This window comes from Cavia porcellus, unplaced genomic scaffold (genome assembly GCF_034190915.1).
Source record: "Cavia porcellus strain 051 isolate PalLab524CR breed Dunkin Hartley unplaced genomic scaffold, mCavPor4.1 scaffold_2, whole genome shotgun sequence".
Classification (NCBI taxonomy): domain Eukaryota; kingdom Metazoa; phylum Chordata; class Mammalia; order Rodentia; family Caviidae; genus Cavia; species Cavia porcellus.
In genome coordinates, this window is record NW_026947485.1 from 19,395,460 (window position 1) to 19,539,638 (window position 144,179).

At 35.2% G+C, this 144,179-nt stretch overlaps 1 protein-coding gene, 1 long non-coding RNA gene and 1 other non-coding gene across 3 annotated transcripts; 2 read left to right on the forward strand and 1 right to left on the reverse strand.

The window, feature by feature from the left end:
* Window positions 1-22,475: 22,475 nt before the first annotated feature.
* On the reverse strand, window positions 22,476-84,512 carry Meox2 (mesenchyme homeobox 2). The gene is made up of 3 exons (XM_003469843.5): window positions 83,566-84,512; window positions 36,772-36,944; window positions 22,476-23,728 (listed from the first exon to the last, which is right to left on the reverse strand). Exons 1-3 carry the CDS (start codon window positions 84,077-84,079, stop codon window positions 23,504-23,506), a joined length of 912 nt encoding a protein of 303 aa, XP_003469891.1. The 5' UTR covers window positions 84,080-84,512; the 3' UTR covers window positions 22,476-23,503.
* On the forward strand, window positions 46,193-46,325 carry LOC111756891 (small nucleolar RNA SNORA2/SNORA34 family). The gene has a single exon (XR_002791277.1). It is a non-coding gene; the product is annotated as a small nucleolar RNA SNORA2/SNORA34 family (small nucleolar RNA).
* Window positions 84,513-85,846: 1,334 nt separating the features above from the next.
* LOC134473717 (uncharacterized) lies at window positions 85,847-98,253 on the forward strand. Its single transcript, XR_010044114.1, has 3 exons — window positions 85,847-86,046; window positions 92,476-94,554; window positions 96,140-98,253. It is a non-coding gene; the product is annotated as an uncharacterized LOC134473717 (long non-coding RNA).
* The last annotated feature ends 45,926 nt before the right edge of the window (window positions 98,254-144,179 follow it).

Here is a 144,179-nt window from a genome sequence, read left to right on the forward strand (position 1 = left end):
TATTTTCATGTTGTTAGTATCTATTTCTTTTATTTATTTTGAGACAGGCTCTTGGTACATAGTTCAGCCTGGCCTTGAATTCGCTGCGTAACTCAAGTTGGCCTCAAACTCACAGCGATCCTCCTGCCACAGCCTCCTGAATGCTGAGATTACAGGTGTACACCACCATGCCCGGCTCCCCTGTGATACTTAAATTTTGATTTTTCACTTTGGAGAGCTCACCACAGACCACCTTGTGATATAAACTAAGACGTAACTCACCCACACCTTCCTTCCCCTCTGCATATTCTTTAAAAGCTGCTGATGGTATTAATCCTTACCTTCTCACTGCAATTTTACTTTCGCACTGCATCTGTGTCCTTGCTTTATCATGTTGCAGTGGTATTTCTGTCTCCCACTTTTTACCCTCCTTGCTTTTACTGCCACCTTCCTGACATTTACAGTGCAGTGTGCTGGGAAACATGCTGTGCAAGGTCAGCATTAACTATGACTCTCTTCTTCAGCAATTACAACCAAATCTCTCTCTCTCTCTCTCTCTCTCTCTCTCTCTCTCTCTCTCTTTGGCACGGGGATTGAACTCATGATCTCACGCTTGCCAAGCTGGTGCTTTCAACCAAGTCTTACACAATATATTGATTCAAAAGTTTTAAAAAAGGTCTGGAGATTTAGCTCAGTGGTTTAAGCACCTACCTGGTAAGCATGAGGTCATGAGTTCAATCCCAAGTACCAAAAAAATCTAGAAAAACACACATAATCTGAATTGTGTGACTACATAAACATTGCTCACAATTGGCCAAAACAATATAAGGATTACATTTCTTTGCCTATGCTCTACCATCAGGGACCCAAGACCATGTCAAGAAAATGTTGTGTGACATTGTAACATAAGATCCTCTCTCAACTGTCTAAAATTAGGTCATATTGTAGTTTACCCATGTTTGGACCATAATTTATTTCTTCATCTTACTTAGCTTCTGCAGAGGTATGTCAGTTTTCTTTGCATATGGTACTGCTTGTCTTAATCATAACTTCGTTTTTTTCTTCCATTTGTGTCAACATTTCAAATGGTTCTTAAAGTATGATGTGTAAAACCTTGTGATTTTATTCAAGAAGCTAAAAGATCAAAATCTATTTTGGTAGTAATAAAACAATATTTGCTTTATTCCCACTGCATTGGAGATCATCGGTAGGCAAAACTGTGAGCAACAACGTGTTCTGAGAATCAGCACACTGCTTAGGACTATAATGTGCAGAGGAAAAATAAGCAATAGAATATCTTTGTTGGAGCAGCTAAAAATATTAATGTAATTATATCTCAGTCCTTGAGTTTATATCATCTTTAATGTTCTGCATGACCAAATGGGGAAATCCTTTAAAGCACTACTGTTGCTGTCTGAAGTTTAATTAAAGTCTCAAAAGAAGCAAACATAGGTTTGAAAATCTGTTGGAAATAGCTATCATCTATAGAAAGGCTGGGCCAGATGGCAAATGTGTGTTTCACTTTCTTATAAATTATCAAACTGCTTTCCAAAATAATCAAACTATTTTATAATCTTACCAACAGCATATGAGAGTTTCTGTTCTTCTATATCTTTTGCAATATTTGGTATAGTTTAACTTTTACTTATGCTTCCCAAATAGGTATATAAACATCACCTACTCCATTCTGTCACATTTTCTTCATGAATATTGCTACATAGTACACTTTCACAGCCTTATTTTCTCTATATTTAACTTCTTGGTTGAAATGAACTGTTTAAATAAGTCTCCCATCATTTTATTGGATTTTTAAGTCATTTTAAAATTTAAGTTTTTGATATGTTTCTGATACAAAGGCTTTGTTAATGCAATTGTATTCCTGTTATTGAAACAAATCACTTGACAGTCGTAATTTAAGGAGAAATTTATTTGACTCATGATTCATGGGATTCAGTCAATGGTCTGCTGCCTTCGAAACAGAAATATCATGGCATGAGAGATGGTAGAACAAAGCTGTACACTGAAGACCACTAGAGAGCTTACCTTCCAAAGGTGCATTCCCTCATCCCACCTTCATTTGGTTCTCACCTTTATCGAGGACCCACACCCTAACAGCACATTCAGCTGTAAACATTAGCAGACTCATACACTGAGGAGTGTAGTGCCCCATGGTTCAATCAAATCTAGAGGACTTTCATGATTCAATCAAGGTGACATATGTAACCTCACATGTAGATATGCGATAAAATTTTGTTTTATTATTGTTAATATTAATATAGTTATTCAAGTCTCTTTTGGTTGCTGTACCATTCCTCACTTACATATCTGATCTTCGAGGTACTTCCTCTTACATGTGGTACAGAGCACATTTACATTTAGTATGATATGGTTTCGCTTAAGCCTACCATCTTGCTAATATGTTTTCCATTTGTTATGTCTGTTCTTTGTTATTTTCTTTTCCTGTTTCTCTTCTTAGCTCTCTACTCCCAGAGACTTCTTCCATAAACAGAATATCAAAAAGGAATAAAAACTTTTGCATAATTTCCTTCCTACTGATTTTTAGCAGATGCTGATATTAACATCTATACAAAGACATTTAATTATCCCATTTATTTATTAAAAGTGCCAACAAATTCATTATAATTTTTTCAGTTTTTATTAAATTACCAAAGTGCAGATACTGATGAGAAAAAGTCAAATTGATTATCTTTCTAATCCCCAATACAAAACTAAAAGTCATATGTTTTATAACTGCTGCTATAAATAAGTTATGACATTAGGTTTCTTATTGAGTCTAATATATAAAAGACCCAAGGAACTTTGGATGAACTGAGATACAGTGGAATATGACTTTTACAGAACTCATTAATTTTAGGCATCATCACTAACTGAGAATCTATTTCAAAGCACATTAGAGGAAGCTGAGAGGATATTTTGACATTTTGAACTCTGAAAACGGTGATGTTGGGGGATATTTCTTTCTCATGGCTTATGAATTCTTAAAATAGGAAGGCCTGTTCTCTAGATTTCACTGAAGCGAAACTGGCATAGAATCTAGCCTGCCTGGAAAAAACTCAGTAGTGTTGATGTATAAAGCAGAATTAAAGACTTTTCTCCTTGGCATAGCATGGTCACAGAGAGAAGAATGCATATGGACCTAGTTTAAAGAGCTTTTTTTCCCTCAATGAATGTTCATGCTGCTTTGAGGAATGAAAGTTTTATTTTCTTCCTAATGCTGCACTTATGTACATACCTATGGGTGATTTAACAAAGTTGTTTGTTTGTTAATTAGTTTTTAAGACATAAATCCTAAAAAGCTAAGTCACAAGACAACATTCCTAGCACAGCAATTGCCAAAACTCTGCACTTCTTCCTTTACCCCGAGTATCCTGGGACCTGGCTCAGGTTCCCTACGAGGAGGGAGCTATTTATCAGTATTCTGGAATAAATTACAATCAGACCATGCCAGTGTCTCCATGTAATTTTTTTCCCTTACTTTAAGGCCTCATCATTGTGGAAACACTGAACCTTGCCATATAAATTACACCTTTATCTACACTTAGAAAAAGAATTCTGATACAAACAAGAGTTTGTATCAACATTGTGGAAAGAAGATATAAAGAGAAAAATCAAGTAAAATGTAATAATGGAATCAATAATCAATAATAGTTACAGAACTGGAGAAGAGTAAGCATTTGGGGAGAGATTTAGAAAGAAAGTGTAACATGATAGGATACTGAGATTTGGGTGAGAATGAAAATAGCTATAACACTTAATTGGGAATGCATGTTTTAAATACGGGAGGCAAGATCTATGAACAAATCAATAGTTTTGTTTTGCTACAGCCATGCTGGTGCTGATACTGGGCCTGAGAAAGAAATCTAAAAGTTGCTAATGGTAAAATTATGAAAGCAGTATAAGGGCCAATCCAGCCTATTAAACTCTGTGTTATGGAGCAAAAGTGAGTATGAGAAAATGTCTGAGAAAAATTGATCTAGCAGAACTTAATAGAACAGAAAGGAAAAGGAAAAGCAGGATGACAATTAGTAGGCTTCAGCAATAGCTCAAGTATGAAGAATCCTTGATATGGAAATAGGATAAAAGGAACATATAAAGAGCTATTAAAATGGAAGATTGGAAGAGGACAAGGAGGAAATTTAAATATTGTGAGATAACACTTCTGAGATAACACTTCTTCAGAATTGAGAGATGTGTTTTGAAAAATGATGATACAATTTTGGAAATACTGAGTTATGAGGTTAAAGGCCAACTGGGAAGAATTTCATAGCGGGTTGTGGAAAAAATGTGAGTCAGAAATATAAATATAACACAATGATGAAAATAAAAGTTAAATTGCATAGAGTGAACAGTCACAAAAGTAAGTGTAAAGGAGAAAATGCAATGAGAGGTGTGTGAATGACCACATTTAATTGGACGGGAACAATTGGGCAGGAGCATGTAATTGCGAGACCACAGAGAGAGGTTGACAAATTAGGATATTTTAGAATACGTAAAATCAAATAATGATAGGTAATTTGCTCAGATATATTTACAATTACAACATTCCAAAGGGAAATGAGATCTGGAGAAAGCTATAAAATTGGTGATAAGCAGAGCTTTGATAAAAAAACAAAAGAAAAATGTGTAGGCCACATGAGCTTACATCTACAGTCTAATGAAAGACAACAAATAATGCAGGACCATAGAAAACAAAATATACATGAATAGGAATTATTGCTAATGTAAATATTGTCTAAGTTTATTCTTATATCAATGAACTGATATCTATAGTTTAAAATGCATATCATTTTGTGTTGAGTAGTTTAGGAGTTTTTAAACGTGTGTTGCATACACTCACCATTATAATAATGTAAACCGTTTCACAGCCCGAACACAATCGTTGTTCTTTTACCTATTTATTCTCCTCTCCTTTCCCTCTATTGGCCAGCACTGATTATTGTAACAGTTTCTATTTGTCATGGTTGCTTTTCTCTCACTGCTGAGACAAAATACTTGACACTAAAAATGAGAAAAGAAACTTTTAATTAGTTCATAGTTCATGAAGATTTCAGCCCATACTCAGCTGGCTGCAACGTGGCGTGGAATGGCTAAGGGAAAGGTGTTCAAGGCAGCCACAAGAGCAAAAAGGGGACAGCGTGCCTGATTCCCTCCCTTATGCTGTATGTCAGGTCCCCAGCCCTAGGCAAGGAAGGCACTCACACTGTCAATCCCAGCACTGGACCATGAACCAGTCACAAAGGCTAGACACTGAAATGTCTGCCCCTTCTGCATGAGGCTTTGGGGGGACATTTAAATGCAAACCATAACACTATTCATATACCTTTTCCAAAATGTCATATAGTTGTTATTATAAAATATATAGATGTTCAGACTAGTTTTTACAATTTATCAATATGAAATTAATTCTCCTTTGTAGCTTTCCGTGGCTTAATAGCTTATTTCTTTTTAGTGCTAAGTAGTACTCCATTATATTATATCAGAGATTGTTAATCCACTTATCTATGGGAGGACATCTTGATTATCTTCATCATTTACTCATTAAGAATAAGTTATTAATACCTATATGCATCCAGGAATATATCTCAGTGGCACAACACCTGCCTGACAAGACCAAGATCATGAATTCATTTCCTGAAACCAAAAAAAGATCTATACACAACTGGGCATGATGGCATACACCTATAATTCCAGCAAGTCTGAGAAACTAAGAGTGAGGATTGCAAATTCCAACACAATCTTGGATGATTTAGCCTTGGTAAGAGAGTGTCTCAAGATAAAAAGTAAGAAAAGAAGCATAAGTGGAACTCATGGAAACCGTGGAGTTAACACACACACACACACACACACACACACACACACACAATGCAGTTTTTTGTGCATAGAAGATTTCAAACTAATTTGGCAAATACTAGGATAATGATTACTCCATCTAGTGGTAAAGCTCACTGTGTTTATAACAAACTGTCAAACCATCTTTCAAGATTGTTAATCCCATTTTTGGATTCCAACCAACAATGATAGTTCTTGTAGTTCTATACTTTGGTATCAGTTCTTTGAATTTTAGTAGTTCTAGTGCAATGCATATGTAGTTATTTCTCATTGTTTTATCATTAATTCCTGCACTGTATGATGCTGAACCTTTTTGTATTTGCAGATTGCCATTTTTGCATCTCTTTGATAAAATGTCTTATGCAGATTTTTTACTTCTCTTGCTTTTTATTGTGGAAGCTTATGATTTCTTTGTGTATTTGGATATAACTCCATCAGCATATATATGTTTTGTGAATATTTTCTCTGGTTTTTCAGACTCTTAATAATTTCTTTCGTGGATCAGAAGTTTTAATTTTAATAATAATTAATTTTCTAATTTTTTTCTTTTATGAACACAGTTGATGTGCCATCTAAGAAGGCATTGCTAAATCCAACATCAGATAGATAGTCTATGTAATGTTCTAGAAATTTTATAAAATTGCATTTTATCTTTAATTTATGATTCATTTTGTGTTAAATTTTTTAAAGATACATGATCTGTATATCTATAAATTTTTGCACATTGATGTCTAATTATTTTGATATCATTCATTAAAAAGTCTGTCTTTTCTCTTCCATCAGAATACTTTTGCACTCACATCAGAGGGAAGTTAACTATGTCATTTTGTTGTATTTTGAGATTTTCTTTTTCGACACATCATATTTGTAGATATGTATGTATTACAGAGTGATAATGTAATACACTGGCTTACGATGTGGTAAATTGTTCAATGTGTAATGGTTAAATCAGAGTAACTAGCACTTCCATTTCATTAAACACTTAGAATTTCTTTCCATTGGAAAAGAACACAACTTCTTTCTTCTTGACCTGTATAAGATATATAAAAATTGCAAATTCTAGTCATCCTACTCCATTGCAGAATGGGATACAGTTACACACTGTTGATGGGAAAGAAAACTAAGACAATGGAAAATGCTATGTAGACGGCTAAAAAAAACAAAGGATGAAAAAATAATACAAAATTCTACTTCTGTAAGTATATAAATATGTATATATACATATATCTTCTTTATATATATAATCTTTTCATATTAATTGATTGACTTTGTAATATTTTCTTATTCATGGCATACAGATTACTACATCATAATGTAGTTGAGCCATGAAGGCAGGTAATCCTCTGATTCTTTACTCAGTACCATCTTGACTACTCTAGCTTATCTGTCATTCTATATAAACTTAGCAGTCAAAATAATTGATTGGGATTTTGCTTGAGGATAGGTTGAGTAACCACAACAGGAAGAACTGACAGTATTATTCAGCCTTAAAAAAAGTTTTCCTTAAGTCTTCTCTTACTTTTTATCTGAATTTTATGTTCCATTATCTAGGAATAGGAATGCCAGACTGTTGCATAGGAAAAATTAAAAATAGATATCTTGTTTATTACCAACTTTAGGTCTAATTTCTCAACATTAAGCATGAGGCTTGCCCTTTAATTGAGAAATTTTTTATCATGTTGAGAAATTTATTTTACATCCATACTTAGGATTTTTTTAATATTCCAAAAATATCCCTCTACATTTAGGACTAGCATCTCTTACTATATGCAGCTAATTTTCTTCTTCTACGAGGATGTTATTTCCTTCTTTTTCACAATTTTGTAAAAAAAGAAAAAGTTGGGTGTATGTTTTCCAATTTTAGAAGTTGTACAATATATTGTCATTAGCTCTAGTCATTACCATAAAAATATGCAAACTAATGAACATGTTAATTAAATAGATTTAATCATTTCACAAAGTATATGTTCTTCAAAACACTAAAGGCATGTGATAAATATATACAGTATTATATGGTAGTTTAAAAACATCACTTCTAAACTAAAGCAATGAGCACAGTTTGGCTAGAAAGGGAGAACAAATACAAAGAATTGAAATTCCAAAATGTAAACTCATACCTCTCAATGTGCAAATGACTTTTGAGAAAGCCAACCCACTTAAAAGGGAAAAAATAGTCTTCTCAAAGTTGATTTTGGGAAAATTGAATATTCACAGATAAGAGAACGAAGCTAAACCCTTTTAAATCACACAAAAATTAATTGTAAAAGGATTGTTAACTAAGTAAGAGTTAAAACCATAAAACTCTTAGAAGAAAAATAAGGATGACAATAAATTATTAAGTGTGACACTAAATCTATGATTCATAGCAACAAAAGTTGCATTTCTTCAAGATTGTAAGGTTATGTGCATCATAGTGCATAAAAAGATGTTTACTAAGTATGAGAAACCCTTGAGCATCACAAATCTGGAAAGAACAGTGCATTCAGTGTACACAAAGAACTCCTAAACTTAACAATGGAGAAAATAAAACTGTACAACTTAAAAATTGGCCTAGACTCTCAATAACATTTATCCGAAGAGTTATAAAATAACTAAAAAGCACATGGAAATGGCTCAACATTTTTCATTAGGGAAACATGAATTAAAACCCAAATAAAATATCACTACCAGAATTGTTATTACTAAGACAAATGTGATAAAAGAAATATTGGGAGTGACAATGAGAAATTGGAACCTTCTTACACTGTTCGTATGCATCCATCCTCTGTGGCAAATAATTTGAAAGTTTTTCAAGAAGCTGTATGTAAATTACTACATGACCCAGAAGTTGCATGCCTAGGCTTCCATGCAAAAGAACTGAAGCTCAGCATGGTAGCTCACAAATGGGAGGCTCAGGAAGGAGGATTACAAGTGTGGTCCCAACCTGCACAACTTTTCAGCTTAGGAAAATGTGGTCCTGAAGAAAAAACGTGGAGGGAGGGTGGGAAATAGCTGAGTGATAACATTTATTCTGAGTTATATCCCAGGGACAAGAAAGGAAGAAACAAGAGGAAAGGAGAGGTAAGCGAGAACAGATGGGGGAGAGAGAGGAAGAGGAAAAGGAAAGAAGGAAGGGAAGAAAAGGAGGGAGGATGAGAGAGAAAGAAAGGGAGAAAGAAAGAAGGAAGGAAGGAAGGAAGGAAGGAAGGAAGGAAGGAAGGAAGGAAGGAACTGAATCAGCTACATAAGCAGTTGTGTACTTTATTCCTCGGAGAGCTCCAGAGGCACGGAAATAATGGCACACGCACCCATTAATAAAAGGAGATTTGTTAGATGAGCTTGAATAATCGTGGAAGTTAAGATGTTCACTGTGACCACATGCCAGCTGCAGAGCAAAGATTCTGCTCATGACCAGAAGCTGGGAGGAACTTACTAGACTCAGCAAAGAGTCCACAGCCCCAGCCAAAGACCTAACAGTCTCACTGATTGAAGAGATGCGGATGCTGTTTCTGGAGCCCAAAGCCCCTGAGTGTGAGGTGCACTGTCAATGTAGGCTGGAAAGAGACAGAGAGCCAGCATTTCCCACCCTTTCCTCTTCCTGCTCCTGCCTCCTGTCCCACTCGGGCCCACAGCCTGTGTGGCAGCTCTGCCCGCTTAGTGCGCTGACACTCTGATCTTTTCTGGAAAGATCCTCACAAGCTAAGTGTTATCTCACCAAATTTCTAAGCATTTGTTAACCCTGACAGGTTGACATGCACATCAATCATCACTGAAACCTATGTATATAGTAGCAGAGTTCACAACAACTAAAAGATGGAAATCACACAAATATTCAGCAATAGACTAAATACGTACACAAAATACGTTTCATACAGAATAGAATATTATTTATCCCTTAAAAGTGAAGTTCTCCTGTATGGTGCAACATAAGGGAACTTTAAAAACATAATTGAAGGAATCTAGACTAAAAGGGTCAGTTGTTGTATGATTCCACTCATATGAAATATCCAAAATAATTGACTGCAGAAAAGCAGAAACTATTTCCCATGGTTGGAGGTTAAGGACAGTGGTAATAAGGGCAAATGATTGCTTATTGAGCAGGGAACTTTCTCTCGGGATGATAAAACATTTTGCAATTACATAGAGTTGTGGACAATTCAGGAAACATCACTGAGTTTTTCACTTTTAAAGGAGTTAATTTGCCAGGCATGGTAACTCAGGCCTCTAACTTCCCACTCTGTGAATCTAAGCCAAGAGGACTGTGAGTGGAAATCTAGCCCAGACAATATAGTAACTTAGCAAGAACCTACTCAAAAATAAGAAAAAAGAAGGTTTAAAAAAAAAAAAAAAAAAAACTATGGGTGTAGGCTCAGTGCAAATTTCTTTCCCCAGTTCTTACCATTAAAAAGTCATCAATTTAAATAAATAAATATTTTAAAAGATTATATGAAGTTTGGCTCCAAAAAGTTTTTAAAGCACCTACATTGGTGGACAATAAGTGTCAATGAATATGACTATGACTTGTGAAGCCAGGATCCTTAAGAGAAGAAGAGTGAATGAACATAAAGAATCTTAACATTTAGCAATTCATCTTGCTCAAGTGATCTGCTACTCAAAGCATTAACTCAGAAGCAAAAGGACTGAACTGAAAGACAGTGATTGACAAGACATGAAGCTTGCAGAACGTCCAATAATGCTGCAAAGTTAGTTATTTTTCTAGTGATGAAATGAGGCTCAAAATTAAACCTGAAATGAAAAAGAATTAGTAGGTCAGCCCTTAAATAGAAACTTAACTGAGCTAAGCTTGTACACCTAAAAAAATGCCAACAGGAAGTTAAGTGTTACCTGTAAGAAGACAGAATCATTCAGATCTCCGATATTACCCAGTGTCTTTGTCAAGTTAATAAGACCAAAAGCAAGATTGGAAGGGCAGACCTGAACTGGGGTTATTCAGACGGGCTGGGATCAGTCTGAGGGTGAGGGCAGGGAAAGAGGCAAAAGCAAGAGACAATGTGGGAGCAGATTTCAAACTTTGGTTCCAAGAGGGAAGACCGTGATATAAACTGAGTAAGACATAACACAAAAGGAGCTGGCAGAGGAAATCAAAGAGCTAATAAGCTGAGGTCAAACTCTCTTAAACTTTGAAGTATCTGTGGATTTCTCCCAGGTGGACACGTGTCCTATTACAGGAAAAGTGTCTAGGAAAACAATATTTTTTATATGTCTGGACCTGACTCTGTGTTTCTGCCATCACCGCAGCCTGCATCTTCCTGATGTGAATGTTTTGCCACCTGTTACAGCTCTTCTGAAGCAGCTATGTGGTGACAATCTAAAACACGAAAGTTGTCAGATCGGTAAATGAACTCTGCTAAGTGCATAAGAGGAAGCTAATGAATAAAAGTGAACTGGAAGTATTACTTTACATATTTCAAGTAGAATTCTTAAAACTCAACCAACTTTGTATCTCAGCATAGTTTTTCCATTCGATGAGAAACTTGGTGCTACTGAAACATCAATATGTGTTGGTGAGATATTTGTCTACTGTAATTACAGGAGATATTTCTTTCTGAATTTCAGTTTATGCAGAAAGCTTTAATAATATTTTCAAATTAGTCAACAAGATTTACATTTTCAATTACATGTAAGTCTTAATTATAGTTAACTGAATATGCTAAATTAAATGTTATTTTTTCCTCTTTTCGCTCAATATATCCCCATGAAAATCTCTAATAAAATTTAGTTACTGAAATGCAGAAAGAGTTTATACATTAATCTCGCATCACTTAAAAGACAATGAAAAATTATTAAACCACCTAGAAATCAAACACGTAAAGAAAAACACATATTATGACATCTGATATCACCATACATCTTCCAAATACAACACTTTCAGGTATAGTAAAGAAAATGGTAGAATTAGAAAACAGCATCTATAGTGACTTCCTTAATGAATAAAATTGTAGAGAGGTTGCATAGCACTTTATTACAGAAATATTTGCTACCTTGGCTTTGACAGAAAAGTTAAATGATTAATTTGGGGAATCATTTTCTTTATTGAATTATAGATATTCTTCAAAATGTGGCAAAAGATGGCTTAAGCCAGTGCTAGTGATTCTTCCAGAACCTCAGTTCTGCCCTTTGGAGCTCTTTCCCTACTGGTGTCCTCCCACTGGAGCGCTCCACTGCAGAGCAGAACCACCCCACCGCCAGCAGAGGCAGAATGTCCTGGGAAACACTGGCAACCCCACCCCCAAAACATGACGACTTTTGCCTCAGTTAGCTAAAGGAAATGAGAAGACCTTAAAAGCAAACACAAAATGCAGTTTTATCTTGCTTTTCATCTGCCCAGTGCAAGTGAAGGCACTTTTTGCAAAGCATCCCTGAAGTCTAGACCCCAAAGAAAAAAATATATGTCTTTTTTCCTTTCCCCAAGTCTTGCCAAAGGAGGGCACACTGAAGTCTGTGAACACTTCAGTGAGAAGAGAAACTGGAGAAACTTTTGTCTCAGAGCTCCTCTGTTTTGTGAGAATCACTGTCTGTCCAGTGGACCCAGTAGACTTTGTCCCAAGTCATCCCAGGCTCTCCACAGCCATTGAGTCCCTTTCCCAAGTCACTATTTGTCTGTTAGCTCCACACTGTCCCCTCCCCATCAATAAGGAATTATGATTTTCTGAATCACCTTGGGCTATTGGTTAATCACAGCCCTTTGTGTTTCCCCTGTTTCAAATGAATAAATTTGTATTATTTGGTTTCATTCTTCTATTATATATCCTAAAGTAGTAAAGTTATGTGTCAAGCGTAAAAGTTACTAATAAAAAGTATATATTTGATTATACTATGAATTGTCTAAATTATTTGTATCTTTAAAACTGGGACAATAATATTTATTTATGAATATTTTGTCAAATTTTGCTTTGATACTGAAAGAGATGCTATCGTATTGGTCAATTTTTTCAAAAGCATGTACTATGTAAGCTGAAAATATCTAGCATTATAGAATTCACAGGTATTTTTTTTTTAAAAAGAGTTATTTAGAGCACAAGATAACACACTGGCTAACTAGCCAATAGCAAGTGAGATGTAAACATCAATCAGAAGTAGGTATGAACAGTAAATACCATTTTTGCAAACAGGGGCAAATCTAGCATCAAGGCATTCCATTAATTTCTAGCAGAAATATGGAGTTCAGTGGCTGAAAAAATAAGAAACCATGCTGGAAATTAAATATGTGAGCCAAAATTGTGCCAGGCAAAATATCAGCTCTATAAATACTAGCATTTATTGGTCTGTTCAGCCAATAAGGTAAATTCTAAAGTACAAAAATTTCATCTTTAGAATTTTCCTTTTCCCTCTGCTCAATCCCCTGCTTTCTCTTGACTGTGACCCAGCATTATGCAAATTACAATAGTTTGTTTTTATTTCCTTGAAAATTAGAGATGCTAATAAGAGATATCTCCCTATATACCTGCTCTAGAAAGAGGTCATTCTTGGAGTAATCATATCAGAGACTTTGAGAGTCAACAGCCCAGTAAATCCAGCTCTGCCACTTGCTGTTATGTAGGATGCATCACCTTAAATAAGTTTCAATGCTGTAAGGATTAAATGATCTAAACTATCAATTGTATTGCAAATAACAAACAGAAAAGTCTTATAATCATATGAAACATTTTACTGTAAAAACAATATCTGTTCACATTCTGAAATCTGTCTATAGTAGATTTTCCTAATTTGCTTTGTGCATTGCAACTGTACCAACAACCATCAACATGTATGCAGTAAAACAGAAAGCTGGTAATGCTTCCACTACTTAACACATGTGGTTGGGTTATGTTTGCCCTGCCTTGAGTTAAATCGCTCCATAGAGGCCTATTTAATGCAGTTGTATAATCGATTCTAATTAATAGAAATGGAAGGCTGATTTCAACTAACTTTGCAAAAATTAATTTATATATTTTGGAATAGATCATTGCACTTTCCAGCTCACTTTTCTGTTTCAACAGCTTTTCAAAAACTACTTATGTAATTAGGAAGATATTTAGCAAGGAAATGTGTAACTTTGATCCAGGCTGTAATCTTTGATTCAAAGCAAAACTTTCCTTCATTGCTGATGGGGAAGTAGTTGGAAACTTTTATAGCTTTTCTATGCCATATGAATTTGCATCACCCCCAAATGGAAAGCTGCAACACTACCCTTAAATTCTATTTTACACGATGGTGGACCTTTCTTTCTCAGCATAGTATGGTCATTTTAGGCCATTGTAAGCTTGACACCTGGCTTCACTTTAAGAGCACCTGCCCAGAGCATCATTAGCAGTCCATTTTTTAAAAAAGACTTCCATACTGCACTGATGGCATACTTCATACCAGACAAGACCAATGTATCCTGGAAAGCAGCCAGACTGTCTGCAAACATAGTGAGAATTTCAAGACAGGCATCTGAGTGGAAGGCAAATTTCCTTTTCCCTCTATACCATATATGAACATCTGTTAAAATTCATTCCTAACTTCTTCGTACCTTTTCTCTTCTGATTTGTTATATCATTAATACAATTTCAAAATCTATAAACAGACTTCTGCTTGGCTTGTGGTATTTGTATGTTGTACATTTAAAAATACATTTTAGAGATTCATTTTCAACTATATTAATTTAGTGACACCTAGTTCTTTCAATGGGCTGCATATCATTTCATTCATACCAGTATATCTGTTAAGCATCAATACTGCAAACTAACAAAGTTAGAGTCGGTGCTTATGCTTATGCAAATTATACATCCCCCACCTTTGCTATACAATCATCATAGCATCCTGGATTTATTATCACAGTATCCAATGATGGCAGTCCAATATTTTCAGGTAACAGGAATTCAGAATGTGGGTTGATGTGGAGCCAAACAGGATCTGTTCAAAGTGTTAGAGCCATACTAATTAACATACTAAATTCTTTGCTTTTATGAAGCCTACATTCAATAAGAAGAAATCAGTAGATAATCAACTTACAGCAAAGAAGTAAAAGCACTATTGCTTAAAAGAATCAAAAGTGAGTTGGTGCTTTTCATTTAAGAAGATCAAGGATAGCCTCCATGAGGAAATGGCAACCTAAAGGAAGTGAGAAAATAAGTGATCATGTACTTGGTGTAGGCGACTTCCACGCAGTGGGACTAGGAATAAAAGCCCTGAGTGGGAGACGACTGGGTGAGGGCAGCAGGAATCCACAAGTGAGCAGAGATGAAGACATTCAGGAAGGGCTGGCAGAACAGAGGTCACTAGAGTGTGGTCAAACTTTACAGTGACTTGAGGTTCAAAGGTTGGGGGTTTATTGGGAGCCATTTCAGTGTTTTGTAGGAAGGAGGAACATGATCTAATTTAAACCTGTGGGCCATGTTTAATCATGGATTCCAGCTGTCCATTGCAATTTTAAATTTGCAAAAATCACTATGAACTATTTATGAATTAATCTGATTTGTATTCGAAAGTAACCGCTGTGGCTGTAGGATGTGTGGAGAATTGATTACACGCAGCAGCAGAAGAAAGGGAAGACAGGGACCATGTCTATTTTCATGCATGAAAGTCCCTTAAATACTTTAAGAAATGTTATACAGGATCACTGCATTCTTCCGTCCTCCTGCCCGCCAACCCAGAACTACCACTGCCATTTGGAAAAGTCGCTGTTTTGCACAGTTTTATTAATGAACTGATTTTTTAAAATGCAAGTGGCATTTAGTTTTGAACATGTTCATTACAATTTTTTGAACACAATCACCATATTTTAGTAATTTATAAAATTGGATAATTAGATACAAGTACATTGAAAGCTATAATACTCAGATTCCTAAGATCATTATTTACAAGCAGCAAGCTTTTTGTATCATCTACTAACATTTTATGTAACATTCTAATGAACTTTTAAATATATAAAATTTTAAAGAATATAAGAACAGTAAAATAATAAGTAATGGTCAAAATTAATTTTAAAATGTGGTGGAATATATATGATAAGAACTTGTAATGGGGCTTTTCATCATAGATTGAAATTTTGCTATCAGAAAATTAATGGAAGGGGGCATGCAAAGAATCTGAATCAGCCAGCCCTTGCCTGCCCTTTCCTCTCTGCATAGGACCAGTGCCGCATCTTTGACTACTTCTATACGATACCAAGGAGAAGTAAAGTGTTTTATGCATTGTCTAAATAGGCTAGACTGAACATAACAAAATGTTCAGTGGACACTACTTTAAAAATTTCCCCAAAACTAAGAGATACACTAATAGAAATCAAATAACTCAGTAAAAAAAAATAATTGTGCAGAACACTGCATGTAATTTGTAGAATGGAATTGACTTTCAACCAATGTCATCCAAGAAAATAAAAATTCAGTTAAAAAATCAATCAAATTTCAGATAAAATTATTTTGAATGGGCTTCTTCATTTCTTAATATTGTAAAAGCAGAATAGTTTTAGACCTCTCTTAAAGGTAATTTGTAAAAATTTAAATTTTTTCCATAGGCTTATTTTTAATTTTTATTTTTACATTTAGAAAGGGGGGATGGGGATTAAGCTCAGCGGCATAAGCCCCTGTCTTTCAAGTGAGCAGTCATGAGTTCGATCTCCTGTATCAAAAAACCAAAATTAAAAAAAAAAAACAAACAACACTTTGGAGATCAGTCTAGAGGTTCCTCTAAAAGCTGGGATGGGAAGCTCCATTTGACCCAGCTAATCTACTTCTGGGCATATTCCCAGAAGAACTGAAAACATCATATCACAGTGATATAGGTGCACCCATATTTATAGCAGCACAATTTGTAATAGCCAGATTTTGGAAACAACCTAAATGTCCATCAAATGAGGAATAGCTAAAAAAGATGTGGCATTTTTATACAATGGAGTACTACTCAGCTATAAAGAATGGTCACACTGAAATATTTATAAGTAAGTGGATGCAACTTGAGAACATACTCATAAGTGAAATAAACTCACATGTCCAAATGCTGTAGTCTCCCTAGTGTAAGGAACGATAAGACTACATAAGATACAAAATCCTCAATAAATACAGTGAAGGAGTAAGAATCTGCTTAAAGGAGAAAAAATGTCTCAGGGAAAAGACGTAAAAAGAAAAATGAGAAGAGAAAAAATATCTAAATTTGTATAAACACACTTAAAATAGCTAAATGATTCTGCTACAAATTCCATACGTTTGTAGAACAAAACAATTAACATTGGTAAGATTGGAACAGTTTTGCGTATTTATGTCTGGTGATCTAAGGACCCTTGAAGATCACTATGTAAAATACCAACCTTAGTTATGCGCCTGCCACCTTCTTTTGGCGGCTAAGTCTTCATTGTTTTGGGCTCTTCGCAATTGTTATTTATTTGTCTTTTTTGTTCCTTGTTTTTATAGTAATCTGGTTTGTTTTGTTTTGTTTTTCCTTCTAATACAGAAAGGATAGGTATACATGTAGAGGCTTATATATGCACAGAACTTCTCCTAAATAGGTTATGGGAATCAATTATATTATGCTTCACAAAATGAACAGTATTTTGAAGAAAAAGACATTATGGTATCCATTGCTGATTCCATATGGTCATACTTCTATTCTTCATTCAAGGTGGTTTTTGTCTGTTTTTAGTTGTTTAATTTCAACATACATGAAGGTATGGACAGCTATTTTGAGGAAAACAAGAGACATTATGGCAGCCATTGTTGATTTTCCTAATGTCTGGTTTTGAAAGCCTGTAATACCTTCATTACTCTGTTCTGCTCAGTTTTATACTATTTTGTTTTGTATGAATTCATTCTGTGTGAAGATACAGACAACTATGTAGAAGAAAACAAGAGACATTATGGTAGCCATTGTAGATTTCCTGTTTTTCTTTGAAATTTATGTCACTGACATTGTTTTCTTCTGATCTGTTTTGTTCTGTTTTGTTATGTTTAGTTTAATCCTCTTTAAAATGAAAACAAATTAAAAACCTGTTCAATAGGAACAAAAATGATTGTTTGTTTGTTTGTTAACAGGGTTTCACTATGCAGTTCAAACCGGCCCTGCACTTACTTTGTAACCTAGACTAGCCTCAAACACACAGGGACCCTCTTGTCTCAGTCCCTCAAGTGCTGAGAATACAGGCGTGAAGCACTATACTTGGCTGTTTGCTTTCCATTTGGCTTTGTTTATAAAAATATATGCAGTGCTTCATCAAGCACTTGAAAACAATTATAAACAATGCAATATGATATCACAGGAGTCGTATATAAACATTTGCTTTTATCTAGGACCTTTAATAGTTTTTAGAGTCCATTTTGATTGTTCGCTTAAAAACTGAAAAACCAAGAAAACATTTTCTTCCATGTATCTATGTCTTCCTCTTTCTAAAAAAGGACGCTGTTTTTAAAAGTTCCCTTTTAGGCTTCTTGATTGGGAGACATGATTGATAAATTCTAGAAGATGTCTAGATTGTAAAATTAAAGCGAATAGAATATATATGTCATTGTGGGTAGATGGCTTTCTTGTTGTTGGTTTTATCTTTGAAGAATGTGTTTACAGACAGGGGTTTATCTCAGCAGCGTAAGTGCCTGCTTGGCAAATGCAAGGTCATGAGTTCAATACCAAGTACAAACAAAAAACAAAAAACAAAAAGCAAAAAACCCACCAAGAATGTGTCATTTTCATGAATATACTACAATTCATAAAGGGATGAAGTATGTTTTAAAGTTGGAACAAAAATTCTTTTCTCCAAACCAGAAAACCTAAAATGCAATACTTGTTATAACATTAAAATATCACCTATATGGCCTGCTATTGTCAAGGAATTTACTGATTTAGCACTGTAGAATCAATATCCTAATTGATATGAAGAATATGATTGGGACTAAAATAAAAGCTCTATTCCTATTGTCTATGTATATTGTCTACATAAACAAGAAAGGAGTCACAAAATAGAAGTTTTTGATTCATTCAATTTCTAGTTATTATATACACATGTGTTTAATTAGGTATTTAGGCAATTATGATTTTTAAAAATTTCCTCATCTGCAAAGTAACTCAACTGTGAAATAAAGTTGTACTATCTGTGCATCAAAACTGAACTGATACGAAGTTTCTTAGACTTCTGAAACAGCAAAATTCATAATTTTTAAATTTGTTATAATTGTATATTTCATGACAGATAGTTAATATTAAATCTGTATGAGGTTATTAGATAAGTGCATGATCTTAATTTTCTCTTAACCATATATGAAAATTTATAATTTTGATGTAAAAAAACTATAAGGACTTCTATTTTGAAATATTGTTATGATCAATGATTCAAAATATAATTATCAGTAAACACATCAGGATGCTCAAGTTTATTAGAAATTGAACACATACAAATTAAAATATCCTTTTACACTTGGTTCCAAATAATTAAAAAAGGGCCAGGGATTTAGCTTAGCAACATAAGCGTCTGCCTGGCAAGCTCAAGATCTTGAGTTCGATCCCGATACCAAACAAACACACAAAAAATCCCAAATAATTTTTTAAAATTCTAATGTTTAAAATTATTATATATATGTGAAAAAAAGTCATTGGATAAAGTGTAAAAAATGAAAAATTGACAATATATATCAAAATTTCTATAAATAAATCTATCTCTATATTTCAAACAATCTAGATTCAACAAAACCCCACTGTGGAAAAAATAAATTTTACAAAAAGCTATATAAAAAAAGGCTCAATAAAATTTTGGGAAAACATAGCAAAAAGAAATAAAAACCTAATGGTAAAAGATTTGTTAAGAAGTATAAAATTAATGCAAAAGAATATCGTTTAACTGTTAATATGTTTCTATTGTTAAAATTTCAGATTACCAAGTAGTACTATTGTGTATTTCAGCTATTATTGAAATTATATTTGTACAAAAATGTATTTTATAAAACTCGTTTTACACATGTGTAAAGTTTCTCTTTCTCATCTATACTCATAAAACAAAAATATTCAAGCAGAAGACATACATGAATATGTCTTAATATACTACTAATAAGGATGGCTTAGTTTATAACAGGTCCTCAGGTAAGGATGTGTTCACAAAGAACCATCTTTGCATCTACCAAGTTTGGCGTATGGTCTGTCCTTAAATTGAATGTTCTAACAATAATTCAAAAGTCTCATTTGATTTTACCTAATAAATTGTATCAGAGATATTTAATATAAAAATGATAAAAGTGTGGTCCATCATCATTTCTTGAACATTTTGATGTTTTTTTCAAAGAAATGACAGAGACAAGATTGAAAACCATAAGTTCTAAGAGAAATTAAGTTGATGATACTTTTATAGGACGTACAGTGCTGAGACAACTTCTCCCTACTAAACAATGCAAGAGGTATTTTTAAATATCATTTTAAATAACACGTTTGTCTTCTTTTTATAATATTTTAACTTGAATATATTTTGCTACACCATACAGAGATGTGATCATAATAGTTATTATAGTCTAATGTTGCAAATTAAAAATTATAACTTGTTCTAAAGCAAATAAATGTCAAACCAACAATTTGACTGGATTTAAGAGCTCAGCATTACATAATAGTTTACATATAAAGTGTCATGAAAGGTGAAACCTCACATTTTCAAAATTAACATGTAAAGAAATTTTAAAAGTCTTAATAGTTAATGTTTTAAATATTAGTGTGTGTTTCTCACAGCTAAGTATTAAAATAATGACTAAGGTTTGCTGTTACATGTAGAAAATGCACTTATATCTCAAGTGGTTCAAAGGATTAGGCCAGTTAAGGTTTTTTATTTGATACTTTAAATATTATCTTGTACTCTAAAAACCACTCTCCGAAGGCTGAGAGAAATTTTGCAGTAACGTTTATTAGAAAATAAGTCATGAGACAAATAGCTCACTCTTTAAAAATACCAGCTGAAGGGTATTTTAAATTACAGTGAAAAAAAATTTCTGAAAATATTTCTAGTCACTAATGGGGTACTCTACTGTCTTGTAATTGACTTGGCTATTGTTCTATAGTTTCACCTTCTCTAAAAAGAAAATTGAAATTTGCCATCATAAATATGCCAGTAATTTTTTTATGCTACTAGTTTCCAGGGACATTGTTTTGTTTTAAATTTTTGGCACTTTCAGAGCAAATTAAACCTAGAGAGTACACTGAGAATACCTCAGTTTTTCTGACAGAGTTTTAATTTTAGCAAGATAGTGACACATTACCTAGCTAACCTATGTGTACCACTTGGAAGATCAAAGAGTATCAGAACACTTTAAAATGTGATCAAGTTCTTCTAACTAATATTGCTCTTTATTTATCCATGTGCAGGCAGTGTGGTAATGCGTACAGCATCTAGGATGATGGGTCATTTCATCTGTCATAAATAAAACATGCCTTTTGGTCAGTCTTGTGGTTTTTCCCATCTTATCCTGTTATCTGGAGTCAAATCTTAATTTTAGCACAATTCAAAATTCTCTAATAATCCAAACCTCACGTTTCGTAAAAGTCGTTTCCACGCAGAATCCCTGCCCCCCAGTTTGCTCTCACACTAAATTCTTGGTCTTTTCTTTTCACTCTTATTAGCCCTCTCTTTAGCTATCCCTAAGCAGCCCTTTCCTGTTATTACTGGAAATTATTTTCCTGCCCAAATGAATTATATTCTACTTTGTCCCTATTGAACCCAATTTGATTTATATCTTCCCACTTCTCCAATTTGTCAAGCTGTTTTGAATTTAAATTGTATCCTACATAAAGAATTCAGTCCACCCAAGTGGATGTCATCAGTAAAATGTACTTTGTATTCATTCAGTGATTGATAGAACAATGTGTTTTTATGTCTGGAAAGCTTTCAGGTGCCTAGTGTCTCTCTAGTGTTACTTCAGAAACATTATTAACTACAGTGACAAACTTTATTACACAAAAAAGGAACTTGTAATGCAAGCAATACAACTGCTTTTTATTTCTTGAGTACTCTATCATGTTAGACTAAATGAAAGTCTTGGATTTTTTTCTGTTGGTTTAATCATTTGAAAGCAAATGAACTCAGGTCAGTGAGGAGGTTTCAGGAACGTGTTTTGATTCTTCTCTATTTGTCTTTCAGGTAAACTGGGGAGAAGGAGGCTGCTGGAAATATTTCCAAGCATTACAGTGTATAGCATGGAAGTGGTCTAATACAGTAAAACAGACACCTTGCGCCTATGCAAGCATGCAGGGCCCAAGATGCAGAAATATAATCGCTGCCTCTTCTTACCAGTGTTATCCACTTCAGCAGAGAATTCTCACGGCTTACTTAGTCTTTCACATCAAAACTCAGAGCATTCTGACCTTAAAACAACTATTAGATTCATGTATTTTATACACAGCTTTGAAAATCTATACTTTCTTTACTTCCCTGTGGTGAATAATACTACAATTTCTCCTACTTATATCTTTGGTTCATAAAGAGTATGATAAATCTACATGGCATTTTCTTTGTTGTAAATTAGGCAGAAGTTTTATCCTCCTGAGATGATCTTTGATTACCTAAGAATTCATTTGTCTACCATAATAAAATTCAGCAATGAAAAGAATGTAAATGATTCATAAGTGATACCCATCTAGATGTACATCAGAATGGATAACTTGGAACTTCCTTAGATCCACAAAAGAAAATCAATTAAAATCAAAGAAATCACAGGAAGAGACCAAAATTATTTACAAAGGATCATTTATTAAACATAGTTGTTTTTACAAAATACAAAGACTGTTGTTCTGCATGAATACATACATATGAAAAAATAATGTCACCTTGACTGAATTTAATTTGAAGGCATTCAGCATTTTGGCACTGGTCTGTTCAAGGAACTGAGTTTGTTTTGTCCCTTGTCTGACATCATTGCCAATCAGGAAGAAAGCTTTTCCTTATTAGTCAAATCATATTCATAACAGCTAACACTTTATAGAAACAAAGTCAGACGATGTCTGCCATACAAAGCTCTTTCTGCAAGTAATTGATTTGCCTATGATCCTAACTTTTTTCCAAGCTATAAGATAGGAAGAACTGAGGAGCTAGGTTAGTTTTATAATAACGTATTAGCAGCAGTTGATAGTAAATGCAACATAAGATTTGTTTTGTCTGTGGTACAAGCATATGTCCTATCAGACTCTACTGTATTTTTCTCTACTTGAACACAGGTAAACACATACTGATTGTCTCTGAATGACAAAATATATAAAAAATACAAAAAGCTGGTTTTAGTTGTCAGTGTGAGAGCCTATTTTCTGCAACTAGTATGAATGCAATGCTAAAATTAGTGAAGACAGAAAAAATGGCTTAAAGGTAATATATACAGAGATAAAATACATATTTTTTTTTATCCACTTGGTGATTTCAGGCACTGTGGCTGTTCAGGGAAAAAAAAATATTTCTTGGTTTATTCTTGATAGCAATTTAATTTTCAGTGCAAGCAAAAGCAAACACACACCTGCTCACTGCCATACATACAACCAAACAGTTTGGAAATATTCAGAACAAGTCCTCCTCCTCCATCATCACTGTTGGGGCATCTTGGAGAAGTGGCCCTCAGCTGTAAACCCTCTATAGACCATGCAGAACAGACGCCTGCACTTCAGGATACTACACGTCACCGCCACAGTCCTCCCTGTGTAAACCGCGCTGGGGAAGGCTTGCCATCACCATGTCTCTTTCCTGAGAACGGAGCTGACCTCTCCGTGCGTATCATAAGTGCGCGTGCTCCGAGCTGTGGTCACTGTCGTGGCTGTCTTCGTTGGCTAGAGAGTCCCCAGTCTGCTGCAGGGCAGCGGCCCCGATCCCCGAGAGCTCGGATGGGAGCAGGGTTCCCTTTTTCACATTCACCAGTTCCTTCTCTCGAGCTGCAGCGCCCTGCTGGCCTCCCTTCACCCTCTTCCACTTCATCCTCCTGTTCTGGAACCACACCTTCACCTGCAGCAGGGGACACAGCACACCAGAGTGAGTGCAAGGACACCGTGTCTCCCTCTGTCCTCAGAGCAGAACAGTTCAAGGAGGGATGAGAGCAGCAGCTCACAATGGGGAATTAAATCAAGTCACTGTTCCTGACATTTAGCAATCTTCAGAAGGGGCTTGGAAACTACTATGTTTTATAGTCTCTACAGGTTCTATAAAATAGAAACAAAGGGAAAGAACTCTCCCCCTAACTCAGAAGACTTCCTATGAAGCTGAGCATGGATAGTACTGGGCAAGCTCAGAAGCCCCCTTGCCATCCCGAGGTCTTTGATTTGACATCTGAGTGTCAATCCCTGAGCCCATGGAAAGCCCTCATTGTGCTGTTACTGAGAAGCAGTGGGACCTGAAAAGTCACCTGTGTCATTACAGGGGTCCTCTGGCTTATGGTGGCATTACTTCTAGATAAAGGGGCCAGATGCTCCCCAGTTTAAGTGGGATTGCATCAAATTAAACTGTGATGAAATGGAAAATAGGTCAAACTGTCCTCAAGCTTTCAAGGACCACCTGCCCCACCTCCGCAGCTCTGTGGCACTTCCCGAGCTTTGCTTCAGCTTGTCACCCCACAGCGACCCTCTGTTATGCAGAACTACACTGTTATCTTCCTGCCTGTGGGACATCAACTTAACTCTGCAAATATGGGGTTGGATAAGTTCCCAAAAATATAGTCATGAAAAAAACTTCTATATTCATTAAATGCTAATACACAGGTTCTACACTGTAGAAGTTATATCAGCTCTTTCAAAATTTTCTTTCAGAAAGTTTAATTGAATTTGCCTAATAGGTTTAATATATATGTGTGTATTTTAGGGTCAAAACACAAAGTATTTAATGACCATCAATTTGACAGCCAAAATAATATTAGTGATAGTGCATCTTATTCAAGGGGAAAGCTGACCCTTTAAAAATGCATTTCTCATTATGAGCTGTATGTTCCTTTTACCTTATTTTTTTGCACACCTCATCCAAAGTTATTAGAAGCTCAAACTGAAGATACAAAAGCTTTTTAAAATAATAATATGCCCATGAATATACAGAGTTTAATATTTCTCTTTTACAGTTACCAAAATGGATTGTTCTTAACAAAAGATGTGTTCCATTTTACTGCTATATATTATTCCAGAGTTTCATTATCCCAAGTTTCTTCTTTAGACTGTCCAGACATTTAATTTCCTTCCTGTTTTCCCTCTTTTATAAATGCTTCTTCTGAAGACATTCTTACATTTACATTCTGCTACGCATGTACCAGAATGTCTCCTGATATATATGAAAGAAATTCATCAGTGATTAAATGGTATAGGAACAGTAATTTTATCACAGTAATTTAGAAAACTTGTTTTCCACAGATGTGTTAGCTTAACTCCCCTGCCTATTGTAGTGCCTGAAATCTCTCAACAACCTACATCTTTGTCAATGTTTGAAACTATTTTTTCTCATATCAAAACTGTGAGCTCTCTGTATTGCATTTCCTGATTGCTACTGAAGTAAAATGTCTCTAATATGCTTTGGCCCTTTGTGACATTGTTTCTTTGTGAAATAGCTCTACATTAAGTGATTTTTAGAATTTGATCTTATTCCTCATACCCTTCAAAACTATGTTCAGAACACTAAATAATTTTCAGTGACTCTACTCTGTCAATTATGCTGTTTATTCTACCTTAGAGTAATTTTAGATGACTACAAATTTCAATATATTCAAATTTGTCAATTATTATTCTATGGATAATTCTTTTATATCTTTTTAAAGAAATCTTAACCAGCTTGATAAAGCTTGTCATTTGAGAACTCTGGAAAGCTAAGCCAGGGGGATTCCAAGTTTTAAGCTCAGCCTAGGCAATTTAGCAAAACCCTGACTCAAACATTTTTTTTTTTTTTTTAAAAGTGGCTGAGAATGTAGTTCAGGGAGAAGACCTTGGGTTCAATCGCAGTGTAAGAGGAAGGAGAGAGAAAAGGCACAGGGGAAGGAGAAGGGAAGGGAAGAGGAGGGAAGGAAAGAAGGAAGAAGGGGGGAGGAAGGAAGAAAGGAAGAAAAAAGAAAGAAAAAGAGAGAGAAAGGGTAATGAGATGAAAAGTGGCTGGGGAAAAAAGAATTAAAGGAAAACTCAAAGAGAGATTCTTATACAAGAGGAATCATGGGATCAAGAATTAGAAGAAGCAGGGAAGAAAGGAGGAATAGAAATTGCAAAGGAAAAGAATTAAGATGTACTATGTACATGTCACAAATGTTTTTTAAGGCACTCAGGATAAAATAAAATCATATATATATATAAATATATATATATATGTACATATATATAATGTGAATTCCATCCACATGATTGCTATCATTCAGGTAATTTTCCTACTCAATATAATTAGCTTTGTAAATACGACACTATTTTCCTGTGCTATAATTTGGGTAATTTTACTACTCAGTTTAATTATCTTTGCAAGCTTGACATAGCGCATTGCATGAGATCTGTTCCACATGATGAACTGGGTTCTACTCTTGGCTTTGCTTCTGAGTATTTGTGTGAATTTGAGAAAATTATAGTCCTCTTTGCTCCAATTTTCATATTTGTAATATTGGAATAATAAGCCCTTCAAGAATTTCTGTAGGGTTATTTTCTCTGACAATTCCAGATGGAAGAAAACATAAGCCATCATCATCATCATCATCGTCGTCGTCACCAAATGCTGAAAGTCAGACAAAATAATCTTCCTGGGAAAATGAGAGGAAGAGATCTCTTAAAATGCGCACTTATTTCTTTTACTAGGAGAAAGGATATAGTAATTTTGTAATTCCGGTTCAAAATGTACATTTCAAAATGAGAAAAATGTAAGGACATGGTACTGGCTTTAGTAATGCTATAACCTATTTTGGTTTTTTTTATGCTGAGCATGTGGAATTTTATCATCTTTAAATACAAACTGACAAAAGACAGTGGAATTGTTAATAGTAGCTATGCATCTATGCATATAGACGTACCCATAACTATGTACAGGTCAATACACATATGTCAAAATGAAAGCACTTGGTTATTATATAATAGTTCTCAAGCCTTATACAATTTTTTAAATGTTAGATTACATATTTGATACTGGAAGTTGATGAAACCTAAAAAGCAAGTAACATGTATTAGGCTCATCGAAGAAACGGAAGAAAAAGTGAAAACATCCAGAAATCATGTCACCCTGATTGATTTTAAAATATGCTATGCAATATTGCACTGCATTGGAATAATGGGTGGAAGGTTTTTTGGGAAAAGGTATTTGTTAGCAACACAGTGTTGTCAAATAAATAAAAATCTACAAAGTTAATCTAGATTATAAATCAATATTGCCTGTAGGAAAATAACATCACAATGGATTCATGAATAATGAAATTTTATACTTTCACTTAATATCACTTCAATTCAGCTTCACTAGATAGAATTAAAAACATAGGTTGTGTTAGGTATTTTTTTTTAACATGGTTAAGGGCACCAGCCATGATGGTACATGTCTGCAGTCCCAGTATTTGAGAGGCTGAAGCAGGAGGATCTCTGTGAGTTCAAAGCCAGCCTCAACTACGCAGAAACACTTTGTCTCAAAATACAAAAATTAGATGACTAAAATTAAAAATTTAAATTAAAAAATTAGATGACTAAAAGCATAATTATACAAATACCTGATATATTTCCCTTTTAAGAAATGCATCCTAATAATCTTTTTGAAATTATGGAAATATACTCCATTAAAAAACTTATATTTATAAATCATATAGATTGAAAACAATGTCACATTTCCTTGGTGATTTGAGCCCTATTAATTGATACATTTAAAATGTACCAGAATGTCCAGTACTTGGTGTTGTGTTAGATCATAGACGAGAGGGTCAAAGCGAGAAGTGTACAATAAAAACAAGCTTTCTATCCTAAGACTTATGAAACTAAGACAAGGGAGCCCTGTAAATAGCAATTTGGCTGGTTGTTTCTGATGCTTTTTAAAATATATAATAAGCTGTGAAAGACACAGCTTCATAAAATTTTCACATTTTACAGAATATCTTTAATAACTGCTGCTGAGTGATTCTCCCACAGAAGAGGAGATGGCAAACAACACAACCCCGTTCTCAGCATCCCCAGGCCCTGTGGCCACGAAGCTACTATAGCCCCACATTGCCTTTCCTAGGACCCTTGGTGCCTTCTGAGCTTTTTAAAATCTAAATAACACAGGACAAAACACTAGGCTCTAAGAAAGGGAGTCATTACATCTTATCACACAACTGAAATGTCCAGTTGTATGCTCAGGCCATGATGTGTGAGTTTTCTGAAACTTTATTATCTTATTTGTGCTTCAGATCAATGTTGTCTTCTGCAACCTTTTAGAAAGTGCTGGAAATAATGACTTTTAATAGCATTTTCCTTTTCAAACTTAGATCTAAGGTAAAACTCTATACAAAAGTAAATTGTCACACTGTGATTAAAAATTCACGTGTAATTAAAACCTTCATACTAAGCATCTGTGCTATTTTCATTAAATCAAATAACATGAACCAAAATACAACCTCTTAATGTCATCGCATTAAAAAGATAAAAGTTTTCAATAAAATCATCCTAACAAGAATAACTGAAATATACAATAGCTTGTTGGTAATAGCTAGCATTTAAATTGCCCAGTTATGGACTTTGATTTTTAAAATATCTTTTAATGATGAAATCTCACCTTCTCTTTGTTAGTCAACAGGATGTAGCTGGGTGAACCAGTTTTTCTTTAAATAAGAAAATAATAATGATAATAATAATAACCCCATCTTTAAGTCTTTTTAAAGAAGGAAGCATCAGTAAAATTTTATCATGATTAACTTGCTTGAATATTTTACATCAGAATCTGAAAGGCATATCTTTGTCCTTTCTGTTGAAGTACTGGGGACAGCCTTCCCAACGAACAATATCCCTGGTTTTTAATTATTTAATTTATTTTTTTTTAATTTGAGGCAGAGTCTCACTAAATCACTAAATTGCCCAGCTGGGATTGAAATTTATAATCAGTCTACCTCGGCCAGCAGGTACACACACACCACTGCACCTGGCATATTTTTGTTTTTGTTTATAAAAATATTTTAAAGGAGAATAATTGACATCATGGGCTAAATACTGATTTTTAGATCCTCATTTAACTTAGTCATTTATATTACAGATTTGTGTGTATAAGTTCACAATACATTTCCTTTCAGGATTCAAAATATATCACAAGTAACAAAAAGAAAATATGGATCTGCATTATATGTAAGGTATACAGCGACAAAAAGTTATATGAACATTTCAATCTGTATAATGCCATAACCCATATTTATATAATACGACAAATGTCTGTCATTTGAGGAAACAAGCAGACATAACACCAAACATCTGGATGAAAACTGAAAATTTTGGTGACATACGCAGATGTCTCCAAGCATCTGGAATTTGTAAACTTAATATTCCAACTGTTTCCATTTTTATCTGGGCATTTGAAATACTGTAGACACTGTCTGGCAAATATTTATCCACATTGTTCAGATGTGAGAACATGCAAAGAATAATCATACAAATACAATTTTCAGATTTGATCATTACCTCCTCTGTGATTATATCTGGTATGGCAGTTGATGGAATAAACCCCTAAAGCTAGAAAGACTCACCAAAGTAATTCAATGGCAAAGTCAGTAGTCAAGCTGAAGAATTAGAACCATGATTGCTTTAAGGTAAGGATGAAAAACACGAGGCAGAAAGTGTCCGCATCGTCTTGTCTGAATGTGTAGATTTATATTTGATTAAAAGAAGGAATCCTTCAGCTAATTTTGAGACGCGTGCTGGACGCGTCCATTAGTGGACTCTGTTGTTTCCACAGCAGTGTATCGGGGTTGGAAGGTGTTTGTATTTTGTAGGGTGTGAGGGGTTAGGAAATGTTTCATTGCTAACGACTGATGTCCTGTTTGTAGGGCTGCTTCTCACCTTTAGTTAGGCCAGCGCCAACAACCTGAAAATCCTTTTCCCGTCTTCATAATTTTCAGTTCAGAAACTTCGGGGTTTTTAATCTATAAGCCTAATCAATCAGAGTTGTTAATGCTCAAAAATTCATTATTTATCATGTTCATGAAGAAACAATACACATAGGGTATTGCCATCCTTAAACAAATAATATAAAGAATAGGAAATAATTCTTTTTATGGGCAGCAAATGAAACTCTCTACAGGTAAATGTAATCTTATGCACACTTGTACATGCTAATAATATATATATATATATATATATATATATATATATATATATATCCTGTTACTCTTTTGAAAATGAGGACAAAGTAACCATTCAAAAATGAACAAAGTTGTTAGTGGATTTTTTTTCAAATTCTACTAAGAGTACTTTTGTTACACAGTACTATATGTAGCGATTATATGAGAAAGATTTCCAGAATGGAGTTCAGTTCCAAATCTCCATCTCACCCATGCAAACTCTACCCACACGCACATTTTGGGGTTCAACCCCACAGACATGAGATGGAAAGTTACTGCTTTCTGAAGAGTGCTCCAATTAAATAGACTCTTCCAAACCAAGCATGAAGTTCAGTAACTTCTTAATTCTTAATATCCTGTGTACATACTAGTAAAGCCTAAAGATATGTTATAGATTACCCCATCTCCATTAAATGTTAATATTAAAACCAAATTCCCATTTCCCAAAAAGTAATAGGAAGTGCACCAATGTTTACAGACTCCATTAAATGAAGTCTTGCAGCTGCCTCTCAGCCCGAGTCCCTGCGGAGCTCTATAGCTCGAGAAACATTTTGCTACGTGTACAGATTTTATTTATGTACACTTTAATGGGGTGGTTAGAGGACTGATTCATTTTAACTTGGCCTTTTAGAAATGCCATAGTAGTGGTAAATGCTAATAATTATCTTCTTTGCTGTCATCTCAGAAAAAATTCAAGTCAATTGGCCTATTTCCTTAACATTAATTTACAATGAAATTCATTATTTGTAATCTTATTTTTTTTACAAAGACTTTAAAAATAGATGTGTCTTACAGTTATTTAACTGACAAGCTCTTCACTTAACTATATGGAAAATAAATAACATTAGAAAGCTGTTAAAATATCAAAATTAAATTCATCACTTTATTCCTCTATAAAATACCTAAAGACATAAACTCTATGTACTCTGATCAACAACTTGTCATCTCTTATGCAAATTATTTCAAGCCAATAGAATGATGGCCTTTCTATTTTCGCATTTCCACTAAACAATGCCGTGATGTTTAACAATAATTAGCAACATATTATCATCAATTTATAATGTTTTGAGGAGCAGCTTCTTCTAACCATCATCTAAGTAAAACATAAACACAGGGGCTCTTAGAAATAAACCAACCTAGGGGTTGGGGATTTAGCTCAGTGGCGTAAGCGCCTGCCTTGCAAGTGGGTGGCCATGAGTTCGATCCCTGGTACTGATTAAAAAAAAAAAAAAATGAGAAAAACAAAGCAACCCATCACTTGTACATGTAAGAACCACTGATTACTGGAGGGTTATGTTTCAATCTACTTTTTTTAATATTTTGATTGTGTAAGTTCTTCAGCAAAATATTTATGAGATTTCACTATCATAATCACTTCATTTATTACATTTAGACCCCATTCATACATATATATATATATATATATATATATATATATATATGGCAAAAAATAGAATTGATATAGTGACTCAAAGTTCAAAATATATTCTGTATTGAATGCATCACTGAGTTTTCATGTGAAGATTTGGAAATACAAGGACAAAAAGAGATAGACTGATGTTTATGTACCTGTATGTCTATCAATATAAGGAAAAATAATACAGTATTTAAAAAGAAAATAGACTCATTCTCAAAGGTAGTTTGAAAGGGGTAAAACCTCATTTTTCTTTTTATATGTTATTTACAAGTTGAAAATTTACATTTCTAAATGGTTGGGTATAATTTGTTTATTTCTCTTTTACTTTAACACACAGCTTATATTTCTATAAATTAATTTAGGAAGAACTTGAAACTTTAACTCCAGGCAGATCTTGGTTTATTACTGTATATCTTAAGTTATTTTTCATATACCCTAAGGAACTTGAGATAGTTTTGAGTCTAGCTTTTAGAATCCATCATATGTTATCAACATATATTGCTTATTTCTAAACAGAATTATCAAAAATATATCTGTTAATTGCACACTTAGATTTATTCTCTTGTAACACCTTCTCTTATCTCCTCTTTCTCAGTTGAAGTTAAATCATAATTAATCTTTAAAAATGGAACCTGAAGAATTAAAGAAAACTCCTTGCTGTTACTCAGTATTGTTACTGTTATAATGACTGGTTATCAATAGGGAAAGAAAAGAACGTTCTAGAATCACTGGCTACGTAGGTAGTCTTGGATCAGGGAAGAAGAAAAATTGTATGCAAATGTGAAGTAAAAGACAAATCACAATATATTGGCACAAAAATAATTGTCCTTCACAGTGATGCAAAAAAATATGAATGGCTATTTTGAGAATACTTGACATTGAGCCATTTGATGATTTATGAGTAACAAACAAAGAATAATGAGCCTCATTTCCCCTACTGGAGTTTGATCAAACTAGGTGGGATTTTCCATTTATCTTGGCAGAGATATCATGAACTCAGTCTGTTTATTCCGGTAATTTTAGAGAACTGACAGATCTGCCACATAGCACTCTTGATTAGCTTTATAGAAAAGGTTTTATATAATGGAAATATCACTTATTCTTTCTGCATTTGGCCATTTTAACTCTAAAAGCACCCATTTTACCATTTCTTTTATTTAGACGCACAGCTGCTGTCTCCTTTCTATGAAATACTACTAAACATCTGGCAACACCTTTCTCCCAATTTTTCTCCATGGGAAAGAGAAGCCAGAAGCAGTTTGTACAACTGACTGAATACCTTGTGATGGTAGGATTCTGCAAAATGTGCTAACTGTCCTGGCAACTACCAATTACTAGCTATTCATCTCGAAGAGTATATGAAATTAGGTTGTAAAGTGAATATTGCACATTTACAGCTGGAACATTACTGTAGTGATAACTTCACTAAACAGCTTTATATAAAAGTTTCTGCATTATTCTAGATTCTTCATTATTATTTAACATAAAACAATTTTGTGTAATTCCTATTTCTCAACATGGAATTATTTTATTGTATCCTTTTTGGTCTTTTTCCTTTTCTTCTGTTTCTTAAGTCCAAAGAGAATTGTTGACAACAAAAGGGGTTACAAAAGACTCCCGAAACATTGTATTTTGGAAGCCTGAAATGTAGATCTGATGGTGTGTGGGGGTGTGGGTGGGGTTTGTGTGTGACAGAGAGACACAAAGAGACCGAGACAGAGACAGAAGAGAGAGAGAGAGACTTTACAACTGTTCTTCAAGTAGGAATTGGAAGATAATCTGAGTGATTCTTGAGGGTTCAATATATCTCAAGTATTTCTAAAATGACAGCTAATCATGATCAAAATCAAAGAACTGGTATGGCTATTAGTATACCTATTGTAGCATCAGATTCCAAATTTGAAATCTGAACCCTAAGGTGATGGCACTAGAGTGGAGTGTTTGGAAGAAATTAGTTCATGAATGTATATTCCCCGTTAGTGGGCTCAATGCCCTCCTAAAAAGGTTGGGTGAGAGCTTACCAGCGCCTGCAACTTTTGGAAGTTATGGTAAAAAGATCACTGTGAAACCAGCATCAGACTCGGTATCCACCAATGCCTGACCTGGGACTTCACAGACTAGAACTGTGAAAATTCAATTTCCTTTCTTTATTAGCCAGCAGTCAATAATATTTTCAATATCAACCAAAACTGGTAAGAGAAGTTATATTTCAATTTAAAGAAAATTAATTTAAATGAATTCATTTTACAACACTATGTCTAAAATGTTGAATGCCCAGCCTCTAAGAAAAAAAATAAATATTTGCCTGGGATAAACACCCTGGCATTCTGAGGGAATGAAAGCATCAGGACCAGGAAAATTGATGACTGAAGCAGACCATGTCCCCACCCAATAAATTCACCATAGAAAATTTGGCCTAGAAAATAAAAGTAAAACCTCAAAATTCTTACTTTAAGACACTGTCTAGGCAGAGTAGAGGAATAAAACTAGCCTTTGACAACCAAGAACATTTTCTCTAGAGGTCTCTCTTGTGACACTGGACACTCATTGCGACTATTAATACTTGTTCGATTTTTGCTCTTTCTGTGAGTTCCAGAATCCACTTTAGCTTATTTTGAGAAGATTTTATTACTAGCACCTAGCTCAACAAATATTTGTTTTACAAACGAAGTAATTCAACGTGCCTGGCACTGAATTCTGTTTCCCCTCTAGGTGATGGTTATGTTTTATAGCTTATACTAAAAATCCTTTCATATGGATTATGCTTATAAATCTCAGTAGAAGAAAAAACAGGTACTTTTATTTTCTATTTTGTGCCTCAAGGAGTTTATCATTTCTCTAAGAATGTATAATTGCAAAAGTCAAATCCTGGCTATTCATTCAGATTTTTTACATAGTACATCGGTATTTTCTGACTACACATAATGGTCCTCTTAAGATTTACTCTTGATTAGGAGTTTAGATTCCAATGTACCCATCTCCTTTTCATGTTACTTTGCAAGACAGAAACAGCGACTTATTAAATAAAAGAAAACCTTTAGTAAAATATTGCATTTCCTATTGTTTGAAAACTTGACTATCTCTAACATTATTTTGGTGCACTTTTTTAAAATTTCCTTATGATGCTCTTGTTAGATAATTTCAAGAATGCCTTCGAATGACTTCTGTATCAATATCAAGTTTGATTTGATGACTTACTTTGGAAAAAGGAGCTTTAACAAATATGATGTAAAAAGAAGCTTAAAACACCCTTGCTTGTTGGAGTCTTGCACCCTCTGACGCCTCCCAGGCTAGTCTACTTAGAGACAAAACCCCAGGTAGAAGAGACCAGCTGTCCTAGCGAAGGCATGGTCAGCTCTGCTTTAATACACTAACTGATGCAGGGAAGGCTGGAAAGCCCAGTCCAAACAATATGGGGTTGTTTCAGCACTACAAAACACTGAAACAAAATAAAAATATTAAAAAATTAGGTGCACCCATGGATATATGTACATAAATTTCATATGTGTATAAATTTTCTAGTAAAATTCTTTGCAAAGGATGACAAGTACATGAGGAAGAAAGAAGAAATAGCCAGAATATCTTCAAAATTCTCAAACCAGATTTCATGAACATCTTCCAAAAGGAATCTATTCTTACACCCACTCAGATCTTTGACCAAAGAATGAGAGCTAACCTTGGACCACTCTGAGATTAGCAAACATGAAGTTTTGACTTTGTAGAATGGCATTGGCTGAGAGCACAAGGCTGTTCTGTCTTTTCTTTTTGCAGGTCGGAATTAGTCTTAGCCTCTTACATCTTTCATGTGTTAATTAAGATTTGGCCGTGTTTCCTTCGGTTTGCTGTCTCTATACAATCAGACTGAGATGTAAATTCTCCTCCTCCTTATTTTTCTCTTCTCATTTAAAAATAAATAAATGACAAACAGATTTCTGATGATGCAGACTGTGCACGTTGCCTCCACTGCACCAAATGCTGTGCTTATACAGAGGCAACTTTGTATGTGAAGTTCACGGGAAGAACATGTTATGCTCTGTAATGTAGGTGCTAGTCATAATATTTAATAAAATATAAACTGCCAATAAAGAAAACCACATAAAAGTATTGCTCTGTATATTTCCATTTCTCAGAGATATCCTACCCAAGTTGAATTCTAAAAAGGAAAAGAGAGAAGCTGATTTAAGAAATTGAATAAAATAGCTTTCCCTCAAAAACTATGTTACATTTGTCCACATGCCATTGATACTTCCCTGGTTCCAGTGGACCCCTGGAGGAAGTAAGTATGGTCAAACGGGAAATGAAACTTCTAGCCCTGAGAGTGCCAATCATAGGCACTGTCCATAAGGATGTTTGCATTTGCCTCTCAGGAATGTTTTTCTAAAGATTAACAACAGTTGGCTGTCAGGACGCTTCATTCTCCTAGCGCAGTTCAGAGACTAAAAAAAGACCTTGTGAGTACTTGTGGAGCAAATCATTTGTCATCAAAAAGGGACTAAAATATAATTACTTTTAAAAATATTGCTTGCATCTTCTCATTTGAACTGTACAGATCACTAATACTTCCACAGTGGTCTCCATGTGAGTACTAGAATTTTGAATTACTGAGACCAATACAATTTCAAAAGTACTTTGGGGAGGGTGACAGAAATATTTCCAGTGATCTATGTGCTATTGCCTCCCATCATTTCCCACCTCTTTGCCCTGAAGTCACAGCAGTTGACCATTTCCGAGCATTAGCGTATAAATGGAAGTGACATGGGTCATTTCCAGGTGAAAACATTTGCAGGTCAGTGCACAAACTTCCAATTCTTTCCTGCCTCCTGTGGCTGCCAGGGACACCACATGTGGAGATAGATGCCAGGGAGGTACAGTGGGCCTGTGAGTGATTATTTAAAACGCTGAACTTACAGAGTTTTTATGAAGAGCAAGCAAATCACGCAGTTTTTTGTTGTTGTGCTATTCCGTTGAGGTTTAAGGGTTAATGTATTGCTGCACGCTAACATAACTATCCTGAGCAGTACGGGAAACTAACCTGGGATTGCTGACCTTCCATTTTGTCAAGAAAGAAGATTTTCAAATATAAGCACATGAAATTCCTAAGTAGCATCATTAAATAAAGCAATTCTTTCAAAAAAATCTGTAGAGGGTCCTTACCACAGAATAAAGATTCCCTCTTAAACCCAATAATTCTAGTCATCCTTCAAAACTCATTATATTATCTTTAATTGTGTCATTTTGCCGTATAAAACCTCTATCATAAAGTAATTCTCATCGTCCCATTCATGTTTAAGAATCACAAATTGAGATGTTTCAAAGTGGTGAAAGAATGTTGTTGACTCAAAGCAATACCTGTCTTTCAGTGAGGTCTAGATTCACTGCTATCTCATATCGCCTCAGTCTGGTCAAATAATTATGGTGGGCAAATTCTGCTTCAAGTTCTCTGATTTGTTCTTTGGTAAAAGCTGTCCTTTCCTTCCTGGGTTTGCTGTTGACTTCCGATTTATAATTTCCTTCCTGGGAGTCTGCAAAAAATAAAAGATAAAAAAAAAAAAAAACATGATTAGTGTTAATAATGTTTCTTCAAAACACAGACAATAATATCATTCATAGACGGTGAGTAACTACTTTTCCAGGTTTTGGGCTAGACAGAGGACAAATGGAGGGCAAAGACATAAAGATTAATTTCACTTCAATAGGATGAGACATATTTATTATTCTCCGTATCTGTCTTTCGATAACTGACATCCTGACTGGGGAAGTGTTCAATTTTCTTCTTATAAGATATGATCAAAAGGAGGGATCCTAACATGGTATTATAGCAAGATAGACCAAAGCCTCAAGAAATAACATATTTAGACATAAACTTTTGCCCAACATGCATACTTGTGGTCTAAGTATTACTGAATATAGAATTCTTTTTTTTTGAAAAGGTAGCAATTTGATACATGTATCTTTTTAATCAAATGTTTAGCAATTAAGCTATAAAAGTGTAAATTCAAACTGAGCATATGTAGAAGTATGCATTACTTAATGGCTATTTTATTTTTAATTATGTATTACTTCTTTGATGACATGAACTATGCTTTTATTGTATATCATACTTCATATAATGTGGAATCTATAAATAAAAATATATTCATAGGACTTAAAATATAAACAGTTTAAAAGTATGATTTTTGTTAAATACATATGTGATAAACATAAATTGTATAATACTTGGTATTAGTGATTCACAAAATCAAATTTTATAATGCAATGTAAAAATAAAAATAATAACTTGGAGTGTATCATTCCACTTTTGTTTCTCAGGGACCAAAACAAAATTAGTATACAGTATTTAGTCTTACAATATTCCTGAGATGTAGGTTAAAAGACATTCTTAATACGCCAAAGAACAGCATATTTATCTATAAAGGAAAAGAATCTGCATATAGCAAGTGGAAAATAATCACCATCAGCTCTTGTAAATCATTTTCTATTTATCCTTTATGAAATTTCAACATAATCAAGATAGAATTCAAGCTAGTACTCTTGTGAGACCTATTTCTAACCTCTAATTATTTCTAAGCATGTATATATGAACCCTGATATCTTTATCAGGTAAGAATATGATAACTCTCCTATGAGCTCAAATAGGAATAATGATGCAAAAAAATTATGGATAGTCAAAAGTCACAATGTAACATTTTAATTGACAAAGTTAATCACACGGTATGACTTATAAATGATGCTTTAAACTACCTTTATTTTTTGCAGTCAGTAATAGTCCATTATGTACAAAGTTACAAAAAACTATTTTTATTTGTTTTATCAGTGTTCTTTTCCTTTCTGTCTGCCTGAAAGAAGTCAAACCATAGAAGGTTCTGCATAATGGAAATCCATTAGACAAGGCACTTTAATGTAAACACTTTTGTTTTGACTCTTACCAGAATCTGTGCTGAACAGATGTCGAGTTTTCTAGTCTACTAGCAGCAGCAATAGGTTTGCATCAATATCTTGGCAAATTGGCTTTCCTTTCCCTTGATGGATCACCGACTGGTGTCCTGGCAATGTTTAAAATTCCTCTTTATGCACTCACATTTCTGGGCTCGTCACTTACCTCCATGCTGACAGACTCCCCACCTTAGAAGGGCAGGTGGGACTTCATCCAATTCAAAAAGTGTTTGCTGCTATGTCACACATCAGTTGATTACAGATTATCGGAAGCCAATGGAACCAGGTGCGCTATGTAATTAATTAAGTTTGCATTCTCCAATAAGTTCTATTCACACATTGCCCACCTACCTGGCTCTTAGTAGAAGCTGCAGTTTCCTGCACAATTTGGAAGCTACAGATTTGCTAAAGTTCACATTACAGGACATTTCAACTACTCTCATTTGACTTGAAAAAAATTCCAAATGATTTCTTTATTAAAAAAAAAATCTGGGCCAGGGACATAGTTCAGTGGCACAATGTCTATCTGGCAAGTCACAAGGTTGTGAGTTCAATCCCGCGGTACAAAAAAAAAAAAAAAATTCCATGGACTATTGTGACACACTGCAAATTTAGTCACATCACAAAGTAACCTGATACATGTCCTCCTCCCAAGCATCAATGTTTTCATGTGAATCAAAGGAGTTGTGGCCAATTTGGAGCCACTCTCTGCCTGAAATCTGTAGCTGGTTATTCTGTATATGGAGACTGTGCTCCTTCCCCTTCGCATATTTTTTCTCATGAGCAATTCAGTTTGAATGATTCATGGTTAGCACATTCCCTTATGTAAGCATGAATGAACGAATTCACATTGAAGAAAGCCTATTAGCTTGTATTTATTTTTGTTCCTTTGAAACGGATCTGCAACTTTTGCAATATTCAAAAATCCTTCATACATACCACACAGACACACAAACAAGCACACAAAACACAGACGCTCACATGTGATGGCTCTCTATACACACCCATTATAACGAGAAATGCACAACGGGAGGTTTATATATTTAGTGACTGGATTTAAACAAAAATCTGGCTATAACTCAACGCTTAAATCCAAAAACAATTTACTGAATGCCTGAATTCCAAACCAAAACTGCTCTTGAAGTAAAATCCACTGACTAAAACGAAGTGAACTATGCGCAGTTACATTTACAATAATCACAGAAGGAATCATTAAATTGCAATTAATAAAGCTTGAGTCAGTGTGTGTTTCTTGACATCATAATCTAAGAGGAATGTCAATACAGCTGAAGCAATAGCAGTGTCAATTAATGCAGTGGAAACATTTATCATGATGTATATGAACCTGCTGTGGTCTACACCCACACCCCTACTCTACCCTATTAAAAACATGCCCCCTTGAAATTACATTTTTAATTTCCATTTTGAATAATCTTGGGTCTGTAACATTTTTTTTTTTTTTCTTATAGCATCCAAAGTTCACCACTTGCTGACCCAAAGGCCTCTACTGTTATCACTTCACTAGCTATTTTTTTTTTTTGGTGGAAAATGGTTAGGAGGCTTAAATGAGGCTTTTGGCAAATTTCACATCAACTTCCATCTGTTTCCCAGCTGTTTTAACGGAGGCAAAGCTCCCTCCGTTTCTCCAGCCTCCCATAGCCTATGCCAAATGGTAGGTGTTGAGGGGGAAGCTGGAAACTGCCTTCCTTTCTTCCTTACAACCACAAACAAAATGTCACCATCTGTACAGCGTTTTCCAACGTAAAATATTACCATTGTTGTTTCTCGTCTCAGATGCTTTAATGCAGCTGTGGGTGCACCCTAGCATTCTCTCGCCGCATGGAGGAAAGCTTGACTTATGAGTTCAGGTATCCTTGGCAGTCCCATTTCTCTAACCTTTTGCTCCCTGCAACTGCACTAATGGAAGGAGTCTGCAGTACTTCCGTGGAGGATAAAAACTGCCCTCTAAGGATCGTTTCTGTCTAGCGTTTAGAACTTCTCCACATGTGACTTTTTATTTCCCCCAGTGCGAGAGGATGCCAAAAGACAATAATGTTTTATTGAAGACAAGCGATGTGAGGGCTCGCTCTGTTCATTTGTGGCCCAGAAAACTTTTGAACAAGAAAGAGAAAAATATGGCTACTCTGGTTAAACTTATTAACTTTTTAAAATGAAGAACATAATTTACCTATATCTGTAAAATAACAGAATGTAATGGAACCTCTCTATGTTTATAGCTTAATATAAAATTAATTTTTAGTTAATATTCTGAAGGAAAAGCAAATACAGAGGCTCAGTGTATCTTAGTCCTTTGAAACTTTGTATTTTAGCAAGCTATTCAAATGAGATTTTCTGTCATCTATTAAAAAACCTGAACAATGTTTAGTTTTGGGAAGATAATGGGCAGAGGTATTGTGCATGGAGGGAGGACAATTTGTAAGATAATATTATTGCTGCTAACAGTTTTCAAGTTTGAACAGGAAATTGCCTTCTTCACAACCATTCATGCAACTTGCTATCCCATAATAGTGGGCATTTCAGCCTATCTTTTTTCTAAGTAATCAACCTTCTCTGGGGTTTTTTGAATCACCTTGCCAATCTATTTGCCCAAATCATATTTACTGCACAAATCATATTTAGAAACTTCCACTAATGAATATGCTATGCACTGTGTTGTGTAAGGTGGAAAAATAGTATTGAAAACCAATGTGCTAGGTCTAGAATAGAACGGCACTGAAAAACTACACTGTTTCTTATACCTTGGAATGTTTTTTAAAAAGCTGTGATTATCATTTATATGACAAAGTACATCACATCTGCATATTAAAAAGAGAACATCCACAGATTTTTAAGATAATCTATTATGTAAGCAGTTGTCTTCAAAAATGCAAAAATCATTCTACCCCTGGACTTGTGACTGTCCCCAGGAGATGCACTTTTTCACCAGGTCACCTCACTGCTTGCCACTTCTTTGGTTATTCGTGGTGCTATCTAATATGCTCTCAGAGAAAAATATATGATAAATCCCAGTTTGGTGAAATTAAACATTGATTTTATTTTATTAGCATAGGTCATTGAATGCTTCAAACAGATAATTTATAGAAAACAGTATTCTTTTCAATTAAAGCAATCAAGATTCTTACTTAGTGAGCTGAATTGAAAGATTAATTTTACGTAGCTGAAAATTTTATGAAATATTCCTGCATTTTTCTATTTCAGACTTAAGTTATCCTCCAGACATTTCAGTTTGTTCTAATCTGATTAATTAAAAATGAGATTATCAAGATTGAATAGCATGACTGTATCATTACTACTTACATAGGAAAAACACTATGTTTGTTGACCTTTAATACAAAACATCCAATATAAAATAGAGATTTAAGGGAGAAAGGATGGAGATTTGAGATGCTTACTCAAAATGATATATTTTAGGATTACATTTGAGAATTAAAAACAGTTGTGATTCCCAGAAATATATCCAAATCAATTCTTTAGGTGCTGCAAAAAGAAAATAATATATTTGATCAAGTTCAAAGATGTTACTTTGTGAGGAAAGAGAAAGACACAGCAGACACAAAAAATAGCACAGAAGTGTTGCTAAATTATTAAAAGCTAAATAGAAAATTTGTGGAGGTATAGACTGCAAACTGTAAATTAAAATAAAATGTCAGAGCCCTAAAATATTCTCACCTTAGACGTAGCTGTTTCTTGATGTAAATAATGTACTTGCCATGCACTGCATTTCATTCCTGAATAAAGTGGTGAGTCTTACAACAAAGTCTGCCTTTTTGCTTCTTCATATCTCCATGATAATTTTCAGATGATGGCAGTTGTAGGAATTTTAGCTAATTTAAAGTTGCTACCTCATTGGTAATTACTTTTACTCACTTATGCTATTTGCCGACTGATACATGAATTTGGTTTTACCTCACAGCCTATTCTTAGAGGAAGTCCTTTATTTTTAAAGGACACTTTAGCATTTTGATTTATTATCCTGCCTCTTCTATGATTTATTTATTTTGTAACTGTGATGGTAAGGAAATGCCAACACAATAATTTTTCATGATGTTATCCTAAATTGAAAGCCATGGAGAACAAAACATACTGATATCATGATTAATGTTATACAATTCCAAATACATTAAATAAAATAAGTATTTTTCTTAGATAAATTTAAGAGGCCAAGGACGTATAAAGGGCATGCAACATACTTGAGTCCAATTTGGCATAGATTGATTTCTTCTGACTATAAACTTCAGTGCCTTAATAAAACAACTAAAACCAGCATATATATATATATATATATATATATATATATATATATATGCATATATATATTTTGTAAATCTTGTTTGTAAATCATTTCTAGGCTTAAAAACTGGTTTCAGGTACCCAGAATTGATTTTATACCTTTTACTGTGTTCCAGCAAGAAAACATAAAACTGCAAAATATCAGGGTAATCCATCAGATAGTAGCTAACTGCAAAGCACCTACAGTGGGATGAGAAGCCCTAAGGGACAGTTTTTGATGCATAGCATCTCACTACCTTTTCTTTGATGTTATCAGTTTTAAAAAGTTACTCCTCTTGTGGATGCCACTCAAACTCTTTGTGCATCTTTCTTAAATGATTGTGTATTCTGGTATTATAGAAGTGATTTTCCCCTTTATTAAAATGCACTTTTTAAAAAAGTATTTCCCATATTTTGTTGTTGTCAGTTACCGCTCTGGTTTACCCAAACTCTGGTGGTAAATGAAGATAATGCTACAGTCTACGCTTATACCTTAATACGTGCAGAAGCATTACGCAAGGTCATGATGAGGGTGCAAATTTTTCACACACAGCAGATTCACTTCACAGCATTTAGTCAGCAAACAGCTTGGAGTTACTTTGTGTTACTGCATCTTTGGGGAGATAGAGAGGGAAAGAAACTATTTTCACAAATTAGAGCTAATGGGTAACTGGGCAGAGGCCAGAAGGATTGTGACACTTTTAATTTACAGCTGTCCATAGAGGGAAAAGAACTGAGAATTCTTTTATAAATGAGATAAGACACAGATCTGCAGTGCAGAACTAGAAAGTTCAGTTCAATTTTGCGAGTGGCTTGGTAGGTGCCATGGCTCTGTAACTAGCAGAATCCACAGAGTGCTCTGAAAATGTTCTAGAAGTCCACTTCTCAGAATAGGAGGCCTTGCATGGTCACCGTGCTTCTGAGTTCCCTTTAGGCAAGTCGTCACCATGAATTCCATGTTTCTCTTGCAGTGACTTAGAAATCTCCAAGCTTTTCATTTACCTTCATATTTCGTTGCTCTGCAGTCTAGACTAGGAAATTTAAGGTCATGGATTTTTCTGTATTCACCTTTGCATTACCAAACCTAAATCTAAAACTGTGCTGAAATTTTTACTTTCATACTTTGATGGTGTATTATTATTTCAAAAATGACACCATGGTGGTTTATTCTTTTATTGGAATTTAAGTGAAATTCAGCTGAAAAACAGAGAAAGCAACCCCCAATTATGCTTTATGTAAACTTTTAAAGCACTTATGAGCCTTTAACACATAATTTATAGCAAATAAGAACAACTAATTTCCCCCCATTTTCATACCTAGAGTGGTATTTTTTAGAAAGGTTCAGGTAGAAAAATTGCAGGATCAATGTCACTTATAAAACATTTAAAATCCAAGTGACTGAATGTTACATGAAGTGAAGGAATGGTGTGAATACATGTAAGGGTTCCGGACTTCAGTGCCATTGATGTTTTGGACTGGATAATTCTTATTAAATTTTAATTATTTTTATTCACTTCAAACCAGTGAAATATTATAAACACATTCAAGATGAAGTGCCAGAGGGAACTCGTTCTAAATGGTGCAGGATGTTTTGAAACTTCTAGCTTCTCCCTGACAACTGTAGCAACATCAAATCCCTCTTAGAGTTGCCAGACAACACGCAGAGCTTTCAGCTCAATATAAAATAAACAACAAATAATATTTTAGTATATCACAAATGTGTAAAATTTTCACAAATGTGTAAAATGTTATTTTAAAACTAAAACTATCGATTTCTGATCAGAATATTGCTCAGAGCCAGGGTTAATGGTGCATTCTTGAAATCCTAACACTCAGGAGGCTGAGTCAAGAGGATTGCCACAAGTTTGAGCCAGCCTGGGCTACATAGTTAATTGGAAACCAATCTCAACTACAAAAAATGAGACCCTGGCTCAAAAAATATGGATTGATTAAAACTATTGGTAACTGCTTTGAAATGCAAATATAACTGGAGATTTATGTTTTTCAATTGGCTGTATCTAACAACTGTGCTCTAGCACAACGTTAAAAAAGGTCTCCAGACATTACCAATGTACCTTAAGGGGAAAAGTTACTCCTAGTTGAGAATAATTACCTATGAAAAATATTTGGAATAAGATTTCAATGATTTTGAATTCCAAAATTATTTCTAGGAATGACCAACCTTATTTTTAAATTAATGTGTAAATTATTTGTGGTGGATTAAAAACTGGTGGTCAACTTAAACATCAGCTGCACTGAATCAGCATGGTGCTGAGTGTAGTGGCCATTCTGAGGAAAATTGCCAGCATAGAAAGGAGACCTGGAGAGGAAGGGTAGCATTGTGGATTCTCCTAAGTGTTGTTTGGAGCTGTTGGTTCTCCTGGAGGAGCTTGTCACGCTGGCTTCCTTGATATGAACTCAGTTGCTATCATCATAGGAGCTTGGGATTTGTCACCGAGAATGGCTGCAGTTTCCTTTGGGACAGCTCTGGTCCTCTGAGCATCGTTTCGCTTCCTGGCTCCTGAGCGGAAGATGTGTGCTGCTCAGTCTCCATGCTGACTTCCTGATAGGAATTCAGCTGTTCTCATCATTGGAGGAGCTTGGGACCTCGTTGTCACTGAAGATGGCTGTGATAACTTTGTGGGGGAACCCTGATCCTTACTTTGAGTGTCGTTTTTTGAATCTACTGCAGAACCCTCAATCTGCAGACACAGATCTTTCATCCCACTGCCATAGACTTTCTGGCTTCCACCGCTGACCTTTGGGTCTTCCTAGTGCAGATCCATGAAACAGACTTGCATGAGTCATTGTTGTGGGCTCTAAGCTTCCAGTTGGGCTTGTAGGGTCATCGTCTTGGGCTCTAAGTTTTTAACTAAACTCATGCAGGTTATTGCCACAGTGTCTAGGCCCTCACCTGGATTTTCTAGGTCCTTAGTATGTGAACAAATTTCCTGCACTTTCTTTGTGTGACTCCTTGGGTGACCATTATCACTAATACTATAAATTATATGTCCTGTATATAATTGTTTTCCTTGCAATTCCCTAACTGTAATATCATTTATGTGGAAATAACATCAACTTTATTCATGACCTAGTTTGAGTAATAATTGTTTAAAAGGAGGGTAGGGAAATGGGAGGGAAGAATGGAGATATATCATATATAGGTACAAATTTCCTATGAAGAATGTGATCACTGAATTACTATTAATTACACATAAAAGTTAAAAATTGAAGACATTGCGATGTATCATCTATTTTTACTTGCTATGTTTATACACAAGAAAAACAGGGCTTAGAATAGTTAAAATGCTCATCACAGGTCACCTATAGTCACCTCGTATTTTTAGATCTTAATCTTTATTTAGATATAAAAATCAATGGGAATGCATTTTCTGAATTGATCAAATGTCTTCACCTGCTGCATGACCTTTTCACAATGCCACATACTGAAAAAATATCACTGTTTATACCAAATATAGGTATGAAAGCTAAATATTCAAACAACCTTGACTGACCATGATGCCAAAGTCACAGATGAGATGTAAGTTAAGAATATAATCAAGGCCCATAGTTTGCTGTGGCTGCTGTTTTAAAGGGGGACATAAAGAGAATTCTTTCTAGGGTCTGTTGGCCATTTGAGAACTTTGGAAATATGGTCAAAGCATTAGAAAGGAATAGTATAGGAAGAAGCCACATTCCCCATGGCAGCAGCAATCGTACCAGGCTGGGGAAGAACAAAGAGGGCCATGCCATGCCACCCCCACGTCCCCACCCCACCTCCCATGTGACAGCAGCAACCCCTCCAGCTGGGGAAGAATGAAGAAAGTCCTGCTACCCCCATTGGCACCTGGCTGATTTGGAGGAACACAGACTGAGATGATGGCAACTGAAGTACAGAAACAATTTGGTGCTTGCATTGTTTGATTGACTTTGCAGGCCTAAAGCTGATAGTGTTAGCAACTATTTAGAGGACAACAATATGCACTATAATTTATAACTGTTGTGGATTTCCTAGTGTCTTGTTTTTGAAATCCAATAGAATTCTCATTGTTTTATTTTATGACATTTTATTGTTTTGTTCCCTTTAAAATAAAAAATTCTAGACATTTGACAAAATAAAAAATATATGACAACCACCAAAGCGAGAAAAATCAGAACATGGCTTCTGGTACTTACTGTTATGTAAACACTACTGCTTTTGTTTTCAGCTTTAATGTAGAATTGAAATGGAGAGAAACAAATTGATGCAAATCTTTTATAAGGGTGCCTATGATGAACACTCAGTAATCAGTTGTATGCTTTAGTCATTATAAAGTGAGGATCCTAGTTGAGGGCTTCAGTAATTGAAAATTATAAATTTGATAGAATCAGTAGTCAGATATTTGGAACTCAATCTAAAATCTAGGAAGTACACAAATTAAACAGCGATGAACAGTGCTCCACTTTAGAATGAAAAATGGACGGGCTTCTAAAGAATCTGTCCTTTTTTTTTTTTTTTTGGCTAAAATAAAAGTGAAACTGAAGCATTATGATTTTTCAGGGAAACTAGTGAGGTGGCATTCAGCAAGGCCCAACGACATTGATGTATGAATTTTGTTTCCTCTGAAAATTTTTTTGGAAAGTTGAATGAAACGTACCCACACCTGGTGCATGTAATACACAGGAGACCCTGTGTGTGTGTGCATGTGTGTACATGTGTGTGCTGTGTAGGTATAGTAAAGAGTCCTGGCAAACAGATACATGCATTTAGGGAGGTAAGAATTATTTTTTGCAGAGATAATAAAGTACACAAAAATGTTTAATGTGTTTTCATATGCATTTTAAAATAAAATAAGAGGTATTTACTTAAAAACATGGTTTATACTCTATAAATATTATCTGCTTATAAGGAATAACTTGTTATAAATAAGATTTGAGAAAATATTACTTAGACAATTTTAGCCACCCAAATAGTTGTTCAAAGTACTGATAGTTAATGACTTATAATCAGATTTTGCTTTAATTTTCAATAATACAAAAGGAAAATTATAAAATTAGTAAGTAGTGCATAAAAGAATTAAAATTAAAAAAAATTAACTCCCAAACAACCTGCCGGTGTGACCCTGATGCAAACAATCATTCCCGTAGCTGGACAGTTGGTAAACTTCAGTGCCTTGAGACATATTTCTCTATTGCAGCTGTACTGGCAAGAAGGAACACAGCAGTATAGTCAGGTGGTTATTATTTTAACAAGAGAATTTTCCAATTATGAGGTCTAAAAATTTAGACTTTATATTTGTAAAATGGAATCCTCCACAAATAGAAATCTGTTGTGATCGATTAATACATAGTTTCTTAAAAACTCAAATAAAATTAATTCTATATGATTAAGCCTACTTGCTGTAGTTTTAAATTTTCAACAACACTAATGTAAATATGCTTGGGAAAATAATAGGAAAATAGTGGAGAAATGCTGATCCTTCCCAAAATATACAAGCTGTATCTTCCTCTTCCTGATCACTTGTCACTATTTCTTACCACTTATATATAGTGAGTTAGGAAAAATATCAGTGGCATTTATTTGGGAAAAAAATGTCTCAAATCCAAGCTGAAGAATGAAATGATAACTGAAATGGATTTGGGTCTCTACCATATTAAAATTGCTAGCTGATCTCGTAAAGAATATGCAGCAATCAGTGAAACTAGAATTATTGGAAGGATCTAAAAAAGAGTAAGAGAGGGAAGCATACAGCTTTAGTTTAGTATATAAATGTTATTCTGGAAGGTAAAGAAAGAAGCTGAGGTCAGAGAGGCTGATTCTATTGTTTTACTTCTTGGACAAATGAGGGATGAACAATGTAAATTTGGGGAATTATTTTGTTTGGTGAAAAAAGGTATTGAGAACTGATAAACTCATTGAACTGTGAGTCTCAGAAATGAAGTCTCATTTCCATAAACTATTGATATTCTAATCCATCACAGAACCCTGCAGACTTACTCTGGGATGAAAGTGTGGGGTTGGCATATACAGCTGAACAGGTCTGTGTAATATTCTATGAAATAGGTACAGGATGACATTTCATCTATTCTAAAGTAAATTACAACCACATTGGGGATATAGCTGCTTAAGATTAATCCACTAATAATTGCAAGTTTTATTTATTTATTTATTGTCATTTTGAGATAGGATTTCATTATGCAGTTCAGACTGGACTTGAGCTCACTTAGCATCCTAGGTGAGCCTCAAACTCATGGTAATCCTACTGCCTCAGCCTCCCAAGTGCTAAGATTACAGTCACGTTCCACCATGGCTGGCATAAATTTTATTCCTGAGGATATTATCAGAGCTGTTGTTAAATACTGATATGTTTTCATTTTGCAAAATTTGTCTCTATAGAGAACTTTATGTAAGACACCTATTGTTCCATTTCATGAGGGAGGTAGTTATAGAATGATATATTTGCACATGGAGCAGATTCTATCTACCCATGAAGCATCCACAAACAATAGAAAAGATTCTCAAATGTTTTAAAATCTACTAATTACATTCATAGTATCTAAACCATTTGATTGAAATTCTCAAAAAGAAATTTATCCAGAACACAAACAATTTAAATATAATTTTTGTCTGTGTTTTCATACTTCAGAGATGAACTTGAATATTATGTTCATTTACCAGGAAAATAAATTTCAGGGAAATCCAAACTAGTAAGGAAAAATCTCATCACCAATTTTATACTAAGCATGAGAAATCTTCTATAAACGTTTTTAATTTCTATGCAGATAGAGGTAATTGTTATTGGTAATGACTTGTTAATTTTGACGTTTTTCAAAAGCTTATTAGGGTTAGGTATTAGGAATCGGTATTCCATTGGGCTGTGAAGGGAAAGGGGCTTGAAGTATAAACATTTTTGTTCTACATGACATTTGTAGTGTTTTCCACAGAGGAGTGTGTGACAGACAATCTTAAAATATAATATTCTAACCCACACACACATGCACACAGGGAAACTTCATTTGCTTTTTCTACAATAATTTGCAGTTAGTAAAACAATCTTAATAGTAATAAACATTTTAAAGTGTTACACTGGCTAAATAGAATTGTGCATATAATTAAAGCTGTATAAGCTGCCTAAGTTTGTTTGCAACATTTCCATGCTTAAGAAAAAAAAAAGTGACTTGGGGTAAACATCTGAACCCAGTGGATGTGAGTGGGAAAGCTGCTCGTGCTTCCTGCTGTGCGGTCTGCTAAGCCTGTTAGACTTCTGAAATTCCAACTCCCCACCAATGGCACCCACACAGCGTTACTGTGAAAAGTTAGGAAATGTAATGTACACACATTTGACCTCTCAAATGCATTCAGTAATAAACATACATTATCAATAAGAAACATATATTTATGTAAGATTTAGTCCACTGAAATGATAGCTATCATATTTATAGGTCTTCTAATTTCATTGAATCAGTGGTCATTTCACATCCAGGATCTAGATAAAATACATCTTTGTTTTATTTATTTATTTATTTATTTATTTATTTATTTATTTATTTATTTATTTTTGGTACCAGGAATCGAACTCAAGACCTTACAACTTGTGAGACAGGCACTTATGCCAGTGAGCTATATCCCAGCCACATCTTTGTTTTTTTTAAAATTAACTTGATTTTAGAAAATTGGCTTTTTTTAAACCAATATGTATTTTAAGAGACCTGGATAGTTTCATAACTTCTTTGACGATCCAGATGGATTAGATATGTTTGTTTGTGAAAAATAAATAGGTTTTACAAGTCTTTATGATTTTCTGTCTTTCATATTTTCTTTTTATAGTTAGGTACTAAAAATTACAATCAAAACCAATTGCTTTTCTGAGTCTAATTGAGGGAGGATAGAGGACATAAAGACAGGCTAAAAGGAAACAAGGAAATACAATTTTTTTGTTTCTTTATTACCTAAGAACTCTAGGTCAAATTCCTTTTCTACTTTGCACAGAAATTTCTTTTTTGTTTATCAAAAGTTGGCAAAACAAGTTTCATAGCCCTAAATCTCCAAATTATTGTATATTATTGTACTAAATAACCAAATCAAGTTTCTGTGTGTGTGTGTGTGTGTGTGTGTGTGTGTGTCTGTGTGTCTGTGCGTTAGAAAATTATATTCTGAGATTCTCCTAACCCTCTTCAAGACTGCGAACATTAAGTTACGAAAGTAATTTTCAGGGTTGCAAAGATGCTCGATTTCCAGCCTTCACAAACTCCAGGTCCAGACGTCATGGCAGTGATACCTAGAAGTATCCAGTCCTACAAAAACCTCAGTTTCCCCTTGCCAAATCACCCTGTTATGAGATCAACTCCCCCAAAGCAGTAGCAGTTATAGGCAACCCCCTTTCTTAGCAAGAAACCAAGTTGCCCCTCAAACCATAAGGATTCCTCTAGAACCATGAAAACCAAAACTGAGGATATGAGCTATCTAGTGGCTCATTGCAGCTAATCTTGAAAAGCTGGCTTCTTGCTTCTGTGAGTGGACCAGTCTGAACCTCTGCATCACAATGAACCCCTTCTAGTACACTAGCTAGAGTTATCCTATTCTCCTTCATTTTCTTATTCTAAATAATAAATCTGCAGTATGCCTCTCACTGGTGAGTCCTGAAATTCTTTTTTCTGTGCCCAGAGTAAACCCTACTCAGTAGACTGCTAAGTTCCCATCTCCTATTTGGGACACTTTCTCAGATCCACTTGGCAACGTCCTTAGACCCCACCCAGCGACATAACCAACTGGAGTTGTCTTTTAATTATTGTAAAGCAATAATAAAATATGTATATTTATGCCTGTGTGTTTATTGTTTAAGCATTGATCACATAAGCATTTAGTTAGACCTTATAAAGTTTTGGTATCTCTTTCAAATAAAGCATGTGTAGATTTTTAGAGAGAGAAGATAGTGTTGAAATATATCCTCAGAATTTGTTTTTAATTCTTTTAAAACAAGGTATAACTAAGTTACAAAGTTATCAGATCTGCCTCACCCTGCTGAGGGAGTGCTGGGATTACAGACCTGCACCTTCGGGCCTGTTTTAATTACCATTCAGATGTGCAATACTTGAATCTTTTAAAACACAAGGGCAAATTTTGTTTATAAAATGGGAGAAGTGCTCTGATTTGCATAGTTTGCTTTATGTGATGGCAAACACATTCACCTGAAAGAATTCCAAGTCAGTAAGCTAAAGTGAAATCAACTAGCTCTCAGATACCCTGAATATTTATTAACTGTTCCCATAGTCTCATAGTAAGAGATACAAGCGTATGCAGTACTACAATCCCAATTCTGGTATTCAAAAAAGTATTAAATAATCTTAGTGTTCAATGAACATTAAATACTCAGTACTGACAGGCTCTAAGTTTTGTGATGGAAATGAAAAAAGCAACAGACTTGGCTTAAATTCTCTGGTCTCTGTTCATTTACCTAGTAATTGTAACCCTCTACGTTCAGCTCTACAGACAAATGAGATAATGTATGCAAAAGTACTTTATAAATTGCCCTTAAAATAAATACAAAGCTTCATGGAAAGTGTTTATATCAGTTGGAAAATGTTTATAGAACTTTTTTCACCCTAGATTTACAAAGTGATGCTTGGTTAAAAGAATACTTCATGGACTATGAGAAGTTTCCTATAACGAAAACAGAAAGTTATGCAATTCATAATTGCATTTGATCACAAATTTGAGAGGGAATACAGTATTACTCACTTTAAAAAACACACTAAACCTGGCCAGGCAGTGCACACTTGTAATCCCATAACTCTGGGATTACAAGCCCAAATTGAGTAATTTACAACTTAACATGACGATGTCTCAAAAAATATATAATTAATAAATAAATAAACAAACTGGTAGGCTGGTGATATGGTTCAATGTGAAGTCCTTAGATTCAATCGCCAAATTACACTTACATAAAACTAATGCCTAGAGTACAAATGAATGCTGAATTAACTTGCAACAGTTATCCTTCCTCTTTAAGATAATATGTGACTGTAATTTGTTTTATCTTTAGTGATATCCTGTTATTCTCTAGCTATTATATTGTTGTGTTAGTATATATGTCAAAGCATACATATCATACTATATATAATATACTATTATATATACTATCATATATAATATATAATATTACATTATATATAAAATGTTATATGTAATATATATTATCATGTATAATATGTTCACATTATATATAATACACTATTATCTCCAAATGTTTACTTAGATGAACATACACATTGGGAAGCAAACAACACAAATATATTTATTATTTTGAACTATTGTAAAGTTTCAAGTTTATTGTTCACAAAGCAGACTCAAATATTAGAAAACTTTTAGATATTTCAATAGTTCTAGTTTTACAGAACTACAGTTCATTAGCTTAATTCAGGTGTTTATTGATAGATAGTCTCTAAAAATATTGAGGTGACATTTGGCATTATAAACTTCCAAAAAATTTATGCTACTCAAACGTATGTAAAATAGATGTCAGAAAAACATTGTGATTTTTACCAATAAACACATTTGCCTGAGAGGCTGCCTTCACAATATTTCAGGGAAGTCCCTATACTGTCCCATTAAATAGTAAGATGCTTCCAGAAACACAGTTCAAGAATAGCTGCTCTTCCAAGAAGGATAAACCTGAAACATTTCTGGGGAAATGGATGCACCTTGAGACTGTACTCTTAAGTGAAACAAATCAGACACACATGTGTAAATACATTATCTCTCTAGTGTGTGAAACTGAAAGTGTAAATAAGAAGTCAAATATATAAAAGAGAAAATGTTCAAATGGGAAGGGGAACAAAAGAAGGGAGAGGGGGAAGGAAAGAAATGGAAAAGTAAAAAAAAAAAATTAGAAAAAAAGGAAAAGTGGAAACCAAGCTTTTGGAAAGGATGTGAAGAAGTGTTGAACAGAGGGTGGGGGGGAAAGAAAAACAGAATCTGGCTGTATCTTATGCAGGTGCAAATTCCCTGTGATGAATGTAAGCATCATCGTGTGTGCCTAAAATGAACCAATAAAAGCCATTTTCTTTTTAAAACAAATACATTCTAGTGGATTCTATAGCTAAGCTCACAAAGCATTAGCGTTCTGCTTATTATGCAAAAGCTACTTTAATGATTCAATCTCTTTGTCTTCTCCAGTTACACTATTTCCTTTCCTTAAAATCTTGTGCATTAACATAAAAATTCTCAAGGATCCTAATCTAGGTTCTAAAATATAAAGGAAGCTCAATTTTATGGAACATGAAACTAAAGTTGTGAACATACTCCGGACAGTGCTGTGTCCCTAAAGCTTTCTAACTATAAAGACCAACAGCAACAACATATCATGAAGTTTTATTGCTGCAATGTTCCTGAAATTGGAGTATGTAATTTCTCCCTTTAAGAGATAACCACTTAAGTGAAGAGTAGGTCACTTAAAATTTAATTCACTTTAGACAAACTATCATTTTTCTAGGACTATTATGCATACATCAACTCATTTTCTCATGAATAAATGATTTTAGAATTCACAGTTAATATTTTGAAATTTCTCAATTTGCATATCATGTTTTGGAAAGCTCATAGAAATGAAATAATGGAAACATAATAATACCAGAGGAATCTCCTTTACCACTCTCTGAAACCTAAACTTCTAAATGCTAAATATTTACTTGTTGATCCTCTCAGGGTAGAGACATTCTCATAGCATAGAAAGATTTCCGGTAATGACATTTTAAAAATTAATCCACATTAAACTGTAATATATAAGCAAGCTTTGTGCATTTTCAATAGGCTGCATATTCAGAATATTTCAAAATTCTGCATTTTTGGTATTTTAAGATTGAAATAGTATTTGCTTCTGCATCATTAAAATCATGAATAGAGAGTTTACAGGTAAAACACAACTAAACTTAATCTTTTTAGCCTAATTTAGTTGAATAAAAGAAAAATTTGAACCATTTAATCAAGAGATAAAAGACGGCCACTGTTTCTTAAAATATAATCAATTACATGCAAATTTTATCCTGTTGTGAATGAGGAAAAGAAAAGAGAAAGTGGGAATTACATCACACGTGTATAAATGAAGGATTACATTTGGGAAGTTTAAGATAGCTCATTTTTGGAAGCTGTATAATCACTCCTGGAGACAGAGGAAAAGGATAGTAGGCCAGAGAAAAAGATCTGGGTCCTTTATTGTTACCATTAAAGTCTTACATAAAACTGTCTCCACATTCCATAAAAATGCCATGGTGCTTCAGGAAAAATACAGACCTGAGACAATAGTTTATTTTGGCTGGAACTAAAGTTCCAGAACTGAAGAGTTACTGCCAGAAATAGGAACCAGCTTAGAGAAAAAATTTCACTGAACTGGGATGCAGGGAAAGTGCTGTAGCATTAATACCTCTAGTGCTGGGGATCTGAATCAAGGATCCTTTGTTAAGGACCTTGAAGCATAATTAATCACCCAGAGGAAGTAAAGAGGTTTGAGGCTGGAGTCCAGTTACCCAGGGAATTCCCACTTCCTCTGGCACCCACTTGCCAACTTGGCTATAAAATAGGAGCAGACATGTTTCACTCTACAAATGATTAATAATAGCTGATTTACATGAAATGAAGTTGTTCACTAGCTAAGATACAGTTGGCCTAGAATTTGGGAGACCTTCCCATAGCTCTATGAATAAACAAACAAGCCACCATCGCTGGACTTCTTCACCTCTGCTTCCTCTTTTTTTTCTCTTCAAATGTGTAATTCTCCAAGGGCAGGACTTACACTGATCTTACAAAGTGTTAATTACCATACGAATCTGCTCAACGAAATATTTATTGAATAATTACAGTGCAAGTATTATGCAAATCACTAGGAAGTGAATTGGTGAGTAATATACTATGTAACTTCATAAATGAACTTATAAAAGTAGTGTGCATTAGGAAAGACATCAGGCACAAGGATAAAAATAAATCTCTAAATACATCAAAGAACATACTTAGTGCCAGAAGAGAGATATAGTTATAATCAAAGGAGGAAAATTATATCAAATTAAGGGTCATGAAAATTTCCGTGGACAGATCGAATTTACAATGATTCTCAAGAAAAAAAAAAGTGGGGCTTCCTCATTGGTAGAAAAGTTAAAGAGTTTTCCAGGTAACCAGAAAATGAAAGCAAAAATTTCAGGTTAGTGCCCTACCAGTGAGTGGAGGAAACAGTGAGTCCCCTGTGTGTGGAGTTCAGATGGGACAAATGGTGGAGGTCATCCCATTAATATAGGTTAAGACCGCCTGGTGCCTTGAATAAATAACAGACTGAGCAAGTGGGTTAAATGTTTTGAGACAAAAAGTGTTCTGTCTTCACCATGAAGAAGGGGCATGGTAAAAACACCAGCTCTTGGACTATGGAATCATAGGCCTGATAAAGTACATCAGGACACCAACTTGTTACCAAACCATGAAAAAGTCACTTCAGGGCTCTAATCCAGCAGTCCCTGGTATTTCTACATGAGTAAGACAGAAACTGTCATTAAACCAACACTATGGAGATAACATGATGTATATATTGTGGATCTATAACTAGTTCTATTTATTTGAACCATTGCAAAGCAATTCATTCCAAATTCTTAAAGTTGGTGGCCGGATAATTCCAAGACTTCAGATCAATGGTTTTTGAAGAGCCACAACTAAGGATGGCTCCTCAACAGCACTTTCAGCATTCCAACTCCCCTGATTATTCATTGGGAATCACAGTCTCCTATAAACCGGTAGATTTTGAATTAAATTCTTCACCAAAACTGCACTAGATGCTTTTTGTAATCTTTTCAGCACTAGAGTTTAGGTTTATTCCAATAATCTCTTAGCCCAATTCATGTATTTAAACATGTTTTCTAGGTACTTCCTGTTAATTTTTGCATTCTTCTGTTTAAAATATTCCTAATGCTATTTTATCATGGTACTCTTTGTGCAAACTATGGTCATCTCATTACTGAATCTCAAGGACATTTCAGATCAATTCCATCTCCAGTTGATGCATAAGTCATAAGATATTTACTGCATCTTCTTATATACCAGACTTGTGGGCCAAGGAGAGAACAAAAAACAAGTAAGAAATTTTTAATTTTCTTCATGATTTCACAGTCTTAGAAGGAGAAGAGCACTAGGGGGAAGCCAAAATGAATAGAAAGAAACACGAATATTATTATTTCTTTGTATTTCTCAATGCTTTTATAAAGTTTAATTCATAAAACTAAAAACTAAAGAAAGGGTGTTACTAGCGTGGAGATTACTTACAGTAGTAGTTTGAGAAGAGAAGGGAGGCACTGTATTTGCCTGTGTTATGTTAAAATGGACTCCCCAAAAGGTGAACTTCAGCCAGCACTTAAAAATAGAGATGAGTTTATTTTAAAGAATATGGGGAATTGCATTTAGACCCAAGTGAACAGAGGACACCCCCCAAAAGCATATGAAATGTGTCTAGCATACTTCATTCTTCAAAGTATAGGAAATAAGGAAAAGGGACAAAGATAAGAGATGAGATAAAAGCCAGCCGGCGAGTCTTGGACTTCCATGCTTAGAGCCTCCAGTTGGTAACAGGAAGCCCTTGTGATTTTAAAACTGAAGAACTTAAAATCAGTTTGTACTACAGTTTGGATCTTTTATACACCCTAACCCGAACCTTGTATGTAAGTGTTGGTCCCGAGGACAGCTGATGGAACTTTCAGGAGGTAGCGCCCAGCAGAAGGAGGTCCGGTCAATGGGGACATTCTCAGAGGGAATATTAGGACCTTGTCCTCTTCCTTTCTCTGTCTCCTGGGCTTCTGGAGCAGGGTGGATCCTTCACAGTGACTTACTGACAAGATTTACAGGGGCACCATAGCCCAAAGGCAGTCGGGCTCCTGCAACTGTGAATTGTAATCTCTGGTTCTGTGAGCCAAAATAAACGTTTCTTCCTTGTAATTATTTCAATTGTTTTGTAACAGTAGTGGAAAGCTCACTAAAACATTTGTAATTTCTAGTTTGGTGTCTACAGAAGAAATATCTTTTCCCTCATTAATACAATGAAAAGCTTCATAGTCCTTTAATATCCTGAGAATTTCTCCTGTCCAGATCAACTATAGACATTTATGTATTGTTACTATGCTAGGATGTTACCTCCAATAGATGTCAGTTAATTTTGTCATAATATTGATTGAAAGATTTTTACTGCTCAAAAGAAAATATATTAGGAAAATAAGCTAAAAATATGTTACACTTTTAGGATCCCACTTTAGAAGTCTTCACAAAATATAAAACAGGTAGAGAATTATTAATGCAACTTGAATACATATTTTTTGCTTTAAAAACAGCACTTCACTTTTATATTGGAACAGTAGCATACAGAATAAATTATCATAGTTCATATACAGGTTTTAAAATACCTATGTCTACTGTGTTTAAAGATGTCTTAAGGAATTACTAAACCATCAATTTTTATTAAAATATATTTTATTTTGAAATAATTGGTGATTCATATGCAATGACTATTTGTGTAAATTATTTCTATTAATTTGTCTTTTCAAGACCATTACTTAAAAAAGAATAATACGGTACTAGCTTTTGGAATGACCTTTCATCACTCTGACACATTTCTAGAAACTCATCCATTCTGTGTCTGTATCAAACAGCTTTTTCCTCCTCAGTTGCTGAGAAGTAGGCCCTAGTAGGACACACCTATTTGTTTAACAGACCATAGAAGGATATTTACATTGTTTCCAGCTTGGAGATATTAAGATATGGAGGTGTTAAAATTATTATGGACACTAATACACAAATTGTTTTTATAAATGCGTTTTCATTTCTCTAACATAAATGCCTAAAGAACATAATGAATGGGTCATATATGATAGATGGGTCTTATATGGTAGATACTTTTTTTTTTAATTTACACTTCCACTCTGTCTTTCAGACTTCCTGGGCACTTAAATTCCTACCAGTAGTGTGAGTGTCTCATTTTTTTTTTTATATTAACCATAATTTGGTGTTGTTGCTATTTAAAACAACAACAACAAAAAATCCTTCAGCCATTTCAAGTTTGTAGTGACAGCCATGTGTGGTTTTAAATTGTACCTGCCCAACAGCAAATTCTGTACTGGGGGAGTGTCTTTTTATGCCCCTTGTACACATTCAAACCAAATCTTCATTTTTGAGATTTGAAGTGTATTTATATATTCTAGATATGCACCCTTTATCAAAGATGAAGTTTACTAGTATAGTAAGTATTCTGTGCTTCATCTTTTTATCCTCCTACTACATACTTTCACCAAAACATATACAATTTTGATGGATTGATTTCTCATTTTTTGCCTTTTGTGATTCACACTTGGTGATAAATCAAAAAACTACCTAGTATTACAGGTACAAAAGGCTTTCTGTTATAATTTATAGATGTACATTTAATCTGTGATTCCCTTTAATTTTTAGATAAGCTACAGGTTTCTGATGATACTCCTTTTTGTTTAAATTGTTTAGTTACCCCAATGCTGTTTGTTGAAGAGATCTTGCTTCCACTTTCACATGTGTAGCTATCAAAAAATCAGTGAGATATATCTATTTTGTTCTATTTATTTAATGTGTTTTTTTCCTTTTCCATTTATCTATCTCTATGTGCTAGTACCACACAGCCTTGATTTGCCTAACAATGCAAAAACTCTTGAAATAAAAGACACTACTTTCTAACACTTTATTCTTCTCACTCAAAATTCTTGAGCTACAATTGTGTTATAGTCTTGCATATATTTTAGAAAATATTTTCATGTCTACAAAATTTCTTTTCAAAATTTGTTAGAGTTTTCATAAACCCATATAAATTTAGAGAGAACAAATGTCTTTGAATGTGTTCATCATAAACACAGCATTTTTCTACATTTAATTAGATACTCTTTGATTTCCTTCATCTGTATTTTGTTGTTCTTAGCATGAAAGTGCTGAATTTGTTTTGTTAAATTTACATGTAAGAATATTTTCAAGCAGTTCAAAATTGAACTGTGTTTTAATTTTAGTGATCACGTGTTAATTGCTCATACTTAGAAAAATAACTTGTTTTTCAATATTTATTTTCTATCATATAACATTGATGAACTCACATACTAGTTTTAGAAATTCAGAGATTTTCGTGTGAATTTTGCAGTTATTCTTTGTAAGTACACACATCTGCAAATACATATAGTTTTAAATTATTTTTCTACTTTGTAAGCATTTTATTTCTTTTTCTTACTTCAGTATACTAAGTATAGCTTTCAATATTATGCCCAATAAGAGTGATAAGAGAGAACAGTCTTGATTTTCTCCTGATTTTAAGGAAAAACGACTCAGTCTTGCATTATTAAGCATATTGGATATTGACATTTTGTAAATGTTGTTTCTGAAGTTAAGGCAAAGATCTGTTCATTTTACTATCTTGAGTAAAGTGAAGAAACTTCCGCTTTTCACCAGGGTTTGGTTGAGGTTCTTTTTATCCATGATAATTCATATTTTGAAATTGCTGAATTTTTCCATGCCAGGTCTGTGTCAGAAGAGGCAAAAAACAAACAGAAAACTCACTACCAATATTGTTTATTGGGTTACTTATTTTGTTGGATCGAAAGTTTTTGCTCTTCAAAATCGCCTGTATACTCTCTAATCCTCAATGTGGTATTTTTTGGAGATAAGGTTTTTGAAAAGTAATTAGATCCTAAGAGTAGAGCATTCATGAGTGGAATTAGTGTCCTTATGAAGAAAAAAAAATCTAGAAAATTATGTGTCAGCCACGCTGAGACATAAGATCAGGTCCTTTCTTCATTTCTGCTGACATGTTGACTTTGGGCTTCTCATCTTCCAGAACTGTGAAAAGTAAATGTTTGTTTTTCAAGCTACTCACTCTATGGTATTTTGTTATAGCAACCTGTGTAAGTCATTAGTTTCTCTGCCTTCCTCTCTCTACCTCTCAGAATCTTCTCATGATTGCTTTCCACACAATACCTGGTATTTTCTGTTGTACTTTGTGGAAAGAATTGAGAGAAATACACTCATTCCAAATTCCTCTTTTTCCAATTATGCAGGTATTTATTTTACTCTTTTATCAACTATTAGAGTAGGAACTCTATACCAATTATTCACCTAATCACTGAAAAATAAAGACTTGATCTCCATGATCAAGTTTAGGAGATGTTGATACTTGTAAATCATTTAGATAATTTGTAAATTGTTTTAAAATGACACATTCGAATATAAAAGTCAGCACTCACACTAGAGTATCACTGTAAGGAAGGAATGTGTGCCTTTTATTCCCAGTGAGTTAGGAATGGCTTCATTGAGTTGGAAATCCAAACATGAAGAATGTGGAGAAAACTAGCAAGAATGTGAATCATGAATAACATGAAATATAAATACATTAGTTTAAGGATTTGGCTCAGGTAAGGATCTGATAGGTGAGACCAAAACATAGGAACTTGATCTTATTCTTTAAGTACCCTCCAGCTCAACTTCCTCTAGATTCTCTCTACTTCAACCCTGCTGATGAACTAGATAATTCTTTGCTGTAGGAGAGACTGCATTACACATCGTACAATCTTACCAATGTCGTTGATCCATAAGAACTAGACAACTATACCATTCTTTCTCTACTTCCAGTCTTTGTTGTTGCTATATGTCATGTGGGGGTTCAACGTGACCTTGGTTTTAGAATCTCTGTGCCCATCTCAAAGTTTCAGCACTCTGCTGGGCACACAGTCAGTGCTCAATGAGTAACAGTGAAATCAGTGGCCACAGTTGCACTTTTAAGAAAATGAAGAACACATCAGGACAAGTTGTAGAGGAACTGTTGCAATGCTACAAGTGAAAGGTTTCACTTCTAAACTAGGAAAGTGGAATAAAAGAAATGTTAACCGGTTGTTCAGAATGTACAATAAACAGATTTTGCTAACTAAATACATGGATAGCATTTCTATTGGTGAGTATCAGCTCACCTTAGCAAGCTGCCATGACCTGCAGGTGAGGTCCTCCACACAGAGTGCACATTCATCTCTAATGTCTTCTTAGAGCCAAACTAACTATGGTCTGAAAAAATATTGCAAATGTCTTGATTTCCTCTTAATTAATAGTTTAACACATTTACTAAACTTAGTTGAATGGGCACCTTCATAAAATATAGGGGTTAAGCTTTCAGAATATCTTTTTCTCTCAGAATCAATTGCACATCTGTTTTAAAAGTGCATCACTTTGTCTGAAAAGAACTCGGTATGCACTTTATGAATGAAGGAATGACTGAAGGAGAGGTAAATCAATCACCTTAAATATACGGCCCATCATTTTACAGGGCCATTCTTGAATAAGCTTTCCATTATGGCTAGTCAACTGCACACAGTCTCCTGTATAACACAGAATGCAGTTACTGTATAGCTGGTAATGATTAGGGAACTAGCCACGAAAGAAAATCATTCTCGGCATGAAGCTAATGTCACAAACCTAAGCCTGTGGTTTTGGCATCATTTGTACTGCTCTCTCTACTTCAGATAATTGGCAGATTTTCCAAGAACCCGATAAATGACTGGCTGGGGCAGCGGGCAGTTGATGCAGGTGCTATTGTCACTGGAGTCAAGTAATGACATAATCTGAGGTAGTATTATACATCAGAAAAAAAGTCAAGGAGAGAAAAGCAAAATAGTTTAAAGCTAGGTAGAACTTCAGGAGGTTTGACATTTCATTTTAATTTTTGGCATCACTACCATTATGTACCAAAGCATTAAAAAGAAAAAAATCAATGTAGCAAACTCCATTTCTACTTACTTCCTACTTACTCTTTTCTTTTCTTTTTTTTTTTCTGGTGTTGACTAAGGAAATGTGGGACATATACCACTACTGCTATTTGCCTTTTGACTAACTTTTGAAAAGAAAAACCCAAAATCAAATTTGAAGAATTCAAAAGTCATCAACTTTGCAGTCTTCAAAGAAGTATACCATATTAATGTAATATGTAATGCAGCTTAAAAATAATGCAAATGCAGAAAGAAATCTTTAAACAATTTTACAATCAGTAAGTGGGAGACCAAATTCTTCCACTAACATGAATATCCGCTGTGCTATAGTCCAACAGGATGTGAATTGTTAGCAGATCAGAAAGTTTGAATGATGCTAGATACAAAATAAAGGAATGAAGAAAGAAGAACTGGGAGAATTAAACATATTTTGTAGTTGCCAGGCAATATAATTTTTCAAGGTTGAGTAATGCATTAATCTCCTATAGGAATAAGCAGACTTTTACTTTCCACAGTGTTTTAAGCCAAATTTTGATATTTTTGGCTCAGAACAATGGATCAGGCCCCCATTCCTTCAAAGATTTTCCACATCCTCCTTAATATCCATGCTGTGCAATAACCGAGAGTACTTTGGGTAATTTACTTGTATTTCATTTTTAGATTTATAAAAAATGAAATCACTCCAGAAGATTTACAGTTGAACATAGTGCATATGAAAATTGAAAAATACAGCTCCACTAAACCAATCAATGTGTTCCATATTAGAAAACAATAACCTAACAAATATTGCATTTTTCACATTCTGGAGGCCAAACTGTAAAGCATTATCTTTACTGTGAGAACAGAATTTCCAGACTTAAAAGACCACTATAACTGATTATCAGATAATTCAGAGATATTAATAACTCAAGCCAAATATTTACAAACAGAATATTCATTCCCATCAGTAACTTACCTGAAAAATCTATCCTGTGGTCAAATGTCAATTCTTCTGCTACAGTTCTTATGGACCGAGAGTGCACAGAACATACCAGCGTAACACTCTTTCATAGCCACAGACCACATTTTGTTTAAAAATATCATAAATCTCTGAAAACCAGCACAATTATAAATTTCTTGATGCCAGCTGAGGAGGAATACTTTATGTTCAAAAATACAGACTTATCTTGTGACCAAATCTGCTAATGTCAAAAAAGATAATCTTTAAAATAGTATCATAACATTATTTTTAATGTATTTTCATGATGCTGGGAGTTGAATGCACAAACATTTCTAAGATTGTGAGTGTTACAGAAATGCTTGCTGGCAGGCCATTTTGGAGTAGTTCTACCCTAAGGCAGCTGAGTAAGAAGAGAGAAAGATCAGGGAGAACCAGAATCCTTTCAGCCCATAAGCTGCTGGCAGAGACAAAAGAGCTCATAGTTTTGATAGCATCAATTACACTTCTTGATCATTTCAATAATTCTGTTCAAAGAAATATACATATCTGAGTAAAGTGTGTTAAAGCTTGAGATTTAAAATATTTAGTTTTAATTGTGTGCTTCCTCTTTTTGTTTATATTTTTGTTTTGGTCTTATTTTAAAATAAGTATAAATCCAAGTTCATTGTACTTAAAGAGCTAATAGCTACCTGTAAATAATATGGCTTACAAGATTCTTCTAGTGGGACAAATTTAAGTAATAAAAAATAAGGGATTGGGGCAGCACATGAAGTTCAGTGGCACAAGCACCTGCCTGGCAAGCATGAGGCCCTGAGTTTGATCCCAGGTGCAAAAAAATAAATAATATGAAAAATAAAAGTTCTGAGTTAATATAAAATTTAGAGAAAAGATTCAATATATCATATTTTAAATTTAATATTGGGATAGAGTTTGTATCTGTTTCTCAGTGTTTATTTCCTTTGTGCCTTATTTAATTTTCTTCCTAGGTATGATGGCGTTTGGCCTCTCTTGTTGTTTGGCCTCTTACCTTTGTCTTGCATTCTCTAGTGAATTTCTAGCTGGACTGTATGTGCATTTATTTTAAAGAAACTCAATTATTCAGAAAAATAATGAAGCACAACCTCTGAATTTTCTGAAATCAAGTCCAGAAGAAAACAACAGCTACCAGTTATTGAACAATATTTGATGTTTACCTCCTCCATGAGGACCCAGTTTCCTCTCCTGGGGGAGGTTTTAGATGAGGATCAACTACTGTTTAACTCACAGAGGAATTTCAAGATAAAACTATTTCAAGACTCACTCAGTAAAGGACCACAAAGCTCCAGATAAAATTCCTAGCCTTTCCTTTTCAAATTTCCTATGTTCCCACAAATAAACCTTTCTTCTTAAGAAGTTTCCAAGGGCCTTCCCCAACATTTCATATTTGGCTGAGTCTCCAGGCCTTTGCTGAATGTCCCGGCCTGAGGTTTGTCTGAGTTCCTGTTCTGGGGATATCTGCTGGACTTTCTCGCAGGTGTGAAGACCCCATCACTCCTTCTGCTCCAATTCATTTCCACTTATGAAATACTTTATAGCGGAGGATGAAGCAAAAGTGAATTTTGTTTTCCTGGCAGTCTCCCTTTTCAAAGGACTCAATGGTGATTTGCTTATTTCAGAGGAAATGGAGACCAGTTGGTGATGACAGATTTATTAGTTAAGTGGACATCACAAAAAAAAAAAGCACTTTCCTTACAGTTCAAGCTTCCTTCTAACCACACTCTAAATGTTCAAGACAATGTTATACATTTTGGCAAATCAAATCCATGTGATTTAGTAGAGTCAAATTTGTAAGTTTATATGGCTTCTTTCACATAAACTTACAGAATAACCCAAGGTAAGGAAAAAGTGGGCAAAGAAAACAAAACCTTCACTAAATCAAGAAAAAAGAAAATCACCCTCAATATTTTTGGAAATAATTGAAAAAGCGCTAACAACCAAAAAATGATTCAGTGTAAAGATTCAAGTAATATAGCTGGTGCTCATCAACAAACACAGCAAAACTCTCATATTCCAGGTTATGAAACAATTTCATTTATCATAGTACTATAGGTTTAATTTTAAGACTCAATTATGAAATGTCTGCTAATGATCACTCAACTTTTTGGGGTAAACCTCAAGAATAATCACCAAATCCATAATATTTCAAACTCTTTCTCCTGAAAGAATAACCATTTTTATCAGGAAATAAATCTTGTGCAAGGCATACAATGAAAATAAATTATTGATGAAAATTCCATTCTTTCCAGATTCAGTGAAATAATACTGGCAGACTGATATTTAGTATTCATTCAACTCGATAGCAGTGATGAATAATGATATTGCTGAACTATTAAAGTAGATTTATATGCAACCTTATTGCCAAAAGTTAACTTCAAAAATAAAAGTTCAGCTATTTGGCATCTTATTAAATAAACAGGGTAAGAATTGTAGACAGCGGACTATAGAAATATGAGAAAGGTAGCAAATGGTATGTTATCAATTCCAGCTCTACATGCTAATATTAGGGATGCCATGTTTTGAGCCTTAGTTTTCTCTTAAGGCCAGTGGGATGATTTTAATGGTTTCTAGAATCGCTTCCAATTCACATTCCTCGTAAAGCCTGCTGGAGAACCTTCATAGATTGCAAAATAAGAAGGAAATGCCGGAGACCAAAAAAGGCAAACCCAGGAAGTGTCAAAAGTCATTTCATTTGCTTCACATTTTTTATATAGAGTCAGCTTTTCAAATATGAGTGAGCTAATGATATCACAGTTTGTGCCTGAATACGTGCTCACTCTATCTTCCAAGGTTAGCCCTCCCTTGCCTTATCAAGATGTCACCAGTGTCATGCCACAGATAATATACTGTCAGTGATAAAAATTAATTGCCTTTCACTGAGATTTTATTTAACGCTCTCTTACATACAGACAGTATTGGAAAGCTGGGGATCAAGGGAGGGCTTGGCATATGTTAGGTAAAGGTTCTACTACCGAGTTAAAAACTCATCTGTGAAACGCATCATCCAATCACAAATGTAGGGTGACTCTGGTGGTTAATCTTCACTGTTATTGTGATTGATTAGAGGATGTCTAGTAGACTCACAAAGCATGCTTCCAAGTCTGTCTGAATGTGTCCTGGGAGTGCGACCTTGGAGACAGGTCTCTGGCCCCTTGTTCTTTGCATGCTTATCCTGTGCTATGATCGCTGGCCACCTTAAAGTAAACAGCTATGCTTCACCACACTCTGCTACTGTGAAGTTCTACTTCATCTCAGACACAACAACCAACAGATCCTGGACTGACACCCTTGAAACCATGAGCCAAAAACAAACCTCTTTCCTTCAAGTTGTATCAGGCATTTTGCACCAGCTATAGAAAAGATGACTAATGCACTTAGTTATCTTGCATTAATTACTGGACAAAAAAAATTTAAATTGTGAAAGTTGAGGAATATCCTAGAAATATATTGCGTGCACAGTTCAAGAATCTAAGCCTACCCTGAATTTGATATCTTCATTGATTAACAAGGTTGTTTATGCCTTCTCCAAGGGCCCCATTCTATGGATTTTCTTGCATGTATCACATCAAAAGGAGAAAGCAAAATGTGAGAGAAATTCAAGCAAATATCATTCTTTTTATCAAGCTTCCTATTTCTCCAACTATTTTCAACAGTATTATTACATTATCATATTCTTTATCATCCTGATGCAACAATTTGTTAACATTTCATGTTCCCTGCTATGGTGTGGACCCTTCCAGACACATCAGAGTGTTTATTCATCTGAGAAAACCACAGCATACAACTGTACTACACACTCAGGAGGAATTTAACAAATTATATGAGTTTGTGAATTATGGTACTGAAGTAGGTATTGCATTGGCCTGGGGCCAGGGTAGCTTGGATGAGACAGGTTAAAAATAGACACCAATTACCGTACATCAAAAACAGTTCTTTCTTAATCTACCTTTTAAAATGACGCTAACATTGCTTCCTAAGATTACTAGTCCATTCAAAATGAAGTATTTACATTAGAGAATATATAAGGAGAAATCAAAACTATAATTGGAGAAGTCTCGGTAAAACATTTGAAATTATTTAGGTTTGCTCTGATAATAACACAACCACTCACAGGGAAATTCTCTACTTAACATGCTGCCTGTCACTCGTGTAAGAGGCAACCATTTCTAGTTCAGCACCTTCTCTGTATACAGTCAAATTATGGGTCCACTTTACCTTATCCTCCTTGACAACATTTAAATTTCCTACCGGTTTTGCTTTATCACATCCTGAATTTTCAAGTCAAAACGCTCATTGTGGAGACCACCTATTTCTACCATGGATTTGCATGTATTTGATGAAGTTTCTTCTTTTAACTGATGCATTGTAGTTAGTGTCTCTAACAGAAATACTTCACTTGTGTACGTTTCTTCTGTAGAAACACGTGTAGGTGTTTCTATTATGAAAAACTTCCTGCCTTTACTTACTTCTTTAAAAGGGAAACAAATCAAAACACTTTTCTAAAAAGGAAAAATCAGATTGATGATTCTAAAGTAAAAACAAAACAATCGGGATTAGTAATAAATTGCCACACCAACGCATTTACGAACTGATGAACAGCAATAACATTTGAGCAAAGTTTCAACATAAAAGAAAACTGGTAAATTTTACTCACTGCAAACTAGTAAACTGTTTTCCCTGCCCTTCTTCTATATTGCCAATAAAACTTTACAACAAAGTGTACTTGGTCTGGACTTTGTTGCAAAAAAATCCTTGTAAACAATGATAGTTGTCTGAAAATTTATTTATTAAGATTTGGCTCAGTGCTACTGTATACTCACACCCACACACACACACACACACACATGCACACATACTTTGTTTTCCTTCCTCCTGATATGTCCTGCATGCAGTCATTAACATTCTTCTACGTTTCCACATTTCAATGCATACTCTCAACTCATAAATTCTAATGTAAATACATCCAGGGATGTCTTCAATAATGTGTAATATTAATATGGTCTTTTATACCACAAATTGCTAGCAGTTCAATCCTCAATTAATTCCCAATTAATCTTTATTAAAATGAATTCACTAGTGACTGGTCTCCTATTTCCCACAGACCCGGAACTCTGTGGCCGAGGCAGTTTAATTGCGTAACGTATGGCCACAGCCAAGCGGGTCCAGATGTTCACAGTATAGATGTGAGAGTCCCTATCCCCTACTCTTCCTTGCATTTGTTCTTTTCTGATGCCAAGAAGAGCATTTGCCAACATTTTCTTTCTAAAAAATTATAAATCGCCTCAGATTATTCTATCTGTAAGCTACCTAACTTACACCTCTGAAATTCAAACCAAAGCTTATGACAGATCACATCTTTGAAAGGCTTAAAAATTTAATAATTCTATGCCATTAATTGCCACTGTCTGGTTCTATTAAATTTTCATACTTTCCCCCTGGAAAATCTAGCCTAGTTCCTGGCATCTTCCCCACCCTTTCCCAGAAAAATGTTCTCCTCCCTAGTCCTCTAGAGGCCTAGAAGAATCTCCCTAGCTGACCTTCCATTTTTGAATGTGCTTTTATTGTTCGCTTTCCTAATTCCAGAATTCTATTTCTTATAGCCATACTCATTGTTACGTTATACTTCATTTTTCATAATTTAATTACTTAATATATATGATTGTTTTGATTTTGATAATGACATACATCTCAGGTCAATACATTATGCTGAATTAATTATTTTCAAGGTATTTTAGCCTCTTGAAAGCCATGAGTATATTTTATTCTAATAAATATTTAGTTGATAGAAAAAAGCATTCATACAGAACATGCTCTAGTAAAAATAGTGTTTTTGCATTTTACTATTGGATATTGCTTCAACTTTTAATTATATTTGCCTTCCTGTGGTACTTACATTCTCATCTTCTCTTTCTCTGCTGAGGATGTTCCCCCCCCACTCCTTTTTTCAGTAGTGAAATGGTAAGTTAGTCTTTTTGTCTAGAAATATTATCTCAGTTGGACTCCCTAATAAATGGAAATGTTCTATAACAACAAAGCATTAGCCAGTAGATATATATGGTATGGAATACTCAGGATGTGGTCAATGAAATCTATGAATAGATATTTTTAAAAATTTTATTCTAAGTTTAAATAGTCATATGTACCTTGGGTAGATGCTATGAGACCATAGTACTATGGCACACACATAACTGAATATCATGATGTTAATAGTAAGCACAGATTCACAAACAGTAAATAGTAATGCTTTGTTGAACAACAATTTCTGTCATTCTTCTTTTTGTGCTAAAGAGAAACTATTTAGAACACAAGATCTTTACATCTCAGAAGTTTGCACTAAAATATAAAACTATAATAAGCTGGTAGTTCTTTACCTGATCATATGTTAAAATCATTTATAATTTTTTTACAAATACCCATGTCCAAATGGAATGAAGCTGAGATTCCTTTCAAAATAATTGGGACAACGCGAGGGAAAACTGGGATGTTACAACTGAAATATGCCATGTGCTAACAGATACGGAACATAACAGACATTTGTGAGTCTGTTATAACATTCTTCCTGTCTTTTCAGTGCTATAATTTTCCACTATCAAGTTTAACAAACATCAGTTCTACTCTAGACAATTAATCATTGCCTATTGGATATGAGTACTTTCATGAAAGTGCCCATATTATTCTAATGGAATATTGTGTTGAGAATTAATGTTTCTGAATAAAATAACCCTATCACACCTTAATGGGAAAAGCTGGAAACATGGGAAGTCTGACATTCATCCTTTATCATGAACTCAAGGGACAGATAAAATAGTATCGGTACAGATAACAATTTAAAGAGCAAACTTGTCAAATGTGTTGTGCATCAATTTTAACCGAAATGCGGAACAAACCTGCTGACACACAAATGAATTTACTGTGAACTTTCCTTTCATCAGCTTATACGTGAGCTAAGAATTAGGTGAGGGTTTGTTTTTTAAACTTGCTCATCCCCCATCATCGCTGCTCCTTCCTTACTTACCAGCCATGAGTGTGGTCACTCATCAATATTCTCCCGTCCGGCAACACTTTTTAGTTTTACTCCAAACAGAATGACATGGACACAGGGCATCAGAGACCGAATCAGCATCATGGCATCAAAGTTCATATAAGAGGAAGTTTTTATTTCTTTTGTAGGAAACTTCACTCAGTTTTGGTTTGTTTGTTTGTTTTTGGAACCAGGGATCGAACTCACGACTTTGTGCTTGCCAAGCAGGTGCTTATGCAGCTGAGCTAACTCACTGGCCCAGTTTTTCTTTTCTTTTCTTTTTTTTTTTTTTTAATTGAAGACAACCTCTTTTTGTTTTTCAAAACGCTGGCTGTTTTTTCCACTACTGAGTACTGCAGATGGCTTATAGTTATTTACTTTTGCCAACTATCCCATAATTTCAAGTTTTTGATATTTGATAAGTTTTGATATTCTGTGGTTCTGTATGTGTAATCTCTAGAATTTCAACATTTTACTAAAACAAAAACAAATTTTAAAAAATCCCAGACTGCATAACATAACTCTGCCCAGAATGTGTATAGAATCTCACATCTCCTTAAAATAATAGAATTAAGACTATTACTTAACAAATTACAGCTTGTACACAAGCACTTCACCTTCTTTGTGGAGTTATGGCAAGCTTTTTAATAAGTGTATAATTCTTTTTCATGATTTAATGAATTCATGATTCACCCACAAATAGTAAATATAACAAAGGTACTGCATTTTAAAAGCCATTCATAAATATGAGCCAAACACTTTAGCTGAGTATTCATTCAGTTTTCCTATGGAATGCCCAAGTACCTTCCTAATTTACTCTATTACTAAGAACCTGGACTCAGGAGCCTCAAAAAACCCTCACAGAAGGAGTCATTCATCATCAGTATACCATTCTGTATTCCAGAAACCAGATTCACTAAACACTTGCCCAAACCAAGCCCAGTGATGGAAATCACAGTGTGAAAGATGTTACCTTTTTCTTAAAGATTACTTGTAATTCAAACCAGAAGCTAAAAACATATGAACTAGGGCTAACAAAGAGCCACAAGGGGAAAGGAAGGTATATTGTTATGTAGCATATAGATATCAATGTAGAAAGAAAAAGGTACTATTAGTGTATGGTACTCTTAATCTGAAATGTCACTGCCCACATTTCAATGGAAATGACACAAAAATTGGCAAAAAATGTAACAGGACATGGGATAAAAATTAAAGCTAAATCTGGCAGACAGCATGGAATTAAATAGATATACACATGGAAGTGGGGATGCATATAAAAACAGTGAAATCTGAATATATCTGATGGCTTCTATCACTATGTGTTTCTTGGATATGTTATTTAGTAGTAACTTATTGGAAGAAACTGGTTGAAAGATATACAGATTTCTTCACGTTACTACTTACACGTCAAGTGTATTTATAACAATCTTAAAATATTTTAAAGCTGTGACAATCATAAATTAGTTTGTTTTAAAAAAGATTGGCTAAATCAAAGGCAAAATTTTAAAAAACGTACCCCACTGACCAGTAAGGTGACTGCATGGAGAGATAACAGATTAGAACCCAATAATTTGTATCTTAAATGTTTACTGATGGAAATAAGCCATTAAGATATAGTGTATACTTATTTCTTAAGTGAGAGAGAGATACGAAAGTTCTTGTGAGAGCCTCCTTGAAAGCCATTATGGCCATAAATATTTAGGGAACCATATTAGGATGTACAAGAGGATGGTATTAAACTCCTAACATATGTGCTTTGAAGACACTAAAGAGATCACTTTTCCAGAAAAGTGCCACTCTAAATGCATGTATCAGTTGTTATTTAAAGATAGGTTGCACGTTGGAATTGGTACAAGCAAAATCCAGCAACATGGCATAAAGGACATCAGCCATCTGTGTGCATAGGCACCAAAACCTATATGTGAAATTTCACATTTGAAATGCAGTCTTTTCAAATTAATACATAATTCAAGAAGAGGAATGAGTCAAGTTGTGATGTGTGCTGTAGCAACATAACTGATAGAACACAGTTAGAGAACAATTAAAAGAGATAAAGATGAAAAAAGAATTTAGAAAGAACTATGTTAATTCTAAGAAACTGTTGAAAGGTGGGAATAGAACACAAATTTAAAAGGATAAGGAATGGAATGGATTTGGCCCGCGCTGCATAAGATAAAGCACTGTGATTGAGCCCTGAATATTAGTCTTGTGGAATAGGAGATTGGTTGAGATCTTTAGGGTAGAGGCATTTATAATGTAAACTAAACATTGTAGGAGGAATTTTTGTGTGTTCAGAAGTTGAATTGTATTTAGAACAAAAAAAAAGTTTTTTAAAATCCATGAAATAATTAGTTGTATTTTGCTATTTAATTTTGGACTGTGAGAGTTTGGTAAGAACTAAGGATCTGGTATATGCTTGAGAGGTCAGAGTTGGAGTCTCCCAGGGGTTGCGGGTTCACTGTGCTTAGCAGAGACAGAGGATCTCCTGTTTATGGATTGTGGGGAAGATGATGTGACCAAGAGAGGAGGATCAACAAGGAAAGCACTCCCATTTAGCATAAATGAAGTGGCCAGTCACTAATATTTTCAGCATTTTTTTTTGCAAGAAGACTAACTTTAAAACTCAATAGTTATCTAAGAAAGGAGAGCTAAATATTCAACTTGTAGCTATTTTCTCTATTGTTTGAACTGAATACAACAAAAAACACTACAGATAAAACATGACTCAGCAAAATTTACTGAAATTTTAAAAAGTTAAAACCAGGAGTATTCAACTCACAAATAGTCACCCAAAATATGATTGTTTGCACAATGTGTTTTGCTAGTAGCAAATGCCATCTGCAATTACAGATATTAAATTTGAACAAGTTATAGTGTATGGTATGAGGTGTCAAAAATATCCAGGCAATTTAGTGATTGCTATCACAGGCTACATCACTGGAAAATTAGAAAACTAAAGCTAACAAAATTTATTAGACTCCATATTCATAAAGCCAGGATAAAAAAGTGACGGAAGTAATTAAGAAATCAGATTCAGAAGGCAGTTTACACTCAAATAAAGTGTTTTCTAAAGCTGCATTTTGTTCGCTTAAAAGCAATACCCGACATCAGAAATGCTGCTGAAATTTATTTTTACTGGGCAGACTAAAAACTTAAGGTTTCAAAATATTTTTATGAGATTTTCCTTTTAAGGGCACTAGGCTGAATTGGGAGATGGAGGCTCAGCTGCCACTACTTGGCTAGAGGGACAGACATTACTTAAGACTCTGGGCACACTCCTGCCTTTAGGGAACAACACATTCGCGGAGCTTCACTCTCCCTAGTGTCCTGATAATTCAGAGAATGGCGATCTGCTCAATCACTACTGATTGTAAATACGGAGAAAAATCTTTAACAAGTCAAGCCTAGAAGCCAAAGAAGTGATGAACTAGTTAATACAGCTAAGCCTGTGTTTTCAATTCCCTGTGTCATTTAGTATTTAATGTCCTGCCTTTCTCCTTTGCCCTTCTCTCCTGAACCTCCTACTTTTCCTATTATAATCAGAGAAATGATTAATATTTGTTTGAACATCTGCCCTTTTGGAGGCCAGAGTCCTGTGAATCTGACAGCTCTGAAATAAGTTAGCTTTGCACTTGAGATTTTAATGTAGTTTTTGATTGCATTATTTATTCAAAAACAACCGCTGGCAGCTGACACATACAATAATTTAAGATTTCCGTGAGGCATGTGTCTGAATACTCCGTGGCGCTCTGCAAGTGTAGAAGAGATCAAACTAAATAATGAACATGTAAATCCCCAGGACCTGCCACTAAGGGGTGTTGCCTCAAACTAGGGAGTATTTCTCAGGAATTTATTGACTGCACACTAAGAAATAAACAAATGAACTGCTTTTTTTGTAAAAACAAATTGTTAGCAAAATAAAACTTCTTGTCCCCACATTTTCTGTGTGATATAATGTTTTGAATTTTTAACACTGTTTGCCATTTGTGAGGGTCTCCAGCTAGAGCCACGAAAAATAAAAAAGCGCTACACTATGCAAAATCTCTCTATGGTTAATTTTATAAAATACCATCAAATATGATAGGCACCCTTCTAGTTAACAGCTAAAACAGAGAAATGAATTTCATGGCCATGTTTGAATCCATTTAAGATCGACCCCCTCTTGAATAAATGCCCCTCTGTACAATTTTTTTTAACTGTAAGTGGGAATTATATTCTGTTTTGTTTAATATACACTTTTACTGAAAGCACATTTTTCTTGCAAAACTGGCAGGAGGCAACTGAGAATGAGACAGCGGGAGATCACCAACAAAAGTAGCTGTAGAAAGGGAATTGTAGGGGTTATGAAGCAAATGAGCTTGTTACCCAGGCTGACCAACATGCACCCTACATTTCAGAAAATAGTATGAAATGTGTAATTCTAAGGCTAGCAGACATCATTTTAAAACTATATATAGCAACTCCTTAGGCAAGCAATACTTCTTATATAAATATTTGTACTGAATTATAAACAAGAGGACTAAATTATAAACAGAGGAGTTTGTTCTTCAGGGGGTGCACACCCTCAGTGTAACATACCTTATTAGATAGATGATAAAAATAGTAACTGACACTTGCTGAGCCACATATTGTTCTAAGTGCTGGATATTTATTAAGCTAGTTTAATTTTTAAGGAACTGGGATACAGGGAAGCTATGTTGTAAGTCAAACGATGCCAGCTAGGGAGAGACAGAAAGGACTCACCCCTAACTGTTAGGTTCCTCAGACCTATTCTGCGTATTTCTCCTTAGTGGCCTGGATTCTTCCAGGTGGGCTTTTATGCATTTAATCCATGGAGCACCTGTGCTCTGGCTTCTGAATATTTTTGGCCAATGAGATGCAACATAGATAAATTGGAAGACAAGAAGACAGCTTATAGTATGATAGTTGTCATATTCCGCCCGAGGTCCTAACTTTTCCAGAAAGTTTTGTCCTGTTGCTTTTGCTGTATTCTGATGGAGGCTACAAATATTTGTCCCTCAGGTGTAGGGGAACCAGTATTTTTCAATTGCAGACAGACTTTGGGCCCTTCATCATTTACTGTTAAATTCCTATATTCTGCATCCAATTGTCATCATCAAATTCTCTTCAATTATCCCTCTGAATGAACTGCTTTTGTTTATTTGTTGGATATACTAAAAGCAAGACATCTTCTTTAAGATGTATCAATTAGCCATAATCATACAAACACAGAAAACAGTATGGTCACTTCATTACATTTTCGCAAACACTGGAGTATCTACAATAAATTTGATAAAGCTCTGCTTCTAGGAAAAAGAATAATCCAGGAAGAAAATCATCCATGCACTAAACTCACAGAACAGTAATCCCGAAAATGTGGGAGGCAGCCGGCCCCTGGACGCAGATGCCCGAACTCTGGTTTCCCTGTGATTTCAATCTGTTTCAATGGTTTACACCAACAGGCTGTTTCACTTAATACAACCAGACTCGTTTATCTCTCAAACAAGAAAAAAAAATCCCCATATACACATAATCTATGCTGGGGAGATTTTAATTGTTAAAGGCAGTAAACTGTCTGAAATACCAATTTACTTTTGAAAAATATAAGAAGTGCTGCTGTCACTTTATTTCAATTTATCAGTAAAGTAAACACTATTTCGATGGTTCTTAAAAATATGAAAGCCATTTGCTAAATTATCATTGTTCTACAAAATCAAAGATAAGCTTTGTGCATTTTGTTCCCACTGAGTTTGAGATGGCACAGTTTAGCTTTCTTGCTCCTAAAATTTCAGCTATCAAAATTAATGAATGATTTGTGAAACTTACTTGGTTTATTGGGTAAGAGCCACTACTTACTTCATTTATTCAGTCGTTAGGAATACACCTCAGTTTAGCTCACACATTCTGCAGGTGGCTAAGAATAATTGTCCAAACACTTACTGTGCAATCCAGACAGTGTAAGAAGCCGCTTTACTGACACTGAACACATTTCACTATTGCGTTTGCAAACAACTATGACTGCAAAAATAGATTTTTATTTGGGTGTCACTTTTGGCAAAGCTTTAAGTCTACATTTTCAAACAGTAAAATTCCAGACCCTAAAAATTCAACCGGTATCTGCCAACCTCAGTGAGACCCTCCTGTAGGTTTCCACTTAGCCTGTGAGATGACTTCATCATAATTATTTTCTTGCCCAGAGTCATATAAGATAACTAGAGACTTTACTTTCCTTGTTGCATTAGGGAATCTCTTGAAGTATGTGGAAAATAATGAGTTAGAGGAAGAGAAAAACAAAAGAAAACAAAAACTGCAGGGGACTTGGCAGTTTTGACTTTTATGACTGTCATTGATTACCAGTTCCAGCCTGCTGGACTCTCCACACAGCTGTGCATGCTTTTGAGCTTAATATTTTATTTTGTAATTGAACATAGAAAATCATATTAGACCAGTTAATGTAGGCACTATAATTCAGATTTACTGCTATCAAGAAATGCAATTTCAGTTTCTATTTATATATACATATCTACATATTAATACTTTATATAAATGCATGAATGTGTATATTTTAAGTGTAGCTGCCACATCTCAGCTAATTTTTTACCCTCACTGCTACTTTTTTTTTTGCAATTAACCTTTATGGAAAAGTAAAAGTTATGAAAAATCAACATCTCATAGTCATAATTTCAACCAATATAGCCTATGCAAGCTTCAGTTACCATATATATAGCGTCTTAGAAAATTACTGAAAACAAATATCACAGCATTTAAAAATATTGAAATATCAAACCAAAATAATTCTATGAAACTTAAAAAGCAACAGTTTTTTAATTCATACCTTAAATGATTAACATAAAACTATTTTGCCAGTGATTTATTATCTAGTAAAAAATATCATATTTGCAATAAAAGTAGAAATTTCAAGAGCTTAAACATTAGGTCACCAACTACATACATATCTTACAGCCATTAAACTTTTAAAAATGTGCTAAAATTTTTAAATGCTATGGCAATAATAGCTGTGTTAAAGATATAATAAATTTTAAATCTCACTAGTGTACAGAAAGCAAAATGATTACTTTTGAAAGGTGTTTTCCTCTTTCCAAAAAAAATATATAATAGAGCATAGATTTTTGCCTGACCTTTCCTGTTTATATGCAAATATAAAAGATCAATAAACATTTAAGTACGCTCAAAAATCTGTAAAAACCAATATGCCAATACATGTTGTAACAATTTGCATGATTCCATGTGCAAGTTCAGAAATAGTGTATTGCTGTGGAAAATATAACACAATAAATGAGGATTCAATGAATCAAGATAGTTTTTGTTGTGTATTTAAAATTTCAAATACAGAGAAAAATTGTTAGTTAATAATCATCTACATTTATGCTGATCAAATAACTTCTCTAATCACTTAAATACACATAAAACTACTAGATTTTAAGTAGAAGTAATTATTCTTAAACATAAAATATAAATCTGCAAATGTATAAACAGAGCAATTGATATGCTATTGATTAGTTCATATGGTAAAATATCATGCAACAATGTCCTAAATGCAAGCAAATTACCTATACTTCTGTAATTGTAAATAAAATATCATTAAATAAAAACCTTCAGATTTAGATTAAGTCTTCCTTGAAATTAGGGAAGGCTGAGATCTCAGTGATGTTACCATTATGTTTTACTACCTAAATCTAAAATTTCCCACAAACATTTTTCCAATTAGACTATGAACCTCACTGTTGACTGTGGTATATGAGAGTATAAGGTTTCCCAATTAACTTTTCTTTACACTACTAATCCATGTTTGTTTTGGGGCTTCAATACAATACTTTGGGGCAGCTATTCAAGATGCCATCCTAAGAGCACCAAAGAGCACAGAGTGGGGAAACTGACAATGTTTCATTATCTTTACAACCTTTATGAAAAACATTAAGCGTCATTAATGACTAGAGCACAGAACGTGTTGTGACAAGTTGTGGCAATGAAATGTGTGACTGCATGAATACGTTAAACAGGAACTAACACACTGCCTAACTGGATTTCTAACCTGTGGCCTCCGTCTTTATTTGTTGTCTGGTACCCTGCCTTCTTACCTTCCTTCCCTTAGCTTTTTCCCTTCCTCCCTTCCTTTCTTTCTCCCTTCCTTTTCCCTTCTCTTTCCTCCTCTTTCATCCTTCCTTTTTCCCTTCCTCTTTCTTCCCTTCACGCCTTCCTTCCTTCCTTTTTTTTTACTTTATCCATTGGAATCAGTCACCAGTACCACTAGCCAGGAAATGTGATTTCACTGGCCAGTCAAGAATTAGCCCTTCTTATTTCATGATTACAATGAAGGGGGGAAATTTTACTACTGATAGTCTCGCTTTGTGACATAACTTCCTTCATTTCATGATTTTAAAATGTCACATTGGAAAACTTAAGAGAAATTGAAAATTTGAAGCAGAACATTTGGAAGAACTAAGGCATTACAGTTGCTAACAAACGTTAAACATTCTTTCATTTTTAAAAGTACTCTTCTATCCTTAACATTGACTGACCACAGTTATGTGCAATTCTCACAGCTAAGCTTTGAAGAGACACACTCTAAAACTCTAGATATAAATTAATGAAGTGAAGAATTATAAAACTAAAATACATTGTTGCGTTATATTTTTCAAATTGAAATGCAAACCTAATATACTGAATACTGTTGTTTTGTGCTTCAAATTGCCATTTTATATATGCTAACAGACTAAAAATGTCCAAGCAAAGCAGCATTACCATGACAAAAATAAAGGAATGATATGTGGGAATATTTTTTACTTAAATCAACTATTAATTCATTCACAGATTGGTATTTTTCAGATGAAAATTAAGTTAATTCTTCTACTACATATAGAATTCATCTCCCATGTTCCCCTGAGCTTGAAAGAAAGAATCCTTTTTGCTATTTTACTTTTATATAAAATTAATTTTTAGAGTGATTAGTTTTTATAATAAATATAAGCCCAGGATTCCAGCACTCAGATGAAGGGACTATTTTTCAAACAGAAAAAATGTGGTAATGATTAAGATATCTTTTTTCAGTTTATTAGTAGAAATCAGTTTAAAGTGTGTCAACAGAATGGTTTCCATAGATAATTACTCTTTTAAAATATTCAAATTCTAAATATTTAGCGTTAGAATTTTAATCTAAGTGAAAGCTTGCACATTGCCTTGCCTTGAATTTAAAGCTTAACCTCTTTAAATAAACTATCAGTACAGAGATTTACACAGAACTGGGAACTATTCCTATTTTTATTTTGCACTTTTCCCCCTGTTCATTAGTGACAGTGACGTCCAACCTGAAAGCACTCACTTCTAAAAGAATTGTTGCTCTTGTCTTTTGAATATAATCATGTGAGAACTCTCTGATAGGTCAATGATATCTAGAGTTACTGCTTTTTGTCAGATCACCATTTTAAAATGCTTACACCTAGACTAAGCTATCGCTTCAAAAAAAAGAATAATAAGCGTAGCCTATATTCCATAGTTTGGAGACATTTAAATTGTTTAATGTTCTATAATCCTCAGGCTCTGGTAGACTTTTTTATTATCAAGTAAATTCTGAACAGATAATCCAGTAACACAGAAATAAATAAAGTCAGCATTTTTCTTTTCAGAAAATATGATGACTGAAATATCTAACAAGATTCCTATAATACTAGAGTTAAGTAAAACTCTGGGTTTAATTTCTAGTATAATAAACATAATATTTAGTAGTAACTCTATGTATCCAAGAACATAGACAAAATTTTAAAACATATATTTTATGATCTAGTAGCTATAAATATTTGTTAACTTGTAAGAATCTAAAATGACTCAAAAATCTACTGAAATCTATCACTCTTAATCATTCCTCCCTTTATTTGAATGAACTTTGATTTTTTAAAAAATAAAATATGTGCAAATTTGAGTAGAAAAGGTTGACATCTTTATATTGTATACTACCTGCATAAATGTTAAAGCTACATTGATTTAAATTATTTCAGCTGAAAGTGGGAAATTTATACCTACTATTACATGGCTTGGAAAATAATTGAAATGTAATTGAAGTCGAACATTTCACCGTATTTATGGACATTTTTCAGAATCACCTGCTTTGTACTGATTGTTTTAAGCAGTTGTAAATTTTTTTTTTAATTTTTAAGAGTCCCTTTGAAGATGTGGCAGATGTCGACTTTACCAATAATGCTGGAAACCATAGCAGGCTCAAAGTTACAAAAATGTTTAACACATATAAAAAGTAGTGGTGTACTCCTGTATTAAACTTTGGTTATTTTCAACTGTCCATAAACTATGATGGAAACCTAAAGTTCATAAATATTTCCTCTCAAACTACTATACTTTTGAACTTTCATCTGCGTACATTAATGCAGGTTTGTGGAATGGAAATGCCCGTAAAAGCTCACAGTGAAATTTTACATATTATAGTTTTAGCCTAATACTCGGAAAACTATATTTTGGTTGTTCATCAATATTTTCTAGTGCTAAAATTCTATTAGAACTGCATGACAAACACATATGCATGCAGTCTGGGTATTAGACGCAGGGGCACAGAACTTTGGTTCTAACTTTGCCTTGGATTTATTTATTGTATTTACTCCAAACTATAAATACTCTGTAATTATAACCCAGCTAATGTAGCATAAATGGTCTCTAGTATGAATGATTTTCATCTACCACTTTCAAACTTTGAGTTCAGAAATAAATTATTCTGTTTTAATGTTGAAATATTAAAACTCTACCGAAACCCATATTTATTAACAATTTACCAAAATTGAAATCCTTTTATATATTTCTTTAGTTTTTTCTATATCAACATGTCCTTATAACACTATGGAATAAAATAACTTTGACCATATGCAACATCATTACAGGAGAAATATACTATACATTCAAACTTATCTAAAGATCCAACAACCATCAAACTCAAACAGTGAGACTGGTGAATTGAATTTTATTCTCAGTAAGTGTATAATGCAAAGATTTAACTGGAAGTTATTGTGATATTTGCTTTTACCTAACCAAACATTTTTTTAAAATCCCATCAAAGTAAAGGCTCCTTCTAAATCCCAAGGGATTTAATCCTTGCTGGTGACTAATTGTGTTCCCACTCATGTTGCAGTATCTTAATATTTTATCCAGCTCACACAAACTTTTATTTTCATTTGTCTATCCAGTACCTTATTATCAGCTTCAGTATGTAAAAATAAGCTTTATTTTGTTGTGTAGTTAGTTTCTATTGATGGAGGAGATAGGTACTATTGAATCAGCCACCTATTGAAAAGAAATATTCTATTAAAATAATTTTTGAGGGAGTAAAAGTTTGAATATCACTTTCTCTTTTTCTCCCAACCAAAAGAAGAAAAAGAAAAGAAAAAAAGTTTCTTTAGGAAAATTTGACTTGCTCTAAGAAGCTTGAAAGAATCGGTTTGCTTCGGGAAGAACAAGAAACATAGACACCTCACTTCACAAAGTTACAGGAATCCTAAGAGCTCTGGGTGATTCCAGAGTTCTCTGACCAACCTGCACTGAGACCTGCTTCCAAGCTGTTGATCTTAAATGCCCAGACTGCGAAACAATCGCTGCATCTTAAAATTGCCTTTTCCCTACAGAACATAGAAACCTTCTTGCTAGGATTAACCTTTCAACTCATTTTCTTCAGAGAATTCCATCTGTACTTAGTAAAATCCATTAAAAATGAGTGACAGAGCTGGTAACTTCCTTAGATATAAACTAATTTGCGATGGGGCATTAAACGTTCACCCCTGACCTTGGAACGTAAAAGTTTGATTTTGAGATTTGGAGAGAACAGAATCCATCTCATACTAACCCTGCAGAGCCCTTGACACCAGCGCCACAAAGTTATAATGAAACACACTGCTCGATTATTGTCAGGCGTGAAGCATCTCGCCTGAAGCTTTACAATGGCGGGAATCTTCATACTTTGAAAACTAATACCTAGAATTGCCTTTTAAGAGTGTTAACCAACTAAGCAAAAGAAAAATGCGCCCTTATGTTAAATGATTTCTAAAGTTGGAACCCAGGTTGCCCTGTATAGCTAAGGAAGAAATCTCTCAGCGTTTCTTAATTATAGAAAATCTTTTGAAAACTGTGGGTACAGATAGCTAAGGACTTTGCAGAGTGGCCTGAAAACCGCTCCTTTCTCGGGATGGCTGCAGTGTGGCCGGCTAACCGCACCTGCAGGCCCTGGTCCAGGTGGGCTCACCTTTCCCAGGCTGTGTAAGAGGTCCCAGCAGCTGGATCTGTGCTTCTTGAGGGGACCCCTGGTGCACATCACCATCCGGCAGGAAGAAATCCAGCACTGCCAGAGTTACTATTGGCTTCCCGGTCCTCCGTGGCAGAGGATTTTGTTTTTCACGTTTGCCACTCAGAATAGCTCTTTAGATTACCATCATCCTCGTACAAACTACTATTAACAATCTTTCTTCAAGAACCTGGGCATATATTTCTTTTCTATTCTCTGATATATTCCCTCAAAACCTGAAAAAACCTTCTGAACTCCTAGTTAATGTCTTCCGCAAAAACGGAACGTTGTATCATTTGGAATAAGGCGCTATTTAAAGAACTCTAAAATCAGGAAAGAAAAAAAAAAAAAAAGCCTGAAACTTTTTTTTCTCATGCGCTCTGCCAAGTTCCACCGCAAGTTCCAAATATTGTGTAATAATTTGGAAGTCCAGTTAACGATGGGAAAAATCGAGCCGCTCCGAGTCAGGAATTTGCAAGTGGAGAGTCAAGGAGCTGCACCGGCCCGCCGCACGCACTCCTCACCAACAGCCGCACCCCGGGCGCAAACCCCGCCCCGACTCCGACCCACTGTCATGCTCCACAATCGATTTCACATACTGTCACTGGCCCTTTTTTCACGACCTTCTGGTAGACTAGTTTGGGCTCTTGGAGAGCTGAGGTCCGCTGGCTGCGCCTGCGTTGCCCTCGGGGAAACACGTGCCCGCAGGGACAAGACTGAAAGCTGCACCGCGGAATTTGGCCATCGGGAGCCGGCGAAGGCCGGTCGTCTCCCGTCCTCCCCGATTTCTCTCCGAGGTTGACCATCTTCCCAGCAACTCCCCGCCCCTTCCCAGCCCGCGCGCACTCTCACGAAAAGTGCTCCCCGCGCCCTTACCTGAGCTGTCGCTTTTCCTCTTGCCGCCCCCTCTCTTCTCCGCCTCCCCGGGTGACAGCGCTTGGCGGCCGTAGTCCCCGGGCGCGCACGCCGCCCCAGTCGGGGTGCTGGAGCCCAAACTGGAGGAGTTGGAGCACAGCACGGGCGGGCTGCTCCCCAGCTCCGGGGGCCCTCCCGAGTCGGGCTGGAGGCAGAGGCTGTGCCGAGCCGCGCTCGGCGGGGAGGACATCTGCGGGAGGGGCCAGCTGCTCTGCAGAGCCTGGTGCTGCTGCTGTTGGTGGTGGTGATGGTGGTGGTGGTGGTGATGGTGGTGACCTCTGTGATGCTGGCTGGCAAACATGCCCTCCTCGTTGGGGTATCCCGCGATTATGCAAGACGAGGAAGAAGTGGTGAGTTCGGGGTAGGACATGTGGTCGGATCTTCCATGCAGGGCCAGCGAGGACTGGGAGAACGCGTGCAAGCCTTGCGCGGTGGCGTGGGGGCTGCGCAGGCAGCCAAAGAGCGGGTGTTCCATAGCATGCAAGTCTCGGGTTCTGGGCAGAAGACTTCACGACACGGGTCCAAACTCCACCGCCACCGGCTGTCACTTTGCACTGGAAGTTCAGCGACTTTCCCCCCTCCCAAAGTAAAAGCAGCGCGAGTTTCCGCAGAGCTGGGATCGTCCGGGTCCTGCGCCCTAGCGGGCCGCCTCCTTCGCATATAAACACTGGGACCTGGAGGAGCTTCCCTGCGAGCTGCTCAGATGTCAAGAGTGGAAGAGATTGAAGCCAAAAGAAGGTGGTCCCAGAGAACTGCTTTCAGGGGAAACGGCTCTGAGAGGTTATAAATAGAGTGTAACGTGAGCCGGGGGCTGGCTTAGGAGCCCAGCGCTGACCACATGCAAACTCCCTCCAAAACTCCCGCTCAGTCTGCGCCACCGCGCGCTCCAGTTCCCCTTCCCACAGCAGGCTGGACACACACGGCGCGCCCACGCCCGCCCTGCCCCGCAGCAGAGCTCCAGCCAGCCCCAAGCCCGCACCCACTTCCCTACCCGCTCATTTTGCTCGGGAAACACGATTTGTCAGTGTCCTTTGAGAAATGTCACCTTCAGGAAAGCCCCGAGTCCGCCCAGCCAGGGAGGAAACGGAAGCGGCGCGGCACTGGAGCGCACGCTCGGGGCTAGCTCGGTGCGCGCCCTCCACAAGTTTTCCAAACTTCGCAGTTCCCGGCTGCTCTCCGCACCCCGCAGGGCGCTCAGCTTTCCCCAGCTGCGGTCTAGGGTGGGCTGCCAGGGAGCCCGGGCGCCTGGGCGGAGGTCGCTGGGTTGTGCACCCCGATGGCAAAGGGCCCTTAGGAGTGCGAGAGGAGGTCAGGGCGGTGTGAGGGGCAGGAAAGCGCGAGGCGAGGGGGTGCTGCGGCCTCCCCAGTGCGAGCCAGGCGGCGCCCCCTCCTTGCCAGCGCCCCCCTCGCAGCCTACCCAGTCCGGGCTCCGCTGTTTTCTATCCAGCGCTTCCTGGGTCAGGACCGTCCCGACGCAGTGTCGTCCGTGTCGCACTGCACGTGCACACTGCGCGGATAGTTGCCCTTCAGGAATCAGCTTAGGTCCCCTCATTAACTTCCAGGAGTTCATCCCCGATCTCCCCCGCGCGGGCTCCTCCAGCCCTGGCCCATCCCAGGGCTACAATGACTGAGAAAGATGAGACGTCCGTGCGCCCTAGTGCTGAGTACGCCGGGGACGCTTCAGGTTTCCTGGGTTACAGTTTGCATCCCTGAAAATGAGTCAGAAAAGCTGCTGCGGGTGAACTTGTGATAGTGAGGGCTGAGTTTGGACCTTGTCGCTTGCATGGGAGGGGGGGCGACAAAGTCTGCTAGGGCTGAGTCATTTACACACAGCACGTGAGGAAGCGCTGTTCTTAAAGAGCCGCAGAAACTGTCGGGTCCCATCGGGGACGTGGGGTTCCTGGAGAAAATCTGTCTGTAGTCGACCATCCTTGGGCCAAAGGTGTCACCAGCAATGTGGCCCAGTTGGTTGCCTACTCTCAGGTGTCCAGAGAACGGGGACCGGGTCTTTGAAGTTACTAATGGGATTAATGCGTCCAGCAACCTGGGCTAGACATCTGTTTTGAATTAGGAAAAATGTATTGATTAATCTTGGAGAGGTGTCCCCAAGGCGGAACTTTCCCCCTGTCGGGTCCCCCTCCTTTTCTTTTAGGCAAACTCCCGAAGACAGCCTTCGAAATAAACCTTAACATCCATCCGGGTGAAAGATGGAATTGTTTTCCATTTCTTAGAGGTGGGGGTGGGGTGGGGGTTGATCAGGAATTCTGAGATTTGTAAGCATGACTTTCTTTAACGGAAATTGAGCTCTATTTTGAGGGAAATTAGTTTTGCAGACTTCGTTCAAAAAAAAAAAAAAAAAAAAAAAAAAGTAAAACTTTTGTTCCCCAGCTGCTCGACTTTTCATTCCGGGGCTGAGCTGAAACCTGCCACGAGGCTTTCGCGGTAAGACTTTCTTTGCGATATTTCGGGCAACTTACATCGTTTTAGATTTCGAAAGGGGGTGTTTGGGTGTTCTTCGGGGTGCACATTTCTGAGACTTTGAAGCACGGGCAGGATGAAGTCCAGCACTGAGATCTTAAGCATATTTCCTCCAGCCGCTCCCCACTGGTGCTTCTCTCAGAATTAAGTGGGGGAGGGTCCCCCAATATCATCGGAATAGTTTTTGAATTTTCATTGTGTTTATGGTTTCAATATGTGCTCTGATATTAAAAGTTGAAGTACAAAGAGCAACAATCAACCTGTCTAACTGCAGTAGCTCTTCCGTGGATTCTAGGTGAGAACGTTAGAATTTCATTCAAACTGAAATTTAGGCGACCACCTCGGGAAACATAGAATTAGGTACCCAGTGCAGGGTAGTCAACTAACAGCAGAAAATGTTAGGCAAGATGGACTCAACAGGGGCTTCATCTGCAGAGGTCAACAAGAGCACGGATTCGTGTTACACGCAGTTAGAGGAAGCTAAGCAAGGAATAAATGAATGGATCTGAACTTGGTCTGAGCTTGATAATTCACTGGCTAGTAGCACACAAGTCTTCCAGCCCAGGAGGACCAGTTCCCCTAGAACCTGCAGAGTGAACGCAAGCATGCGATTTCTCATTCACTGCGTCAGAAATTTGGCGTGCAGAAGTTTCTCTGCAACCTGCCTCAGTCAGACACCTCTGGACCTATGCAGTCAGCAATATGGAAAACAAAATAAAGGGAAAAAATTAGTAGCTTAAAAAGAAAAGAATCTCTTCTTCCAAAGCCATGCACCTGAAACAAAGCTAGCAAGAAAAGTCCTTTTAATTGAACACACAGCCCATTCAATATCAGTAAGATGAATGGGTCCCCATTTCTAATAGAAAGCTAAGGTAAGCAAAATATTATTTGGAAGGGGAAACAAGTGATTAAGAGAAGAAAACAGTAAACGAGGTCTTGATATAGGGCAGTATTAAATATGACTTAAATTTTCTCTGAATGCTAACATATGTATTAGTTATAAAGTACATTTTTAAATTTCAAATTTCTTAGACCATTTGGAGTTAGTAAACTATTAACTTTTTGTTTTCCAGGCCATAGAAAAAATTTAAAATGTCATAACAAGAAAAAAATCTAGCCTTTCCTATAAGAATTAATTCAGTGTTTTAATCTACAAAATCGAATGAAAAATGTCTTCTCAATAATTATATTGAGATGAATAATCAATATTACACTTTCATAACCTTGCTATATGGTACTCATTTAAAAATATATATCATAGGACATTTATCCAGTCTCTACAATATAGATTTTCTTTAAAAAGTTACAGCAATACCAATATATCATGCAAGGTTTTAATATCAAGTAGTGCATTATAAAGACATAGATCAATATGAAAACAGCTTTTAAATTCTTGTAGTGTACATAATCAAAATTATTTTAAACATATGCTATTATTTAAACTTCATAAGCTTATGTATTTATTGTATCCTTGCTTAAATGAAATTATATTCTCTAATAAAAAGAGACTTTAAAGTTAGATTATTTTAATTTAAGAATAGAATTTATTTTGAATACTCTAAAAATTTAGCATTTAAATGGTATTTTAAGATTCATGATGATTCCGCTTAAAAGTCGCTATTCTTCTGAACATTTGTAATTTAAGATACGATGAAAATTAAAATATTTAAAATTAATTACAATAAAACTCTAATTTCATTTTATCTGATAGATGTTTGCTTTAGTAACACATAATCATGATAGATGAATTTAAATATGCACCATTAAATTGAAACTAGAATGTCTGACCTTCTATTGAATATTGAACTATTTTGCTGTTTCCAAGATACACAGTTATGTCTTTCAGTTTATTATTTTGAAATCAAATATTTTTTACAAATATTCAAATATGCTAAATGTTCAGTGGTAATGTACATGATTTATGATATCATCCACTTTAAAAGCTAAACACCTTTCTCCAAGAATTACACATTATAAAGTTTAGGAACAAATTTGATATGACCACTGCATATTTTTTGGTTATTCTATGTACTTTTATAGATTGTTTTTTTTTTATTTCACCATTTTTACCTAATATTAACTGTGTTTTGTAATAAAACTTGTTATATTTTTAGATATACTTGAGAAAGAAAAAGTTGACATTATTTTTCTAACATTAGTGTCTTCCTGCATTTAGATTTATGATATCTCTCAGAAACTGTCGGTTTTCTTTAATTCAATTCATATATCTTATGGTAAATGAAACTGTAGTAAACTATAACTGCATACACCAACATGATGAGCAAACTCTGTGAAAATTAGAACATTTTAACAGATGACCAGAAAAAACTCAGCATGAAATATTGATACTAATTTTATGATTGGTAAAATTACACTTTAAACTTTCATTTGAAATTCAGAACATCTATAATCCCAAATGATGACATCCATATCATGTATAATTCCAATAGCTTCCACATACGTTCATATGCATTTTATGAAATTCTAATGATTTCTTTTCATTACTCTTTCTTTTTTGTGAAGGGTGTTAAAAATGGGAAGACACTGGCTACTTCTCAGATTTCAAAAACTTCTAACTAGACTTCTGTCCACCTGTTCTTAATCCAAACTCACCAGACACTTACCTTATACTGACCCAAATGTCAAACATTCGACTACATTTTCGTCTGCATTCTTCCTAAATTTTCCTCTTAATTCCTACGTTTTCATCTGCATTTCTACATTGTCATCTGTATTTTCCTTGTATGTTATTTTTACTGACAAATATAGAGAATTTTCAAATATTTTTGAAATGTGCCTCTTTTCTATAGCTAAATGGGAGATATACAGGAATGCTAACATAAGAAAGTTCCGTAACGAAATGCTGTAGAAGACATTATAGATTCCTTAGTACTAAACTTAGAACCGTTACATTTCTATGCACAATTTAAGGGAGTTAAATTATTTACTTTTCCCATGTCATAAAAAGCAATGGTATATTTTAAATGGATTGAATTTAGAACAAGTTGATAAATCTCAGAGAACAAAAACGCAATTGAAACTAAAGATGGATGTTCTGGGTAAAACCTTAGTCTTCTGTTTTAGATTTTCCAAATTGAAGAGTTTAGCATGATTGATGCAATTTTGGCACTATGATTGGTTAGTCTTCTGTGTTTTTATTTTTCATACTTCATCAATTTATAGAATGTTTTACTCTTAAAATACCTTTTCCATTTTGAGCTTCAGTTTATGATTCGAATCACTAAAACCTCTGGTTTAGCTGTGTTTGCATAGTTCCCCTGAAATACCTAAATGCATGTTCTGATTTTATATGATTCAGACTCAGCAAAGAAATGCCAGCTGCCTCATTGTCAACATTTTTGTTTGTAGAAATAAAGTGTGTGCATTATGCGTTCGTATTCCAAACAAAATGGAAAGTTAAGACCAAATGCATGGTGTCTTATACAAAAGTCTGAAAGTTTAATATTAATACATTCCTCCAGCTTAGATTTTACAAAACAACTTTAAGAAGTGAAATGGAGTGTTTTATATAGAATGGTGACCATATGAAAATTAATCAAAGCAAGAATAAAAATTATTGAATTACAACTGTTTGCTTGTGCTTCAGTTGATCTGAGAAATGAGAACGATTACACAAGGTCAGAATAGGCCAGAGGAAAACCAGAAGACAATGTGTAGAGGAGTAAAGACAGAAAGCAAGACAGGTTTAAAGATATGGATAATAATTTTATATTTGTTTATAGGAACACAGCTCATATACCTCATAGCTCATAATAGTAATGGTATTTAAAACTGAGGAACATATCTTAATTTAAATTGAATTAAAAATAACAAATCAGAAAGATTTGTATATAACTAGATGATATATACAATTTCAATAGAAATGACAATGATGAAATACAACTCTTTTAAGAAGCAGCTTCAAAACCTCACATGCACCTTGTGAAACTCGTGCAAAGAGGTGGTCCATGCCTGCACACTTACCAGCTCCTGAATAATCACTGTCTTTCCATCCTACCAATTGACAACCAAAAACTCGTTCTCATCAAATGCTTATTTTAAATTTTATATGATTTTAGAGATGGTTTCTGCTAAGTTGAGTAATAGTATCTGAAAAGGGAATAAACTAGCTATCAATGTCAGAGTCAAAGTAAAAGCATTGGGCCAACTTCACTCTACTGAATTTCAGGGTACAAGAGAATTCCAGTAGAGCCAAACACTAAGCAGAACTCACCAGGACACCAGCTCTGAGCTTCGGGGCCCAGGAAAAAAATCTTTGCACCAACAGTAAACAATTCACCCCCGTGGGATCTGGACCTATAATTAAAACTTCATTCTATACTACATAAGAGCACATAAGCACTAAATGAAACTGCTTCATCACGCAGAGAAGGTGGATATAAAGCTTTCCCTCTGTGTGACATTCATGTCGCTGTGTTCATTATCCTATAATCGCCACTCTTCCCTATAATACCCTACTTGCAGGACTCCACCTCAATCCAGTTTTCTATTTCTAATGATTGGTGGTATAAATAACTAAAAACAGGAGCGCTGAGCAATGACTAAGTATGTAAGTCAGACCAATCTTGGAATACGTCAAGGTAAAATATACTAAACCTTACTACTCATGCTGCAAGTGTTCTTCATGATTACTAGGAGAACTCACGGCCCTTCAGTTTAAGAGCATTTGCAGTTATCTACAGTTTCTTCATGTGAATTGTTAAAAATGATTAACTATCAACTTTTTTAATAGGTATGTATGTTTCTGTGGGGATATACTTGAGGTCAAATTAAATAAATAGGACCCATAATCAAATATAGTTAACAGCTATATTTGTTGAAAAGAATTTTTAAAATATTTCCATGATATGATAAATATTGAGAAATTAAAAATAACACAATCATAAACTCCAGGCAAACTGTTTGTGTTTTCTCGTATTGTAGTTATCCTCCAAGGGCTAGTAGTACCTATTAAAAAATTATGAGATCTTGAAAGGCTATAAATTTTGTTCATAGGCACCTCTCAAATTCTCCATTTTATAGTTAATGAGGTAATTTGACCAGAGTCAAAATTGAGTCCCTTTTAATTTTTAAGATTAGATTTTCCAAAATATATGGCATGCCATCCTCTGGAGATTCTGCCAAACTAGAAGGCTCAAGAATATACTTCTTCCAAATCCAAAGACAAGTACATAGCCATGAAACTCTGGGAAGTTCTCTGCTCTTTTGTTTGTAGTAACAAACATGAATGGGTATGTTTAGAAAAAATATGAACACATAGACGCTTGTACCCAGTATCCATTGCAAATTTGAAGTTAAGTAATTGTGTTCCTTTTTCTATAAGAGTAGTAAAGATTTGCCAAAACATGCCCATACCTAATATGTTGACACCATTTTATCTTCAATATCAGTTGTTAAATCACTTCAGCTGGCATCTGTGACCAAATATAATGTACTATTTATTAACATTTATTAAAAAGCTCTTTATTCTCTGGTCTTGCACTAGCAATTCCAGTGATAAAAAAAAAAAAAAAAAAAAAAAAAAAAAAAAAAAAACCAAAAACTGCTAGCTTCAATTTCAGGTTACGAAGACGCATATCAGTCTAGCACTCTTGCTTAAGTTAGAGGTGCTCAGTTGCTTAAGTTAGATGTAACAATCCACCCCTTAACAAGCCGGAACTTCCTCTTCCTTTCCTCTCATATGCAATCAGTTATCTAAAAAAGTATCCCCAGTTGTACTTGTTTATATTCACCAGCTCCATCCTTCTTTGCATCACTCATGTCATTACCTTATTCAGGAGGCTCATTCTTCTTGCTTGAATTACACAGGAGTCCCATGGTCATCTACTTGCCTACAGCACTGTTCAGTCTCCAGAGGCAAGATGGAGAATCGGCTTGGAACTTAGATCTATCACTTTCCTATTTTGCCAGCACAGTCATTTATTAACTCAGAAGACCATTCTAAGAAACAAACTAGACAAAGTTATGAATGCAGCCATCACAATGCCTAATTTAAGCTCAATAATTTTGAACACATCTAGGTTGCATATTGAGTTTCCTGTGCAATATATCCTCATTTAGTGATTGAGCATTTAAAATGTGACTTGTAAGTTAGAGCTCACTTTAAGATTTAAATGCATACACATATCAAAAACATCATGTGAAATTAATAAAGTTTTACACGATTATGTGTCAAAATCACCTTGTTGAATTATCTGGGCTAAGTGGAATATATTGTTTAAAATGGCTTTCTCTTTTTAAAAAATTTTTAAAGTGTAGATACTAGGAAATTTAAAATGACAAATGCAGCTGACATTATAGCTCTCTTGGACAGTGTGAGCTAGAGGATGTCATTTAACATTTTTCACCATTTATTCTTTCTCTTGCAAATAGGTGCCAAGTTATATATAGATCTGTCAAAATGATGTAGGACCTGAAAGCTCCCTGTAAGGTGATCCTCCTGACCCCATGATTAGAAGCTTCACAATGTTCTACCCACACCTGCAAGTCTCCTGAGCAAGATTTCAAGGAAACACAGGAAATTCCAGGAACAGCAAAACATCCTAATTGAAGACACTGAGTTATTCCTCTGTGAACTGGGAGCATCATCGTGAATTAGCTGTTGATATGCTTAAGAGTTTGCTTGGCAACTGTCTTTGTGAAGAAAGAGGAGTCAGGTGTATTATCAGGATGCCCTACCAGACAGTGCTGTCTTAACAGGTTACTCCTCACATCAGAGTGCTCTAGCAAATGTTTAGTTCTTACGCCCATAAATTCTGGTGCTACAGGGTTGGCTCTCCAGACAGCCCTTGATTTGGGGGGTTAGTCATCCCAGCTTGTGTCTCCAGGAAACCACAGCAGGGGTAAAAGAGGCAGAGGGTCGCATACTTCATAATATTTATTTTGACGCAGAAGTAACTCATGTCATTTCTGGTTGCAATCCATGGATCTGAACAAAGTTATCCACACCTGTGGAGGTCTGGACCACGGGCAAGCCCATACTACACTAGGCTTCTGTTTTACAAGGCTTTGCCAGCTTTTAAATCTGCTTCTAGTAGGCCTAGTTTACATCACTAAACTATGTGTTGCCTGAGCCTTCCTGGTATCCTCGGCTGGTGCTCCCTAGCCCATGTCCACACGCAGTAGCCTTTAACAGACACAGATGCCTGAGCACTTAGAGCTGTGCTTCCCTGTACCGTTAGATTGAGTACCCTGTGGCTGCTGCATCATAACAGGAAAGACTAATTACAAAGACAAAAGTAAAGAAATGTGGAGAAGGGAAAGGGATCTGAGGATGCGGGGAGGAAAAAGGGAAAGAGGAAAGAAATGGGGTCTACAAGACATATATCTGTACCAATTCTCAACCACTAATAAAAAGGATGAAAAGACATGAATTATTGTATTATCAGTAAAAATTACATGTGACCAAGAAATATAAAAATATTACCACCTAACTTGTAACAAAAATGAATAGTATAGGGACTATTTATAACCTACTAAAGTGATAAAGATTAAAAAGTAAATTGTGCTCACAAAAATATATAAAAATAATAAATTTCATGTACCACTGATAAAGGTAACTGGAATACATTTCCAAGAAGAAATTAGCAGTCAATAAAATGGAACTTTAATCCTGGAATTCCAAGATTAAAGAGAAATTATTTTTTTCAAAGCCAGGGTTTAATCTTAAGTGAGAGTCAGAACAGTGAAGGTGTTCTTGTGTTAAGGTATGACAAGGAAAGTTCACTTTCACGTGACACTTTCTATTGTTTACCAAGCATGAGCTGCCATAAAGTTAAAACAGAGTTTTACAGAGTTTCAGAGCTTTTCACACAAAAACTCAAATAGAAATCATAGTGTTATCTTTTCTCCAAAACTGATATCATAGTGCAAAATGCATTATATTTAAAGAACAATGCAGAAATAAGCCTTTCAAGTTCTAACACATATGAAAAATAATATTTTTGTTTACTTAATGTTGAATATATTGCAGGAAAAAATGCGGATAGAAATTAGTTTCTAGTGAATAAATCCTTTCCCTTTGCTGTCTGGTTCACTTGCTCCTCTCTCTGTTCCCTTCTCTTCTGCCTCTTCTCTCTCCAACACACTATTACTGATGTCTTTACCATCATAATATCCTTGGCATAAAGAGAACTTATTCTTTGGTGGAAGTTCATTGAAACATAAATTAGAAACAAATCTAAGTGATGTGCTGTGGTTTGGATATGGTTTAAGTGTGCACCCCAAAAGTTTCATGTGTTCAAATGTTGGTCTTCAGAAAGCTATACTGGGGGATGGTGGCACCTTTAAAAACTTTGAGGCATGGGCACCCTCAGCTCCATTGGTGGATTTCGGAAGGATCTGTGAACTTTAGACTCCAGACTGCATGTTTCAAGATATAATCTCTGCCTTACAAGTGTCCCTACCATGAGGTACTACAGCCAAGGGGGCCCTCATCCATGCCAGTCTAAGGTCAGTGTCAAGTCCTTGCACCTCCACAACTGTGATCTAAATAAGTCTCTTCTTTTCTTTATATAATTAGTCTGCCCAGACAATTTCATTAGAGTAATACAAAATGAACTAATACAAAATGGACTGATACAACATGCTTGGAAAGTTGTCTAGAGCTGCTCTAGCTCAGCACTCTGTTTACGAAGAACCCAGAACTCAGAGGTTGTTGAAACAAAGTAAGTCCAGCAGTGGAAGTCATGTTCTTACATTCTCAGCCATCAGGAAGGAGCTAGCATGGTAAAACACTGGTTGGGCCTTTTGAAGACTTATTTGCAGTGTCAGCTATGCAGCAATACCTTGCAGAGCTACATGTGGCAAGATGTGGGAAGGGGGATTGTTTATGCTCTGAATCAGCTTCCAATACCCAAAGTCCAAAGTTAAAGGGAGGAAATGTTTATTTAGTTCCTAGTTTGTAGATGGTTCAGTCCATAATCAGCTGACTTAAAGGCAGGGCAGTACATGGAAGAGGGGCAACCATTTATGGCTTCGGATGACAGCAAAAGTTACAATGGAAGGAGGACACACCTCTTCCTGTTCCTTATATTGTTTGCAAGCTACCTGCCCTAGAACAAGTTTAGCACTCACACCCTTAATCCCAGCATCGGACTACGAATCAGTCAAAAACTAGATTCAGCCACCTCTGAAAAGTCCATCCTCCATGACTACATGAGGCTTTGGTGGGGGAACATCTAGACAAAAGTCATTACACCTAGTGACCTATTACCAAAACATTTGTTACCTGTCCCTATGACTTTATGTTGCACTGGCTTAAAGGTCTTATTTTCAGAAGGAGAAATGTTTCTGGCTGGAAACACAGCATGGAATTTAAGACTGCTGTGCAAGCACACAGGGTCCTCATGCCCTGATCCAAAAGGTAAAGAAGAGTGTTTAAGCTTTGGCTGGGATGACTGATCCAAATTACCAAAGGCAACCAGACTGCTACCTCATAATGCATTAAAAATATAGTATATGGTTAGTACAGGAGATCCTTAAGGCAAGTCTTAGCTATTTCTATCCTCTGTGACCAAAGTCAATGGAAAATTACACAAACCCAATCAGCAAAAACAAGACTACTAAAGACCAATATCCTTCAAGAATGTATGATTGGACCATTATACCAGCTGAAATCATTGTTAGAAGCCAGAGATAAAGAATGACCACTATAAGAAAATAGTTATAAATATGAGCCTAGATCACTTGACCAATTACCAAATAAAGACTGCAACTGTGGCAAATATTTCCTCTTTATTGTGTTTTTAGTGCTTGGGTGCAAATATCTTTGGTCTATTTCCCCTTTGATTTCTTTATTATGTAACATACAGGAGTGTCTGTGTGTGGGGTGGTGTGTGGGTGTGTGTGTGACAGAGAGAAAGAGAGAGAGAGACACAGACAGACATAGAGACAGAGACAGACAGAGAGAGAGAACTCGTAAGTTTTGAGTAGCATTGGAATAGCCTACCAAAGCTATGTAGGATGATAAAACAAATTTCAAGAACATTTAGATTATGTACAATTTATTTAGAGAGAATGCTTCTGTCTTTTTTAGGACAGCAAGGCAGACAGTCTATATTTGATGGAATTGGAAGCTTCAAAAAGGATCCATCTAGTGATGAAGAAGTTGCCACATCATCTGCAGAGAACATGAGTCAATAACTTGGTGTTGAAGTCACCCTCCTACTTGATGAGCTAAAACTTGCACTGCACTGAGTGGCTGAATTCTCACTGGACTTGTGGTAATGAATGAGCTTTCTGAGGCAGTACAAAAGGTAACAAATACAAAAGTAACAAGGAGCTTCCTCCTTGAGGTAATCTCACACTTACAAAGAGAAAGATGAAAACCTGTCCAGGGATGCTTGGCAGAGAAATCACTGGAGAAGAAAAATGAAAATAAGGCACCATGTTTTTTTTTTTTTTTTAAAGATAAAAATAACAATAAAACAAAGTTTCAAAACAGGTTAGGAGTACAGTCATAATAATAAATACATTGCACATTGTTGTCTTCACAGTGGTTTTTCAGAGTACAAGATACAGGCTTGGTATCTTGTCCAAACAATATTAGCACAAACCTTTGTTTTCAATGAACTAAGAGAAACTAGCTGTATATCTATCTTAATTATCTTGTGTATACATATATTTTTTTTCCTTTTCTTCATATCAGCTTTCCCTGATCATAGTCAGCCTCTTCTTTTGAACAGTTTCTTCCCAATTTGTAATATCTGTTGTAGATTTTGGATCTTACTTGCTCATTTAATTTCTCATGCTAGTGAGATAATATGATGTTTACATATGGGTTTTCTTTATTTCACTTGTAAGTATGGACTTATATGCATCCATTTACCTAACAAGTCTCCAGTTTATCCTTCTTTATGGCTGAGTAGCACATTATTTTAAAAATCCACATCTTTTTACCCATTCCTCTGTTGAAGGACATTTAAGTTGTTTCCAAGATTTAGCTAGCACAAATTGTGCTGCTATAAGGCTGGGTGTCCATAATTGCTGTGGTATATTGTTCTTAATTCTTCTGGGAAGGGTTAAGGATATAGCTCAATGGCATAAGCACTTGCTTGGCTGGTGCAAGATCCTGAGTTCAAGTGCCAGTACCAAAAATAGAAAAATAAATAAATAAATTATTTTGGGAAAATTCCCAGAAGGGGAATAGCTGGGTGCAATGGTACCTATAATCCTAGCTTTTTAAGGAATCTCCACAATGATTGCCACAGAGGTTGCACCAGTCTACATTCTCATCAACAGTGGAAAAGGGTTTCATTTTCCCTACAACCCTTCCAGCATTTGTTGATTTCTTATTATAGCCATTTTAATGTTTTGAGACCCAAGAAGAAGAGAGAAAGATGTGTCAAATGGGTAACGAGCAGTCTCAAGCAAATCAGAGATGATTTGAAAGATGACATTGGAGAGAAGGCTGGGTGAACAGCACTGAGAAGGCTTCATCCCAGAAGCAGGGGACTCAGAATACAGCAAAAAAGGAAGCAAGAGGTACAAGACCTGTCTCACGTGAGATCTGAGTCTCAAAGCAGGACCATCCTGCAACTATCTGAAGGAGCACTGAAGACAGTGTGTGTTTTGCCGCTGTTTGTCTCAAAGAAAATGTGATGTTTTAAAATTTAAGTAGAAGGAAAGAAATTGATTTTGCACTGGTGTCAACACACTGCAGTTTTTGTGAAGGGGATGATTGGTAAATACTTGAAAAAGACAAAACATTATGAGAATAAGAATAGTTTTGGAATTCTGGGAAATGACTATTAGTAACAGGTAGACAAGCAAAGAGACGGATAAGTAAGCAGATAGATGACAGATAGACCGATCAAGTCTTTTGTAAGTCGTAACTGGAAAGAGAATTTTTTATATGTACAAATCATCATTTCTAAATATTGGAATGGGATTGTGGAGCTTTGAATAATCATTAATCTAATATTAAACACAATATATCAATTAGGGGTTTTGGTTTCTCTTTCCCATATATTGTTCTCATTTTCGTGCTTACCATTTCCAAATGTTCTTAATATTTTGTCTTGACTTTGATGTACATGACTTTGATATACTTTATATATCTTGAATTCTACAATAAGTAACATAATCAAGAATAAATAATTACCAAATTTTGTAACATGTAATGGCGCAATAAAAATAAGGGCTTGAAAATATCTCTAAAAAGAATCCATATTCCTAAATAAAATAAATCAGGCACACATGTTTAAATATCACATTGTTTCTCTAGTGGGAGAAATCGAAAGGGTAAATAAGGACCAGAATGTGTAACATATACTAGGAAATAGGAAGGAAATACTCAAATGAGAAAAGGAATAAAGAATGGAGGAGGAGGGGAAGGAAGGGAAAAGGAAAAAAGGATAGAAAGAAGAAAAAATGAAAGTTTTGTAAATAAGGAAGGGAAAAGGAGTTGAAGGAAGGGAAAAGGAGAGGGGCTTGGAGAAAAAAGAAGAATCAAAAATTCTACGCACAGATACGAACTTTCTGTAATGAATGTGATTGTTATGCATCATTAGTAAAATTTACATTGATAGAATGTACCAACAAAACCAATTTAAAAATATGTTCTCTAATCCTAGCATTCAAGAGGCTGGGGTAGGAAGATTGTGAGTTTCAAGGTCAGCCAAAGGATGCATATAAAGTTCAAGGCTAAAATGAACTGCTTGACCAGAACCTGTCTCAAGAAAAAAGTGGAACTTGCTTGGTTAGCTTAAATCACACTTCCAGCATTTTTCTGAGAACGTATGGATTTGGGATTGAGCCATGAATTTCATTAAGCAACTGTCACATTTGTTCAAATATAATACAATACATTTCTTAAGATTTTCTTATGGGAAACAGGAAGTCATAGTTTGAAACTTGGCATTCTTTTTTAGTTTCTTGTGGACCATTCTCTCAATGATCTCGTTTTGAACCACAAACCAACATTCAAAAAGACATGCTGGTGTGAAACAACCTGATTGGTAATTTTTAGTGAATATAGAAATTATCTTAGAAAGGGATAGCAAGAACAAAAGAGGGAAAAAATTCAATATAAATTTCATTTTTCCCCAAGAAATGATCCAGCATTGTGTTACATGTCCAATTTTTCCCATTACTAGAAATAAGTATTTTAAAGATTACATGAAAGTAGGAAATGATTAAGTTGTGAGATCAATCATATACACTTTTAGGAAAAATTAGGTAATATCATAGTATTTCATGGAAGATGCATAGAGATAAATACTGAATTAGAGACTTAATTTAAAAGCTCTCACTTTTAAGTTATTTAAAAAGTGAAGAGTGCATATTTTTGGATAGAGCCTTTCAAGGAACATCCAAGCAGTGACTTTTGTGTGGACTGCAGAGAAAACCAAAAATACGCATGTAAAGAGCATAGAGAGTTTGGTAAGCCTTTCAATAACAATGACAGCAAACCAAGTAGTTTAGAACAATAGGTATCAATTTTCTCACAGTTCTGGAAGTTAGCAATTAAGGTGCAAGTAGCCCCAAATCCCTCTGCATGTCCTTGGAACCAAGCTGTCTCTTAGCCCGGACAGAGTAACATGTCCCTTCCTTTGCTTTTTCATCTCTGCTTTCCTTCCTGCTCTCTAAATCATGCAAGGTTGTGTCTCAGACTCAACCTTTTTTCCAGGAAAGTTAAAGCATGTACTTACTTAGTCACCTACACATAACTATTGCTTCTAAAGGAATAACTCTTACACAAGAATTTTTATTTCTCAGCTGGTAACCCATTAATAAAGTTATTTGTTCCACTTCACATAGCTTTAAGAAGCCAGGATTGGGTTCATTCCAACACTTTCAAATTGTAGATCAAACCCTCCTGACATGAACACTTCATTGATAATTTTCCATTCTTCTTAACAGCTTCAGAAATTTTAAAAGGCACTATGACATTAGAGAGTATTTTTCCTAATTGTTCCATTTCTGTTTGTCTTAACTTCATAGATTCCCTGAAGGAGGTATCATCTTAATAAATTTGAGAGAAAAGGGTGCAAGAGCAGGTTAGAATGGTCAGATTTGAAGCCTAGATTACCATTCTAATTCCATGGCCTTACACAGTGATTTTATCTCTTTGCACCTCAGTGTCTTCATCTGTAAAGTGGATATAATGTCTAAGAATTGTTGCACTGAAAATTTCATGAGCTGTTTAGTGTCTGGTAAATGAACCAGTGTCTGGCAGAGCCAAATGTTCAACCATTTGTCATTAGCTGTAGTTATGTACCTGGCAAAGCCCTCAAGCTTCAACAGGAAATAAGCATTGGTTACATTTCTTTTTTTTTAGCTGGGCCCTCAAGCTTCAACAGGAAATAAGCATTGGTTACATTTCTTTTTTTTTAGCTGGTCACTGAAATATTTTATCTGATTTCAAAGTTGATTTCACATTGGCTAGCAGTATGATTTTTAAATTTAATTAAAAATCAATATTCTAAATGTTACATTAGCAAATTTGAAAGCTCTTGATTAAAGACTCTTGAACAGATGGAATAACACATCATTTAAAACATTAAAAAAGAGTGGTTTCTATGAACATTCCTTCAAATGTATCCACTGCTACTCATCTATACTAAATTCCAAATTGTGATGAGGTATTAAATACAGGATCCCAGAGCGGATTTCAAAACCATTATTCAATAGTATCAATAGACTTTAGTATAAGAATTTTGATGAAAAACAATAACATCATGATGTGCTTGATGCTAAAATAAGTCAATATTTAATTGTGTGTGATACATAAAGCATAAAGGTAAAACATAAAGCTGTGGAAAATAATATATGAGAAGGAAAATCAATATTATACCAATAAAGTAACTATTTATACTTCACTAGCTAAAGTTAATGAAAATTCCTATAGAAGGAGAATTGCTACTTAAATGAAAATCATATGAGAAGTTGAAAGCCATAGGATTGAGGTCACTAAAAAATATGAACAATATCTTACATTCTTTCAAATAAAATTTTAACTATAATACATAATATAAGGAAGTTCGCCACCAGAGTTCATATAGTTAACCTAAGTAGCTAAAAAGCATTCATCACACTTGCTCTGTGGGAGAATTTTAAGACCTACCCTCCATGTAATTCTAATGAGATTTTCAGAAAGCATATTTCGCTTTGCATAAAATCTTATGATTTGACTATTTATAATTGTCAAACTTTTCTTCATACACAGAGTAATTTGAAAATCTGAGCAATTTTACCCCTGATACATTTGCTCTTTCCAGGTTAAATTTTTGATGGAAATGAATTAGTGTTTGAAACTCCTCGCAATTCACCCTCAGGTGTAGGTAAACAGGCATGAGAAACAGTTTACATGGGCTCTTCTATTGTCTTTGCTACTAACCTCTACCAGCTGTCAAATCTTATTGATTCTGTCCCCAAGCATGTGTTAATTTTTGACAATTTTCTTCAATAGTATCTGTATAGCTAGGTTTATAAAATCATGCTATGCTAGTTTCGTTCCAGTTTAGACATTATTAAATCCAATCTAAATAATATTGTCAAAAAAAACAAAATGAAAATTTGTGTAAAATTTTTCTTATTCATGCAAGCGGTTGATATGAGGGGCCACTTAGACATGAATTTTTTTTGTTTTCTTTTTATTTTTGGTTGACATTTAATTGTGCATATTTGTGGAGTACAATGCAGTATAAGTGCTCATTATACAATGATCAAATCAAAGTGATTAGCTTATTAATTACTTTAAACATTTCTTTGTAGTGAGAACATGCAAACTCCTTTTTCCTAATTTGAAATTTAAAACATCTTACTGTTCTATGACCCTACTGTGACATACAACACCAAAATTTATTCTTATCTAACTTTAACATTCTACCCACTGAACAATCTCTCATTAACTCCATGGAACAATAAAGAAAATCTGGTACATATGCTACATGTTTGCAACAGCACACTAGCAGTTTATGAAAAGGTTGAACTACTGTCACTTTCAACAATATGGATGACCCTGGAGAACATAATGTTAAGTGAAAAAGCCAGGCCGAGAGTAGCAAATTCTATGCAATTTTACTCCTACGCAGATCTTAAAAGAAGGCCAATCTCATGGACACTGAGAGCTGAACGTTGGTTGTCAGGGGCTAGGAAGCATAAGGGGAGGTTTATGTATATATTTTTTAATCTCTACAGTGCTTGTCAGAAAGCACTAGAGTTGAGTGCTCTGCTCTATCACTGCATGTGCCCCTCTGCACTGTAAAAATCATTTTTCTTTTTCCTCCGCTTGGCCGTGAGTTTTTAAGGCTAGGTCTAGATTTCTTTTTACCTGGATAGCCTGGATAGCTAGAAGAGTGCGCAACACAAAATTAGCTTATATAACAAGCTGAGTTTTGGCACATATTTATTTTTATTTAATGTAATGGCTACCAGTTAGGCGTCTTCTGTGTGTTGGACCCCATATCAGCTGTTTCTATACAAATGTAAATAATACACTGTTGACCTACAGGAAAATCTGTGTTTAGCTGAATGCTCACAAATTAGCACAGTGAGGAGCACTGCAGATTAAATTACTCTGCTAGAATCTCCAATTCACCTAAAAAAGCAAATCACTTTCCTTTAAAAATTCCATTATTTTACGTCAATAAATTTTTTTAAAAAATATTTCAACATTAAAAATACGTAAAATCTATCTACAAAGAGTTACTTTTTCTCTTTCCCTTATTCAAATATTTAATATCTATTCATTTGTTTCCTGAGCTACAAAAGAAAAAATATCCAAGCACTTGTAGCTTGGTTTAATAACAAAAAAGGGCAGGTGTTCACTAAAAAGAATAGGAAAATTAAAAGCAGCCTAACTGCAAAACTTTCTTTGAACCACAAGTTTAAAAATTTAATGGTTTTACAACCTTCTCAAGCTGTCAATGGAAAAACGTGCCTTGACATTGAACACATACCAAGTCAGTAGCATAACTATTTTACAATGTCTGATTGGTCATTGAAAAACATAGTTTAAAATTCAATCCATGTGATGGAAACACCACTTAGAAAAAGACCATTCATATGGCAATGCGGCTGGAAAACTGTGTCTGTAACGGTTACCTTTTCACCCAGCAGCAAGAAGACTTTTAAAGACTTACAAATGGAATGGTTCCTAGATTGTTGCATATTGAGTATTATTAATATAAATTTTATTATCATAAAACTCACCATAAGAAAAAGAAAAATACATATTATTCTTCACTTTTATGGGTCACATTTCATGTTCTAAAGGAAGATTTCTGGGAACTTTTTGGGAATGTCCATTCATAATTCTGCTAGGTTGTTCATTCATTAATTTAATGAACTATAATGAATACTTGCTATGTGGCTTCTCACGAGGAAAGGGTTTGCCTAGTAATGTTAGCTGTGGATTTTAAGTCCTATTTGAGAAGTCTATGGGTAGAGTGCTATTAATGGCTGTAACTACAGAATTACAGATTGCCCAGAACAGAAACAGGATGCCAAAGACTTTGTGCTGTAGGAAAAAAAAAAAAGACAAAACAAGCTAAAGTAGTTGAAGTAAATCAAATGGTGAGTTTTTTAAACTTTAAACTTAAAATTTACTCTGGAAAGTTATGAAAAACTAAATGGGCTTCATACATATTCAGAAATCAAAATCATCTCATATTTATGAATACACAAATTTTGAAAAATGTAAATCCCAACTTTCGCATTTTAGCTGTCAGCTAAATTTTAAGTGCCTAGTTTTGAAAAGTTCAGTTTCATTGATTTTCTTTTATGCCTTTTTTTCGATTTACTTTTAGACTTAGAAAGATCGAAAAACAGGAAGAAGGAAAAAAGGACACAGATTTTTTAGCTATTAAAAATACTTTGTTGAAAGAGGCTGAAATTAGTGGCTAACATGAAAGTGTCAAACAATATGTGTATTTCCAAGAAACTTTTAATTTTTCCCTCACCACTGCAGAAAATAATTAGCTCGATCATGTAACAACTTGAAATTTACACACATCCTCGTTTATAAAATAAATTTAATCATTAGGATCCATTGTATTAATCTTTACAGCAAGAAATAATAGAAACATGCGAAGGACTGCTAAGAATACAATATTTATGATTCATTGTCTGGAAAGTGCTGTGTCACATCGCCAGGAAGATGTTTTATGGCTCCATTTTAATATGCACAACTTCATTTACTTGGTTCCTTAAAGGAAAACAAAGCTTTTATTTTTGGTTTTGTTATCCATACTTGTTTTTTTTTTTTTTTTAGATAAGTTTCGTGTTCACAATAAATTTGAACAGAAATATAGACATTTCCCATAGTGCCACTCCACACACAGGTAGCCTTACCAAACATCTAGCACCAGAATGGTACATTTGCTACAGTCCATAAACTTACACAGACATATTTTTTACGCCCATTGGTGCTTTACGTTCTCTGAGAATTGCACTGTAGTGAATCCTGAACTGCAGTGTCACAGTTTGTCTGTCTTAGAGCCTTCCACGATCTGCCTGTCCCTCCCTCTACTCAAATCCGAGCCGGTCAGTCATATCACTCTCACTGCAACTTTGCCTCTTTGACAGCAGGACATAACTTGGAGTAATACAGTACGCAGCCTTTTACACTGGGTTATTTCCCTTGGTAATATGTTACTAAAGTTGCTCTATGTCTTCTCATGAATTGGTAGCATATTTCTTTATAACATTGAATTAAATTCCATTGTCTGCATATATCACAGTCTGTGTCTTCATTCACCTCCTGAAAGACATTTTGGTTATTTCCAAGATTCAGCAACTGTGATCGAATACTCTGTAAAAAAAATTCTTATCTAGGTGTAAACATTTAGCTCCTGTTGGTAGATGCCAGGAGTGTGATATCTGGTTTATGCTTACTTTTGTGTAAATCTGTCAAAAATATTCAAAAATATCTGTTTCATTTTGTCTTCCCACCAGCACTGAACGAATACCCCATAGGTTCAGAGCCTTATAGCCTTTGGTACTGTCCATGCTTTGCGTGAGGACCACTTAAAACATCTGTGGGAATATCTCATAGTGCTTTTGGTTTGCTTGTTTTGAGTTAGGATGTGTGTTATTGCTTTTCCCTGGTGATACATAATGTGACACATATTTTCATGTGCGTATTTGTCATCTGTATATCTTTATTGGTATCTTTTTAGGACTTTGGTCCATTTCTTAACCAGGTTGTTCAGTCTCTTATTGTTCAATTTTTAAGACCTAGTCCTTCACAGTGTGCATTCTTATGACAAAACTGGCAAGTTATGGTGTGTGTGGGTATCTGTACATGTGTATGTATTAATACTCTTGTGATGTGTATGATGAGTTGAATAGAGAATTTTGAAAGGATACTGAAAGCCACACATGCTAATCTCTTCCTAAATTAAGCACAATTAGAGGGTGTTAAAAATCACGAAAAAAATAAGGAATGTGGGGAACAGAAATCAGTGACGACAAAATTAGGAAGGAAATATATGTAAGGAAGTTAAGTATTTGTCCAGAAGCATTAAACTGATTAAGGTTTTCCTGGATATAACTCCATATACACATTATTTCCATAACCTCCTCTCTAAAGGGGAGACAAAAGGACATTTTTGTTTTTTTTTGGTCCTGGGTGTATTTTAAAATAAGCACATTTCCCCTTACTCCTCCTTCTCAGCCCGGCTCTATGTTCTAACTCCGTCCCCCATTCCATGTCAGCATGCTCTGCTTTTGACCAGACAAATAATAATAGTTTTTCTCCTAAAGAGACGATTTCTGGTAAAATCATAGAATATCTACTTGAATAATACCCAGAAGTTAACTGCATGCTGTTTAGTGGCCAGAAATAACTCACAGAAAATGAATCCACTAAGCAGTCAATGGAATATTGTGAGGCTCTTAGGAGTGCTATTGTGTTATTGAGGCAATGAAGCAGTCTTTACTACACACACACACACACACACACACACAGAGAGAGAGAGAGAGAGAGAGAGAGAGAGAGAGAGAGAGAGAGAGAGAGAGAGACAGAGAGAGAGAGAGAGAGAGAGGCATATAATTACGTAGCATTATACATAGTAAGAACTGTGGTAACTAACTGCTACTTGAAATCATGTAGTACTAGCAGAATATTCCTCTCATTTGTATCATATAATAATGTTAACTTATCCAAAATAATTTTTACTTATTTTTTCTCTAAGACTGACAATAGCTTGGATTGCAATAATTTAAGCTGAGAATGATTTTGTTACTTAGATAAAAATCCACACAGTCTGGAAAGTTGATACTATGGTATCTGTGTTCCTTAAACTGAATTCCAGAACTTGTTTGAGGATAAATAGAAAACCTTCACCCTCCCATGCATGTATCAGAGTCTGCATTTCTGAGATTAACCAAAAGCATTCACTTAAACTTCTTCTCCTAAAAGCACTTTGGAGTTTGGAGGCAGGGTTGGAGCTGCAAGTGTGGAGAAGTGAAGATAGAAATGAAAATTTTTAGAAATATAACACAAGTATGTCACAGAAAAATCCACATGAGCTTTTCGACCAATCTGTAGGCTCATTGTTTTATGCTGACATATGTTACAATTTTTGTTATTCTTGGAAGCACATGCACTTTTGTAACTTTCTGTGAACATTCTAGGAGAGTATCTAATGTGCCTGAAAACAAAAAAAGGAGGTCCTTTTAAGGAAACCAATGCACAGTTAAGTGGGACACATTCTCAATATGCATTCATCCAATGTAAGTATGCACCTTAAATTTAAATGTCACTATGAAATCTTTCTTCCAGCCTTGAGATTTAGAAAATAAGTTGTTTTCAAAATCATGTTCCAGGGGATTTCCATTCCTTCATCTCCTATTATATTTGATTGTTTTTTTTATATTTTGATTGATTTTTATCTAATTTGCTCTGCATTTGATATTTCCAAAAATATTGAGAGACAGACAGACAGACAGACAGACAGACAGACAGGGACAGAGAGAAATACAAACTTCAGTATCTGCATTGTGTTCCTTGTAATTCCAGTCATGTGTCTTACTTCATCTAACTTCTGGATATCTGGACTGGTAACATCTTTCACTTCATCTAGTTTCTGCCCACATGTCATCTAGTCACACAACTAACCTCACCTGAACCCAGGCAAGGGCTGGGCTTGCTATGCCAGGACCCACAGTGGCTGATGCTGTGATGAAGCTGAGGACCTCACACTGGCTTCTCCTTCATCCTCTCCACCGTCCTAGGGCATACAGGCCTCTCGCTCTCTTTTCCCTTCAGAGGCCAACCGCCAGGACATCAAAGCGATCAGAGACTGGCTGTTAAGGAGCCTCTGAAAACACAGGAACCACCCTGAACGCTATTCCTGTGTGCTTTTATGCCTCTTTATTTTCAGAGGGGAAAGCGAAAGAGGGGAAATTCAGAGGAAAATACAAGGCGATCCTGTTTACAACTTCTCTTTCCATTTATTAATGGCTATGAAGTCTTTAAAACACCATTGGGCATCTGTGCTCTTCCTTCAAGGAAAGTAGCCCAGAAGCAAAGCTATCAGTTACACTCTGTTCAGGGGAGGAAATAAAGAGTAAATGGACTTTGGTGAGAACAGGCAGAGCCAGCAGAGGTAATCACGCCGCCAAATTTAGAGCTTGGAGGAACTCAAAATAGGGTAAGAGGGAGAATCTTGGATGGGATTCCGGGGCAATAGGAAGTGGTCTCCTAACTGAGCCTGCTTTTCAACCCCTATTTCAGCTTCTTCCCTGACTTTCCCAGACTCTTTATGCCAAATCTTAGACCTCCAAGAGTCCATACAATGCCAAATACTTCAGCAGGACTCTTCCCATTCCAATGCCAGAGCTGGGCTGTGGTTGCAGGCATCTGAACATTGAGATCTTAACTGAATTTTCTTTGTATTAAATAATTTTTAGCAATACTAGTACAGTTATTCATACATAAGCAAGACAGAAGTTAGATTGGAAGTACAGCCACCACTGGTAACATCCATCTTATTAATTAGCCAAACAAACACAAAGTGCTATAGGTTTGTGTTACAAGCCAAGGACAGTAAAAAGACATTAGATTTTTGGCAATGGTTACTTATCTGAATATGGACCTAATTTAAATCTGCACATGAAAGTTACTATTTTTTCAGCTCGGATAAAGACTTAAGGCTCTCTTCTAAAATATGGCAAAGGATGAAATATAATTGTGTACATCACCACTTTTTTATTTAATTCAACTTCTCCAACTAGATGTGCTACAGTAAAATTTCCTTACTTGCAAAACACAGATAATTTATATCCTATTAAGACAAATGAAGATCTCTCTCTCCCTCTCTCTCTCTCCCTCTCTCTCTGTCTCTCTCTCTGTGTCTGTCTCTCTGTCTGTCTCTCTGTCTGTCTCTCTGTCTCTCTCTCTGTCTCTCTGTCTCTCTCTCTCTCTCTCTCTCTCTCTCTCTCTGCCTCTCTTCCTTTCTGCATGTATGCTCACCATGTGTACACAACCCACATCAAGGTAGAATATGAACTGAACAAATAACATTTATTTCTGCCATATGTATAATACATAGAAAAAGACAAGATCTTAAAAAGTATTTTCTACCTGTTCAATTTTCAAAATGTTTATCATTTTTATACGATGCCTTCTTAATTTGAAGAAAGCAGGTCTGCCTTTGAAGTACTATGCCAGAAATTTATATCTAAGCCCAGCCTCATGTACAAGAGGTGTTAAGGCATTTTATTGTGAATCACTGTATCCAAGGCTGGCCTCAAACTCAGGGTGATTGTCCCCCCTCAGCCTCAAAAGTGCCAAAATTTCAGGCATGCACCACACCACTACCCTCACCACTTTGGCATTTTTCACAGCACCTTAAATATATCATTTATATTTTAACATTATGTTTGATATAAAGAACCACTTCTAATTAGTAGAATACAAAAATACTCAACCAATAATATTCCAGACAAGTTTTCTTTGGCAAAGATATATTACACTAGCCAGACCGAATCTAGGAGTTTTTGAAATGCTTGTTTTAGAAGAGAAAATATCATTCAGATTTGTGATATAAAAAACAACACAGTTTAAAATAATCTTAATGTAAAAAAATAAAAATAAAATAATCTTAATGTGCATGATTTATAATTGCTATTACTACAAATACAAGTCTTCAAGTAATCTGAAGCAATTTACACCTCTGGTATACTAAAACTCTAAGAACATATTCTAAATAAATGTATAAATATACATATATATATATGTGTGTGTGTGTGTGTGTTTTGTATACATACAATTAATATGGACATGCATATAGAATGTACCCTCTCAAAAAAACCAAAAATCATAGTAAAAAGAAGAAAATAATCATAATGGGTGATTGAAAGTTACCCAGTTGATTTAAACTATGTCAAAAAGCTCGTGGTCCCCTGTAAATGAAGCTTAGGCTGGGTGGCTATAATCTCACTTTTTCCCACAGTCCTGTCTTTATGTCAGGAGGAAATGTATTTGGGTTCCCAAAGTCTTGTCTCCCTCTGGGAATTTTAGCTACCATACAACTCTCAGCAGTAAACACGAACTGCCACTTCATCCCTTGTGACATTTCTTTCAACAAGGTCAGTACTAAAGATGCCACATCAGATTGAGTCACACAGCTACACGACAGGATGAATTCTAAGTGTTGAGGTTATCACTGAAATAAAAGTAATCTACACAGGTAAGGAAAATAGTTGAATGGCATGCTGGGAATATTTTTTATATTTCTGCCTTTTCTATATTCATAATTTTAGCAAGGAAAAACTGAATTTTAAAAGTAAATAGTTTTAAACTGTCCACTTATTTTATAGCTATAGATTTTAATGACAAATTTGGAGTGCTTAAGTGCTTTCTCTATATACATTACTTGTATTAAATATGTGAAATTTATAGAGAAAACATAGTCATTAACCTCAAGAATACTCCTTACTGGTTTTTAACATGGAATGCCAGTCTTAAAACTATACAGTTTAGGAAGTCTTTAAGAAAAATTTTAATTAGAGCCATGAGTAATGGGCCTTGCAGGCAATACATGATTTCTGTTAATTCTTGTAATCCATGGAACAAAACATTTTGCCATATATTGTGTTTGTGCATCACTAACAAGTTTATATTTTGAATTTGAAATTAAAATCAGGGTTTAACACCGAAAGTTAAATTTCAGTTTTCAGTAGCGGAGCAGATTGCAGGACAAACTTCTTTAAAATATTTTCTTATTGTTGTTGTTTTGCTCATTGAAGAATGATCCATAATATGTAGATGTGGAAAACCCCTACTTTTCCAGTGGTCAGATGTGATAAATTTGTGTTGACTAAACCATAAAAATGGCTGAATTTACCACTGTGGTCCTAAGGAAATTGAACCTGAAAGACGTATTTCCTTGTTTTGTTCTTGTGCTTTTCCTCCTCTAGAATTATTTGCTCTTTCTACAAATTTCAGGATCCTTTTTCTCATATTTTCGAATTGTTTACTAAACCGTTAAGTGAACAAAGTTGTCTTCAGTGCTTAAGCTGAGAGTTAAAGAAGACTGCATCTGGCATTTTATATTTGTTACCATCATCATCATTATTTAGAACTGTGTGATTTTAAAGGATGTTCTGGAATGCAAAACTTCACTGGAAAAGAACATTGACAGATACAAGAGGGGCCTTGTTCCCTAAACTGCTTCTACTTGCCAAGACTATACAATTCATCACAAGACTCAAATTTTGAGGGAAAATATAAAAACTAAAATGAAATATTTTTTTTTAATAATATGCATAAGTGTTGGTGAAGTCAAAGTCTGTTGGGATCCCCAGAAATAGAACGGGGTCTGGAACAATAATGGACCCAAAATACTTCACAAATTATAATTACATGTTTGATAATCACCGGGGAGATCAGCGCTCAGTAGGTTTACTACCTAAGAGCATCCTGCAAAAGACTGCAAACAGGAAACTGGCAATTCTGAGTGGAGAACGTTTCCCTGCAGCCATGAATTGCATCCTGACAGCGCCATCTACCAGTAGCCTTTCTAACTGCAAAAGCGAAAGTGTGCAACCAGGATTCCAGCTATCAAAGGCCAAAAACAATTTCAGAAGTGGTGCACTCTATAGCTGTGCCTATGGTGAAAGCATTCTATTTTGAGTTAATCCTTTTGTGGTTCTCTTGTGACCTGATAGCAAATAATCTAAGTGGTTTCTAGTTAACCAAGTCAATGAATAGTAGCCCAGTCAATGAATAGTCAATGAATCACACAAGACCATGTGGAAAAAATTTATCCCTTTAAACTGATTATCATTTAACCATTGAAAGTATTTTAGTCACTACCAACATGTTCTCTAGAATGGTATAACACTGTTAGTCTTACCTGCCCTTCTGTGACAGTGTCTCATATGGGTGATACAGTGCGACTTCCTGCACCACTGCTTTCTTAAGAGTACCCTAAAATCCAGAAAAGTTCTATCTTGTATCCTAGTACCTCTATGATCTTGGAATCTAAAGGATTAGGCAATTATCCTTTAATATTCTCTCGTGTAATTTGAAAATAATCGAAATTAATCGTTCCTAAATCATTACAGCATTGTCTCAATCTGTCTTTGTGCTGTCCTTGGTTTAGAGCCTGGCAATAGGAAACCTTCCCTCAGACTTTGCCTGGAAGCTCTGATTTAGTCAAGAGACATTACAGTCTCTTGTGGCATGCGGTATAAACTTTTCTGTCCAAAAGTAACAGTTAGCTGGCTCGGTACTCACTCATTTCCTTCTTTCCTTTTCCTCCTGCCCTCTTGCTTTTCTGACAGTAGAAGAGAAATTAGTTCAGTATTTTGAAATAAATGTCCTTTTGGGGCTCAAGAAGCTATGTGAGCTGTAGGACCAGCATAAACTCTGGGCTGAAGGGTGAGCAAATTTCCAAGACAAAGCTTAAAAACGTGCATGAATTAACTATTTGAAATGCTCTAAGAATTCTAAGAGACAATTTGCTTACAAACATAAACAATAAAGAATGGTAAACATTAGTTACTTGCCTGAAGGTTTTTTTTTTTTTTTTTTAATGCTGCTTCCATGATGGATCATAAGTGAAAACAACTATAATTGCTTTTGTGGGATCCTAAGGCTCATCTTGGTAGACTTCCTTAAAAACTTTATGAAGAAGTCGAAAAAAATCACAAAGGTCACAAATAATGCTCCATTTTATATTTCTTTTAGGAAGAAAGAATATTTTGTTTATACTGTCCAGACCTCAGGAATATAAAGAAAGGCCTTTCATTTTTTGGAAAGGAAGGCTTTTACATCTTTGGATGACTTCAAAAAAGACACAATCCACTCCATAATGGAGGTGATTGAACTAGTTATGTGGGTGAAAATCTCTCTGTCTTCATCGCACTCAAAATATTACATAAATGTAATGTGAACCATTGAAAGTAGCTCTACTTAAACCGTGTTATGTTTTCAGTAGTAGAGACTGATAACTTGATAGTTCCCGAGGGTTTGATGCTTACAGTTTAAGTACATAGTTGACATTACATGCTATTTTTCTGAAAATCCCCAGGGCTATATTAGAGATGAGATAAGTGGAGTTGGACAGGACGGTGTAGAAAACTGTGGGTAGCTTCAAGCACAGAGTTATTAGTCAACATTGTATAAATTTTAAGGTAATATTGTTGCTGGTAATTAATGCAAGATTGTAACAGTGTAGCCTCAAAGTTTTAAGTTTGCTATACTTCTGTAGAAGTGGCATTGTAAGAAAACACCACTTACCATATATTAAAAATATGTGTACACATATTTCTCAGAGGTCACAAGTTCACTTTTTTCCCTCATTCTGTAACATGGATTTAGATTTTTATTTCTAGGAAGAGTTTTATTTCAGACCCTCACAATTCTCCTTTGGACTGTGGCCTCTCTCGTGGCCTCTCTTTTAACCCCAGGGTCACTATTTCAGAATTCATCCTTGGCACAGTTATCAGACTCATCTATGTGCTCTCATTATCTCACCATGAGCAGAGAAAAACACACAATGTCCCTCATGGTCAGGCTCCATCCACCCACTTTTCCGTCTCAAACTTAAAATTCAGGACACTGAAGTCATGGCAGTTCTGTTAAGCCATTTTCCACTTATTAAAAGAATATAGTTTGCTGCCAGTGTTCATTAAATTTTCAGTACTAGGAATTACTCTATTTTCTAGATAAAAAGAGCCACTATTAAAACCAGAATACTATACAAGGGGTGACATCTCTTGTTTCCAAAAACTATCAGTGTATTCGAGCAAGTGAGAACAATAAGAAAAGATAAATATTTTTGTGGCAAATTTTTTGGAGGTTAAGGTTAGGACTGTAACCTGAGTGTTTTCTCAGGAAAAATCTGGGGTTTTTTCTTTGTAGCTAAACAGATTCTCTGATGTAGTAGAACAGAGCGGTTTCAAATTAGTGTCTGTTCCTCCATTCTGAGGTGGAGAACACAGTTCTGGGTGTCATGCTTGAGAGGCAGCCCTGTGGATAAATCACTTAGACTACCTTTTTAGTCATCTTTTCCATAGTTTCCTGAAAACTTGACATTCTCCTGAATTCATCTAATTTTTGTCTTTCTCTTTGTCTTCTTTTAATTTTTAGAGAGGTACTGCCAGCTGGCTAGAACCTGCTTCCCATGTGCTCTTAATAACTTTTATTTCCCCAAAGGCTGGTCTGTGCTTCTTGAACCTGGCTACACATTAGAACGTGCAAGACAGCTCTTAAAACAAACCAAAACAAAGCTGCATCTATAAAGAATCTGATTAAACTGATTGGGGTGTGCTTTGGTTAACAGAAGGTTATAAAACTCCCCATCTGCTTCCAGTGTGTGGAGACCTTGCCATTCTCAGGTGAAATTTGGGAACAGCTAGGCCCACTGTTTGACTTGTACATCACTTCTGTCCCTAAGTTCCTGCTGAGTGCTCATGGCATACTGCCTGCTCCAGTGTGAAATGAATGAATGCCACATCAGAAAAGATTGTTCTTCCCCTGAATCTTAGTTCAAAATGTGACTTAAAAAATTTCTATAATCCCAGATTTTTGGAAGATGATGCGGGAGGATCTTTGGTTTGTTCACAGCCAATGTAGTAAGATACTGTCCCCAAATAAAAAGAGCTAGGGATATAGCTTTTTGCTCTTAATACCACACATAAAAAATATACAAAACAAAACAGAACTGCCTATGTGGACCAGTTAAAGCGGAAGGTTTCATTAGTCTCCTTGTCATCAATATCTGACCTTATTTCACGAAGAATGTTCGATGGTCCTATTCAGCTGGGTCTTGGAAAAAGTCCCACCTTGCCTAGGTGCTGAGGCCTTCAGTGAAAGAGGTTGAAATCAGAACAGGAAACTATTTTTTAAATTGTTGATATTTTCCTGTTAAATTCCATTGCTATATATTTAATTCTCCCTTGCATTGAATCTGAAAAGGTGCTACAATTGATGTTACTATTTAAATTAAATAATTGTTCCAAGTATTAATATTAACACAGTAGAACACTAATAGAAGAAAAACCCCGAGTTATACTTGGTATAATAATAGAAGAACTGGTAGCACTCTGGTTCTCAAGATTGTCTGAAGAAGCTCTGTTATTATGGAGAGCCTGGTGGTTCTCTTGAGACACTGATTTGATGTTGGTGAGGGTTTGTGGAAGAAGAGGTCCATGCTGTACTTGTGAATTCACCAGTCCTCCTTAATATTAGTGCTCTTTGTGGTGCATAGAATCTACTAACTGCACTGCTGGTCTAACGGCTCTACACAGTATGCACTGACAATTGGATAACAATAAGCACTATTTTTTTTCATTTTTATTTTTAAAACATATGTAAGTACTTTATCTTTTATACAAAATAATAAGACAAAATAATTATTTTAAAATACTGGTAATGCTTAAGTAAAAATGGATACCATAAAACCAACCTGATGTGTATATAATATTTTTTACTTTCTTAGCAGGTTATTATAAGATTTTCAGCCAATTTTCAGATGTGTTTGTTCTATTAATTTCAAAAACTATACTATGTTTTTTTTATTTTAAAGAAAAAAAACCCAAAATTTCAATGCAAAATAATAGAAGAGAACAGTATCACAATAATCAATACATGCATTGTTATATTTAAAGTAGTTACTCAGAGTATAAGATATTACCATAAAAAATGGTCCAGATGATATTAGCACAAACCTTTCTTAATAGTTTACTAAGGAAACTAGTAATGTGACTATCTTCACTATCTGGTATTTTTTGGGGGAGGAATAAAATGGTTTTTTTTTAATACAATGGAGTACTACTCAGTCATAAAGAAGAACTTGGCACTTTTCTTGGTAAATGGAGGCAATTTGAGACCATAAGTGAAATAAATCAGACTCATGTGTATAGACATTGTATTTCCCTGGTTTGAGAAGCCAAGAGCAAATAAGGTCCAACGTGTGCAATAGATATTGTGAAATGGAAGAAGCTGTTCAAAAGGAAAGAGAAATTGGGGTGGGAGAAAAGTGAAAGTATAGAACAGTAAAGAGAAAAAAACTCATTCAAGTTAACCTCTCAGTATACAGGTTATACAGTAGCCAATCCTGCGTTTTCCCAGTGATTCATACTAAGGCATGACATGCAGAGAGTTTTGCACAGGGACAGTTTAAGGTTATATATTCTGAGGGCTCAGGGACCAATTTCAGCTATGTGTAAACTGAAAATTAAACGTAAAAATCTGTTTGCAAAACAATATACTGGAAACTTGGCTTTATGATGGCTTTGGGATAAGTGGCAAAGAGAAAATGGAGAGACACAGTAACTACAGGCTGCTTCTGCAGCTCCTGGGAATCCCACTTAGACTGTCTCTGAGTCTGTGAGATTCCCTTTTTGTAACAATGGGTTGTGGAGTTCAGTGATGGGTGCCCAAGTTCTTGTATGTTTTGAACGAAAGATAAGGCAGCATATGGCAAGAAGCAGCTGCAAAGTTTATTAAAGTGCAACTGTAGGAGAGCTGAGGGTGCAGGATATAGAGAATCAAATGCCCTGCCGGCTTAAAGACACGTCCATTGGAACCCTCCAGAGCATGACTGACAGAGAGCTGAGTTATTTCCATTGCATCTTGTCCCATAATCTGTTCTGGTATAATTGCGTTTATAAAATTCACTTTCAGTGATCCACAGGGGAAGAAATGTTACCCTGCAGTATGGTGGGAGGTCTAGTGTGCCAACATCTTGGTTTGGAATTTTTGAAAGCTTCATAGTTGCACTTGGGGTCTATGCTTCCCTTATTTCAACCACAGTGTGATAAACCCTGGCTGGGAGGTGTTGCCCAGGTTCCGGGGAATGGACGGAAGTGGCCCTGTAGCTTCTAAGGTGCTGTCTATCTTACCTTGTATTTGTATACATTCATCTTTCTTTAGCAAATCTAGTTTCTTCACATAACAATCCTTAATCAGGAAGAATAATAAAGGATCCAGAACACAGCTACTTGCATTAATCAGCACCCAGAATTTCTCTTCTTTAAAAGAGACTCAAACAAATTGTTTAATCTTGAGTTGACAGAGTTTCAGGGAAGGTTTTTCACCAAAAAACATGGCAAAAAGTAGAGGCCTAAGCCATGGAGCAAAAGCAACTATTGCTCAAAAGATGAAGATGATATTTTGAAAGTTAAATTCTGTCTACTTCATATCAATAAGCTATGTCTTATTGTATAATTTAACACTATACTGTTCTTTAAATGAACAATAATATTTTTAAAAGGCTACATTTATATCCTGGGAAGAAGCATAAAACATGAAAGAAAATACAGTACAGTTATTGCTAGAGATGATTATCATAATGATGATAACAATGATTAGAAGAATTTATGTGCCAGGCTTTGGGCAAAAACAGCAACAACAGGTCTTACAGAACTGATAGCAACAACAAGCCTTATAGACCTGATAACACCGAATTCTAACGAGAATTGTAAGAATCTAGGAATGTTATCATGGCTCTTTCAAGGATAAGAAAACCTAGAAAGATCATAATCTAAAATTATACAATTGGAGTGTGGATGACTCAAATTGCAAAGCTGGTTGAATCTTGGATCACAGGCCATGATCTTAATCATTCTGTTTTTATTACATTTAGATGAAAACTGTCTTCAATTTATGGAGATGAAAAGTGGAAAATTGCCCAGATTAATGGCAGTGCAAACCATCTTAGAAAGGAGAGTCTGAGTTTGTTCTGAGGAAGAGCGAGGGCTTTGTAAAAATTTGAAAAAGATCTTAAAGTTTTGTGGAGGGTTGATCAGAAAAACAAAATCAGAGACTATTGTATTAATCAAAATGGGATAAAGATGGGATGTTGGATTATGATTTATCAGGATTTATGGATACTGGAAAAAGCAAAACAGTCACAGATAGCTTTAAACTTTTAGTATAGTGGGCTAAAAAGGAATATGCCATAGAAAGCAGAAAAGAAAATGAAGAGCATCTATTTTTTAATAAAGGAAAAGAAAACAATATTTCACTGGAGATGCCATGCAATTGTGAGCAAAGCTGCAAGACAGTCGTGTTAGCACTCAGTTGAATTGTCCTCCTGCTCTGTTGTTAGGTCTCCTGAGCACGCATACTTCAGCATCTTAGTCTTACATTACTATTTTAGGTCTTCTTCTTGTGAGCATCATCTTGTTCTGATTTCTTACTCATATTTCAACAGTGAACCATGAACGTTTTCAATGTAATGATAGATTGTCTACCTGATTTCTATGATTATGTGCCAACAACTGTAGCTTAGTGGCTATAGAGTCTAACTAGTAGTAGGGATTTTGCCAACTACATACATACTTGGAGTTTGGCTTACTGATTGATATGCCCAATTTTCATATTTCCATATTCTTCTAGTCCTCCAATATATAAATTTTTCCTGCTCCCCTTCCATGATAGCGACTTAATCAGTGTTGCTTGGTAAACTTGATTCCAAAAGCAGCAGCATTACACATACTTATTGAGCTTCTGGAGTCCAGCAATTTTCAGAGGTGCTAAGAGTACTTGGATTATGAGCCAAACACTTCTATATGTTGAATGCCTTCATTTTATTTAATAGATCAGAAACATTTATATAAAGCTATAGATTCATAACTAGTATGAATCTTGTCTTACATTTTCTTTTTAAACTTGAAATAAAGAGCATTTTTCTGTTTCATAGGAAGTCATCATGGTTGTTGTGTTTGAATTAGTCAATTCCATTTCAAAGAGTTTTGCTAAATGGGAGTAAAGTTAATTCATTTAGATCAGAGAAATTTTACTTCATTTGTTTTCACCTGCCTGCCAGCCCAGTCTCTTAATTTCTTCCGGAAAATGAAATCAGTGGATAAAGCTGACTATACCCATAGACATATATTAATATAAAGCTAAGTCTTTCTTTTATTTTTATTTCCTTTAATACTGGTAAAGCAGATCAGCTAGAAACTTCTTTCACTACCTCAGGACACCTTGGATTATGAAAATATGTTAATAGAGATTATAGCCTCAAATCAGGTGTTTTGGGTTCTGTGTCTATAATTGATATACATTCATTCAGGGTAACATTGTGTCTATCAAAGTTGACCTATGTACAAATATGCAAGTGAATATTTAGTATATATTTTGTACTTATATGTTAAAGAATCTATTATGTGTTAAAGAATCTATTATTAAACAAACTTATAAACTTTTCTTTTATGAAAATCAAATATATTTTGACAGAAATAGATTTTGATTGGTTTTGTAACAATACCTCCCACACAGTGACATAGTATAAATAATGGGCATTGGAGTCTGAATATATAGATTCTTGTCCCAACATTGCCACTTACTAATTTATGTGACATTGGGCAATTTATTTGACCTCTTTAAGTAGTCCCAATTATGTTGTCAGAAATTATTTCCCCTTGTCACTTGGAAGGTATAGTACAAAGAACCCTAGGTTAGAAGCTGAATCACGGCTTGTGGTTTTTGCCTGTAGTTGTGTCTTGGGCCTCGGTTTCTCTGTGACATAAAGAAGATGGGGTTGAAAATTTCTTAAACTTTTTTCATATTTTAGGGCACAAATGCCTTTATTTTATGTTGAATTTCACATTCAGGAGGGGAAATAAGCTTTCTTATGTTCCCGTTCCCCAGTCCTTTAGTTTTAAACTTCAGTTGCAAGGGCTGTGGTTGTGAGTCTAGGAGCAAAATATTTTGAAAATGTTAGGGTTGCAAAATCATTTATTTACCAGAAAAGACCTTTTGCCATTGGATTTCAAACAATGGGAGGAGTAGTTTGAGGAAACACAGTCTACACTACAACTTATTTCCCGGGGGCTCGGAAAGAAAGACCTCTCCTAAATCTTGCATTTTTGAGAAAGGTGGAGCTGAGCTCTCCTCTGTAGAAAACATCTGTCAGAATCTATGATTCTCTGCCAGAAACCTTCTTTTGGAATCTTTTCTTAATAACAACAGCGTATTACAAAAAGACGCTTTGTACTTCAGGGATGCCTTTATTTATACCACCTTTCTAAACCTTTCATAAACATGTCTAAGAAAGACAGGCTATGTCTAGACTACCAAACAAAAAGGCACCAAAGTCATACAGGAAGAGTGACTGACCATTGTTGAAAAGCCATGGTATTAGTTGATTGTACATTCTATATAATTTTCATGAAGTTTGTAAGCAGTACATATGGTAGCAGATTTTATTTAAATTATTCTTTATCAGTCTGGACATATTCAAAGCCTCTTTACTAACTGTGACTGTGCTGATAAGTTTAAAATAACAGATTATTTAGGACTCACAAAAATAAAAAGATAAAAATCAAGACAAGATTGTCTGATAAAACTTGGTATTGTTTTCATTTTATTGGTTAGAACCTTCATGCATTCTAAATACAAGTTCTTTCTCGGATTCATGTCTTGCAAACAGCCCTCTGCTAACCTTTTGGTTTCTGGCAAAAAATCTTTTTACCTCCCTGCTCCTGGTAGTGGGGATTGAACTCTGGATTTTTCACATAGGTATATCTCTTTTTGTTGTTGTTGTTTTGGGACAGGGTCTTATGAAGTTGTTAAACTGCCCAAGGCGAGCTTGAATTTACAATCCTCCCAGTACACAGTGGTTTCCAAGGGTATTGAAACAGTAGGTATGCTGACAGCATCTATTGAAAAGCAAACATTTTTAAATTCTGACCTAGTTCTGATAATTTTCTTTATAGATTTTGTAGAGTTTCTACATAGATGACCCACTTTTTTTTCATTGTTCAACTTGATTACACAGCCTAGAAACTGTAATGTAATGTAGAATAGAAACTTACTTTGCTCCTGATCTTAGAGAAATATTGTTAGGCTTTCCATCACTAGTTCTGATATTAGCTGCTGCTTTTAATAGATGCACTATATAGATATTTTAAATAGCAGATAATATCTATGGAGTTTTTCTTTGTGTATTACAGTTAATAAAAAAGATCTTTAGCAATCTCAGGGTCATTAAGACTTTCTCTTAAGCTGTTTTCAAAAGCTTAGTAATTGTGACATTTAGGTTTTGCTCTATTTGAGTTACTTTCGCATATTGTATAAAATAATAATCACATTTTTTAGTCCTTGGCAGATGGCATCAAATAGTAGAATTCCAATCCCTCCCTGAAAACCATTGGCAAAAATAAAATAATTAGTGTGTGGGTTGACCTGTGACATCTATTCTAATCCATTGATCTATTTGTCTATGTTTATAGTACTTCACTTTCTTGATTATTGAACTTGGGCAATCATTATTAAAATAAGATATTTTAATATCCAATGAACTTTTCTTTTTGAAGGGTGTCTGACTATCCTAGGCTATTTGCACTTCTGTATAAATTTTAGAAACAAAATTATCAGTTTCTACACCAAGGACCACTTGGACTTCAATTAGCATCATGCTGGATGAACTATCAAAAATCCAAACAACAATGCATATTTCCCCATATCTTCAGGTCTTTAACTGAGCAAAATTGTATTTTGTAGTTTTCAGTGTATAGGACTTGTAAATCTTCTGTCAAGTTTATCCATCAGTATTTCATGATTTTTGCTTTAGTATAAATGTATCCCTCTCATCTCAATTTATAATTATTTATTTCTAGTTTAATAGAAATATAGCATTATAGATTCATCTTTTATGTGGAAATCATGTTACACACATTTACTATTCTGATAGTTTTCCTTGTAGATTTTGTAGATTTCTTTATAGGTGGTGGCCTTCTATTTATTTTTTTTTTTTTCAACTTTGTTTCTTTTTCAACTCTAGGCTGTGCGGCTTTCAACTCGCCCAACCTAGAAACTCTATTGTAGTGTAGAATAGAAACATGAAGAGTATGACACTTTGCTTTGTTCCTGATTTTAGCAGAATATCATTAGGTCCTTCATCATTAACTATCATATTAGCAATTGGTTTTCATTGATATCCTCTTACATACTTCAAATCAATTATCAGAGTCCACAGAGCATATACCATAAGATTATTATTTAAAGTGAAAGGATAACATACAGAAGGAAAAAGAATTCAAGAAATCATCAGTGATCCAAGTGACATTCCATAAGAAAGTTTCCTGGAGTTCCTGGTTACTGTCATGTGTTATATATGTACCATACTGGATCTCCGACAGCCTTCTCAAAGTGGTTAAGCTAGTTACAAGTATCAGTAAATAAACTGACTTTGAATCATGAAAAGAGTTTTGAATACTAACTACACATCAAAAACTCTACTGTCATTATCTTGGTCAAGAATCACAAAACCAAATATTCCCAATGATAAAACCGATTTTCCAATCCAGTAGTAAGCCAACTGCATCTCTATAATTTAAATAAATTCACCTCTACTCTTAATTTTCTCAGTGTTTCTCTCAGAAATAGGTGATGTGCTTTGCCAAGCACTTGTTCTCCAGTTAGTCAGATAACATTTTCCAAATGCAAACGAGAATGAACAGGTTGATTTTTAATTCTTTAGCCACATAGGAACCCTTGAAATAAAATTCCATCCGGCAAACAATAGTTGTATTTGATCTACTCATACTTTGACAGGAATTTTGCACCTATTTACATGGTGAATATTCACCTCTAGTTTTCTTTTATTTCATTTTGGTACTAAGATCAGAATATTGATGAGAATTTCTTCTCTTCAATATTCCAGAGGATTTTGTGTAGAATTGATATTCTATCCTTGAATGCATGATTGAATTTTTCCATGAAGATATTTGGTCTTAGATTTTGCTTGTAATAGTTTTATCTAACAACTTAATTTATTAAATAGATTTATGATTATTCAAATTATATATTTCAGCTTGTATTAGCCTTGTAAGTTCACATCTTTCCAGGGATTTCTTACATTTTACCCAATTCTTAAAATTTGTTGGTATAAAATTTATTATGCAATTTTACTGTTCCTTTTTTTTTTTGTGGTTATGTCACATTTATCACCTCTAATGTAGTGATTTGCTTCTTTTTCTCATCTTCGTTGTCAGTCTGGCTACAGGTATACCAATTTTGTTGATCTCAAAAATGCAGCTTTTACTTTCATTGTTCTGCTTGAAATTTTTATATTTCATCTGTCTGCTTATATTTAATTTTTTTCTTGTGTCCCTTTAAACTTAATTTACTCGGATCTTGCTTCCTTGTTAAGATTATTGATGATAAGCTTCTTCTTTCTTAGCATAGAGGTTTAATGATATAAATTTGCTTCTAAGTAGTATTAGCCACAATGTAATATTTTTATATGTTCAGGTTTCATTTTTATTTGGAATAAGTCTCTCATTTCTTTATTGTTTGATCTGTAGATTAATTAAAATTTGCCAGTTTCCACATATTTGAGGATTTTCCATATGCAGTACTGTTTCTGGTTCCTAATTTAATTGTATTTTAGTACAAATAACACAATCTGTGTGACTTGAAGATTTCTGGATTCATTGACTTCGTTTATGGCTGAGGATATCGTCGTTTGGGACAATATTCCCTGTCCACTTCAAATGCTTCAATATTTTGTTGTCACAATGTTCTGTAAATATAGTATTGATTAACAGTTTTTCCTAACCCTTAAGGAGAGCAATATCTTACTATATGTGTGACTCTATATTTGTTTTTCAGACACATCAATGTGCTCTTCACATATTTTATAACTCTGTTATATATTGTGTTTACATTTTGAACTATTTCATTCCCTTCATCAACTGATGCACTTTATCATTCATTATGCAGCATCTTTATTACTCCCTTTAATACCCTTATCTCTAAACTACACTCTGTCTAAATTTCCTGGTCATTTAAACAATGGTTGCCATAACAATAGTGTCTCCTTTTCCTAATGATTTGCAATTTGTTGCTAGCTTTATATTTGAAGTGACTTTCTTTAGGCAGTGGTGATTGAATCTTGTTGTTTTATTGAATCTTTCTCTGTCTGCCTTTTAATTTGTGTGTTTATTTAATAAGATTATTGATATTAATATAAACTATTTTTTCTATTTTTCCAAACCCATTTTCTTTCTTTCTTTCTTTTTTTTTAATTTTTGGCTTATTTTGGGCTACTTGAGTATTTTTATGATTCTATCCTAAATCCTTTTGTTTGCTACTTATAACTTCAATTATAGCAAATAAATATAAGAAATGATGTTCGGTAGCATAAATAATTAAGGGAACTCAGAGTAACATTTAGTAAGACACCAGTGGACTCATTAGGGAACTAAACTGAAGAAGTTAGATAACAGAGCTAGAGAATGGTACTCAATGACAGAACATTTGCCCAATATACAAAATTCCTAAGTTCTGGCTACAAGACTGGAATCAAGAAGGAGAAAGAGGAGGAGGAGGAAAAGAACAAGGAGAAAAAGAAAGAAGAAAGAACAAAGGAAGAGGAATTTGAGTAATAACAAGTATCGGTTAAAGAATCAAACATTGCTAGAAGAAATGAAAAATAATTGCACAACAACTTCAGGAAACTTTGGAATTTTTTTGAAAGCTAAACAAGTACCTTATGACCTAGTAATTAAGCAACTAGACATTTATCCCGGACAAAAGAAAGCAGATGCCCCTATAAAGAATGAATATAAACATTTGTAACAGCTCTACTTGGAGTAAGAGTTTGGAAATAACCTAAAGACCCATTAAAATGCGAATGCATAAATAATAACCATGTAATAGAACTCTACTCTGAAACATAAATGAATAAAAATTATATTAAGTGAGATGCCAGATAGAAAATTCAAAGTAAATTATTCCATTTATAGAAAATTTCAGAAAATTCAAATTAATCTTCACATCAGAAAGTAGACCAGCATTTACATGGAGAAAAGGGGCAGGTACAAATTAAAAAACAATAACTAACACAAAATATTTTAAAGCAACATTAAAGTACAAGTTAGAGGAAATTTATGTGAGAGGAGTTTAAAACCCTCGATGTTCACTGAGAACAGACATGATTGCAGGAGGTATTTTAGGAGACAGCAATCTTAAAGTCAGTGGGCATGTGCAAGAATGGAATTTATGCCTAAAGGTGAGTTGTGTCTTTGGATGATGTCAATGCTGAGCTTTGGGAGTTTGTTTTATTGTTACGCTGAAAAAATGTGTGTCTAAATGGCATAAGCAGGAACCACTTTTATTCTTTTTTCATTTGCCAATTCAAAACTTTGCTAGGGGCTAGATGTTTTCTGTCTTTTGTTGACACCTAAGGCAGACTTTAGGTCACTGTCTGACTTTATTTGAGGAAGTAAAATGCACATACCTATAAGACCACTGAAACTTCCTATGTAATTTACAGCCAGGGACTTCTCCGGTCTCCCTCTGTTGCACTTGTTCAGGTCTAGAGTCTGCAGTGTGAAAGAGGACGTGAGTCCATCGTGTCTGTTTTGTCAATCATTGCTTTCTCTCCAAACCCACTTTTTTAACCCAGGTTCGGTTCTTTCTTGGGGGAGGAGGGCAGGAATTGGAAGAAATGAGCAGTGGTAGAAATTTTCCTTTCCTTTCTTATTGTTTTCCTTTTCTTATTGTTCTTGTGATCTGACTTCATCAAAAAGTACACTGGACTCTGTCGTGCAGTGCCCTGCTACACTTTCTGTTGTCCACATGGTATATCTCTTCGCTTTGAACTTTCCTGCCAACAGCATAGGATTCTCCTCTTACTCTTAGATTTCTGAAGATCTGCTTTGCATGTGACGCAACATCAAACACTCAGATGGTCTTCTTTGTTGAAAATTAAATACATTCCTAGCCAGCTTTGTCTTGTTTGACACAATTGTACATTACAGAAAACATACATTGTGTGGTGATGCTGATGCCCGGCCCACCGCGGAAACCTCAGGCTCCTGTATATCCTTCCCTCAGCTTTAGCAGATAGACATCAAACTCTCGGAGTGATCAGACTCAACTCTTCTTAACTGACTTCAATTAAGGGCAAAGAGCCCTCCATACTTTTCTTTTTGAGTGGAGAGAAGGAAAAAATGCCATAGAAGCTGAGAAACTATTAAAAAACTGTCTTTCAGATTCTTCAACCTCAAAACTTTATGATACAAAGATGATTTCATTAGGGTCTGAAAAAACACAGTGTTTGCATTCTTGTTTCCTTGGCTGGCCTCTAATCCCTTGGTGTGGAATGTGGAAGCACTAGCTTGCTATTGTTTTCTTCTTGGAATTTGAGGTCTCAGCCAAAACTGGAAAGAAAGGTTTTCAATTTAGCATCCTGTTACAAGAATGTAAACTGCCAAGATGGGATGTAATTGAATTTGACTATCAAAATTTGTAATTCTCAGGACATAGGATAACAAGAAGCATGACTTCTAAACATCTTGGAAGAATGTAATTAGAGTCAGCATATTTAATTTTGTATTTGTTTGCATACATTTTAGACTTTGAGCTAACATGATATTACAATTTAAGCTGGATAACAAAACAAGGTTATGTATAACTCTAAAAATGTCAGAATATTGGCAGGCAATCTTATTAATGCAATACTTTTCCATGAAAGTTAGCAAAATAAAAAAAAAATACAATTTTTTTAAAAAAGTTTCCTTCTTATGTATTTATCTAAATTGACATTAAAATCATTGCATGCTTCATAAATGATAATGTATGATTTATTTCTTTGGGAATGGGATACTATGACTACACACCAAACAGTTTTATTATATCTTGAAATTATTAGAGTTAATGTTGACAGACTCTTAACACATTAAAGTAATAAAGGCTTTATAACTTTCTCATAAACCAGGAAAGAGTATACATAGCTTTGTTATAAGGAAGTGTCAAAAAATCAAAAATCTCAGCAGTTTAAGCACCTGCCTGGCAAGCATAAAGTAATGAGTTGATCCCCAGGGCCAAAAAAAAAAAAAAAAAAAATCCAAACAAGTAGGGAAACATTGTATTCACGCTATTACAATAGAGATAGGACTCCAGATCTGGATATAAAACTATCTTAGCAAGGCATGTTTCCTTTAACATTCATGAATAGGAATAAACAGGTTATAGAGTATAGAGAGGTGGACTATATAGTTGACATCTCCACTCCCCCACATTTTCTGTGATACTGGGACCAACTGATGTGCTCTTTCATTAAACTACATCTTCGGACTTCTTCTTTTGAAGTTTTTACTGAGAGTCAGGTCTCACTAAGTTGCCTGGGCTGTCCTCAGACATGATGCTCCTCCCTCAGTCTTCTGAAGAGGAGCAGAGATGACTGGATCCAGAATGTGTGATTCTGAGACTGATTTACGGCGCAATGTTAAGCTCAAATGCACTAAGGTTAAGGCTGTGAAAGTTACCTTCCCTGAGATTATTAGCTGAGATTGTAAGAGTACATCACTGCACTCTGCTTCATGGGGATTAGTTTTATGATACGGTCCAAATCGGCTCAATCAAAATGCTTATCTCTGTGTTTAGTAATGTCCAAGTGAAAAAATTTGAGCCAATCATTTTTGAGGTTAAAAGAAAATGGGAATTTAAGAGTTTCTGATTGGCCTTGTAGGAAATTCAGGGGATGATGTGTGGTTTTAGGAAAGTCAAAGTGAATCTTATCTAAGTTTTATGGGAAACAGTGGTTCTCTGCACAAAGGCACTTCCTGAAATCCAAAAAGAGAAGATTTTAAACAACAAAAAAAAAGTGAATGTCTCTTAACCATCTCTAGTTTCTAAGATCCAAGCTCAATATCATCAAGACAGTTTTGGGGACTGGAAAACTGAGTTATCAAATTATTGTATTAAAACACAAAAATTGATGACAGGAATGATAGCACCCTCCTGTAATCCCGGCACTCAGGAGACAAAAGAAGGAAAATTGTGTGTTCAAGGCAGGCCTAGTTTACCTGGTGAGATCTTATCTCCAAAAAAGCAAAACCGAAACATCAAACAAAAATAAATTTATGGCACGATCAGTTACGATTTTAATTTCTATCATTTGTAAATAAGACACATATTCTCCACTTGTATTTCAAAACATAAAGAGTTAAAATTTATCAATCTCATCCTATAATATGAGAAAGCTAAAAAAAAAACCCTGAAGATCAATGATTCTACTTAGATTCATCAGGGAATCAAAGTGAACAGTTACCTGTGGCCTTGGAAATTGAAGAGACAGGAAAATACCAATATTGAAAATCATAATTTCCTGGGAATGGAAGCTCCCTCCCTCCCCCAAAGCACAGACACTGCTTGTGACACTTGAGAGGTAATTGATTAATTATTGAGGGCTGATCATAAATTACCTAGAGAAATAAAAACTCATGGAGTCCAAGCTTGCAAAGTTTCCATATACTCTGGAGGACCCAGGGTTCTACTTCCTGTAGTCCACTGTGTTCTCAGGATCAAGGCCAGAAGCGATCTTGTCATATTCATATTTGGCAGGTGTAAAGGAAAAACAAATTATTTTGAAATGTGTCCATTGACTTCTGCTTTCCCTAAGAAGACCTACAAGGAAAACTATTTTACCAGAGCTTAAACATTTTGTTTTCAGAACTAGAGAACCTTGCGGATAGAAAATAACTGGCTCCAATGGGTTATAGTTTGTGTCTAGGTGTCCCCTGCAGTCATATATGGGTTTTTTTCGGAGGAGGCTCGTTCTAGAGAGGGAGATGCCAGAACTGATTCATGGTGCAATGCTAGGCGTAAGTGCACTAAGATTAAGGCTGTGTTACCTGCCCTAAGTAATCTGCATAAAATATAAAGGTCAGAAAAAAACTATGATTTTTGCTTTTGCTATCTTCTGTTTGCCACACACTGTTCTCCTCTGCAATGAACTTTTACCAAGCCACTGTGCCTTAGAGTGAGTCAACTACAGACTGAAACCTCTCTAAACTGTGAACTAAATAAATCTTCCCTCCTTTAACTTTGGGTATTGGCTATTGGATGTTTTGTCTCAGCACTGGGAAAAGTAAGACACAACCTCTTTAGACTTTTAATCCCAAGAGAAAAAGAAAGAAAGAAAGAAAGAAAGAAAGAAAACTGAAACGTGTCATAGTATTATAGAACATTTCTCTTCTTTCTTACATTTCCAATCAGAGTGCCCTATAATAACAGGAGATTATAAGGAAAAGAAAATGTAGAGAAAAGATCCTTTTTAAGAAGGAGTCCAAAATAAATTTAAAGACAGAATTCTACAACCCCTAGGAAGCAGAAACAATAACAAGATACTGAAGAGAATTTCAGCCTCTTGACACCTACAGATACAGCAAATACTGAGCATAACCTTACTATCCCTAGCCAGATAAATATAAAGCTTCACACTAGTGACCTAGTTGCTTCAGTTCCGGTACTATAACTGTTGTGCTAAAATGCAAAGCTAAAAGAATTGTTATTAGCACAAAGAGCTTTGCCATTCTGTTCTATGCTTATCGCCCTAGTAACCATGTACCTGGAACACAGACCACATAGTTATAGATAATTAACTGACCCATTGCCATACTGTTCTGTATGCGTCATCACCTTAGTAACCTGTTTGCTGTGTCAACCATTGTTTCCTTTATGAGAGACAAATGATGCTGTGTCAACTTTTGTTCACCTTTGTGAGAAGCAAACATTCCTGGAATTAGCAGACCAAGGGCTGCAAATTAAGGGGGGAAAAAAGGGCTAACTACCAACTGTAAAACATCTCTGACCCCAAACAAAGGGGAACAAAGGCCTTCTCCATTCTTGCTCTCTTCACATCAGTGGTTTAATTGCTATAAAAATCTGTCAAAATTCTAACCCAGTTGCACAGCTTTGCAAACTCCATCTGCACTGTGCCACTGGTGCCTTCTTAAATAAAAGTGCTTCTTTTTAAAAGATGTCTTGCCCTCTTCTTGACAACATCATGGGGCTTGTTTTTGGAGTACAACAGTAATCACTGTGTCTGATTAAGAAGATGTTACATGGTGCACTAAAGAGGCAGACAAAAATGCAAATTTTAAAACCCCAACAACAATTAAAAAAATTGAAAATGAAAAATATTCAGAATCAAACAGAGATGGCAGATTTAGGAATTTTAATTGGAGAAATGTAAAGGAACCATTACTTATGCTAAATGCTTGAGGAAATAATGTATTTAAATGGATAGTCTGTACAGAAAAAGAGACATTATAAGAAATAATTTTTATATATTAAAAGTCAAAAATACCGTAGGCCAGGCAAAGAATCCCTTGGAAGCCTGACCAACTGTCATGGTTTATGTCCGTGTCCCCCAGGCCTCATGAGTTTGCATTGTTCATTTGTGATGATTCATTGTATAGTGCTTGCATTGATGGTGTTAGTGCACTTAGAGGTGGAGCCAGGATGTGATGTAATGGCGGGAAGAAGCTGTGTCTTGCTCTTTGCTGGTTCGAACTTGCTGTTTGCAGCCGCCATGAACTGCGGCCCAGCCATGCCCGCCTGCCTTGGACCTAACTGAGTGTGGACTGAAACCTCCAAAAAAAACTGTAAGAAATAAACCTTTCCTTTCCCACCTTTGGGCATCAGGTATTTTGTCTCAGCGACGAAGTAAAAAGTAACTAAGACACCAAAAATTCAGTAGGGCTGAGGAAAAAAGGAGAGAGGCTAAAGAAATATCACTAGAAACTTCTAAAGCTGAAAAGCAAGGAGAAAAAAATGAAGAAAACACAGAACATCTAGGAAGTATTTGAGAATTAGGAAGTGTGAGATGCATGTAATTGTAATGCTACAAAAAGAAAAAAATATAAGGAGGACTTAAAATAATAAATGCTAAGAAATGTCCAAAATTAATGAGAACATCAAAGCACGGAACCAAAGGTCTCAAAGAAGAGCCATTAAGATAAATATAGAAAGTGCATTTATATAATATCCAAACTGCAAAAAGGGAAGGACAAAGAAAATATTGAAAGGAGTCATACAGGAGAAGAGAAAAAACTACACACAAATGAACAAAGCTAAAAATTATATCAGACTTGCTTTCAGAAACCATGCCAGCAAATCAAAATTGGAGTGAAATTTTCTGTGCTGAAAGAAAAAGCCACCAACCTAGAATTTCAGAGCCAGCAAAATTATCATTAAAAGCAAAAAATAAATAAAAAATAAGAATCAGAAAAAAATTGAAGGTGTTTGCCGTAGAACTGCCTTGCTGAATTATGTGTTCTTCAGGGAAAAAAAAAAAAAAAAAAAAACACTTAGTTTGGAACCTTGATACGAACAAAGAAAGGACTTACTATTAAAGAAGAAATTAAGTGAAGGCAAATCTTTTGTTTTTATGTTCTTAATCTGACAGATGTGACTTTTTCACATAATAGGAAAGCATATTTCCTACTTACAGCTACATAAAAGTAAAATAAATGACAGCAATATTACAAGGGAAGAAAGGGATCAATTGAGAATGTTCTGTTATAAGGTATCTGTACCACACACGGAAGGATGATATACTCGACTGTTACTGAAAATGAATTTAGATTGCCTGAAATTTATATTGCAAACCCTGAAGTAATCACAAATTTCAAGAATTATATATAATTCATTTACTAAGAAAGGTGACAAAATGAAATCATATAAAATGACAAATTAAACCAGGAAACGGAAGAGAAAGAGAGAAATAGACAGAAGACAGCCACTTTCATTGGCTGGGACAAAATACCAGACACCCACAGCATTTGTCTCATGGTTTCTGTCCATGGTCATAGTCTATGGCCTTTTCCTCTGAGATGCAAACAGGATGGCAGAAGGTCACAGCGGAGGAAAAAGTGCTCAACTTCAGGCTGCCAGGAAGCAAGAGAGAGAGAAGGAAAGAGTCAAGGACAAGAGCACACCTTTCCAGCTCACACCTCCAAAGACACACCTCCAGTCAGGGTCAGTCTGCTGACAGTACATTGAGCTCCTGTACTCAACAGATGAATCCACGGATGGGCATTGCATCACTATGATCTAATAACCTCCTAAGTACATGAAATTTGTGGGGGGACATGTACAATTGAAAGCATAACAGAGAGACAAGGAGGGAGAGGAGACAGAAGGAGAAAAGAAGAAGAAAGCAAGAATTTGAGTAACCTTAGGCCAAGGCAACTATCTAGCAAAGTTGTAAGCAGCCAGCCTCACTTGTCCCTAGAGAGTGAGGGAACCACAGACCGAGGTTGATTACCTCCAGTAATCATGACAACAGGTGCAGAGTGCAATCTCCTCTCTTTATAACAATTCAGTCCATAGTTTTTCCTGAAAGACACAAAAACTTGGAAAAGCACAGGAGGAAAGACATGCTAACACTGTAGAATTGGTAATAATCTTAAAAATTGTTAAGTCAAACAAGGAAAAGGAGTGCCTTGGCAGTGTGTGTCTTATTCATTTTAAGATCCTCGTACTTTTACAATAGAAGCAGGTCTACACTGGTCTGTGAGCTCATTAGTCAAAGAAGTTCTGAGGTGCAAATAAATAATACCCCTTCTTCAATCCAGTGTGCTTTCAGGACAACATAGATGGACACTGAAGACACAAATGCCCCCTGAGAATAATTTGGATGTAATAGAACAGAATATTGGTAAATTTGAACTCTGGGATGGAAATCTCTCTGTTCATGGAGGAAAAACATAACATGTCAGTGCAGAGATCATCAACATATTCTATAATATGAAAGAAATAATATTTCTTTGAAGATTTGGTAAAGCATGCATGTAAATATTATTTATTTTATGAAACAATAAACAACATTGAGAACAATATTCTTGGAAAAAATAGAAAATATTTCCTGATTCTTTGTTCAAAACCTGGAGTTGAATTTCTCCCTGGGCTTTAGCTGTAAGTAAAGGCTCAGACTGCATGTTAGGGTACTCTCTCATGTAAAGAGTGGGACAGAAGATAGCTCATCATCACAGTCTTGGTGAGAATCATTGCTGGGGCGAGTGCAGGGAAGGAATGGACCTACGTGAGCACTGAGGATTTTCCATCATTTCACAGCACCAACTAGCTAGCAAACCAAAGAAGACAAACAATGGCTTTTCTCTATTGTTTATTGCAAGTGCTCCAGGAGCCTTTGCTACCAGATCCTGAAGTCTAGGGACATACTCTTTCTGGATAAAAGCATCACTAACATCTGCTAGAACCAAGTTAGCTTGTACATTATGTATCATTCTAGTACATCAATGCTATTAAATCCTGTCTTTTTGGTAAATCATATAATAGATAGGATTTTAAAAACCTTTGCTTCATAATCATCACTAAGCCTCAAACCCAAACCTTTGACAAAGTTATATATTTAATATTGCCTGATTAAACATATATTATAAAATATGTAAGTATTCTATCCTATGACACTTCAAGGTGCATATGAGTTTCATAAATACCTTTAAGCAATACATTGAGTTCAAAATCAGCAGCATGTGTTTAACATTATATGTTGAAGAGGTTCCAAGTTTATATTCAATGATTAAAATAAACAAATGCTTAGAAACACGTAAATGTCTTATAAATTGCCACTGCCTAACTGTCACCTGTCAACATTAATGTTTTAAAATCAACAGATATGCATTTACCAACTGGAGAGATCATATGACTATCATACCAGCATAAAGTTTGAGGAAATGAACATAAAAGTTTCTTTTAAGTGAAAAAATACAAGGGAAAATGGTCCACCGAAATTTGAGGACATCTCAGTTGATCCTTTTCCTGTGTTGTGTGCTGACTGCCCAGGACGGTCTGAGGCTTTCAGGATTCTGAAGATGGAAAAAGGCTCTTCAGGGATGGTCACCCTGATATAATCTAGGAAGGTCTGTGCCTCTCAATTGGCCAACACATCTGACATTGGTATTGTTTGTGTTGTGCCACCATGCCTAGATTTATCAGCATGTAGGAGCCATTAGTGTGCCCTGACTCTGGAACATGCTCTGTCATCCCGTCCTGCTAGCTTCTCCAGATGGACAGAGATGCTGAAGCAGGTGCTTGGTAAGGCTATGGCTTTTCTTTTTGGTATTTTCTTTTTGACAGATCTCTTTGTGACTGTGCAGTTGTCCTATGTTTGCAGTTAAGACATTACCAGAGGCAGTTATCTACCAGATGAAATGTTTTTGCAGTTCATCTTATAATTTAACCCCTGTTGTATTGGCTGAGTATGTCTGAGCTACCTGCCACTCCCCTCTCCAGGCAAATAGACAGATCATGCTTCCATATGTAGTTTGTACCACGAGTAGTCTGCAAAGCAGAAATCTCTTCATTCCCAAGCTTTCTTCTCCAGATGAACCATTTTAAACTTAGAATCATGTGGGTACTTGGTCCCTAATATTTACTGTGTCTGAGTGGATCCAACACATAGTTTTCTACTGTATCTGTGGACTTTTCAAAAAGTGCATTTAAAAGGAGATATCTAGGTATAAACTCAACTTACTGAACGACAGAAAGTCACATATATCCATGATAATTTGAAGTCAAATTTAGGAGTTAAAACAATCACAGCTTTAAAATGAAAAAGAGATAGCTGAGCAGTTTTGAGTAGCTCAATGTATAATAAAAAGAAAAATATATTGCCTGACACACATATTTCTTCCCTTACCAGATTCTGGTGAATTCTATAAATGGTTGAGGACAAATAACTAAGTGAAAAGTAAAGCAGAATTTCATCTTTAAATCCAAATACCCTTTAACCCTGAAACTGAATTTGAGAAAAATTTAAATTATGAAATATAGTTTTTCTTTCTTTTATTAAGTCTTTCACATTTCACCCCTCTTTCTTAACATAAAATAGGATATTTGCTGTGAAATTCATAACTGATTAATAAGTAATCATTAAGCAAGAATTATGTATCAAGTACTTACAGTTGGAATATAATAATAAGTAGAATAGTGTTCTATTGACGAGAGATAGACGATACCATATTAAGCAAATACATATCAGTTGATTCAGATAGACGGGCTTTCGGAAGATATAGAGGGAGTGACACAAGCCAGGTGTTGTAATTTTCAGTAAAGTGTCCCAGATGTCTCAAAGGCCGGCAGCCTGGGAAAGTGATCTCCAGTAAATGAGTCAATTTTCATCAAGGATGGCAAGCCCTACAGCAGAGTACACCTCAACAGCCCTGCCAGCCATCCCAGGAATAAGGTAGTCCCCACTTATTCATGGTTTCAATTTCTGCTCTGTCAGCTATCTAAGGTGAATATCAGTCAAAAAGAAATAAATGAAAAACCTCAGAAATAAACAATTCATTCATTTTAAACTCTGTGTTGTTCTGATGCAGTTTGACACTGTCCCCATCCATCCTGTATGCGGTGTGCATCATCTCTCTGTCCACCATATCAGCACCATGTACACCACCTGTGTGTGTGTCATGCCAAGTCTCCATACGGATTATCAGATTAACAGCCACAGGATAGTGCACAGATTGTGTTCAGGAGTCCTTATTTTACTTTGCAGTGGCCTCAAAGCCCAAACATGGTGATGCTGTTGATTTCAATCTGCCAATGAGAGAGACATAGTATTTTCTTTAGGTGAAAAAGTATTTGTTCTCTACTGAAGGGAAAGATGAAAAGGTGTAGTGAGGTTGATAAGCTACAAAATAGAGAAAGATCTGTGTATGAAATCATAAAGAAGAAAAACGTTGTGCTAGTTTTGCTGTCACACATGAAAATACAAAAATTATAATCACAATGATACATAAGTGTCTAATTAAATAGAAATATAATTAAATTTGTGGATATAAGGGATGAGCAGAATTTATTATGATCGAAAGCAATGTGTTGCTTAAAGAAATGCTTGAACCCAGAGAAATCCATTGCCAAAAGACCCCCTGAAACAAGAGACATCAAGTCATTCACTTCAGGTATGAACTGGTTACATAGATTTAGCAATTGGTTTGTAATAAAAAATATAAAAATCACTAGAGTGGCCAATGAGGAAACTGTTTCCAGGTATCCAGCAGAACTGAAAAGATTGATGAGAATGTAGAGATAGTATCCAAAGCAAATCATCATTTGTCAAGGGACTGGGCTTTTTACAAAAGGTTCTCAATGAAATTCCCATTCATGAAAGTGGTAAGAGGTAAGAGGGCATAAAGCACACAATTGAACTGTGATATCATGTGGGCAGCACCCTGGATGAGAACGCCCGACTCTGTGTGTGGAGCGGAGGAATTCACACACTCGGATCAACACAGCTGAGAGCTGTCCGCGCTCTGCCAACATAATCAGAACGTGTGGGTGTGGGATCATGTTTATTTATTTCAAATCATTCCTCCGGTGGTTAAGCCTAGACATTGAATAAAAGCTTGCAGAAGAATTATAAAATTTAAAGTCTTCCTAACAATAGGAAGGGTGTTTTCCTATTTGGGTGTCTTGAATTTGTTTGCTATAAAAATGAAAATTCTGAGTTTGTGTACATTGCTTCAGTCCCTTAACAGAAAATCATTAAGTTTTTCAAGACCATATACATCCTACTCCCTAATCTTTAGGTGCATTTAATCAGCTATTCATAAAGATCCTAACCTGGTCATAAAATCTTGCTGAGAATCACTACTGTTGATGTAATAGCATTTTTCGAAGTTGTAGTAAATGAATTAAAATCATCAATTTAAATGTCTGCTGGAAAATGTATGGAGTGAAGTTCTGACTGGTTTTAAAGAGTTCCCTGGTATCCATGGGGAAGTTAGGGGAATCATTTTATAGCTAGAGCTGCGGATTTACCTCAGCAGCTTAAGTGCCTGTCTGGGAAGCATGATGTCGTGAGTTTGACTTTGGTTAAAAAAAAAAAAAAGAATACATTTTGTAGCCAGACAAGTTCATAGAAAGGATTCGGCAGTGTGTTAGATTCAAGAAGGGGAGGAAGAGATGAGAACAAAGTAGGTGAAAAGAGAATTAAGACGTATTATGTACATGTTCCAGCTTCCCATAAGAAATGTAAACATTACATACTGCAAATATGCCCTAATAAAAGAATAGAAAAACATACTTAAGGACATCAAGATGTGTCAACAAATTAGCAATTGGAAGGACTTAATTAGCCATCTACACAAGAGGAAGATAAAAAATAAGCAGAACCAACAATGTGGATTTCCTAATGTGTTCCACAGACATTAAGGAGAAATCTGACTCTCAGATGGGGCATGGCACTGATGTCACCCATGTGACCGCAGAACACGCATACTCTCCACAATAACACTTTGGTAAGTTAAAAAGGAAGAAATAGGAACTTCCACTAGGGTTACAGCTCAGTGACACAGTGCTTACCTGGCAAGCATGAGGTCCTGAGTTTGATCTCCCAGTACCAAAAAAGAAAGAAAGAAAGAAAGAAAGAAAGAAAGAAAGAAAGAAAGAATAAAAAGAAAGAAAGAAGGAAGGAAGGGGAACTTTCAATTGCAGTATGATAGTAATGTTCAGCAATACAATAGCATTCAGCAAGAAATCTCCAGCTAAACAGGATGCCACCATCAATATGGTCTTGACTTGATAATCCAGGATCACCCAAAGCAAATAGACATCATATGATTTTCTGTCTGAAACTCAATAATAGTAGAAGGTCACAAAGCCTATATGGTTCTCCTGAGTTCTTATTACCACGTACACTGTATCATTTCATCTCAAAAAGGATAAACATTGGACAATAGAGTATTGTAGGAGGGACAGAGAGAAAGTACATTCATATAAATTTTATTGTAGCATATGGCTATAATTGCTTTGTTTAGCTATTACTTAGGGTTGTTAATATTATTGTATTCTATTTATGACTTAAAGTTTAGAATCAGTATGTCTGTATAGATGAAATATCATATACATTAATTCATAAATGACTGTCTTTGTAGACATTCACTGTGGGTCTTAAAGCAATTGCTTATTTGGAGAACAAGAGAATGGACTACTAAAACTTTCACTGAAGAGAAATCCAAGACCTTTGTGTCTTCCAATATTCTCAAACTATGGAATTACTAGAATGAGCTATTCATGAGTAACTTACTAATTAGTGTGTGATTATGGAATTTTAGGTCTGATTATAACCAAGTCAGATGAGGGAAAAAGGATGTGTTTAAGGGTGAGACATATATACCTATTTTCTGGAGGATCTCAACAAGACATTAGGGGCAGAATATCACAAGCAAGCTTAACATAAATAGAATAATTATCAACATTTTGCTGCTAAATTATTAGGAGCAGAAAACAGTATAAAATGCAGAAAGTGAAACAATAATGGAATAGGAGAAGTCATCAAGGCATGGACAGATTCTGACACTGAGCGTTTATCATTCTTAGTCCTCAAAAATTTGGTAGTATTTGCATATTGTCTATTTTTATTCTCAAGGACTTTAAAATTCTATGTAAATATTTAAAGTTATATTTACATCAAGTCATTACAAGATTATACTTGTGTACTGTTTATTCATACTCTAATGCCAAATAATTTAAACTAAATCATTAGTTACTTCGCAAAGACTTCTAATGAATGCATATTTTCAGAAATAGTAATAGTTATCATTTACTGAATAATTTCTATGCCACACATTATTTGGAACACTTTAAATAATTTATCTTAATGTATACCAGAGTAATCCAGCATTAAGTAACTTCATAAATATTTGAGGAATATGGAGATCAGAAAGTCTAAATGGCCTATGATACACAGCTACTGCGTGGGGTATCTAGGATCTAGCTCCAGACTTGAATTTAGACACAACAGGTCTGATAAGAAACTGAATAGCATAATAATCTGTTGACCTCAAGTCCTAAGTACTGCTCCTTGAATAGCGTCATCCACCAAAACACCATTTGTTTTATGAAAGATGATGATAATTTGCTAAGAACTAACCACAGTTCATTTGAATTAAATTCCAAAGGAAAATATTTATGATCTATAAAACACTTTGTGGAATAGAGTTAACTTTCAGAAGACGTGTAGGGCAATCTCAGCCAGGCCCTAGAGGAACAGAATATGATGTTTAACAAAAGCGAATTTGAACAGTTGTCATTACAAAGAAATTCTGAGCTGTGCAATTGCTTTAGCTTAAACATATGGAACTAATCATGCCATGTTCAAGTTTTTTTTTTCACCTCCCCTTGAACTAATTAGCCAAGAGACTGTAAGTACATTTTTCATGTCAAATGGACAGTGGCTTCAAAGAAATTGGAGGGCAGAGCTGCAAAAGAGTGAGAAAGAAGACTGACTTGATGCACGAAAGACAAAATATCAACATTTCTTTAAAACCACAGAACATGTGTCAGCACACATGAAGTCACTTTCTCACTGAAAACAATGGAACTGAAGAAGGTAGTTGCCTAAATAAAAGAGGCAATGAAAGGAAGCTCATCTTCTCTGTTACTTCAAAACCTTGCCGAATAGTGGGATGCATTCAGAATTTTGGTTAACTCTAAATTCCAAGTGAGTTAAAATACAATAAAATTGCTAGAAAATGAATGCTAAATATAGTGTCTGGAAAGTGAACAAAAATTTAATTCCAACCTTGGTAAGATCAAATTTACAAGATGGCTTTTGGTCTGTATTCCAAATTTAGCTACTGGCATCAAAGCTTGGTGGCTTAGAATATGCATGTCATTAATCCCAGAAAAACGACTCTCCTACAAGGCTCTCAAACAGTCTTAGGGTAGCTCATCAAAACATCAGTTGTATGACTTCTGCTGCAGTCATTTGAATCTGCATTTTTAGTAAGAAGACAGTGGGCTTTGTAAAATTCAGTTTAGTTTATGTCAGAATCTAATGGAAAATATACACACTTCTGGTTTGGCCATGGCTGAATTACTTGCTGTCAAAACCTGTGCAGGGGAATGCTAATCACCAGTAACAATGTTAATAATAATTACTGTGTTTTCTGGCCAAGTCACTTTATATATATGAACGTCTATAATTGTAACAGTACTCTTTAAGGTACTATTAGTAACTTCTACTAGTAAGCAAGCAGCGATGGAAAGAATTAGATGACTTACACTTATCACACAACCTTTTAAAGGTAGAGCCGAGACGAATACAGTGATTGCATGGTTGGAGTCTATGTGCTTAAGCACAATGATATAAGCTCTGACAGCCAAACTGTAAGCACTGTGCTGTGATATATACCATACTCTCCCTCCTGATCTAGGCAGAGGATTCTTCCTGGCTCTTCTGTGGAGATTTCCTTCTGCTGCTTCTCCAGAGTCATCTAAGTCAGCATTTATGAGATTGCCATAACTTACATGCAGGCTCAGAGGAATCAAATTTCTTTTATTCATTATTATGGAACAAGATCTTGGGAGGCCAAAATGTAAAGTCAGTTGAAATTTGCCCAATTCAAAAATACAGCATCCTGTATATCATAAAATAAAAATGCTCAGAGGAGCTATAGCTAAACTCCACTTATATAAACTGGGAATAATGATTGGAAAAATGTTTCTTAAAAGAAGTCACAAAAATGTTCTAAGCAGTTTTGGAATGAGTAATTGATGATTGTGGTATCCGGAGACAAATTAGTCATTCAAAAACTTAAGAAGGAAGACAAATCCCATGGGTATTTCTCCAACTCTTATTTTTCTTTTGCTTTTCTGTTGTCTATTATAATGATCTGTCTGAATACTGGGCATAATCATCCTCCTTTTATATAACTAAGATCACTTACGGGATGCCTGCATGTTTTGATATTCCCCATATATAGCCTAATCCTGACTGTTATTAACAATCATGTACAGACGATAAACCAGAAAAGTGAACTGAAATCATCTTTAACATATTGATTCTCAGCATTTTGGCTAAGATTAAGTATAATATCTCTAACTTAGGGATTCTCTCACCTTATGTTCTAGCAATAAAATATTAAACATAAGCCTCTAAGTCAGGTTTACAAGCTTACCAAGTGCTGTACCATCTTCCAGGCAGCAATATGTCATTCTTTTTCCACTCAACTCTCTCAAAATAAAACTAACCACAGTTTAACTTGTTGGACTTAAGTCCTGTGACCAAAAGACTAAAATTTCTGTACATTCTAATCACTGACTGGCCCTTGAAAAACTGTCTTTCCAAACTCACTATCACATACTGAATGTTAGTTCAGATACTATATATTTCCCACTATCATTTCTTTAGTGTTTAAAAAGATCATGACCTTGCTATATGTTTATGCAATTTCTTCTGATCCGTGATATAGCATACCTGCCCTCACTATTCTCCAAGCAGGGCCACTATTTCTTTTTCTTATGGCTTTCAAGTCCCTTTTCAGTACCACTACAATGCTATTTTCAGTTAACCATGGCTCATCACTTCACACCTAACTAAAAAAAAAAAAAAAAAAATTAACATATAGACCACACCAGGAGAGTGATATTCACTTTTGCAAAAAAAAAAAAAAATCTTCCCTGCTGTGCAGACATTAGCATATTACCTGCCACACAGAGGAGGTTACAAAATTAGTATTGAAAAAAAGAGTAGTGGTAAGTGAGACATGAAGGAAGAAAGATTGGCCTTGAAACTTCAAAGGTTAGAATTTATTTAAGAGGTAGTACAAAAGAAGAAAAAGAAGAAGAAGAAGAAGAAGAACAAGAACAAGAACAAGAAGAAGACCAAGAAGAAGAACAAGAAGAAGAAAAACAAGAAGAAGAAGAAGAAGAACAAGAACAAGAACAAGAAGAACAAGAAGAAGAACAAGAAGAAGAACAAGAACAAGAACAAGAACAAGAAATGGTTGAGGGAAGGAGGGAAAGAAAAGAGGATAAGAAAAAAAAAAAACCCTAAGATGTGTTATGTACACATACCAAATTCCCACAGGAACACAAACATTATGCACTATAGACTTTGAACTGCCAAGTTCAAGTTGCCAGGAGATCAAGGAGCCAAGTTCAAACTGGGACCAGACACACAGTGTGTTATGAGCTAAATAAATTAGGTTCCAGTTTCACAGCTGGAAACCAGCTTGAACTTCAGTGGGACTAAAAGTACAAGCTTTCTGGGATGATCCACTACCTCACTGTAAAGTTACCACTGGCTTGCTGGGATTAGTCAACATGAATCTGGACTATGCCCACTTTTTCTACTAGTGACAATAGAAACGTGCCTTGAACTGATGATATTTTCTCTGCTTTTGTCCTCCAGCCTTGCTTCTATTTTCTTTCTCTTCTTCTATTTCTCTAGTTTTTCCCCTATTCCTTTTTAAATTTTCTCCCTTGAGGGTAAAATCACCATATTAGGTTTTTTTTTTTAACTGTACACAATTCTCTGATTTATTTTAGATCAGGTTATTTAGCCACATATCTAGTTAGTAAGGTTAAATATGGCAAACTAGTAGTTACCAGTTTGTCACTTTCTAGGCTGTGTTTGATTTTATTGTTATTGCTGATCGTACTGTTTTAGCTAAGGTGACATAATTACTCAAACATTTTTTCTTCCCAGAAAGCCAAGACTAAGATTGCATAAGGGTCACAAACAATATTATAAGGCTAGTGACAAAGGATAAGTAGGTAGCAACTTCTCATTCCAATACATGAAGGAGCTAGGATCTTGCAAAATATTCAAAATCCAGAAGTCAGATACCCCTAGAAGAAGACATCTCTGAGAAGCAGTCACTTCCTAAGGGTTCTAAATACTGGCAATAAAGCTATTTCGTATAAGTAATCTGCAAGCATTGATCCAGGAATTAAACAAACAAAAAAGAAAAGACACTTAAGAAATGTAGCCCTAGACTTCCAGCTCACCAAGGGAAAACCTGTAAGGCAATGAGATGGAACAATTCAAAAGCCACCCACCTGGAATCTCTAAAGTTTAATATGAAAGTAACAAAGTAGATGAATGAGAATGTGCAAGAAAATATCAGAAATAATTTCTCAGATAACTATAGAAATGATAGCCATAATGAAAGGCATGCTTAGTGACCCTAGAGCAGACACAGATTAAAAAATAGACGTTTAGGAAAATGATAAAAACTATGAACACCCAGCATAGGAAACCAATGGAATCCATGAAACAGATTCAAACAGATATCCAGATTAAATTTTAAAAGCACACTCGGCAGAATAAGCCAATGTGAGGACAGAATGTCAGATATAAAAGATAGGATTGTGATTAGCAATCATGAAAGATTTCTTAAAACTAGCAAGGGACCACAGAAAATTTACCCAACATCTGATAGATGATGACAAAAAGAATAAGACTGATCAGAGTCAATGAAGAAGCAGGAGAGGGCACAAAGCACATTAAAAACTCTGTTTATAGAAGTTATAGCAGAAAATTTCACAGAGAAAAAGAAAGTGACATACAGATAAGTGACACAAAGAACCCAATAAGTCATATAATACCAAAAGTTCAGAAATTTAATACAAGAAAAGATATTAAAAACTGTTAGAAAAGAAACAAATCACATATAAAGGAAAGCCCATCAGAATCACAGCACAATTCAAAACACAAACCCTGAAATCAAGGACATTTTGAGTGAAGTTTTTCAAGCCCTAAAAGAAACAACTTCCAACACAGTCTGATGTGTCCACAAAACTCTTGCAAAACTGATGGAGAAATAAGATACCTCCATGGTAAAGAATATTGATGACATTCACAGCCAACGATCCAGCACTCCAGAATGTTCTGAAGACATTCTGGACAGAGACAAAAAGGAATAAAACTCCATGATCCCCAGCAGAATGAATTCAGGAGGCAAGGCAAGCGATTAAGTAGAGGGGAAAAAAGAGAAATCAACAATATAGAAGTAACATGACAAGGCTAGTTCAATATATGTCACATAATCATCACTGTTAATGGTCTCAGTTCACCAGTGAAAGAAACAGATTGGTAGAATGGATCAAGAAGCAAGATCCAACAATATGCTGCATAAAAGAAACACATTTAATTTAAAAAGAAATTAATAGACAAAGTCAAAGGATGGAAAACAGTACTTCATGTGACAGGAACTTAGAAAAAAAGCAAGAGTAGTTATTCTATTTGGATACAATGTGGATTTTAAGACAAGACTGTCTAAGAGAAACAAAGAAGGTCACTACATGATTTGCACAGGGAACACCAAGAGGAAGAGATAGCAATCATAAATATATATGTACCAAATATCTATGCATCTAAATATATAAAACAAATATTAATGAACATGGAAAATCAAATAAGCATTAATATAATTTTAACGGAGGTCGTCACAAATAAAAAGATCTATATGAAAAAATCAACAATGAAATCCTATAATTGAACCAAACTTTTGAACAAATACAGTTAATTGATATCTACAGAGTGTTCCAGCACACAACATAATATGTATTCTTCTCAGCTGCACATGGAATCGTCTCTAAAATAGACCATATACTAGCCCACAGAATATGCTCAAGTAAATGCAAAGGAATTGAAATTATTCTATGTATATTATCTGACCATAGTGCAATGATATTGGAAATTAATGACAAAAGAAACCACAAAATCTCCATAAACACATGAAAATTAAATAACCCTCTCCTGAGCAAGCAATGAGTCACAGATGAAACTAACGAAGATAACAGAGATGTGAAATTAAAGAAGAAATTAGACAATTTCCACAATTAAATGATAATGTCAATACAATGTATCAGAATTTATACCACAATGAAAGCACTCCTACAAGGTAAATTTATAATGGCGAATTTCCACAGCTGAAAAATAAAGCTAGTTCAAATAAACAACATAGTTATGGACCACAAGCTTCCAGACAGTAAAGAGTAACTTAAGCCAAAAGTTTGTATGAGTGAGAAAATTATAATGACCCGAGAAGAAATTAAAGTAATGGAGACTGGGAATATAATACAAGGCTTTAATCAATCAATGAGCTAG

What these genes read in the sequence shown, in the direction of transcription:
- Meox2 (XM_003469843.5), bottom strand. Translation starts at nt 84,079, where the DNA reads ATGGAACACCCGCTCTTTGGCTGCCTGCGCAGCCCCCACGCCACCGCG. An exon ending in GAGGAAAAGCGACAGCTCAG is followed by an intron (nt 36,945 to 83,565) that starts GTAAGGGCGCGG and finishes TATTTTTTGCAG; the next exon opens with ACTCCCAGGAAGGAAATTAT. An exon ending in TAGACCTCACTGAAAGACAG is followed by an intron (nt 23,729 to 36,771) that starts GTATTGCTTTGA and finishes CCCCTGCTGCAG; the next exon opens with GTGAAGGTGTGGTTCCAGAA.